This window comes from Molossus molossus, unplaced genomic scaffold, assembly GCF_014108415.1.
Source record: "Molossus molossus isolate mMolMol1 unplaced genomic scaffold, mMolMol1.p scaffold_m16_p_2, whole genome shotgun sequence".
NCBI classification, from domain to species: Eukaryota; Metazoa; Chordata; class Mammalia; order Chiroptera; family Molossidae; genus Molossus; species Molossus molossus.
This window is the reverse complement of record NW_023425355.1, coordinates 41878199-42022377: the sequence shown is the minus strand read 5'-3', so window position 1 is coordinate 42022377 and position 144179 is coordinate 41878199. Positions and strand designations below refer to the sequence as shown.

The window sequence follows — 144179 nt, the reverse complement described above, 5'->3', positions numbered from 1 at the left end:
ATTGTTTCTCTTGCCTTAGGCGATGTATGGATGAAAATTCTGCTATATGTGATGTCTGAGATTTTTATGCCTTCATTTTGTTCTAGAATTTTTATGCTTTCATGAGTTACATTTGAGTCTGTGTGTCTGTTGATCTGAAGTCAGACTCTTATAAGAAGCATATAAATGAATAATTTTTATGCACTTGCCTACCCTATATCCTTTGATTGAAGTATTTATTCTACTTACATTTCAAAGATTTATTGATATATATACTTATTGACATTGTATTATTGTTGGAGGTTATTTTTATTTTCTACTTCTTTCTTCTTCTTTTGGTTTCTTCTCTTGTAGTTTGCTGGGTTTTTTTAGTGTTATGATTGAGTTCCTTTCTCATCATTTTACGTGTATCTTTTATAGGTTATTAGTTTGTGGTTAGAACAAGGTTCATATGCACTAACATTAGATATACATTAGATGATATAGATAGACATAGACATAGGCATAGGCATAGGCATAGGCATAGGCATAGACATAGACATAGACATAGACATAGACATAGACATAGACATAGACATAGACATAGACCTAAGTATACACCATCTAGGGTATGGTTGATATGTGTTTATGGCCCTTTCTTAAAAAAAATTAATATTGCTTGTAGAGCAGGCTTATTGGTGATGGTTTCTTTATTTTTTGCTTGTTGGGAGAATTTTTATCTCCCCTTCCAGTCTGAATGGTAACATTGCCATGTAGAGTATTCTGGATTGAAAGTTTTTGTTTTTTTCTTTTAGCATTTTATATAGGTCCGGTCAATCCCCTTTCTTTTCTACTGCTGCCTTAAACTTTTGCCATTCTAATTACAATGTACTTAGGTGTGGGTCTTATTGTGATAATTTTTTTGGGGGGAACTCTGTTTTTATATGGACCTGGATCTCTGTTTGCTTCCCCAGGATAGAAAAATATTTAGCAGTACTTCTTCAAATAAGCTTTCTGCCCCTCTCTCTCTCTGTCTTAATTTTTTGGAATCCCTATAATGTGATTGTTAGTGTACTTGATGTTGTCTCATAAGTACCTTACGCTATCTTAAAATAGTTATTTCTTTGTGCTTTCTTGATTGGGTAATTACCACTATTCTGTATTCCAGGTGGCTAAGCTGTTCTTCTATAATATCTAATCTGCTGTTGATTCTCTCTAGTGTATCTATTTGTATCTAGTTATTGTATTATTCAGCTCTAATTGGTTCTTTATTATATTTTATAATCCTTTGTTGAAGTCCTTACCAAGTTCCTCTATTCTACTATCAAGTTTGATTAGCATCCTTGTGACTAATACTTTGAAATTTTTATCAGGCAAAATACTTATCTCCATTTCATTAGTATTTTTTTTTTCTGAGACTTTTTCTTGTTTGTTCATTTGCAACATATTCTTTTTCTAATTTTGTTTGACTTCCTGTGTTTATTTGTGTGAATTAGAGCTTGAAAGAGGAACCTTGTGTAGAAGTGACTTCTGTGCAGACACCGTGTGCCAGGTGGTTTTGTGAGGATGGCTGGAGCCAAAGTGGGTCTATGGTAAGGACTTCATTACACACTGTCTGATGTGCACTAGAGTACAGGGCTCTGAGAGTGCCCTGGGGAACTGAGTGGCTAAGACTGCAGCAGGCACTGGCTGAGCTGGCCAGGGCCCACATTTTGGAGGCCATGCAGGCTGACAACAGGGCTTGGACCAAAATCCTACACACTTTATCTAGGTGGAGGGGGAACATAAACAATGGCATTCACCAGTATCTCAGATTTTGGATAGCTCCCACAGATCCAACAGAGTTCCCATAGTTCCCCACAGTTCCCCACCCATTTGGCAGGCACCTTAGTAAATGGATTTTTTTCATGTACAGTCTAAGTGCCCTTTAAATTGCTGTTTTATTGCTGTACCCCAGAGCAGGCAAGTGGTATCTCTTTTTACTTAGGTCACTTTATTTAAATTTTTAAAATATGTTTTCTTGATTTTTTAGAGAGAGAGGAAGGGAGGGAGAGATAAAAACATTAATGTCAGAAATAAATGCTGATTGGCTGCCTCCTGCACATCCTCTACTTAGAATCAAACCCACAACCTGGACATGTGCCTTGACCAGAAATTGAACCAGGACCTCTCAGTCCATGGGAAGATGCTCAACCCATTGAGCCATACCGGCTGGGCACTTAGGTCACTTTACCTGGGTAGGATCCCCATAGTTACCATGTCCCCATCTTGTGTACTCTTCTCGAGGAATCCCTCTCTTGTTTGTTGTGAAAAAGCTTTTCAATCAGCCCTCAGTTGTTTTTTTAGGATGAATTGCAAGTGTATATTCAGTTTGTCCATAAGAAGAGGCAAGTTTGGTTGTCCTGCCAGTGTGGCTCAGTGGTTGGTTGAGCATCGACCCATGCACCAAGAGGTCACCTGTTCAATTACCGGTCAGGACACATGTCCAGGTTGTGGGCCCAATCCCCAGTGGGGGCATGCAGGAGGCAGCCAATTGATGTTCTCTGTCATCGATGTTTCTATCTCTCTCTCCCTCTTTGTTCCTCTCTCTCTAAAATAAATAAAGGGGAAATATTAAGTTTTATCAAAAAAATAGAGGCAAGTTTGGGGTCTTCCTACACTGTCATGTAGGAACCCTCCCCTATAATTAATATTTTTAACTTCAAACATATGATTTATAACTATTATGTATTTTTAATCATTCTTTAACTGAAGTGTGTTCAGAGAAATTTTCCTGCATGATATCTTTTTTTTTTTTAAATGCATTCAGGTTTTCTTCAGGATATAGCATATAGTATAAAAATTTTAAATGCATGTAAGTTTGAAAACCAATTATCCATTCCATATTTCTTCTCTGAATGAATGTTTGTATACATACATATTACATCAAGTTTATTATTTGCATTTTAGAGTTTTCTAAATACTTACTAATTTTCTATCAGCTTGATCTGTGAGTTGTAGATAGCTATGTGGGAAAATCTCCCATTACAAGACATTTTTTCAACTACTACTTGTAAATATGTCAGTTAATACTCTATTTTTAAATTGTGTTTCAGTGTATAAAAGCACATAGCATTTATTATTCTTAGTAGCTTCATCCTGTTATTACAATTTAGTGTTCTTTCTTACCCCTGATAATGCTTTATGTTTTATATATTATTAAAAAAAAGCCCCATTCTCTCCTCTCACATATAGCTTACATTCTGAATTTTTGCTTTAACTTATTTAACCATATTTGAATTCCAAAATGATGAATTATTTAATTTTGCAATTTCAATGTTAGATAAATAGAATTACAGTCTTTTGTAACTTATTTCTAGCACTCAACATTACGACCAAAAGATTCATCCATGTTGTTGCTTTGCTTAGGGAATTTATTTTTATTGTTGTATAATAGTCCAGTATATAAATATAAAAACATTTATTTTCACAATGGACAAATATTTTTATTGCTTTCAGAATGTGAGCATAAAAAGAATGCAGTTAGAAAAAAATTATAAACATTTCTTGATATGCATACATTAGAGATTCTCTCAAGGATTAGCAAACTATTTATGCAAAGGTCCAGAAAATAAATACATTAGGTTTTGTGGACCACTTATGGCTTCAGTCATATATTCTATTTTTTATATACCTCTTTAAAAATATAAGAATACTTAGTTTGTAGGGCCTTACCAAGACAGAATGCAGGACATATTTGTCTATGGCCCATAATTTACCAGTCTCTGCAGAGCAAATACTCAGTAATAAAATAGTTGTCCAACTTTTATATTTTTGCCAACATTTGAAATGTGAAATTATATCTCTTTGTCATTTTAATTAATGAAACCAAACATCATTTCAAATGTCTATTGGCCACTTGGGTTTTCTCTTTTGTACAATGCCTATATATTTATTACTTTTGTTCATTTTCAAGTGGATTGTTTTTTTTTTTATATCCTGAATATTAGTCTTTCCTGAGTTATATGTGTTGCATATATCTTCTCAGTTTTTAGTTTATTTGCTAAACAGAAACTCTTAAACTGATTTTAAATTAATTTATCTACTTTTTCTTTATTGGGTGTAGTTATTGTCCCTTATATTGTGTTCTAAATGTTTTTATAACATTAGCCTGACATCTTCAATACACCTGGAATCTGTTTTTATACACAATGTGACAGGGGAGTGCAGTTTTATATCTTTCTATTGGAAAGTCTCTTTCATACCCTTGAACTCTAATACTGATTCTGTTGTACATTAGGTTCTCATGAAATTAATGTTGCAATAACAGCTCCCAAATCTCAGTGACTTACATAGTTTATTTCTTGCTTACATTACATATCGATGGCATGCCAGCATTAGGTCTCATCTACATTTAGTTTTCTTTACTTTTTTTAATTTCAAGATTCAAACTAAAGGAGCAGTCCTTATTTAAAACATGACATAGCCCTAGCCAGTTCAGCTCAGCGGTTAGTCGACCTGCGGTCCAGAGAGACCCGGGTTTGATTCCTGCTAAGGGTGTGTACCTTGGCTGCAGTTTGTCCCCGGCCCTGGTTGGTCATGCGGGTGGCAGCCACTTGTGCCCCTTTCACGTTGATGTTTCTCTCTCTCTCTCTCTCTCTCTCTCTCTCTCTCTCTCTCTCTTCCTCTCTCTCTCTCTCCTACTCTATCTGAACAATAAATGGAAAAATGTCTTCAGGTGAGGATAAAAATTAAAAAAATAAAACATGACATATATTTTGGCAGAAGAAAAATAACTGTCAAGCCATTCCATGAAGTTTCTGTTATTCTAGTTATATAGTTATAACATTGTTAGCTTCCATCAGATGTAGTATTATGTCTGCTCACATTTTATTGGCTTAAGCAAGTCATGTTGGCAATCCCAATATGAATATGGAAATGTGGGATACACTCCTCTCACAAAGAGGAAGTGCAAGTATATGGCAATGAGAGGGCACATATAATCTTTTTTTTTTTTTTTTTATCTTCACCTGAGGACTTTTTTCTTTTCTTTTGCCTTCATCTTCAGATAGAGCAGGAGGGAGAGAGGGAGGAAGAAAGAGAGAGAGAGAGAGAGAGAAACATCGACGTGAGAGAAACACTTTGAGTTGTTGCCACCCACACGACCTCAACCGGGGCCTGGGACAAACTGCAACTGAGGTACATGCCCTTAGCAGGAAACAAACCTGGTACTCTGTCATCCGCAGGCCTATGCTTTAACCACAGAGCCAAACTGGCCAGGGCATCTTCTTATAGAGAGTAGAGTAATTTGAGGAAATGATAATGCAGTTTACTATAACATGTGTGAATCTTTTCCTGGGCTCTGTATTCTCTTCCTCTGGTCAGATTACTGATCCTTGTGCAATAGCACACCCAAATACTGTTGGGGGAAGAGCTTCCTTAGACACTTTTCACCGTGTTCTCCTGTTAGGCCTATTGCCCCAATTAGCTGAATTAGCAAAGGTAATAATAACAGCCTTAAGGGACAGTGGGCCCATAGAAAAGGATCACCCTAGGAAGGGAAACATATGGAAGGGTCAGGACATCAGGCCTAGGTCCCAATTAGGGATAGAAAAGAAAAGGACAAAGTCAGATATAGAGAAACAAAATAAAAAGCCATCCTTAATTTAAGAAAATGACAGGGCTAGGGCTCCTTCAAACTGAGCCCTCCAGAACCCAGAATAATACTAAATAATAGGGGACAAACTAGTTAGATTCCTGGTAGACACTGGTGCAGCAGACTCAGTCTTGACCAAGCCAATGGGGCACTAACCTAGCCCAGGACTTCAAAAAGGACTATAGATCTTGGGAAAAATACTGTGACTCATTCGTTTCTGTTCCTGCTGGAGTGCCCATATCCTCTACTCGGACGTGATCTCCTCCAGAGATCATTCAACTGCTGGCCACTGCCACTCCAGGCCAGCCCCCACATCAAGTTCCCCAAGACGCTGGCCATCAATCCTGCCAGCCTGCCTCCAGATGATGACCAGAGAAACCTCTGCAGGACTGCCTGGAGGCAATCGACACTGCAGACGGCCGCCCAGACCTCAGGGATGACCCACTGCCATCATCAGATGAGGTATTGTTCACCAATGGGAACAACTATGTCCAGGAGGAAATCAGATATGCTGGGACAGCAACGATAACTCTGGACCGTATTATTAAGTAGGGGAACTTCAGCCCTAATAGGCTGAACTCATAGCCCTAATCCAGGCTCTCTGATGAGACAAGGGGAAACTATGCTGCAAATAAGGAAGCTCGACATATGGCCCTATAACCAGTGGGGACCACTCCAGATATTAGTCACCACGCCAAACCCAAGTTTGCTTCTGACTCCTACTTACACTGGGTCAGAAAATGACTTAACCAAGCAGAAACAAGTCATAAAGGATAATCAACCTCACTCGGACACTAAGTAATTTTGAATATTAGGAGCTTTATTACCTGTGCAGGGACTGCAGTTAACCTACACAGAGAAGAACTGCAGCCCCGAGCTCAGAGGGAGGGTTGCTTATATAGGACAGGGGTCATTCAAGAGTTTAGGAGAGTAAGCAAGCTACATGTACAGAAGTGGAGGCAGTTAGTGATAGGCAGGAGGAAACGGAGGTGGGAGGGAGCTGAGGCGAAAGGGAACTGGATGAACTGGGTCAGCATACATCTATCCTGCTATTTATTCTATTATCTAAGTTCTAAAAACTAATTTGCTTAGAGAACACATTCATTTAAAGGAGTATCAGGCCAGCTGGTACTTCCTCAGGTTGTCTCTGAAAGCTTCATAGTTGGCCTTTTGTTTATTTAATCGGGACAAAGTGATAGGAGCAGGTTATTCCATAGTTTCATAATAATTATGAAAATCTATTAAGGAAAGTCACCATGCCTTGATAATTTTTTTCTTTAGCAGTGTTTTGACTCTCCATGGCCTTTGTTCTTTCATATGTATTTAAAATCCACTAGAAATATTAAATAATTTTACACATTTAATGCTATTAAACAGTATCTTGGGATCCTGCTGCTTACAGGGAGTATAGGTCTGTTCACCTCCTCTATCCAGTAAGTTTAATACAGGGCCAGATTTCCCCATATGAGGTGACCTGAAGTTTTTCAGTACTACCTGTGGCTGGGAGGATAATACTGTCTAATTCTGCAGTGTGGTATAAGAAAGGCCTATTTTCCATGGATTAAACTATATTATACAATATCAACTTTACCAGCTATAGAGATGATCTTTTATATCTTTCTTTTCTATATCTATAAATGTTTTTAGTGAATTCCAAACTCAGGTGGGGGAAATTGGTGTATTTTTATAATCCCAACAGAGAGAAAGAATAGAACTGTTTTCTGCAAAAACTGTATAATTCACACAGCTCAGCTTTTTCAATAAATAAATTATATTTCAAAAATTTTGCTTTACACATCTTCCCAAATTCTCATGCCCAATCACTCCTCTTTCCCTCACATAAATTACTTCTATCATCTGTCACCCTTTTCATTGCATGTTGGTCTATTCATGCCCTCTTCTCTCACCTTCTAGATCTCTTATTTTTCCTTTGTATCCCTTTGCTTTTTCTATACACCAATGCATCCGCTTTTGGCTTCTTCAATCCTCCTCTTCGCCAATTACCTGGATCCTCAACATAAAGGCACAATGGCTATAAAATACAGAAGATTCTTTTCTTAAAATAGTTAAGGAATGAAAGAAAATATCTGTAATAAATATATTGATAAGGGATTAACTGAGAATATATAAAGAACTCCTATGACTCCACAACAGAAAACAATCAATTCAAAAATGGACAGACATTTCTTTAATGACAATGGAGATATAGAATAGATATTTCTAGAAGGATACAAAAGAGACCAAAGAGTATATGGCAAAATGCTCAGTATCAATTGTCATTATGGAAATGCAATGAAAAATTACTTCACCAAGAGCCTAGATATTATTAAAAGTAGTGAGGGTTGCTTACTATACTTGCTGTAAAAAATCATTTTGCAATATATACATACATCAAATTATGTTTCACACCTTAAACAGATAAAATAGTATATGTCAATCATATTTGGAAAATAATTTAAAATAAGTCATATTTTAAAAAGTAATTACCAAGTGTTGGCAAGGGTGTGAGTAAATTGGAACCCTTGTGTGTTGCTAGTGGGAATATAAAATGGTGCAGCTGCTGTGGTAAACAGCTTGGTGGTTCCTCAAAAATTAAATATACATTGACCATATGATTTATCCATTTTACTCATAAGTATATACTCAAAAGAACTGAATGAAAGGAACTAAACAGATACTCAAACACAAATGTTCATAGCAGCATTATTCACAATAGCAAAAGAGGTGAAACAAACCATGTGTATATCAACAGATTAATAGGTACAAAATGTGTGAATATATATATATATATATATATATATATATATATATAATGTGTGTGCTTAAAGTTGAATATTATACAGCCATAAAAAGGAAAATTTAATACATGCTACAACATAGGTAAACTTTGAAAATAAGCCAGACACAAAAGGAAAATATGGTATGATTACATGTATATGAAATATGTAAATAGGCAAATTTACTGAGACAGAAAGTATATTAGAAGTTACCAGGGATAAGGTGCAGTGTGGGAGGAAAGAATAGGATTTTTTTGCTTAGTGGGTACAGAGTTTCTGTTTGGGATGATCAAAAGTTGTGAAAATGGCCCTGTTGGTGTGGCTCAGTGGACTGAGCATCATTTCATGGACTCAGAGGTTGTGGTTTGATTCTTGGTCAGGGCACATGCCCAGGTTGTGGGCTCAATCCACAGTAGAGGGCACACAGGAGGCAGTCGATTGTGTTTCTCTCTCACATTGATGTTTCTATCTCTCCCTTCCTGTCTCTTTAGGAAATCAAGAAAAACATATATTTTTTTAAATTTTGAAAATGGCTCATGATAATGCTCACATGACAATGTGAATATACTTAATGTGAATATACTTAAACTGGATTGTTTAGTTAAAAATGGTTATGTTCATAAATGTTATATTATCTATATTTTACCATATTAAAAACTTTAAAAAATAGATAAGGCAGAAAGATAGTGAACAATAACTAATACTTTTATTCTTTTCAAACATGTCACCTTCATATATATGTATAAACTTGGGCAAACCATTTCACTTATCTAAATTTCACCTTCATCATCTGTTAAAAGGGAATCATATTATACTGCTAACCCAAAGGGTTGTTTTGAAGTTCAATCGAAATCTAATGTATCTGAAATGCCTAGTATATAGTATGTTATCAGAGTACTTATCACTTTACATTTTACAATACGCATGTCATGTGATGTAAATGTAGTTTTCCTATTACTGATGAAAGTGTCACGGCCTGAAATGGCTGTAAAAACAAATCATCTGGGAAAGGGATTTTTGTTATATTTTGGCAACTATAGCTTAACCTGACTAATTGCTTAAATTGTCTAGTGTACAAAATCAGAATTTCAAGTGATTTGGATGTCTCATAGGTATCTCAAAGTTAACATGGCCTAAACAAAGTCTTTAAAATTTCTCCAAACATACTCCTCACCAAAATCTTCCATATCACAGTAAATAATACCACCATATGCCCAGTTGCTCAAGCTAGAGACACCTCCTTTTTTCTCTTCTTGCCTATGCCACACTCATTCCACTACCAAATTTAGTCTTGTTCCAAAATAATATATCAGTTATGCCTTCTATTTATTCTCATTCATACCATCACCACCTGGACTGAAGATAAAGCCTCTGAATTGCTCTCCCTACTTCTCTATACTCTGTCTTTGATTCTATGTAGAGTAACTAGTGACCCTCATTCTATAGACTGAATGATCTAATCTTGTTTTAAATTCTTCAGTGGTTTTTAATTTATTTAAAAAAAACACCATACTTCTTAATGTTTCTCTGCAAGCCCCTTCATGATCTAACCTTTGCCTAAAATCCAGCTTTATGTCGGACTCATCTTCTTTCACTTACTTTTCACCAGTCACTCTAATCCTGATTCCTTAGACATGCCAAGCCCTTTACCATTTTAGGGCCTTTGCACATACTGTGGTTCCACTTGTAACACTGTTACCCATTCTTTATTGGATTTCAGTTAAAACTTCACTTCCTCAGGACAACCTATTTTTAGATTTAGCCCATATAATCTAAAGTAGGTTCTTTATATTACTCTCATAGCACCTGCACTGATTTATGTACTTTCTTGCCAACTTCTTATACCAATTTTAATCTCTATGAGAACTAAAATCATAACTGTTTTATTTACCGCATTAACTACAGCACTACCATTGTGTCTGGCATATCAGAGACTTTCAATAAATATCTATTAAATTATTCAATAAGTAAAGTAATTGATAATAACATGGTACATATTAATATCCTTGTGTTTTATGAATACGTATCATTATGGATATTGATTTGCCACATATAAAACAACTACATGAACATGACAATACATTCTCATTTTAATCCGTTAGAGTGTATTGCTGAAATATTTTAATTTACACATAGACTATGATTACATATTCATATAAGAATATAACAAATAATTTTATAGGGGCTTTGCGGCTATCAACATAAGTGTTCTTGGCCTTCTGACATGTGCAGTTTTTAATAATCTACTCAATACGAGGGGAGTCATTCCCAATAAGAACCTCACAAATGCTGAATGCTCTGATGGTTTGGTTATATTGCATTGTTTATTAAATTGCTTTCTGTTCCAATAGCCAGTACTTTCTCTGATTTAACCTTCCGCTTATATCCAAAAGTGAGTATGCTCATGTGCACACACACACACACATACATACATACATACACAAAAAACACAGTTTTTTATTTGTATCCATAGCCTTATTTTATTTTAAAATAATAATTTTTTATGCTTTACAATTGCATCTCTATAATCAAAGGCACAGAAAGTACATGAGGAACAGAGATCATGTTCAATTGTGGGATTCAAGGAGCTGGGAAGTAAGGGGCTACCATAGGTAAGTTTTATTTATTTATTTATTTTTTCCTCACACGAGGACATTTTTTAAAAATTTTTTGTTCAGATAGAGTGGAAGGAAGAGAGAGAGAGAGAAACATCGACGTGAAAGGGACACATCAAGTGGCTGCCACCCGCACGACCCAACCAGGGCCGGGGATAAACTGCAACCGAGGTACGTGCCCTTAGCGGAAACTGAACCCAGGTCTCTGAACCGCAGGCCGACACTCCAACCGCTGAGCCAAACCGGCCAGGGCACATAGGTAAGTTTTAGAGGGGATTTCTGCAACACTATTTTATGACAATTATTAATGTTTCACTAGCTAAAGTGTCTGTTGCTGCCCAAATCAAGACTTTCATTACCTGTTGTTCTGTAAGCCCTTTACCTTGGTGTAATTGACAACAGAAAGCTACTCGACCAAGTTAATTAGGTTTTTCATTAAATTTTTAGCCCTGGTAGCATTCACTTTCAATATGATGAAAAGTGTTTTCAAGTAACAAATTTAAGTAAAGATTATATAAACTTAATTTTGGAAGCTGCCAATGTCTTTTGGCCAATAGTCGTAAGATTGAGCTGTGATCAATCAAACGAGAAGGAACACTTGGAGCAGGGTATGTTCTTCAATTGAAAGTAGTTTAAAATGTGTTATTAGGGCAATCCAGGAGTTGATTTGTTTTATATAATTTAACTAAAAGGCAACAAACATTTAGTACTCATTCTTTCTTATTAATACTTTTGTGCTTGAAAGCTGTTCATGCTAAATCACATTACCTTAATATAACTGCAGCTCACTATGCAAGAAAAGCATGGTCTGAAGTAAGCTGAAGGTATAAAATGTTAATCGAAGAAGAGCCTTTGTTTATCACCTAATCCAAGGGTATTATCAAAGACATTCTTTCCTCAACCATTGTTTAAAATGGAAGCCATGCATGTAAAATAGATATTAATGGTTATAATAACTAACACCTAAATAATGTTAGGTATATGCCAGGCATTATTCTAAATTCTACACATTTTAGTGGATAAAAAAAACTGTGGTACATGTACACCATGAAATATTATGTAGCCATAAGAAAGAGAGATCTCTTACCCTTTGAGATAACATGGAGGGACATGGAGAGTATTATGTTAAGCAAAATAAACCAATCAGAGAAAGACAAATACCACATGATCTCACTTATTTGTAGAATATAATGAACAAAATAAGCTGATGAACAAAATAGTCTCAGAGACATAGAAGTAGGGTTCAGATTGAGAAACCTCACAGGAGCGGGATGGGGGGAGGGAAGAATAAGCCAAAGAACTTATATACACATATGCATAACCAATGGAAAATAGACACTGCCATAGGGGGGAGCGGGATCAGGAGGAGTGTGTCAATGGGGGAAAAAAGAAAAACATCTGTAACAAAAATTATTTAAACAATAAAGATAAATAAATTTTACACATCTTAACTCATTTAATCAATCACCAAATATTTACATCAACATTCTTATTTTAAAAATGAGAATGAAACACAAGAGGATTAATAAAATGCTAGGAAGCAGTAAAAACAGGATTGGAATGTCAGCAGCATGGCAGTTGGTTTGTGTCCACTACTCACCAATACCTCTCTAAGAAAAAGGAGAGCTCTTTAAGTTAGGGCAGGAAGAACAGAATCCATGTTTTAGTGAACCCTAGAGGTATGTCCCTAAACTGCCCTCTTCACACATAACATGCCCCATTCCAGAATTTACTAGATGGCTCAGTGGCCAACATCAACAGAAAAGATCAAAAAGTATTAATATTCATACTATCCAAGACTCCAAAAAAAAAAAAAAATAAGTGCTTTATCGGCCAGAGGTTGGTAAGTGACAGGGTAATCAGAAATGGCAGGCTTATGGGAAGAAAATATCTAGGACTTAATTAGAGAGGGGCTACATTTTTAAAGAGTTATTGATCAATTGGTTGGATTTGAACACTAACTAGCACTCATGAGGGCCACCAAAAAAGGAATCTGTATTACTAAATTTGTCACACTGTGCCATAAGGACCACACATCAACCTCACACACATGAAGTATCTGGGTGTAAGTTAAGGAGCTAGGGAACTGCGCAGAGTTGAAAGGGAAGAGCTTGGATGGTCTTATTGTGTGTGAAAGAGCATTAGCCCCAAGCAGACATCAGAGGCTGGTGGGTCTTTCTCATTACAGCTTCTCATACACATTCCTTTTCCTTCCCACCTCCCCCCAAAATACTAGATTTCTTTAAATATGATAAGGTGCTGGAGTCCAGAAAGGATAAGACGCTTGTTTAAAGTTCACATTCAAATTAAAATTCAGCCTCAAAATGTTACCACTAAATGTGAGTTGATTTTGTTGTTATTTTTACTATTGTTAATTTCAAAATACCTTTTGACAGAAACTCTTTGGGAGTAGGAAGATAGGTTCACACAATTGAGTTCACACTGGTATAAGTTTATTTCCATACCAGTGATTTGCATTTGTTTAAATCATAGATTTGTCCATATCTAATGATATGAATAACAATATTTAGATTACTTCTGGTACACCTAAAATTAAACTTCACTTACAAAAGGGAAACCATTATTGGAGAACTACAACAATTATCTTTTTTACCACTAATTAACTGATCTTATTTACACTGTCACTGCCTTTTTGGAAAATAAAGCAAAATTAATTTAGAAAATGTACCAAATTAGCAGACAAATGTCATTCCAGTATTACTGAAGAAGATATTTGCTTATTGAAAAGAAATCTTTAAAAGAGAGAGAGTCCTTGATTTCTTCACTGTCTGAAAAGCAAGAAGCATTTCCCTCTAGAATACTAGGTGAGACCAAAATCCCAGTGAAATTTTGCAGGTTAGAAGTATCATATTTATTGTACCTCTTTCAAAAATACCACTAAAATTTTTATATGCATGCTTAACAAAAGTACAACATGGGTCATAAGCATTTGTACAAGTAGAGCCAAATATATTTTCTAAATTGTGAGATATATGCATACATAAGAGTGCATAAAACATATATGTAAAGTTTAAAGATAATTATAGAGCTAGCATCTGAGTAACCCAAGTGAAGAAATAGAGCACTGTTAATGCCCCAGAAACCCCATTTGTTTTTTTCCCCAATCACAATCCTCTGCCTATTCCCTGGAGGTAACCAATATGCTTTACTTTATAAGGTAAACATTCATTCCTCCTTCTTTATACTTCTACTATCTATGTATACATTCTTAAACAGTACAGTTTATTTTTGCCTGGTTTTGAACTTTTATAAACAGGATATTTTCTATGTTTTTATTCTGAGCTTACTTATTTCATTTAGGGATAGGTATGTTAAATTTATTCAAATTATTGGTTGTATCATTAATTCAATTGCTTTTATTGCTGTATAATATTCCATGATCTGAATACACTAGAGTCTTATTAGTCACCTTTAACAAATAATCCTAACCATTAGAACCTTTCAAAAACAAAGGTTTATTTTTCAATTACATTATAAGACCTTGGCAGTTTAGTTGCCTCTCTGTTTTACATCCTCTTCATTATAGGAACCATATTGAAAAAGCCACCCCTATACAAACCATTACTGGTATCATTGACTGGTAAAAGGGAAAGATGGAAATATACAAAATTCTAAATGTTTCTACTTAGAAGTGGCAAGTAGCACTTCCACTCACATTTCTTTAGCAAATCACATAGCCAAGCCTGACAGAAATAGGACGGAGAGTAATATCTACCCATAAGGACAGGCACAGTTGGGAGCAGTACCTAATATCTTGACTATAATGCCATCCATAAAAACAACTTATGTAAATATTTTACTTTGGATGAATTTAAGTTGTTTCATATTTGGGGATACCCTGAACAATGCTGCTACAAACCTCCTTATATACAAAGTTTCTCTAGGGTGTACTCCTAAGGCTGTATTTGCTAAATCATAGCATCTGCATGACTACAACTTTTGTAAATAATGCCAAACCACTTTTCTAAAGTGAATATACCAACTTATTCTCCCACATTATTATATGCATTTCTATTTCTCCTCATCCTTACTAACACTTTGTATTACCTTTATGCATAATAGCATATAATTTTTGTTTAATTTGTATTTTCATGATTATTACCGAGCTTGGGCATCTTGGAATCTTATGTTTTAAAGACCTTGTAGCATGTGTGTATCCCTACTTTGAGAAACTACATAATTTTTTTACTTTTTTCAAAATAATTTTTTTAATTTTATTTTTAATTTTATTTTTGTTACAGATGTTTCTCCTTTTTTACCCCATTGACACCCTCTTCCCCATCCCCCCCTCCCTACCCATCCCCGGCTTCGTTGTCCATGTCCATTGGTTATTTATACATGCATATAAGTTCTGCAGTTTGTCTCATCTCTCCACCCACCACCCCCTCTTCTGAGGGTTGCCAGTCTGTACACTACTTCCATGTTTCTGGTTCTACCCTATTCCTCGGACTGTTATGTTCATTATATTCCACATATAAGTGAGATCATGTGGTATTTGTCTTTTTTTGTTTGGCTTGTTGCACTTAGGATAATACTTTCTAGGTCCCTCCATGTCGTCTCAAAGGATAAGAGGTCTTTCTTTCTTAAAGCTGCGCAGTACTCCATGGTGTATATGAACCAAAGATTTTTTATCCAATTGCCTTCTGATGGACACTTGGACTGTTTCCAGATCTTAACTATTGTAAATAGTGCTGCTATGAACATGGGGGTACATATATTCTTTCTGATTGGTGTTTCAGGCTTCTTAGGGTATATTCCTAGGAGTAGGATCACTGGATCAAATGGAAGTTCAATTTTTAAATTTTTAAAGTAACACCATAGTGCTTTCCATAGTGGCTGCACCAATCTGCATTCCCACCAGCTGTGTACTAGAGTCCCCTTTTCTCCACACCCTTCACAACACTTGTTGTTTGATGTTTTATTGATGGCACCCATTCTGACAGGTGTGAGGTGATATCTCACTGTTGATTTCATTTGCATTTCTCTGATGATTAGTGATGTTGAGCATTTTTTCATATGTCTCTTGGCCATTTGTATATCCTGTTTAGAGAGCTGTCCATTCAGCTCCTCTGCCCATTTTTTAATTGGGTTCTTTGTCTTCCTTTTGTTGAGTCATATGAGTACAATATTTATTTTGGAAATTAACCCCTTATGTGATATATCATTGGCAATGATGTTCTCTCATACAGTGTGTTGCCTTTCCATTTTGATGATTGTTACTCTTGCTGTGCAGAAGCTTTTTAGTTTGATGTAGTCCCATGTGTTCATTTTCTCCTTTGTTTCTGTTGCCTTAGGTGATGTATCAGTGAAAATTCTGCTGTGTATGATATGCAAAAATTTGTTGCATATATTTTCTTCTAGAATTTTTATGGATTCAGGAGTCATATTTAAGTCTTTATCCATTTTGAGTTTATTCTTGTGTATGGTGAAGGTTGATGGTCTAGTTTTATTTTTTATTTTATTTTTTGCATGTAGCTGACCAATTTTCCCAACACCTTTTATTAAAGAGGCTGTCTTTACTCCATTGTATACTCTTGCCTCCTTTGTCAAATATTAATTGAGCATATTGTCTTGGGTCCATTTCTGGTTTCTCTGTTCTGTTTCACTGGTCTATATGCCTGTTCTTGTGCCAGTACCAGGCTGTTTTGATTACATTGGCTTTGTAGTATAACTTTTATCTGGTATTGTGATTCCCCCCCTACTTTGTCCTTCTTTTTCAAGATTGCTGTGGCTATTCTGGGTCTTTTTAAGTTCCATATGAACTTTTGAAGCATTTGTTCTAGATCTGTGAGGTATATCATTGGAATTTTGATGGGGATTGCATTGAATCTATAGATTGCTTTGGGTATTATGGACATTTTAATGATGCTATTTTTTTCAATCCATGAACAAGGTATGTACTTCCACTTTTTTATATCTTCCTCTATTTCTTTTTTCAATAAATATCTTGTAGTTTTCTGCGAATAGGTTGTTTTCCTCTTTGGTTAAGTTTATTCCTAGGTATCTTACTTTTTTGCCGTGACAGTAAATGGGATTGTTTTTCCAGTTTCTCTTTCTGTGAGTTCATTATTGGTGTATAAGAATGCCATCGATTTCTTGACGTTAATTTTGTATCCTGCTACTTTGCAAAATACATTTATTAAGTCTATTAGATTATTGATGGAATTTTTATGGTTTTTTATGTATAATATTATGTCATCTGCAAATAATGACAGTTTTAGTTTCTCCTTTCCAATTTAAATCTCTTTTATTTTTTCTTCATGTCTGATTGCTGTGGCTAACACTTCCAGTACTATGTTAAATAAGAGTGGCAAGGCCTGGCCGGTTTGGCTCAGCGGTTAGAGCGTCCGCCTGCGGTCCGGAGAGACCCGGGTTCGGTTCCCGCTAAGGGCACGTACCTCGGTTGCAGTTTGTCCCCGGCCCTGGTCGGTCGTGCCCCTTTCACATCGATGTTTCCCTCTCTCTCTCTCTCTTCCTCTCTCTCCCTCCCACTCTGTCTGTACAAAAAATGGAAAAATGTCCTCGGATGAGGATAAAAAAAAAAAAAAAAATGTGGCAAAAGTGGGCATCCCTGTCTTGCTCCTATTCTTAAGGGAAATGATTTTAGTTTCTGCCATATGCATATGATGTTGGCTGTAGGTCTTTTATATATAGACTTTATTAGGTCGAGATATGATCCCTTTATTCCCACATTGCTGAGTGTTTTTATCAGAAATGGATGCTGGATTTTGTCGAATGCTTTTTCAGCATCTATTGATATGATTGTGTGGTTTCTATACTTCATTTTGTTTATGTGGTGTATCACATTTATTGATTTGTGAATATTGTACCAGCCTTGCATCCCTGTGATGAATCTCACTTGGTCATGGTGAATAATTTTTTTGATGTATTGCTGGATCCAATATGCTAGCATTTTGTTCAGCATTCTGGCGTCTATGTTCATCAGGCATATTGGCCTGTAGTTTTTTTACTTTGTAGTGTCTTTTGCTGGTTTTGGAATTAGAATTATGCTGGCCTCTTAAAACAAATCTGGAAGTTTTCCTTCTTCTTGAATATTTTAAAATAGTTTGAGGAGAATCGGTGTTAGTTCTTTTTCGCAGGTTTGGTAAAACTCTTCCATGAAGCTGTCTGGGCCTGGGCTTTTGTTTGCTGGGAGAGTCTTGATTACCTCTGAATTTCCTTAGTTGTTATTGGTCTGTTTAAATTTTCTATCTCTTCCAAGTCCAGTTTTCGGAGACTGTGTGTTTCTAGAAATTTGTCCATTTCCCTTAGATTGTCAAATTTGTTGCCATATAATTGTTCATAGTAGTTGTTAACGATCTTTTGTATTTCTGTGGTGTCAGTTGTTACTTCTCTTTCATTTCTAATTTTGTGTATTTGGGTTCTCTTTGTTTTTTGGTGCGTCTAGATAAGGGTCTATCAATATTGTTTATCTTTTCAAAAAACCAACTCTTTGTTTCATTGATCCTTTTTTTTGGTCTCTATGTCATTTATTTCCTTCTTCTTGAATTTTTTAAAATAGTTTGAAGAGAATCGGTGTTAGTTCTTTTCCCCCTGTAAAGGATGGAGACTAAACCCTAACCAGCCCAGAGCAACAGAGACAAGAAGAGGCACCCACATAACATCTGGCTGTGAAAAACAGTGATATGTTTGTCCATCACAGAGAGACAAGAATTCACTAGAGACACGGGCAACCTCTTAAAGGGCCAACACAATTATTTTGTTCACCATCTCTTACCCTGAGCTCTTGAGGAGGGTGGATGGAGTGCTCTAGAGTCATGTGAGGAGAGACTGGGGTTTGTGGCTCAGGGAAGAGCTCAAGGGACAGCTGCCAGGCTCTCTGTACTGAGTCAATCTCCCATAACATAGGCGTCATTTTTGGGGGGTAAAGCACTCCCTTCTGTGTTACATAAACCTAGAATAAAGCAATAGCCCCACCCCCTGGTCTTTCTCTCACCCCTCCCTGTGGAGCTTATGCCTTGCTGAGATGTACAACCATAAAGTTTTTTTATTTTATTTTATTTTTATTTTTAAAAAGCTAATTCTATCTTTTTTTTTAAATCCTCACCTGAGGAAACTCTTTGCATTTATAGAGTGAGAAGGAGAGAGGTAGAAAGAGAGAGAGAGAGAGAAACAACTATGTGAGAGAGACACATCAAGTGGTCGCCACCCACACAACCCCAACAGGGGCAGGGGACAAATTGCAACCGAAGTACATGCCCTTAGCGGAACCAAACCCAGGTCTCTCCAGATTGCAAGCAAACCACTGAACAAAACTGTCCAGGACCAGCCATAAATTTTTTTCCTGACTGAGCCTAATAGGCAGCTGGGATGCAGAGTCAGGCAAAGTCAAATCTCAAGTTTCCTTGGGGCTTTTGCTAAATTGCCTTTGGGCCCAGTGCTATTAAAAAGAGGCTTTGGTACACTTCTCAGTTCTTGTCACATGCACCCGAGCCCAGCAGAGGCTGCCACAAACTGTTGATCATTTGTAGTTCCAAACAGTTTGCCCAGGGCCAGTCACAGGCAGTGTCTTACAGTGGCCTGCTACAGAGTCCTGCCCAAGACACCAAGAATCAACATACCCAGTGGGCAGCTATAGACAACATCAGAGCAGGATTTGATTAGTTTTACAAGCAGCATATCTAAAGGGAGATCTCAGCATGCACCAATCTCTGTGGAGGCAAATTTTCCTTTGCGTTGTCAGCACCTACACAGCAGTTTACACACCAAGGTCAGGTTGAGTCACACAACTGGCCTAAGGTTGGATCTCACACATTAAAAGGCCAATAACAATCAAAACTCAATCACAACATGAGGAGACATGTAACCCACTAAAACAAACAAACAAACAAACAATAACAACAAAAACAAACACATTCCTGGATCACCCAGCTCAGGTGATCAAGAAAATTGTATTGCTAGACTCCAGAGGACAACTACTATATGAGGCCAACCAATAAAAACTGGAAGTCATAGAAGATCTATCTAATACATAGAAACAAACACAAAGAGGCAGCAAAATGGAGAGACAAAAAAATGTGTCCCAAAGGAAAGAACAGGAGGAATCTCCAGGAGAAAAGGGGGGGGGGGAGCTAAATAAAACGGTGGCAAGCAATTAACCATATGTATCAATCAAAGTAATGGTTATAAGGTGCTAAGCAGCATAGAAATATTGGAAATCATAAAAAACAAGTCAGAAATGAAGAATACAATAACTAAAATAAAGAATACACTGGAATAAATAAACAGTAGATTGGATGAAGCAGAGGATTGAATCAGCAATTTGGAAGTCAACAATAAAAAACTCAATTAGAACAGAAAATATTTAAAAAATAAGGATAGTTTAAGGGACACATGAGACAATATGAAGCATAACAACACCCACATTATAGGGGATCAGAAAAAAAGAAGAGAGAGAAAATTCTACAATGGCAGCAGAATGAATGGAAGCAACACAGACCATCTCCCAGGACCAAACTGGAAACAACTAAAAGAAAGACAAATCACCAAAAAACAAAAACAAACAACAAGAACAACAACAACAACAACAACAACAAAAAGCAGCGGGAGTAAACCCGTATAACCAGGGATAAAGAGGATGCCAAATCAAGCTTGTGGAGGCACAAGAGAGGGTGTGCTGGGAGCACATGGACAGTAGCTGAAGGCTCTTTAGGTTGTGGCCAGTTCCCTTGGGATTAAAATCTCAAGCATGCTTTACAGTGCACAGTGCCAGGACAGAGAACTAAATTAGCTACAGCCATTAACCTTGGGGTCTGGTAGATGGAGGGCAGACAAGACTGGAACTGTGTGGAAACACAGGGGAATTTGGAAAGCTGTGAGGTCACTGGAAGTTCTGTGCTAGATCACTTTCTCTTAGGACAGTAGCCATCTTACTCAAAGAGACTCTTACCAGAGCCCCAGGAAGAAGGAAAAGCCCCTCCCTCAAGAATTTAACAGCACTCAGTCTGGCTACAGAAATGCAAATTGAGGCTCACTAACAACTAACGGTAGCCAGCAAAAATATGACCCTCCCAGTAGAAATCCTCTCACTATGAACATCTGAGGAATTTGGTCATCCCACTGAGGACTACAACCTAAGATTCATCAACGAACTGGGACTATTAGCTACCAGGCAAAAGCTAGAGGAAAACTGAACCTTTGATTGGCCTGCAAATCCACTCTGGAAAATGTCTTGACAATGGTGTTTAACGTGGGTCCTCCCACACTCATCCAAACCCAGTAGAGGGAACCAAAATCAGAAGAACACCAACACCCACAGGGAAAATTTGGCAGGCTCCAATACCCAGGGAGAAAGCCAAAATGGTGAAACAAAAAATAAATACCAAATGAAAGAAAAAGATACTACAGAAGAAGAGATAAATTAAATACAGTTAAGCAAGTTATCAAAGGTAAGGTTCAGAGAAATGATAATGAGAAAACACAACAGCATGAGGAAAGAGCTCAAGAGCATGAGTAAATATATAGAAACATTGAAAATCAACCAATTGGAAACAAAAAATAACCAAGTAGAAATGAAGGATGTCATAGCAGAAATAAAGAAGACATTAGAAGAAATAACCAGCAGAGTAAAAGAAGCCAAGGACCAGAATCAGTGAATTAGAAGAGACGGTAGAAAAAAAATCACTCAATCAGAAAACCAGAAAGATCCCAGACAGTGTGGCTCAGTGGTTGATTGTCGACCCATGCACCAAGAAGCCATCGGTTCAATTCTCAGTCAGGGCACATGCCTATATTGTGGGCCTCATCCCCAGTGAGGTGCATGCAGAAGGCTGACAATCAACATTCTCTCTCATTGATGTTCCCCTCCTCTCTCAATCTCTTTCTCTCTCTTTCTCTCTCTCTCTCTCTCTCTCTCTCTCTCTCTCTCTCTCTCGCTTCTATCTCTAAAATCAATAAAAAAATTATAAAAAAAAACTAAAACAAAAAATAAATAAATAAAACAAATAAAAAAATAAAACAAATAAAAAACAGGAAGATAGCCTGAGAGAACTGTGGTACAACATGAAACAGAACAACATCTGCATCATAGGTGGGCCAGAAGATGAAGAAAATAAGCAAGGGTTAGAGAATATATTTGATGAAATAGTGACAGAAAACTTCCCTAACTTGGTGAAGGAAAAAGGCATACAAGTTTAAGAAGCAAAGAGAGCCCCAAGTAAGGAGAACCCAAACAGGCCCAGATCAACACGCATAATAATTAAAATGTCAAAAATTAAAGACAAAGAGAAAATCCTAAAGGCAGCAAAGGATAAGCAACAAATTACCTACAAAGGAAAACCCATAAGGCTATCAGTTTGCTTCTCAACAGAAACACTACAGGCCAGAAGGGAGTGGCATAAAGTAATCAGGTAATGAAAAACAAGGATCAGAATCTAAGACCATCCCGCAAGGCTAGCATTCAAAATAGAAGGTGAAACAAAGAGCTTCCCAGACAACAACAACAACAACAAAAAATGGTTAAGGGAATATATTGCCACCAAAACAGCACTGCAAGAAATATTAAAAAAAAAAAAAAAAAAACTACTGTAATTAGCAGAAAAAATAGGAAGAAAAATATAACCTCAATAAACAAAAATGACAATAAATGAATAATAAATTTAAAGGTAAGTAGATTAAATGCTTTGCTAAAAAGGCACAGAGTAGATGTAAAACGCAAAATGGGGGTGGAGTAAATGGAAGCGACACAGACCATCTCCCAGGACCAAACTGGAATTACAATGAAAATAAAGATAAATTGACAGGAAAAAGCAACAGAAAAGCAGCTTGGAGAACCATATAACCAGAGAAACAGACTTGATCCTGGAATTATTGCAAAGCTGAAAGAGGGTATCTGGGAGGCCACAGACAGTAGTGGCCTTAGCTGTGAGCAACAGCATTAACTGGGAGCAGTACCCTCAGGTTAAAGCCCCAGGCAGCTCCACAGCACAGAGCTGGAATAGAGGCTAAAATAGCCACAGCCACTTACCTTGGGCTCTGGCAGAGGGACGGCAGACTGGACTGGAACCATGTGGGGACACTCAGGATTTGGAGGGCACTCAGAGCTTTTGCTAAGTTGAGGCTGCACAGGACTGTGGTCATCTTACTCCTTCCCAGGATGCTGGGGAGAGGCAACAGCCCCTCGCTCAAAGATGCAACCCAACTCAGTGGCCACTGAAATGCAATTTGAGGCCCATTAACAACCAGCATCTGCCTCACCCTCTGGAAATCCACTTACCTTAAGCACTTGAGCAAGTTTTTCATTCAACTGACAACCCAAAATCTTCAAGTAACTACTACTGATAGCCTCCAGGCAAAGAGCTACAGTACACCTGTACCATTCCTGGGCAAACAACTCTAACCAGAAAAGTAAGACTTGACAGTGGTGTTTAAAGTGGGTCCTTGCTTGCTCATCCAAACCCAAGAGAGGGAGCCACGAACAGCAGAACACCAACACTCAAAGAAAAATTTGGCAGGTTCAAAATCCCACTGTGATAACCAAAATAGTGAAACACAGAAACCAAAGCCACAGGAAAAACCAAGAGAACTCTACCAAAGATGAAATATATAAGGTGAAGTTAAGCAAGTTAACAGAACTAGAATTCAGAGCCATGATCTTGAGGAAGCTCAACAGCATGTGTAGGGACATGAGCACTATGAGTAAAGACATAGAAATGTTGAAAATTCAGCAGTTGAAAATTAAAAATCACCAAGAAGAAATAAAGAATGACATATCACAAATAAAGAACACATTGGAAGGTTTAAACAATTCAAAGGATCAATGAAACAAAGAGCTGGTTTTTCGAAAAGATAAACAAGATTGATGGACCCTTAGCTAGACTCACCAAGAAACAAACAGAGAGAACCCAAATACACAAAATCAGAAATGAAAGAGGAGAGATAACAACTGACACCACAGAAATACAAAAGATCATTAACTACTACTATGGACAATTATATGGCAATAAATTTGACAATCTAAGCGAAATGGACACATTTCTAGAAACACACAGTCTCCCAAAATTGGATCAGGAAGAGATAGAAAACTTGAACAGACCAATAACTACAGTTGAAATTGAAGATGTAATCAAGACTCTCCCAGCAAACAAAAGCCCAGATGGCTTCATGGGGGAGTTTTACCGAACATTCAAAGAAGAACTAATACCCATTCTCCTCAGACTATTTCCAGAAGAAGGAAGACTTCCAAACTCGTTTTATGAAGCCAGCATAATTCTAATTCCAAAGCCAGAAAAAGACACAACAAAGAAAGAAAACTGCAGGTCAATATCCCTGATGAACATAGATGCCAAATCCTGAACAAAATACTAGCAAATCGGATCCAGCAATACACCAAAAAAATTATCAACCAAGACCAAGTGGGATTCATCCCAGGGATGCAAGGGTGGTACAATATTCACAAATCCATAAATGTGATACACGACATAAATAAAATGAAGAATAAAAACCACATGATAATATCAATAGATGCTGAAAAAGCCTTTGACAAAGTCCAGCATCCATTTCTGATAAAAACGCTCAGCAGTGTCGGAACAGAGGGATCATATCTAGACATTATAAAGGCCATCTATGAAAGACGTACAGCCAACATTATACTCAATTGGCAAAATCTAAAAGTATTTCCCTTAAGAACAGGAACAAGGCAAGGAAGCCCACTTTCGCCGCTTCTATTTGACGTAGTACTTGATGTCTTAGTCACAGCAATCAGACAGGAAGAAAAAATGAAAGGGATCCAAATTGGAAAGGAGGAAGTGAAATTGTCATTATTTGCAGATGACATGATACTGTACATAGAAAACCCCAAAGACTCCATCAAAAGTTAATAGTCTTAATAAATGAATTTGGCAAAGTAGGAGGATACAAAATTAACGTCAAGAAATCTATGGTATTTTTATATACCAATGATGAACTCACAGAAAGAGAAACTAAGAAAACAATCCCATTTACCATTACGGCAAAAAAATTAAGATACCTAGGAATAAACTTAACCAAAGAAATAAAGGATCTATTCACAGAAAACTACAGGTCATTGAAAAGAGAAATAGAGGAAGATATAAAAAAGTAGAAGCACATACCCTGTTCATGGATTCGGAGAATTAACATCATTAAAATGTCCATATTCCCCAAAGCAATCTATAGATTCAATGCAATCCCTATCAAAATACCAACGGCATACTTCACAGAATTAGAGCAATTACTTTAAAAGTTCTTATGTAACCAAAAAAGGCCTCGGATAGCCACAGCAATCTTGAAAAGGAAGAACAAAGTTGGAGGGATCACAGTACCAGATTTCAGGTTATACTACAAAGCCACTGTATTTAAAGCAGCCTGGTACTGGCACAAGAACAGGCATACAAACCAGTGGAACAGAACAGAGATCCCAGAAATGGACCCAAGGCAATATGCTCAATTAACATTTGACAAAGGTGGCAAGAGCATACAGTGGAGTAAGGACAGCCTCTGTAATAAATGGTGCTGGGAAAATTGGACAGCTACTTGCAGAAAAATGAAACTAGACCATCAACTTACACCCTATATGAGAATAAACTCAAAATGGATAAAAGACTTAAATGTAACTCATGAATCCATAAAACTCCTAGAATAGACTGTACGCAACAAATTTCAGACATCATACGCAGCAGAACTTTTACTGACACATCACCGAAGGCAATAGAAACAAAGGAGAAAATGAACACGGGACTACATCAAACTCAAAAGCTTCTGCACAGCAAAAGATACAATCATCATAACGAAAAGGCTACCCACTGTATGGGAGAGCATAATTGCCAATGATATATCAGATAAGGGGTTAATTCCCAAAATATATAGAGTGCTCCTACAACTCAACAAAAGGAAGACAAACAATCCAATTTAAAAAATGGGCAGAGGATCTGAATAGACATTCTCTAAACAGGACATACAAATGACCAAGAGGCATATGAAAAAATTCTTAACATCACTAATCATTAAAGAGATGCAAATTAAAACAACGATGAAGTATCACTTCACACCTGTCAGAATGGCCTCCATCAACAAATCTTCAAACAACAAGTACTGGTGAGGGTGTGGAGAAAAGGGGACTCTAGTACTCTGCTGGTAGGAATGCAGACTGGTGCAGCCACTATGGAAAACAACATGGTGTTTCTTCAAAAAATTAAAAATGTAACTGCCATTTGACCCAATTATACCATTTTTAGGAATATATCCCAAGAAGCCCGAAACACCAATCAAAAAGAATATATGTACTCCTATGTTCATAGCAGCACTATTTACAATAGCTAAAATCGGGAAACAACACAAGCGCCCATCAGTAGATAAGTGAATAAAAAAAGCTGTGGTACATTTACACAATGGAATATGATGCAGCTATTAGAAAGAAAGATATCTTACCCTTTGAGAAGACATGGAGGGACCTGGAGAGTATTATGCTGAGCAAAATTAGTCAGTCAGATTAAGGCAAGTACCACATGATCTCACTTATTTATGGAATATCATGAACAAAATAAGCTGATGATCAAAATAGATCCAGAGACATGGAAGTAGGAAACAGACTGACAAACCTCAGAAGGAAGGGGGAAGAGGGTTGGGAAGAGATAAACCAAAGAACTTACATACATATATACACAACCCAGAGACACAGAAAATAGTTTGATGAAACTCAGGGTGCGAGTGGATCAGGCTGGAGGGGGTCACTGGGGGAAAAGGGAGGGCATCTGTAATACTTTCAACAATAAAGATTTAAAAAACTCTCTTTTCTCTTGTCTTCCCATGATTCTCAACTCTTCTAGTTTTACCCCTACCAGTCTGATCACAACTACACCCACATTCTTACCATGCAGTTTCTCTCTCTCTCCATACACATCTTCTATGTCAATTTCTCTAGACCTGTCCTTTATTGTTTCATGATTTAAGTTCAAGATCATGTTATCTTATATCTAAAATATTGCATTAGGCTTTCATTTTCAACTTCATTTCAGTTGATTTCTGGCTCCACCTAAGGTCACCAGTGTTCCAACATCACCTATGGTCTTCATCTCTACTTCTACGACTCCAACATTAACACCAAACCTTAAGACAGATCCACCTAAGTTCATCACGGTCCCAACCACATTAAGGGTCTCTACATCTGCTCCTATAATGCCAGCAGGTACACAGAGATTTAATACAGTAGCTACTTTATCTTCTTCAGTGCAGACAACAGAAACTCAACCTATCCCACCATGGGAAACAACTACAACTAGCTCATCACTGAACTTTTGCCCAACAGATGGGAATAGCACTGTGACACCTACTTCAGATGGTCAATGCAATGAAACTCACATGCACTTGAAACAGTATCCATGCAGGAGCTCCAATAAGGTGCTCTACATTGGACTCTCCATTACTGCCTTGACATTGCTCACTATTTCAGCTGCCATAATTACCAAAAATATTTACATGTGAGAAGAAAGGTGTTGCAAATAAGAGATGAAGAAAACAGCCATCATTCAGAACCACCTGAAATCCAGCAGAATGGAAGTCCTATAATTATGACATTAAAGAAGAGGCCATGTGGAGACTGGTAGGAGGGTAGAGGTGCAGATGGGCTGGTCCCACACTGACATGTGGGGAATAAAAATCAGGAAGGCTATGTTGGCTGTAAAGGTCCTCCCTGAGGAGTGAGGGGTCCCTGTCCAACACCAGGCTCCCAGCTCAGGGTTCCAATGCCAGGAAGAGACATCCACATAACTTCTGGCTGTAAAAACCAGTGGGAACTTAGGCTGAGGGAGGCTGAAGCTACTGAAGCCCCAGGCAACTCTTCTTAAAGGGACCATACATGGACTTACTCGAACTCATTCCTTCTGGGCTTTAGCTTTGAAGAGGCATCTTGAAGGGCACCAGAGACATACAGGGAAGAACTGAGTTGTTTGGCATTGGGGCAAGATCTGGAGGGGTAGCTTTCTCTTGGACACACTTGCTGTTGAAAGCTATTGTTTCTTTGGTGAACCTTTCCTAGGGAAGCAGATGGATGCCATATCTGGGACTCCAGCAACCTGGCTTATGCCGCTTGTTGCACCCTGATGATTCCCTGTGGCTCTGCCCCACTCAACTTTCGAGCCCACTCAAGCTGGTTCCAATTGCTATACCATAGGTTTGGCCTGCCTTTGATCCTCCTTCAGATTTTTCTAAAATCTCTCAAACAAGCATCATCCGGCCACATAGAACCCCATACCTCTCATTAAATGTCCCCAAGCCTGGCACTAGAAACAGCCAGCTTTGGTTCACATCTTGGCTTTTCCTGGGCAACTCCAAGCCCACAGCACAAGAAGCATCCATCTTCAGATCACTTTGTAGCTTATGCTGGGTGGCCCTGGGTAGAACACAGGCAGTGGCTGACTTTGCCCCAGAGCCAGCACACCCAGTGGAGAGTCTCAGACCACATCAAAACACCACCACCCAACTACCTCCACAAGTGACACACTCAATAAGGGGACTCAGTGGGCACCAGAGCCCTGCTAAAGTAAGTCTTGCTCTGTGTGATTGGCCCCTACACAGCTGATTCTCCAAGGAAGTCAGAGGCCAGTGATCAGTGGGCATAGACAGTTCTTGCAGCTGAACAACCTGAGTAAATTCTTCACATTTATGTGCCAAAAGCAATCAAAACTCAATTACAATAGAAACAGTCCACACTAGGGGTGCACCTTGAGGGCCCAGCTGGGGTGATAAGGTAGGCTGTGTCACTGTACCCTACAGGACCCCTACAATAATAGGCCACACTATGAAGCCTAGGAGACATAGCAACTCTACCTAATACATAGAAACAAACACAGGGAAGCAGCTAAAATGAGGAGGCAAAAAAAAAAAAAAAAAACATGTCCCAAATGAGAGAACAGAACAAAATTCCAGGAAAAGAACTAAACAAAATGAAGATAAACAATCAGATGCAAACTTCAAAACACTGGTTATAAGGATGCTCAAGGAACTTAGTGAGAACTTCAAGAAACTTAGTGAAAACTTCAACAACATAAAGAAAGAACTAGTCAGAAATCAAGGATTCACTAACTGAAATAAAGAATAATTTACAGGGAATCAATAGTAGAGTATTTGAAGCCAAGAAGCAAACCATTTGGAATACAAGGAAGCAAAAACCACCCAATCAGAACAGCTAAAAGAAAAAAGAATCCATAAAAAAAAATGAGAATAGTGTAAGGAGCCTCTGGGACAACTTCAAGCGTATCAACATTCACATTCTGGGAGTGACAGAAGGAAAAAAGAGATAGGAAGAAATTGAAAACCTATTTGAAAAAATAATGACAGAAAACACCCTTAACTCGGTGAAGAAAACAGACATACAAGTTCAGGAAGCACAGTGTCCCAAACAAGATGAATCCAAAGAGGTCCACACCAATACATATCATCATTAAAATGCCAAAGGTTAAAGACAAAGAGAGAATCTTTAAAGCAGAAAGATAAAAGGAGTTACCTACAAAGGAGCTCCCATAAGCTGATTTCTCAAAATAAACTTTGTAGGCCAGAAAGGAATGGCAAGAGATATCCAAAGTGATGAAAAGCAAGGACCTACAACCAGGATTACTCTATTCTGCAAAGCTATCATTTAGAATGAGTTTTCCAGACAAGGAAAAGCTAAAGGAGTTCATCACCACCAAACCATTATTATATGAAATGTTGAAGGGTCCTCTTGAAGGAGAAGAACAAAATTATGAACAATAAAATAGCAATGACTAAATATGCATCAACAATTGAGTCTACAAACAAAATGAGCAAGCAGAACAGAAACAGACTCATAGATACAGAGAATTTTTTGTTGCTTGCCACATGGGAGGAGGCTGGGGGGCTGGGTGAAAAAGATGAAGGAATTAAAAAGTACAAATTGGTTGTTAGACTGATGAACCTCAAAGGAAAGGGGAGAAGGAGGGCAGTAAGAGATAAACCAAGGAATTTCTATGTACATATGAATAACCAATGGACACAGACAATAGTGTATATTGTAAAGAGTGCCACTACGAACATGGGGGTACATATATTCTTTGTGATTGCTGTTTCAGGCTTCTTAGGGTATATTCCTAGTATTAGAATCACCGGGTCACATGGAAATTCAATTTTTATTTTTTTGAGATAACACCATATTGCTTTCCATAGTGGCTGCACCAGTCTGCATTTCCACCAGCAGTGTACTAGAGTACATTTCTCCACACCCTCACCAACGATTGTTGTTTGATGATTTGATGATGGCGACCATTCTGACAGGTGTGAGGTGATAACTCATTGTTGTTTTTATTTGCATGTCTCTAATGATTAGGGATGTTGAGCATTTCTTCATATGTCTCCGAGACATTTGTATATCCTCTTTGGAGAGGTGTCTATTTAGCTCCCCTGCCCATTTTTTAATTGGGTTCTTTGTCTTTCCTTTGTGGAGTTATATGTGCACTATATATATTGGAAATTAACAACTTATCTGATATATCATTTGCAATTATGCTCTCCCATACAGTGGGTAGCCTTTCCGTTTTGATGATTGTATCTTTTGCTGTGCAGAAGCTTTTGAGTTTGATGTAGTCCCATGTGTTCATTTTTTCTTTTGTTTCTTTTGCCTTAGGGGATGTATCAGTGAAAATTCGGCTCCGTATGATGTCTGAGATTTTGTTGGCTACAAATTCCTCTAGGATTTTTATGGATTCATGAGTCATATTAAAGTCTTTTATTCATTTTGAGTTTATTCTTGTGTAGGGTGTAAGTTGATGGTCTAGTTTCATTTTTTTTTTTTTTGTATGTACCTGTCCAATTTTCCCAGCACCATTTATTAAACAGGCTGTCCTTTCTTCACTGTAAGCTCTTGCCACCTTTGTTAAATATTAATTGAGCATATTGCCTTGGGTCCATTTCTGGGTTCTCTGTTCTGTTCCACTTGTCTATATGCCTGTTCTTTTGCCAGTACCAGGATGTTTTGATTACAGTGGCTAAAATCTGGTAATGTGATCCCTCCTACTTTGTTCTTCTTTTTCACGATTGCTGTGGCTATTCAGGGTCTTCTTTGGTTCCATATGAACATTTGAATTATTTGTTCTAGTTCTGTGAAGTATCTCATTGGTATTTTCATGAGGATTGCATTGAATCTATAGATTGCTTTGGTTAGTATGGACATTTTAATGGTGTTAATTCTCCCAATTCATGAACAAGGTATGTGCTTCACTTTCTTTTTTATCTTCCTCTATTTCTTTTTTCAATGGCCTGTAGTTTTCTGTGAATAGGTCCTTTATATTTTTGGTTAAGTTTATTCTTTTGTATATTAATTTTTTGTGGCAATGGTAAATGGGATTGTTATCCTAGTTTCTCTTTCTGTGAGTTCATCTTTGGTGTATAAGAATGCCCTCCGTTTCTTGACATTAATTTTGCATCCTGCTACTTTGCCAAATTTATTTATTAAATCTAGTGAATTTTTGATGGAGTCTTTTGTGTTTTTGAGGTATAGTATCATGGCATCTGTGAATAATGACAGTTTCACTTCGTCCATTTCAATTTGGATCCCTTTTATTTTTTCTTCCTGTCTGATTGCTGTGGCTAAGACTTCTGGTACTATGTTATATAAGAGTGGCGAAAGTGGGCATCCCTGTCATGTTACTGTTCTTAAGGAAAATGCTTTTTGTTTTTGCCCATTGAGTATGATGTTGGCTGTAGGACCTTTATATATGACCTTTATTATGTCGAGATAATGTCCCTCAATTCCCAATTGCAGAGCGTTTTTATCAGAAATGGGTGCTGACTTTTGTCAAATGCTTTTTCAGCATCTATTTATATAATTATGTGGTTTTCACTCTCCATTTTGTTTATGTGGTGTATCACATTTATTGATTTGCGAATATTGTAACAGCCTTGCATCCCTGGAATGAATCCCATTTGGTCATGGTCAATAAATTTTTTTATGTTTTCCTGTATCTGATTTGCTAGTGTTTTGTTCATGATTTTGGAGTCTATTTTCATCCAAGATATTGGCCTGCAGTTTTCTTTCTTTTTAAGGTGTTTTCTGGTTTTGGAATTAGAATTATGCTGGCTTCATAAAACTAGTTTGAAAGTCTTTCTTCTTGAATTTTTTTGACATAATTTGAGAGGAATGGGTGTTAGGTCTTTTTTGAATGTTCGGTAAAACTCCCTGGTGAAGCCATCTGGGCCTGGGCTTTTGTTTGCTGGGAGAGTCTTGATTACATCTTCAATTTTCTTAGTTGTTATTGGTCAATTCCAGTTTTCTATCTCTACCTGTTTCAGATTTGGGAGACTATGTGTTTCTCGAAATTTGTCTCTTTTGCTTAGATTGTCGAATTTGTACCCATATAATTATGTATAATATTGGTTAACAATCTTTTGTATTTCTGTGGTGTCGGTTGTCACTTCTCCTCTTTCATTTCTGATTTTGTGTATTTGGGTTCTCTCTCTTTATTTCTTGGTGACTCTAGCTAAGGGTCCATCAATCTTGTCTATCCTTTCAAAAAACCAGCTCTTTGTTTCATTGAATTTTTGAATTTTTTTTTTTTTTTTTGGTCTCTATGTCATTTATTTCTGCCCTGATCTTTACTGCTTCCTTTCTTCTACTTGCTCTGGGGTTTTCTTTTGTTTTCTTTCTAGTTCTTTGGGTTGTGAGGTTTAGATCGTCTATTAGAGATTTTTCCTGTTTCTTGAGGTAGGCCTGTAGTGTTATGAACTTTCCACTCAGAACTGCTTTTGCTGTATCTCATAGATTTTGTGTTGTTGTGTGTTCATTTTCATTGATTTCCAGGAAGTTTTTAATTTCTTCTTTTATCTTCTCAATAACCCATTCGTTGTTTAATAACATGCTGTTTAGCCTCCATGTGTTCAAATGTCTTTGCAAGTTCCTATCGCAATTGATTTCTAGTTTCATTCCATTGTGTCCTGAGAAGATTCTTGATATGATTTCGATCTTCTTGAACTTGTAGAGACTTAGTTTGTGTCCTAACATGTGGTCTATCTTTGAGAATGTCCCATGTGCACTTGAGAAGAATGTGAATTCTGTAGTTTTCGGGTGTAATTCACTATAGATATCTATGAAATCCATTTGGTTTCGTGCTTCATTTAGAGTCTCTGTTTCCTTGCTGATATTTTGTGTAGAGGATGTATCCAGTGATGTCAGTGGGGTGTTGAAGTCCCCTGCTATGATTGTATTGCTATCAATTTATCCTTTGAAGTCCTCCAGAAGATTTTTAATATAATTTGGTGCTCCTATAGTGAGTGCATATATGTTTATCAAGGTTATATCTTCCTATTGGAAAGATCTTTTCAATATTATGTAGCGAGCTACTTTGTCTCTGGTTATAACCTTCATTTTGAAATCTATTTTATCAGATATGGGTATTGCTACCTCAGTTTTTTTTTTTTTCTTTCCATTTGCTTTGAAGATTTTTTTTTATTCTTTCACTTTCATCCTATGTAAGTCTTTTGTTTTGAGGTGGGCCTCTTGTAAACAACATATATATGAGTCATGCTTTTTTAGTCAATCAGCTACTTTTTGTCCTTTATCGGAGCATTCAATCCATTTACATTTAAGGTGATTATTGATATGTACTTATTTATTGCTATTTTTGTTTAGTGTGGTTCTATTTTTCCTTCTTTTTCTCCTGCTAATTACACAAGTCCTTTTAACATTTCTTGCAGTGCTGGTTTGCTGGTAATGTATTTCCTTAGCCTTTTTTTTTTTTTTTTTTGTCTGGGAAGGTCTTTATTTGACCTTCTATTTTGAATGATAGCCTTGCTGGGTAGAGTAGTCTTAGATTCAGATCCTTGTTTTTCATGACCATGATTATCTCATGCCATTCCCTTCTGGCTTGTAGTGTTTCTATTGACAAGTCACCTGAGAGCCTTATGGGGGTTCCTTCATAGGTAACTTGTTGCTTATTTCTTGCTGCTTTTAGGATTCTCTCTTTGTGTTTAAATTTTGGCATTTTGATTGCTCTGTGTCTTGGTGTGAGCCTGTTTGGGTTCTTCTTACCTGGGGCTCTCTGTGCTTCTTGTACTTGATTGCCTTCTTCCTTCACCAAATTAGAGAAATTTTCTGTCACTATTTATTCAAATATATTCTCTAAACCTTGCTCATTTTCTTCTTCTTCAGGGACTCCTATCATGCGAATATTATTACGATTCCAGTTGTCCCACAGTTCTCTTAAGCTGTCTTTTTGTTTTTTTTTTTTTTTCCTTTTGGTTTTCTGATTGGTTGACTTTTTCTACCCTCTTATCTAGTTCTCTGATCTGGTCCTCTGCTTCCTCTACTCTGCTGTTTAGACCTTCCAATGTGTTCTTTATTTCTGATATGTCATTCTTCTTTTCTTCTTGGTGGTTTTTTATTTCTGACTGGTTCATTTTCAACATTTCTATTTCTTTACTCATGGTGCTCATGTCCTTGCATATGCTTATTCAAGATCATATCTCTAAATTCTATTTATGTTAACTTGCTCATTTGTCTCATCTTTGGTAGTGGTCTCTTGTTCTTACATTTGCTTTTTTTTTCTGTGTTTCACCATTTTGGCTATCACAGTGGGCTTTGGAGCCTGTCAAATTTTCCTTGTGTGTTTTGGTGTTCTGCTGTTTGTGGCTCCGTCTACTGGGTTTGGATGAGCCAGGGAGAACCCATTTTAAACACCAATGTCAGGTCTTACTTTCCTGGGTAGAGTTGCTAGCCCAGAAATGGTTCAGTTATCCTCTACTTTTTTGCCTGGAAGCTATCAGTAGTGGTTACTTGAAGAGCCTTGGCCCTCAGTTTAATAAAAAAAACTCCCTCAGGTGTTTGGCATAAGGAGATTTCCTGAGGGTGGGGGAGATGCTAATTGTTAATGTGCCTCAATTTGCATTTCAATGTCCACCGGGTGTGGTTGAATCTCCATCTCTGAGGGAGGGGCCACTGCCTCTCCTCAGAGCCCTGGGAAGGAGTAAGATGACCACAGTCCTGTGTGGCCACAACTCAGCAACATCTCTGAACATCCTCCAAACCTCAAGTGTCCCCACACAGTTCCAGTCCAGTCCACCCTCCTTCTGCTGGAGCTCAAGGTGAGTGGCTGTGGTTCTTTTAGCGTCTGTCCTGGCTCTTTGCTGTGGAGCCTCTTGGGAGTTTAATGCGTGGGAACTGATCACATCTAAGGCAGCTGCTCTCTGTGGGCTCCCAGCTCCCCTCTCGTGCCTCCTCAATCCTACCAGAATAGATTGGTATCCCTGGTTATATGGCCCTCCAAGCTGCTTTTCTGTTGCTTTTTCCTGACCATTTGTCTTTATTTTTGTTGTAATTCCAGTTTGGTTCTGGTAGATGGTCTGTGTAGTTTACATTCACTTCACCGCCATTGTTTCTTGAGACTATTTTAAATGAAACTTTTATTTTCTGATTTTTTTTTTTAGTGCTAGTGTATAAAATTACAATTTATTTGTATGTAATGATCCTGTTTCCTGTAACTTTGCTGAATGTATTCATTAGTTATAGATTTTGGGTATCATTTAAGATTTGCTATTTACAAAGATTGTCATTTGCAAATACACTTTTATTTCTCTTTTCAAATCTGAATGCCTTTTATTTCTGTTTATTACCTAATTTCCCTAGAAAAACCAAAACCAAAAGATGTGATATTGTATTCCACTATTCCTAATGTCTTGTCCTAGGAGTCCACAAGGCTGCACTATCTCTGTGATTTTCATGTGTCTCAGTACCCAACACTGCCTTCTGCAGTTTCTAACTTGAGATCTAAACTATGTCATCATCTCAGCCCTGAGTCAGGTGATTCAGAAACCATTTCCTTAGGAAGCCCACAGACAGGTCAAAATGATTCAAGCAAGTTTTGCTGTTTTCCTTCTTTCTTGACCATACTACTTTGGGAAGGAGTGGGACAAGGGCAAGCAAAAATGCCACAAAAATTCCTACTCTTTTGCATGTGGCTTTTTCTTAAATGAGTGTTTTCTTGGTTATTGCAGATGCTTGACTGTTTTTCAGAGTGACCACAAGCTATCTTAGTCAGTCTGTAGTAGCTTACTTCATGTTTCTGTAAGGAAATAAGGGCTTGGGTCTTCATCATCTGTCATCTTGCTAACATTGTTGTCTATGTCTGAGCATTAAGTTTCTCATGTATAAAATGGGGATAATAATACCTTAGTACACATATTTACATGAGGTAATGATAATTCATATTTACTGAGTATTTACAATATGTTACAATGCTGTTATATATGCATAATCCTGTTTTGTTTACACTACAACTATATGAGATAGGTCTTTATTATCTCTTTTAACAGATTGAGGAAAACTGGGCTTTAAAGAGTAAGAATAATTGCCCAAGGCCACACAGAGTTTGGAGCTAAGATTTCAATCTGGGTTTACCAGACTTGACAAAACCCATATTCTTAACCACTATGCACACTACATTATATAATAATTGAATGTCAGTTAGCTTCCTTCCTTCTTCCATTCATTTTTTACCCTAGTATATGGCCCCAATGTTATTAAATTACTCCACACTTTTTAATGCAACTGGGAGGGTACACACACACACACACACACAAGTACACACAATGGGAGCTGTCAGACACCAAAATTTTTCTGCCAAAATACTTTAATTATTTACTCCTTAGCCTAATATTATCTGTTCTAACAAAATCAGAAGCAAAATCAGGTTTAAAATAACATGGAAGACAGCTTTCAAATTGAGAACCTGTGCCAATAAAGGTGGTTACCAGGGAGCCAATTAGATAGTATGCCTGGGAGCTTGTGGTACGAGAAAATGTAGTAAGGTGAAACTGATATTTTTACATGTCTGGTCTGTTTGAGAGGGGATATGTTAAATGGATCAATTCTAAAGTCACAGAAATCACAAGGACAATTTAGGCCAAAATCATCCTTTTACCAATTTTACTAAATCTTTCACTTTTCTACCACTATCCTTTTATTTCCAAATATTTAAATGCTCTTGCCTATAAATAGGCACTTTAAAGGCAGTTATTAGCCCTGGCTAGTGTGGCCTGGTTGAGTGGAGCATCATCTGGTATACCAAAAGGTGGTGAGTTTGATTCCTGATAAGGGCATACAATCAAGTTGCAGGTTTGCAATGACATATTTCATAGAACTAGAACAAATACTTCAAAACTTTATATGGAACCAAAAAAAGACCCCGAATAGCCACAGCAATCTTGAAAAAAAAGAACAAAGTAGGTGGGATCACAATACCAGATATCAGATTATACTACAAAGCGACTATAACCAAAACAGCCTGGTACTGGCACAAGAACAGGCCTATAGACCAGTGGAACAGAACTGAAAACCCAGAAATGGACCCAAGGCAATACGCTCAATTAATATTTGACAAAGGTGGCAAGAGCATACAGTGGAGTAAAGACAGCCTCTTTAATAAATGGTGATGGGAAAATTGGACAACTACATGCAAAAAAATGAAACTAGACCATCAACTTACACCATACACAAAAATAAACTCAAAATGGATAAAAGACTTAAATGTGACCCGTGAATCCATAAAAATTCTAGAAGAAAATGTAGGCAACAAAATTTCGGACATCATACGGAGCAGAATTTTCACTGATACATCACCTAAGGCAACAGAAATAAAGGAGAAAATGAACACATGGGACTACATCAAACTCAAAAGCTTCTGCACAGCAAAATAAACAATCATCAAAATGGAAAGGCAACCCACTGTATAGGAGAACATCATTGCCAATGATGTATCAGATAAGGGGTTAATTTCCAATATATATAGAGTGCTCATACAACTCCACAAAAGGAAGACAAAGAACCCAATTAAAAATGGGCAGAGGAGCTGAATAGACACCTCTCCAAACAGGACATACAAATGGCCAAGAGACATATGAAGAAATGCTCAACATCACTAATCATCAGAGAGATGCAAATTAAAACAACATTGAGGTATCACCTCACACCTGTCAGAATGGCCGCCATCAACAAATCATCAAACAACAAGTGTTGGCCAGGGTGTGGAGAAAAGGGGACTCTAATACACTGCTGGTGGGAATGCAGACTGGTGCAGCCACTATGGAAAACAATATGGTGCTACCTCAAAAAATTAAAAATTGAACTTCCATTTGACCCAGTGATCCCACTGCTGGGAATATACCCTAAGAAGCCTGAAACACCAATCAGGAAGAATATATGTACCCCCATGTTCATAGCAGCACTATTTACAATAGCTAAGATCTGGAAACAGCCCAAGTGTCCACCAGTGGACAAATGGATCAAAAAGCTGTGGTACATATACACAATGGAGTACTACGCAGCGGTAAGAAAGAAAGATCTCTTATCCTTTGAGACGACATGGAGGGACCTGGAAAGTATTATCCTAAGTGAAAGAAGCTAAGCAGAAAAAGACAAATACCACATGATCTCACTTATATACGAAATATAATGAACATAACAGTCTGAGGAATACAGTAGACCCAGACACATGGAAGTAGCGCACAGACTGACATCCCTCAGAAGAGGGGGTGGGGGAGTGGGGGGTGGGAAGAGATAAACCACAGAACTTATATGCATGTATGCATGACCAATGGACATGGAAAACTAAGCCGGGGACGGGGCGGAGGTGGAGTGGGGTGGGGGTTGCCAATGGGGTAAAAAGGTAAAATATCTGTAACAAAAAAATAAATTAAAAAATTCATAAAAAAAAAAAAAAAGTTGCAGGTTTGATCCCCTTTTGGGGAGTGCATGGGAGGCAACCGATCTCTCTCTCTTTCTCTCTAGAATGAATGAAAAAAATAATTGAAAGCAGTTATTACACTCAAAATATATATAATGCATTAGGAGTTACCTTTTGTTTTTATTTGCCAAGGAGACCACAGTTATATGTATACAAAGACAAACCATGTCATCACTCATATTGTTGAAATTCTTTTATGTAAAGCCCTCAGGATAGCTCTAAAAGATATATGACAATTTCTTATCTTTATTTATTTTTTAATTAATTATTTATTTTTGTTATAGATGTTTCTCCTTTTTACCCCACTGACACCCTCCTCCCCGCTGCCACCCACTCCACCTTCACAGTATTGATGTCCATTGGTTATGCATATATGCACATAAATTCTTCCGTTTGTTTCTTCCTGCCCTCCCCCTCCCTCTGAGATTTGCCAGTCTGTTCCCTACTTCTATGTCCCTGGGTCTATTTTGTTAATTAGCTTTTTTTTTTTTTTTCATTAAATTCTACCAATAATTGAGATCATATAGTTGTCTTTCTCGGATTGGCTTATTTTGCTTAGCATAAAACTCTCCAGGTCCCTCCATGTCATCTCAAAGGGTAACAGAACATTTTTCCTTACAGCCACGTAGTATTCCACTATGTATATGTACCACAATGTTTTTATTGTTCTTCTTGTTGTTGTTTTTAATTCACTCATCTACTGATGGACACTTAGGTTGTTTCCAGATTTTAGCAATTGTAAATAGTGCTGCTATGAACATAGGAGTACATATATTCTTTCTGGTTGGTGTTTTAGGCTTCTTAGGTTATATTCCTAGAAGTGGGATCACTGGGTCAAATGGCAGTTCAATTTTTAATGTTTTGAGGAAACTATATTGTTTTCTATAGTGGCTACATCAGTCTGCATTTCTACCAACAGTGTACTAGAGTACCCTCTTCTCCACATTCTCGCCAGGACAGTGCCTCATTTTTAAATATCCCTTTTAGCTTTTCAAGTCTATATCAGTAGTTTTGTTTACTGATAATGCATTATAGTAGTTACACTGGCTATTTCAAATTTAAAGATGAGAAAATAAAAGGAGACTCTATGGCCTTTGTGAAAAATCAAAAAGACTTAAAATACCTCTTCTTTTTTATTGGCTACATAATAATTCAATTCTTGTTAATTCACAAGGATGAATTAAATCAGATATGCCCATTTTATAGCTTTATAAAAGTGTAATTTATCAACTGTAAATATGAGAATCAACTCAGGTTTTTGGAAAATAGGCCAAATCCTAGACCTATGGAATCAGATAATCCAGGAGTGAGGCCACAGAGCCTATATTTTTACATAACTCCTCTAGGTGAATCTCCTGCACTAACTTTTCAGAATTACCACAGGAGACTCTTTGAAGAATCCACCACGTGATTTAGAAAACCCATAGTTATCTTCCCAGCCCCACTCTCAAGAGGAATATGTTTAACAATAAATAGAGTTACAACTTACTGAGTGCTTCCAATATGTCAGGCACTTTTTATGGTCTGTATACGAATTACCTTAATTAATTCTCAACACAACTCTACTACATAAGGACTTCAGTTGCCCACATTATACAGTCAGAAAACTGAGGCTCAAGGGAGTTAAATAAGTTTCCCAAGGCCATAGCACTAGTCAGAAGTAGAAATTGTATTTGAACATAACTGGCTGATTGAACCCATTCTCTTCACCACAATTTATTTTGCATTCAAATATCCAAAGGAGAAGTAGAAATAGGAATCTCCAATAAATGAAGATGTTCAAAATTTAAGATATGTAGAGAAAGTACTCAGTAAAGAGTTACAACTCCTAGATGGTTTGTTTATATGACCTGAAACACAATCTAGTTCAGTAACTAGGGGCACAGAAGATGAGGAGCTTACATCTAGTTTTTCTATATTATCAAAAATATACCTATTGTGGAAAAAACTTACACAAGATTTTGTTGAGATGATTGATAAGGCAGGGACTGACAGGTACAAATTAAAGCACAGTACACCCTTTATATACATGGATTTAACATTTGTTTATTTGTCTCTTCACAGGCAGGTCAATGACATGTAATGATTAGTAATGCAGGTCATAAAAACTTCTCATAGGGCTGTGAATGTTAAATAATAATGTGAAAATATATATGAAGTGTCATTCACAAGGTGTCAGGTATGTGGGAGCAAATCACATAGCCACTGAGTTAATTTTACCAACAACCTTGGATCTATATTATTTCAGTAGTGTTTAAGAATTTGTGGAGAGCCCAGCTGGTGTGGCTCAATGGTTGAGCATCGATCCATGCGCCAAGAGGTTGCTGGTTCTGTCCCCAGTCAGGGCACATGCCCAGGTTGTAGGCCCAACCCCCAGTGAAGAGCATGCAGAAGGCAGCCAATGAATGTTCTCTCTCATCGATATTTCTATCTCTCCTTCTCCCTTTCTCTCCCTCTAAAAATCAATAATAAAAAAAAAGAATTTATGGATAAAAAATTAAGAACCATATGATTCACTCATGTAGGATATAAAAAAAAAGAAACAAGTGAATAAGAAAAAAAAAATTAGACACAGATAACAGTATGGTGATTATCAGAGGAAAAGGGGATGGGAGCAGTAGAGGGTAAAGGAAGTCAAATATATGATGATGGAAGATTTGACTTTGGGTGGTGTGCACACAATGCAATATACAGATGATGTATCATAGAATAATATTGAAATGTATATAATATTAACCAATGTCACCCCAATAAATTTAATAAAAAAATAAACATAGAAATAAAATATGAATTTAGAGAATTCTAGAGGTCTTTTTTTTCCCGCATTGACACCCTCCTCCCCACTCCCACCTCTTGACTCCAATACACTGTTGTATATGTCTATTGGTTATGCATATATGCATATACGTTTTTTAGTTTATCACTTTACACTCCCAACCCCTTCACTCTGAGGTTTTTCAGTCTGTTTCCAACTGCTATGTCTCTGGATCAATTTTGTTCATCACCTTATTTTGTTCATTATATTCCAAAATTAAGTGAGATCATGTGATATTTCTCTTTCTCTGAATGGCTTATTTCACTTAGCATAATATTCTCCAGCCTCTCCATGTCTTCTCAAAGGGTAGAAGGTCTTTCTTTCTTACAGCTGCATAGTATTCCATTGTGTATAAGTACCACAACTTTTTTTTATCCTTCACCTACTGACGGACACTAGGGTGGTTCCCAGATTTTAGCAATTGTAAATTGTGCTGCTATAAACATGGGGGTACATATATTCTTTCTGAGTGGTGTTTCAGGCTCTTAGGATATATTTCTAAAAGTGGGAACACTGGGTCAAAAGAGTTCAATTTTTAATCCTTTGAGGAAACAACATATTATTTTCCATAGTGGATGCACCAGTCTGCATTCCCACCAGCAGTGTATCCTTTTTTCCACATCCTCACCAAGACATTTTGTTTGATGATTTGTTGATGGTAGCCATTCTGGCAAGTGTGAGGTGGTTACTCATAGTCATTTCAATTTGCATCTCTCTGATTAGTGACGTTGAGCATTTTTTTTTTATATGTTTCTTGGCCATTTTTATATCCTGTTTGGAGAAGTGTCTATTTAGATCCTCTGCCCATTTTTAATTGTTGGGTTGCATGAGTGCTTTATATATTTTGAAAATTAACTCCTTATCCAATATATCATTGACAAATATGTTTTTCCAGAAAGTGGGTTCCCTTTCCATTTTGATGCTGGTTTCTTTTACTGTGCAGACACTTTACGTTTGTGTAGTCCCATTTACTTTTTTTTCCCTTTGTTTCTCTTGCATTAGGCCATGTATCAATAAATACTCTGCTACCTGTGATGTCAGAGATTTTGCTGTCTACATTTTCTTTGAGGATTTTTATGGTTACACAATTACATCTAAGTCTTTTATCCATTTTGAGTTTGTAATTGTGAAAGGTGTAAGATGGTGGTGTCATTTCATTGTTTTTCATGTACGTGTCCAATTTTCCCAGCATCATTTATTGAAAAGACTATCTTTACTCCATTTTATGCTCTTGCCTCAATGGTCAAATATTAATTAAGTATAATATCTTGGGTCAATTTCTCTGTTCTCTGTTCTGTTCCACTGATCTGTATGTGTGTTCTTGTGCCAGTTCCAGGCTGTTTTGATTACAATGGCTTTGTAGTATAACCTGTATCTGAAACTGTAATCCCTCTGACTTTGTTCTTTCTTTTCCAGATTGTTGTGGCTATTTGAGGTCTTTTTTGGTTCCATATAAACTTTTGGAATATTTTTTTTCTAGATCTGTGAAATATACCATTGGTATTTTAATAGGGATTGCATTGAATCTATGGATTATTTTGGATAGTATAGACATTTTAATTATGTTGATTCTTCTAATCCATGAATATGGTATATGCTTCCACATTTTATATCTTCTATTTCTTTTTTCAACATTCTGTAGTTTTCTTAGAACAGGGCTTTTTATTCTTCTTGGATAATTTATTTCTAGGTATCTTATTATTATTATTATTTTTGTAATGGTAAATGGAATTGATTTTTTTGTTTTTCTTTCTGAGTGTTCATTATTGGGATATAAAAGTGCCATTGATTTCTGGATGTTAATTTTGTAGCTTGCTACTTTACCAAATTAATTTGTTGAATCTAGGAATTTTTGGTGGAGTCTTTAGTGTTTTCTGTGTACAATATTATGTCACGTGTCAATAGTGACAGTTTCACATCCTCTTTTCAATTTTGAATGTCTTTTATGTTTACTGCTTGTTTGATAACTGGATTCATCTTCCAGAACTATGTTGAATAAGAGTAGTAAAATAGATATCCCTGTCTTATTCCTGTTCTTGAGGGAAATGTTTTAGTTTTGACCGTTGTGTATGATGTTGGCTGTAGGTTTGTCATTTATGGCATTTATTATGTTCACGTTTTATTATTCTATTCCCATTTTACTGAAAGTTTTTTTCTTTTTTAATAAAAAATGGGTGCTGGATTTTGTCAAATGATTTTTCAGCATCTATTGATATAATCATATGATTTTTATCTTCCATTTTTTTTCTGTGGTGTATTACATTTATTGATTTGTGAATACTGTACCGGCCTTGCTTTCCTGGGATAGATACCACTTGGTCGTGTGTAATAATTTTTCAAAATAGATTGCTGGACCCAATTTGATAATATTTTGTTGAAGATTTTGGCATTTATGTTCATAAGGGATATTGGCCTGTAATTTTGTTTCTTTGTAGTGTCTTTAGTTGATTTTAAGATTAGGATTACATAGGCCTCATAAAAAGAGCTTGGAAGTCTTGCTCTTGAATTTTTTTTTTTTTAGATAGTTTGTGGAGAATAGGTGTTAGTACCTCTTTGAATGTTTGGTAAAACTCCTCTGTGAAACCGTCAAGACCAGGGTTTTTGTTTGCTGTATGTTTATTGATTTCTGCTTCAATTTCCTTAGTTGTTATTGCTCTGTTCAGGTTTTCTGACTCTTTCTGGCTGAAATTTGGACTATGATGCTAGGAATTTGTCCATTTCACCTAGGTTGTCCAATTTGTTGGCATATAATTATTCATGGTATTTTCTTACAGTCCTTTGTATTTCTGTGGTGTCAGTTGTTACTTTACCTCTTTTATTTATGATTTTATTAATCTGGGTCCTCTCTCTGTTTATTAGTGAGTCTGGCTAAAGGTCATCAGTTTTGTTTATCTTTTCTGTGAACAAGCTCTTGGTTTCATTGAGCTTTGTATCCTAACATGTGATCTATCTTTGAGAATTTCCTGTGTGCACTTAAGAAGAATGTATATTCAGCAGTTTTGGGATCAAATGTTCTATAAATATTTAAATTTATCTGATAGTGCATTGTTTAAGATCTCTGTTTTCTTGTTAATTTTTTGTCTGGAAGATCTATCCAGTGATGTCAGTGGAGTGTTCATGTCCCCTACTATGATTATATTCCTGTCAATCTCTCCCTTGAGGTCCTCTAGAAGTATTTTAATATATATTGGCATTCTTATATTGGGTGCGTATATGTTTACCAGGGCTATATCCTCTTGTTTTATCAATCCACTTAATATTATGTAGTGACTTTCTTGGTCTCTTATTATGGCCTTCATTTTGATGTCTATTTTAGCAGATATGAGTATTGCTTATTATTATTATTATTATTATTTCCATTTGCTTGGATTAATGTTTCACATCCCTTCACTTTCATCCTGTGTGCATCTTTTGTTTTGAGGTGGGTCTCTTATAGACAGCATATATATGGGTCATGTTTTCTTATCATTCAGCTACTCTGTGTCTTTTGATTGGAGCATTTAAGCCATTTACATTTAAGGTTATTATTGATAGGTACTTATTTGTTGTTATTTTTATTCTTTATGTCTGTGTTCCCCCACTCTCTCTCTATTTCTTCTTCTTAGAACAGTCTCTTTAGCATTTCTTGCAGAGCTGGTTTGGTGGTAGTAAACTCCTTTAGCTTTTGTGTGTGTGTGTCTGCAAAGATTTTTATTTCTCCTCAATTTTGAATGATAGCATTGCTGGATTGAGTAGTCTTGGATTCAGTTTCCTGCTTTACATTATTTGGTATACTTCATGTCACTCTCTTCTGGCCTGTAGTGTTTCTATTGAGAAATCAGCTGGCAGTTTAATGGCAGCTCATTTTTAGTTAAACTTTTGTCTCTCTCTTGCTGCTTTTAAGATTCTTTCTTTGTCTTTAATGTTTGTCCTTTTAATTACGCCGTGTCTTTATGTGGGACTTTTTGAGTTCATCTTGATTGGGACTCGTAGTGTTTCATGGATTTGTGTGAACTTTTCCTTCATTAAGAAATTTTTCTGTAATTATTTTTTAATTGGGTTCCTTAGTCCTTTCTCCAATTATTCTCCTTGTTATATCCCTGTGATGTGATTGTTGTAACATTTCATGTTGTCCCAAAGCTCCCTTAAAGTCTCCTCCTATTTTTAATTTTTTTCCCCTTTGCCGCTCTAATTTTTTTTTTTTTTTTCTATCTTGTCTTCTAACTCACCGATTTTGTCTTCAGCTTCTTCTAATGTACTATTTAATCCTCCCAGGGTATTTTTGTTGTTAATCCTCACACAAGGATATTTTTCCATTAATTTTTAGATAGAGTGGAAGGGAGAGAGAGAGAGAGATAACAAGCAAGAGAGAGAAACAATAATGTGAGAGAGACACATTGATTGATTGCCTCTGACATGAACCCAACCAGGGCCAGGAATCGAACCTGCACCCCAGGAACATGTCCTTGACTGGGAATCAAACATGTGTCCCTCTGGTCACTGGGTCGACATTCTGATGACTGAGATAAACTGGCCAGGGCCCAGGGTATTTTTTATTTCATCTATGTCATTCTTCTTTTTCACTTGATTTTTATTCATAGCTTCTACCTCTTTTTTTGTCATGCTGATGTAGTTCCCACTGAGTTCTTTATAATTATCATTAAGTTGCTTGCAATTCTCACTCAGTTATTTTAGCACCCTTAAAACCATTACTTTGAATGCTTTATCTGACAAACTGCTTTCCTCCATTTCATTTAGTTCCTTTTCTGGTGATTCCTCCTTTTCTTTCTTTTGTGGGTTCTTTGCTTGACCATTTTAGTGTCTGGTAGTTCAGGGCTAGGTGTTGCATATTGGGATGCATAGGCAGGTTGCTATGTATCAGATAAGACTGCGCTATCTCTCAGTCTTGGTGGGATAGGCTTCTTGTGGAACCCAATGGAGTAGTCTTCTTGATCTTTTGATCTGGGTACTCTAGGAATGACATTTTTGTGGGTTATGTGGGCTCTCCTGTTGAATTTGGGTATTGTTTTTTGTTTGCCCATTTGTCTGTAGGTTCATCCCTCAGGGTTGTTGACTCTGAGTCTCCACCCCAACTCTGTCATGTCAACTGTTAATCATGTGGTGACAAAACAAAACAAAGTAAAACCAGATCAAACCAAAAAGAAGCTAAAAAAAATATCACCAAAAACAATAATAAAAGCAACAGACTCAACCAATGATTAAAAGACAACCAAATAAACACACACACACACACACACACACACACACACACACACACAAAATACTTGAAGGAGAAAGACCAAAAGAATTAGAAGAGAGGAAAAAAGTATATGAAAGCAGAGAAGGCAAGGCAAAAACTAAACTAAAAAGAAGCTGAAAAAAATATCACCAACAACAATAATAAAAGCAACAGCTTCAATAAAAAGATTTAAAGACAAACTAACAAACAGAAAACACACACACACACCCCACACACACACACATACACACACACCCAGAACATTTAAAGGTGTGACACCAAAATAATTAGAGGAGGGAAACAAAGAATATGAAAGTAAAGATAGCAGAGACCAGAAAAAGGGTAAGTATAAAAAATAAAATGTATAAAGTAATGAATGAAACAATAACACTTTTAGAAAGTAATAATGCTCAATAAAATAAAATATGTAAAAGGTGAGAAAAGAAGAAAAAAAAACCTGAATTAAAAATAAAAATTCAAAACACACACACACACACACACAAACAACCACAACAAAAAAAGTCTCACATCTTCTATTTGTGTAGCTGAGTGGATTTTGTTCCAATATTGTTATATCTGGCCATTTGGTATGTGAATTCCTGCTCTTTGGGCAGTTCTCTGGTGCAGGCCAATGTGAATCGCTGGCTCTGCCTGGGCTTGGGCCACCTGGCTGAAGACCTGCAGAGTGGGACTCCAAGTGGTCTGATTGATGGGGCTTTCCTAGCCCAGAAGCTGGGTCTGCTTCAGGGCTCACTACTTGGATGTACTTGTTCTGGGTTGCTTTCCCTTCACCCATAGCACTTGATCTGCTGGGTACCAGGCCCAGTCAGGATTGTTTAAGCAGATTTTCATCGAGGGTGATACTTGTAACTTGTAGGATGGGCAGGAAGTTGCTTCCTCGCCTCTGTTCTGCCTGGGTCACTGTCACCCCCTGGTTGCTACCCTAAGGTAGGTCAGCAGGTTGGATTTCATTTATGTCTTAAACACTGTATAAGAGTTGAATATGTATTAAGCAAAATAGAGGGCATTTCAAAAGATAACACCACCACTGGAAAATTTTCCAGTAGCCTTAGATCTAGCATGAGGAAATAAAATTAGGCCAGCATATGAGAACAAAGAGAAGATTTTTTAAAATAAAAAATATCAGAACCTTCAGGAAAGATAAGTTGAGCATATACTATGCATCAGTCCCTACAATGAGGCACTAGAATTCTTATTTAATCCTCACACAGGCATTTTTATGTATCCTTTTTATTTCCAGTTTATATATGAGGAAACTGAAAGCAAGAAAATGAACTCATTAGTCTAAAGTCAGACAGATAGATGATGACAAAACTGGGATTTAAAATTATTTGTCTCATTCTTAATTCCCTGATCTTTCGTAATGCTATCTTCCCTCTGTGTAAGTACAATGGTGATTTGTATCAAATATTGTCAACTCCTGGTATCACTACGTGTTTTATAACTATGCACTATAATTGTAGATCATAAGTTCTGTGAAGAAAATTAAATAGAATTCTGTGATAAAGAGTGATTGCAGCCCTGCCCAGTTTGGCTCAACGGTTAAAGCATCGGCCTGTGGACCAGAGAGTCCCAGTTTTGGTTCCCGCTAGGGGCATGTACCTTGGTTGCAGTTTGTCCCAAGCCCTGGTTTGGGTCATGTGGGTGGCAGCCACTTGATGTGTTTCTCTCATGTCGATGTTTCTCTCTCTCTTCCTCCCTCCCGCTCTATGTGAAGATAAATGCAAAAATGTCCTCGGGTGAGGAAAAAAATTAAAAAAGAATTTCTTGGATACACAATTAAATGTGGAAGAGACAAATCTTTTATGCAGCAAAATTCTGAATACTCCATCAAAGAGGTACAGCACAATTTTCCACTGTATAAGTGGTATCTGCACATAGTGATTTCATTACAAAGAGTATACATTGGAGATAAAAAGAGTAATCTTACAGAGGATAAGCCTGACAAACATGACCTCAGATAATTGATCAAGGTCAATATCAACAGTGCTTAATTGTGTTAATAATATGATGTAATGAAAATGGTACTTTACTTCTGTGTTTGTTCTTTTTCCCATTTCGATAATGATAGACTAATCACTACAGAATCATCAGATATAGCCTAAAGGTTATCAAAACATGAAAAGTCTAAGAAAATTTTACAGCGAGGAGAAGCCTAAGGAGACATGATGAATATAACAAACATATGTTTGTTATATGTACTTACAATATCTGAAGGTCTGTTAAATTGAGGAGCTACCTGTTGATAATAGTTATACTAGGATTTTTTAAGGGCCAGCTTTGGATTAGTGTAAAAAAGTATAGAAGAGTATTAATGTTGAAAGCCATATTTGTTCTTTATTGGCATGCTCTAGGCAGAGACACGACTACATTTCATGGTGATATGTGAGGCATCTCATTACCCCTCTGGTACATGGAGTAGCATAATGGATAATAACATAATATTTTATTACCTTTTATCTGGCAAACTGACTTGAGGATACTGGGGAAGGATATGTACACTTACCTTTAAGGGTATTGAAAAAGGCTGAACTCCAGACTATTATATGCAACTGCTTGCTTGACATCTTTGTTAGGATATTGAATAAGCACATTAAACTTGAGCCATTTAAAAATGTTTTTATCTTCCCACTGTCTTCCCTAACACCTCCAAAATTTCTATTTCTTTGTTAATCTTTCCCATATAGCTTAAATGGGAATAGCATATACTCAAATTCTCTGACCACAAATTTAAGAATATTGATGTATCTTTTTATCTTCTTCCCAATCTAATTCATCAATTCTTATCAACTCTACTTTGAAAATACTTTCCAAATCCAACTACATCTTAACTAATTCTACAATTACTCACCCTACTCCAGGGTACCGTCACCTCTCTGTATGATTGTCTTCTCACTGTTTTCACAGTTGCCCTCTTACAGTCTGTTCTCTACACAAAATCCAGAATAATTTTAACTTTTTAATGTGAATTAAATCATAATACTTCCTTGCTTAAAGTACTCCAATGGCTTCCCATCACAATTTCTGCGTTCATCTTCAGATAGAGCAGGAGGGAAAAAGGTAGGAAGCGACAGAGAGAAATATCGACATGAGAGAGACATGGCGAGTGGCCGCTACCCACACAACCCCAACCAGGGCTGGGGAGAAACTGCAACCGAGGCATGTGCCCTCAGCGGGAACCATACTCGGGCCTCTCTGGTCCATGGGACGAAGCTCAAACTGCTGAGCCAAACCGGCCAGGGCTCCAATAAATTCTTTATATCAATACAAACTCATGGATATTTATTTTTTACTTTGAGTTATAATCAATGACAGTGTTATTTATTTTGCTATTCAAGTTATTCCAGTTTTGGTGATTGGGGCCTCTTCCAGTTGGCTCCTGTGTCTTTTTGAAATATTCCCATCATTGCAGGGCTTGATCTATTTTTTAGCAATTCCTTATATTCTGATACTACAAGATACTCTAGGTTCAACTGGTCTATTTCCTGCCTCATTCCTGTATATCTTCCTAACTTATTTGAAATTCTGAAAAAATTAAAACTATGGTGATGATAAAAATATCAATAGTTGCCAGGGTTTCGGGGGGCGGGGGAGGTGAGTATGGAATGGGTGAAGCAGTTTTTGGTCATAGCAAAACACTTCTGTATAAAAATATAATGGTAATTGTATGACACTATGCATCTGTGAAAAAACACAGATCTTTCTAGCACAAAGAATAAAACTTAATGTATACAAAATTTAAAACATGAGTTTATAGAGGATTCCAGAATGAAATTTAGGTTGTGACAAATTAACTGAATCACAAGGGTGTGAAAAATATCACTAAAGGGGATTGAGGGGAACGTTTCTGCCTAAGTAACTTTGTAAATGAGTGGGAACTGTAAGACTAAAGGAAAAAAAAAAAACTCACGACTATTCATAAACATTGAACTCTAATAGATACATTTATTTTTCCCCACTAGGGGTCATAGGTTAGCAATTCTGATACTGCTATACATATGTACTGAAATTTAAATAAAGGAATAGCAGCAGTTGGTTGGAACCACTTTTCCCACTGTTGTGGTAAGAGGTTATAGATAAGCAAGGGGGAAGGCTAGAATGATTAATTATATAATAGTTTGGAAGGTATTAGTATGACTTCATGCTTAGATTAATATACATAGATGGTTACATATAGACATTTGTAAATATGTGTATATACATGGATTATTTTCTATAGCATTTTCTGTAAGCTGAGATGGCCTACAAGCAATAACACTCCAGTAGCAATGACTACATCTATAGCCCAGATATTTGTTTCTAATACTATTCTCCAATCAAACAAACCGAGATCCTGAAGAAATAGCAGATTGTAAGCATTTTTTCAAAATTAAATTTTTTTTGTTACAGATGTCCCTTTTTTTTTTTTTATCCTTACCCGAGGACATTCCTCCATTTTTTACTCAGATAGAGTGGGAAGGAGAGAGAGGAAGAGAGAGAAACATCGACGTGAAAGGGACACATCGAGTGGCCGCCACCCACACGAACCAACCAGGGCCAGGGACAAACTGCAACAGAAGTACGTGCCCTTAGCGAGAACCGAACCCGGGTCTCTCCGGACCACAGGCCTGAGCCAAACTGGCCAGGGCCATGCCTTAAACTCTTTAGAAAGAAGTCTTAAGGATCATTTTTTGGTAGCCTAGGGAGCATGTGACCGGGGCAGGGGAAGCAGTCACCTCCCTGGTGGAGGCAATAAAGGGGTCATTATCTGTAGAGAACTTAAAAATTAATAATAAAACTGACCAAAATTGTTCTGCTTTTTATTATCACCAGGTGCCAAGAATCTGATGATTCTCAATAACGTCAGTAAATAAGACATTCTTCCCTGTCAAGGCAAACTGCTCCCACTGACTCTCAGCCCCATGTAAGCCACTGCACTTTATATATACCTGCACATGCAGAAAGCACAGCACCCAGATAGGCTACACACAGACCACATGTTCATCTCTTCAGTTCATATTACCACACTGTCTCTATCCTTGATTAGCTTATGTAGCCGAAATCATATATGCACAAAACAAAACAACCCACATCAATGTATATCTCCAAAGAAGATTGTCATCTCTCAAGTTTGAATCTGTTTTGAGCTAAGGCCATTAGTGTCTGATGTCCAATGCTGTCACTCCTGCATTCACAGGCTTACCACGCACAGTCGTGGCTCATCCCCATGCTGGGCTGTCTGGCACAGTGCTTGGGGAAATAAACACCGAGGGGTCTTTAATACCTAGTTGTATGTCGAAAATCATGTGGACAATATTACATTGTAATTTTTGGTGAAGGTTTGCTGGACCAGATAACAATCTTTGATTGTATAAGTGCCAAGCAAGATTTCATATGATCTAGCTGACTTTGTGTGTGACCACTCCTGGATGGTGATTCCTATAAAGTACTGGTCCTCAGAGGTGGAGTTCTGAGGAATGTCAAGAGTGTCCCAGGGGTCTGTCAGGGTAGTATTGGAACATTGCTTGGTGGCTTGTTCAAACTGAAACATCACTCCATCTTTAGAGAGCAAAATATATTCAAATAATATCTTACAGGGGATCAGTGCCTTCCTCTCCCCAGCACCTGCATGCGCTGGTTGAGCCACTCACAGGAGAGCAGGGCATGGCTGTTGCGCCCATTGCTCTGCCTGTTGATCACCTAGCGCCCCTCCCAGCCGCCCTTCCCACCACTGCGGTGCCTGACAAGGGCACTCAGTTCCTGGAGACCCCCAGGTCCCTGCTCCCAGGGCTCCAGCCCTAGACTGCAGAGGCCGACCATCACCCAGGCCCACAGGCCACCCAGGAGCCCTCCATCCCCAAGCAGGGGCTCGCCCTAGCATTGCGGTCCGCCAAGACCGCCACCGGCAAAGGCCAGCCCCAGACCAAGGGGGCACTTAGCCGGGGCGGCAGTGCGTAGCTTTCCTGCAATATGTCCAAGTGCTGTCTTGGTGAAATTGCGGTCTGTCCTGGTGACTGCCTCTACAGCTGTTGGAATCAAGACGCACGAGCAAAAGTGAAGTTTTTTTTTTTTATTATTTTTTTTTATATGACTCAAGTTAGTTTATCAGCTTAAAATAGATTACAAGTCTAAGTAGCTTTATGAAAGCCCATGGAAGCCATAAAAATACCTATAGAAGATACACAAAAGAAAATGAGAAAAGAAGCAAAGCACAATAAAACAAAAATCAAAACACAAAGGAAAGTAGCAAGAGGAAACGAGATGAAATAGTTACAAGACAGATGGAAAATAATTAATAAAATGCAATAGCTACTCTTCTTTTTGAAGAATCAGTTTAATGATAAACAGATTAAACTCCCCAATCTAAAGACATAGAGTAGCTGAATAAATATTGAAAAAAATAAAAAGATGAAACTATATGCTCTGTAAAGAGACTCACTTCAATTGTAAAGATACACGGAGGCTAAAAGTAAAATTTTGCAAAACGATATTCTGTGTAAATAGTAACCAAATGAGAGCAGTGGTGACCATACTTATACAAGACAAAATAGACATTAAGTCTAAAATTGTCACAGAGACAAAAAAGGACATATTATATAATGATAAAGGGTCAATACACCAGAAAGATATAACAATTATAAGTATATTTGCACCTAACAGCAGAACACCCAAATACAGGGTGGGAAAAAGTATGTTTATAGTTGAAATAATACAATAATTAATAAATACTAATACAAGAATAAACTCTGTGTTTTGTATAATCACAATTGTAAACCTGCTTTTGCCCCACCCTGTATATGAAGTAAGCATTGAGAGATTGAAGGGAGAAATAAATTGAAACAAAATAATAGGATACTTTAATATCTAATTTTGAATAATGGATAGAACAACCAGAAAGATGATCATTAAGGAAAAAGAACTTGAAAAACACTATATATCAATTGAACCTAATAAATATAATAAACCATTTCATCTAACAGCTAAATAATACACATTTTCTGTTGTGCACATCAAACATTCTCAAGATAGATCACATGTGGGAACAAAACAATAAATAAAAAAATAAAAAGAAAACTGGGTGGTTGTTTTGAAAAGATACACAAATTGACAAATTCTTAGCTAAGAAAAAAGAGAGAAAATAAAATAAGAAATGGAAGAGGGTATACTGTAACATATATCATAGAAATAAAAAAAATGAGAAACTAATATGAATAATGATATACCAACAAATAGGATAACTTAGAAGAAATGGATAAATTCCTATAAATATAAAGTTATCAAGACTGAATTACATAAAATAAAAATAAATAAATAAATAAATAAAATAAAATAAAATAAAATAAAATAAAAGCCCTGGCCGGTTTGGCTCAGTGGTTAGAGCGTCGGCCTGCGGTCTGGAGAGACCTGGGTTCGGTTCCCGCTAAGGGCATGTACGTCGGTTGCAGTTTGTCCCCTGCCCTGGTTGGTCATGTGGGTGGCAGCCACTCAATGTGTCCCTTTCACATTGATGTTTCTCTCTCTCTCTCTTCCTCTCTCTCCCTCCCACTCTATCTGTACAAAAAATGGAAAAATATCAAGTGAGGATAAAAATAAAAAAGACTGAATCACAAAAAAAATATATATGAGCAGACCTATAACTAGTAAAGATAATTAATCAGTAATACAAAATTCCCTGGTATATATATATATCTCACATATTTTTTATCCAATCATCTATTGAATGACACTTTGGTTGTTTCCTGTCTTGGTTACCATGAATAAAACTGCAGCTAACATAGGGGAGCATATATCATTGCAAATAAATGTTTTCAAATTTTCTAGGTACATACCCAGAAGAGGGATTGCAGGGTCATATGGTAACTATTTTCTTAATTTTTTGAGGAACCTCTATACTATTTTTCATAATGACTATATCAATTTACATTTGCACCAGTAGTGAATGAGGGTTTCTGTTCCTCCACAATCTCTCCAACATTTGTTATTGCTTATCATGTTGCTAATAGCCATTCTAAAAGGTGTGAGGAGGTATCTCATTGTACTTTTGATTCACATTTCCCTAATAATAAAATTGAACATCTTTTTGTATATCTGTTGGCCACTTGGATGTCTTCCTGGAAGACGTGTCTGTTCAGGACTTCTGCTCATTTTTTAATTGGATTGTTTGTTTGGTGTTGAGTTGCATATATTTTGGAGATTAATCCCTAGTTGGAGCTTTTGTTTACAAATATCTTCTTCCATTCAGTGGGTTGCCTTTTTGTTTTGTTGTTGGTTTCTTTTGCTGTGCAGAAACTTTTTAGCTTGATGCAGTCTCATTCGTTATTTGTGCCTTACTTCCTTTGCCTTTTGGTTCAAATTCATGAACTCTCTAAGACTAAGGTCCATAAGTTTAGTGCCTATGTTTTCTTCTATGTAATTTGCAGTTTCAGGTCTTATATTTAGGTCTTGTTTGCATTTTGAGTTGATTTTTGTATATGGAATCAAACAGCTGTCTAGTTTCATTCTTTTGTATGTAGCTTTCCAATTTTCCCAGCACTATTTATTGAAGCTTGTTTTCTCCATTGTATATTTTTGGCTCCTTTGTTCAACATTATTTGCCCATACACATGTAGGTTTATTTCTGGGCTATCAACTCTGTTCCATTGGTCTGTATGTCTATTTCAGCCTTAAAAAAAGTAAAATATCGCTATTTGTGACAACATTGATGGATCTTGGGAGTAGCATATTAAGTGAAATAAGTCATAGAAAAAGTTAAGGACCATAAGATTTCACTCATATTTGGAATATAAAGCTAAAAGCAACAAATTTAAAACAAGAAAAACTAACAAAAACTCATAACAGACAACAGTTTGGTGGTTACCAAAAGGAAGGGGGGGTGGTTGGAGAGGTAGTAAAGTGTAAAGGGGGTCAAGTGTATGGTGATGGAAGATTTTACTATAGGTGGTGGGCACACAATGCAATATACAGATGATGAGTAATAGAATTGTACACTTAAAATCTATATAATCTTATTAACCAATGTCACCCTAATAAATTTAATTTTTTAAAACTCCCAACAATGAGAAGTATAGGACCAGTGGTTCACTGGAGAATTCTACCAAACATTTAAGGAAAATTAATACTTAGCCTTCTCAAACTTTTCTGAAAAAGGAAGAGGAGGGAGCACTTGCAAATTAATTTTATGAAGCCAGGATTACTCTTAGGCCAAAGCCAGACAAAGATACTACAAGAAAACTATTAGCCCATATTTCTAGTAAATATTGATGCAAAAAATCTAGAGAGAATATTAACACATCAAATTTAAGAGCATATTAAAAGGATTATACAAAATAACCACACAGAATTTTAACCTTGGGATGCAAGAAAGCTTCAAGATACCAAAGGGAAAAAAAATTAATGTAATATGCCACATCAATGGAAGGAAGGATAAAAACCTCATAATCATTTTAATTGATAAAATAGCACATTTGACAAAATTAAAACTCTTTCATGACAAAAATACCAAAATAGAAATAGAAGAAAATTATTTCAACATAATAACTGTCCATAACAACCCACATCTTATGTCATACTCAGTGGTTACAAAATTAAATCTTTTCCTCTAGGGTTAAGAACAAGGCAAGGGTGCCCACTCTTGCCATTTATATTCAACATAGTACTAGAAGTCCTAAACAGCAATTAGGCAAGGAAATAAAGAGCATCCAAATCACAAAATAAGAAGTAAATTATATGTTTGTGCAGATAACGTAATCTTATATGCAAAATCTTTAAGATTCCATAAAAAATGTTAGAACTATGGGGTCTGGGTGGTGGTGTCAAAGGGGGAGATTAATGGGGAACATCTGTAACAATGTCCACAATAAAAATAAAAGTGAAATAAAAAATATGCTCTTTTAAAAAAAATTAGAACTAATAAATTATTATAGCAAAATTGCAAGACACAAAATTAACAGAGAATTCAGTTACACTCCCATAAATTTACATCTAAAAATCAAATTAAGAAAATAATCCCATTTACAATAGCATCAAAAGGAATAACATACTTCAGAATAAACTTAACCAATGAAGCAAATGATGTACACTGAAAAATTAAATCATGGCTGAAGTGAATTAAAATAAATGAAAATGTATCTCATTATCAAAGACTGAAAAAGTTAATATTATTAAAATGTTTGCACTATCCAAAACTATTTACAGATTCAATGGAGTCCTTATTAAAATCCCAATGTCATAGTTCATAGGAATGGAAAAAAAATTCTAAAAATCTCATTGAATCTCAAGGGACCCCAAGTATCCCACAATATTGCGAAAAAACAACTAAATTGGAGATCTTACATGTCATGATTTCAAAACATATTACAAAACAACAGTAATAAAAACATTAGGGTATAAATGGAGTATGATTCAGCCATAAAGAGGAAATCCTGTCATTTGCAACAACATGGATTGACTTTAAATGCATTATGCTAAGTGAAATCAGACTGAAAAAGACAAATATCGTATGATGTTACATACATGTGGAATCTAAAAAACAAACAAACAGAAATAACCAAATTCATGAAAAAAGGAGATCACATTTGTTATTACTAGAGATGAGTGGTGGTGGGAGGAGAATTATATATAGTTAAAAGATTTAACTATATTTCTAGTTATAAGATGAATAAATACTAGGGATGTAATGTGCAACATCATGACTATAGCTAACACTGCTGCATGATACAGGGTGTGCAAAATTAGGTTTACAGTTGTGAGTATGCAAAACAGTTTATTTTTGTGTTATTATGTAACTAATGATTGTGTTATTTTCCATATGAACAACTGTAAATATAATTTAGCCACAGCATGTATATATGAAAGTTATTCATAAAGTAAATTGTAAGAGTTCTTATCATAGAAAAAAAGGTGTTTTTTTTCCGTTTATTTTATATCTATATGAGATAATTAATGTCAAATTAACTTATTATGGTAATCATTTCATGATATATGTCAGTCAAATCATTATGCTATATTCCTTAAACTTATACAGTTCTGTATGATAATTGTATCTCAATAAAATGAAGGGGGGGAACAGTATGGTGTTAATGCAGCAGAATTGAGACCCAGAAATAAACCTTCATGTATATGGTCAAATGAACTTCTGCAAGGGTGCCAGGACTATATGCAATAAGAAAAGAGTTGTCACTTCAACAAATGGTGTTTGTAAAACTGAGTATCTCTATGCAAAAGAATGAAGATGGACCCTTATTTTACACCATACAAAATTAACACAAAATGAATTAAAGTCTAAAACATAAGACATGAAACTATAAATCTCCTAGAAAAAAACAGGGGGGGGATCTTCATGACATTGGACTCAGCAATAATTTCTTGGGCATGACATCATAAACACAGACTACAAAAGCAAGAAGAAACAAATAAGACTATATCAAACTTCAAAACTTCAGCACAGCAAATAAACAATTACCAGTGAAAAAGCAACCTACATAATGGGAGAAAATGTTTGCAAAACATAGAGCAGATATGGGTTAATATTAAAAAATATATAAGAACTCCTACAATTCAATAACAAAAAATTAAATAAAATAATATGATTAAAAATGAGCATGGACTTGAATAAACATTTATCCAAAGATACACAAGTGGCCAACAAGCATATGAGAAAATTTCAACATCACTACTCATCAAGGAAATGCAAACCAAAGTGATTATCAACTTATAGCAATTAGGATGATATTTAGAAAAAAAAATTCTTTCTTGATTTTAGAAAGAAAGGAAGAGAGAAAGACAGATAGAAACATCAATGAGAGAGAACATTGATACCAACCGCATGCCCCCCACTGGGGATTGGGTCCACAACTTGGGCATGTGCCCTGACCAGGACTCGAACCTGTGACTTCTTAGTGCATAGGTCGATGCTCAACCACTGAGCCACACCTGCTAGGCAAGGATGATATTAAATTAAAAAGAAAAGAGAGAACAAATGTGGGGGATAATGTGAAATAATTATAATATTTGCATACTGTTAGTGAGATTGTAAAATATTGTAGCTTCTGAGGCCGACAGCATGAAGTTTCATCCAAAAATTCAAAATGGAACTGCCATATGACGAAACAAGACAACCTCTTGGTATATATCAAATAAATTGAAATCAGGACTGTTTTTTTTTTTTTTAATTAATGTATTTATTTTTTTGAGGTAGCAACAAAAACATTTTTTGTTGTTATCTTTGCATAATTTTATTTATTTATTTTTAAATTAATTAATTTATTTTTGTTACAGATGTTTCTCCTTTTTCCCCTACTGATACACCCCTCCCCCCCCCGACGCCCTGTCCCCAGCTTTATTGTCCATGTCCATTGTTCATGCATACGTGGATATAAGTTCTGTGGTTTATTTCTCTCCCATACCCATTCTTCTGAGTGTTATCAGTCTGGACCCTACTTCCACGTCTCTGGGACTAACCGGATCCTCGGACTGTTAAGTTCATTATTTTCCACAAATAGGTGAGATCATGTGATATTTGTCTTTCTCTGGTTGGCTTGTTTTGCTTAGGATAATACTCTCCAGGTCCCTCCATGTCGTCTCAAAGGACAAGAGCTCTTTCTTTCTCTCAGCTGCAAAGTACTCCATTGTGTATATGCACCACAGCTTTGTTATCCATTTGTCTACTGATGCATATTTGGGCTGTTTTCAGATCTTAGCTATTGTAAATAGAGCTGCTATAAAAATGTGGGTACATATATTCTTTCTGATTGATGTTTAGGCTTCTTAGGATATATTCATAGAAGTGGGATCACTGGGTCAAATGGAAGTTCAATTTTTAATTTTGGGGGGTAACACCATATTGTTTTTCATAGTGGCCGCACCAGTCTGCATTCCCACCAGCAGTATACTAGATCCCCTTCTCTCCACACCCTTGCCAACACTTGTTTGATGATTTGTTGATGGCGGCCATTCTGACAGGTGTGAGGTGATACCTCATTGTTGTGTTAATTTACATCTCTCTGATGATTAGTGATATTGAGCATTTCTTCATGTCTCTTAGCCATTTGTATGTCCTGTTTGGAGAGGTGTCTATTTAGTTCCCCTGCCCATTTATTACTTGAGTTTCTTGTCTTCCTTTTGTTGAGTTGTATGAGCACTCTATATATATTGGAAATTAAACCCTTATCTGATATATCATTGGCACTGATGCTCTCCCATTCAGTGGGTTACCTTTCCATTTTGATGATTGTATCCTTTGCTGTGCAGAAGCTTTTGAGTCTGATGTAGTCCCCTGTGTTCATTTTCTCTTTTATTTCTGTTGCCTTAGGTGATGTATCAGTGAAAATTCTGCTGTGTATGATATCTGAAATGTTGTTGCCTACAGTTTCTTCTAAAATATTTATAAATTCATGAGTCACATTTAAGTCTTTTATCCATTTTGAGTTTATTCTTGTGTATAGTGTAAGTTGATAGTCTAGTGTCATTTTTTTTTCATGTAGCTGTCCAATTTTCCCATCACCATTTATTAAAGAGGCTGTCTTTACTCCACTGTATGCTCTTGCCCCCTTTGTCAAATATGAACTGAGCATATTGCCCTGGGTCCATTTCTGGGTCCTCTGTTCTGTTCCACTGGTCTATATGCCTGTTCTTGTGCCAGTAACAGGCTGTTTAGATTACAGTGGTTTGTAATAGAACCTGAAATCTGGTAATGTGATCCCTCCAACTTTGTTCTTCCTTTTCAAGATTGTTGTGGCTATTCAAGGTCTTATTTGATCGCATATGAACTTTCAAAGTATTTGTTCTAGTTCTGTGAAGTATGTCGTTGGTATTTTGATGGGGATTGCATTGAATCTATAGATTGCTTTGGGTAATATGGACATTTTAATTATGTTAATTATTCCAATCCATAAACAAGGTATGTGCTTCCACTTTTTTATATCTTTCTCTGTTTCTTTTTCAATGACCGGTAGTTTTCTGAAAATAGGTCCTTTATTTCTATGGTTAAGTTTATTCCTAGGTATCTTATTTGTTTTGCCGCAATGGTTAATGGGATTGTTTATTTAGTTTCTTTTTCTGTGAGTTCATCATTGGTGTATAAGAATGTCATCAATTTCTTGACATTAATTTTGTATCCTGATACTTTGGCAAATTCATTTATTAAGTCTAGTAATTTTTGATGGAGTCTTTGGGGTTTTCTACATATAGGATCATGTCATCTGCAAATAATGACAGGTTCAATTTCTCCTTTCCAATTCAGATTCCTTTTATTTTTTATTCCTGTCTGATTGCTGTGGCTAAAATTTCCAGTACTGCGTTAAATAAGAGTGGTGAAAGTGAGCATCCTTTTCTTATTCCTGTTCTTAGAGGAAATGCTTTTAGTTGTTGCCCATTGAGAATGATGTTGGCTCTAGGTCTTTCATATATGGCTTTTATTATGTCGAGATATGATCTCTCTATTCCCAGATTGCTGAGCAGTTTTATCAGAAATGAGTGCTCGATTTTGTCAAATGCTTTTTGAGCATCTAGTGATATGATCATATGATTTTTATCTTTCATTTTGTTTTTGTGGTGTATGACATTTTTTTGATTTGCAAATATTATACCAGCCTTGAATTCCTGGGATGAATCCCACTTGGTCATGGTGAAAAAGTTTTTTAATATATTGCTGGATTCGATTTGCTAGTATTTTGTTCAGGATTTTAGTATCTATGTTCATCAGGGATATTGGTTTGCAGTTTTCTTTCTTTGTAGTGTCTTTTTCTGGTTTTGGAATTAGAAATATGTTGGCCTCATAAAATGGGTTTGAAAGTCTTTCTTCTTCTTGAGTTTTTTGAAATAGTTTGAGGAGAATGGATATTAGTTCTTTGAATGTCAGTAAAATTTCCCTGTGAAGCAGTCTGGGCCTGTGCTTTTGTTTGCTGGGAGAGTCTTGATTACATCTTCAATTTCTTTTATTATTATTGGTTTGTTCAAGTTTTCTATCTCTTCCCAGTACAGTTTTGGGAGAGTATGTGTTTCTATAAGTTTGTCCATTTTGCTTAGATTGTCGAATTTGTTGCTGTAAAACAGTTCATAATATGTGTTAGTGATTCTTTGTATTTATGTGGTGTCAGTTATTATTTCTCCTCTTTCATTTCTGATTTTGTGTACTTGGGTTCACTTTCTTTGTTTCTTGATAAGTCTAGCTAAGGGCCCATCAGTCTTGTTTATCTTTTCAAAGGACCAGCTCTTTGTTTCAGCTCTTTGAATTGTTTTGTTGTTGTTGTTGTTGTTGTTTGTTTGTTTGTTTCCATGTCATTTATTTCTGCTCCGATCTTTCTTATTTACTTGCTTCTACTTGCTATAGGGTTTTCTTTTTGTTTGCTTTCCAGTACTTTAAGTTGTGAGGTTAGATAATCTATTTCAAAATTTTCTTGTTTCTTGAGGTAGGACTGTAGTGCTATGAACTTCCCTCCCAGAACTGCTTTTGCTGCATCTCACTGACTTTGTGTTTTTGTGTGTTTATTTTCATTTGTTTACAGGAAGTTTTCAATTTCTTCCTTGATCTCCTTCGTAACCCATTCGTTGTTTAATAACAGTCTATTTAGACTCCATGAGTTCCAATGTCTTTGCATGTTCTTGTTGTAATTGATTTCTAGTTTCATGCCATTGTGATCTGAGAAGATTCTTGATATGATTTCAATTTTTTTGAACTTGTATAGACTTAGTCTGTGCCCTAACATGTGGTCTATCTTTGAGAATGTCCCATGTGCACTTGAGAAGAATGTAAATTTTACAGTTTTGGGGTGTAATTCTCTGTAGACATTGTTTAAATCCATTTGATCTAGCATTGCATTTAGAGTCTGTGTTTCCTTGTTAAATTTTTGTCTAGATGATTTATCCAGTGATATCAGCACGGTTTTGAAGTCCCCTGCTATGATTGTATTGCTGTTGATTTCTCCTTTGATGTTTTCTAGAAGATTTTTAATATATCTTGGTGCTCCTATACTGGGTGGATATATGTTTACCAAGGTTACATCTTCCTGTTGGACATATCCTGTAAATATTATGCACTGGCCTTCTTTGTCTCATTATAAACTTCATTTTGAAATCTACTTTATCAGATATGAGTATTGATACCCCAGCTTTCTTTTGCAATCCATTTGCTTGACAAAATTATTTCCATCCCTTCACTATCAACCTATGTGAGTCTTTTGTTGTGAAGTGGGTCTCTTGTAAACAACATATATGTGAGTCATGCTTTCTTATCCTGTCAGCTACTCTGTGTCTTTTTATTGGAGCATTCAAACCGTTCACATTTAAGGTGATAATTGATATGTACTTATTTATTGCCATTTTTGTTTAGAGAAGTTCTACTTTTGTTCCTGTTTCTTCTACTAATTACAGCAGTCTTTTTAGCATATCTTGCACTCCTGGTTTGGAGTTAATGTATTGCCTTAGCCTTTTTTTGTATGGAAAGTTTTTATTTGACCTTCTATTTTGAATGATATTATTGACTAATAGAGTAGACTTGGATTCAGATCCTTGTTTTTCACGACCTTGATTACTTCATGCCACTCCCTTCTGGCCTGTAGTGTTTCTGTTGAGAAGTCAAGTGAGAGCCTTATGAGGATTCCGTTGTAGGTAACACGTTGCTTATCCCTTGGTGCCTTTAGGATTCTTTCTTTGTCTTTAATTTTTGGCATTTGAACTATTATGTGTCTTGGTTTGGGCCTGCTTGGGTTCTTCTTACTTGGGGCTTTCTGTGCTTCCAGAACTGAATGCCTTCTTTCTTCAGCAAGGTAGGAAAGTTTTCTGTCACTATTTCTTCAAATATATTCTCTAACCCTTGCCCATTTTCTTCCTCTTTGGGGACCTCTATGATGTGAATGTTATTACATTTACAGTGGTCCCTGTCTTCTATTTCACCGATCCAGTGTGTTCTTTATTTTTGCCATGTCATTCTTCATTTCCACTTGGTTGGATTTCAATATGTCTATATCTTTACTCATGGTGCTCATGTCCTTACTCATGCTGGTCAGTTTCCTGAATATCATGGCTCCGAACTCTACCTCTGATAATTTGCTTAACTGTATTTCATTTATCTCATCTTCAATCGAGTTCTCTTCTTCTTTCATTTGGGATTTGTTTCTTTGTTTCACCATTTTGGCTACCTCAGGGGGTTTTGGAGCCTGCCAAATTTTCCCTGTGGGTGTTGTTGTTCTGCTGTTTGTGGCTCCCTCTGCTAGGTTTGGATGAGCCTGGCAAGCCCACGTTAAACACCATTGTTTAGTCTTACTTTCCTGTGTAGATTTGCAAACCCCGGAAAGGTTCAGTTATCCTCCAGCTTTTTTCTGGAGGCTAGTAGTCTGTTATTCAGTGCCTTGGAATGTAGCCCTGCTGTTCTGCAAAAGAGGATTTTCAGAGAGTGGGATAGATGCTGGTTGTTAGTGAGCCTCAATATGCATTTCTTTGCCTCACCTGGGAAAGGCTGAATCTCCAAGGGGGTGGAGGGGCTGCTGCTTTTCCCTACAGGTCTGGAAAGGAGCACACTGGCCACTGTTCTTTGTGGCCACAACTCCGCAAAAAGTCTGAGTGCCCTTCAAATCCTGGTTGTCCTCACAGAGTTCCAGCCCATTCTGCCCTCTCTCGCTGTAGCCCCCAGGTGAGTGGCTATAGCTATTTTAGCACTATGTTCCGGCTCTCTGTGCTGTGGTGGGGGCTTGGTTTTTATTTCCCAAGGGCACTGCTCACAGGTAAGACTGCTGATGTCCATGGGCTCTTAGCCTGCCACTTTCTCACGGCTCCGCAGATCCTACCAGTGTCCCTGTTTATATGGTACCGTCTTGCTGTTTTACTGTTGTTTTCTTCCTAGGATTTTAGTTATTATTCCTGTTTGGTCCTGGGAGATCATCTGTATAGCTTCTATCCACTCTGCCTCCATTTTCACATCTACTAAGCCTATCTTGTGTAAAGCTGGGTTGCATAGTCCTCTCTGCTGCCCCCACACACTGCAAGTCTCATGGATAACTGGATTGCACAGTTCCTTTGGTATTCTGGCTCTATGCCTATGTTATGGGATGCTGAGTCACACAGGCCTCTCTGGTGCTTCAACACATGCAGGTCTCGTGGGTAACTAGATCGCATACTCCCTGCTGGGTCGCACAGGCCTTGCTGGTGCTTCAGCACCCCCACAGGTCCAGTGCGTAACTGGATTCCACAGTCTCTGCTGGGTCGCACAGGCCTCCCTGGTGCCCCTGCACCCTTCAGGTCCTGTGGGCAGGCAGCTGGATTGCACCAGTCTCCCTAGGGCTCAGGCTTCCCACTGCTCTTGTGAGCTGTTGGACTGCACAGGCCTCTGTGGAGCCCCAGGTCACACCACTGGTAGCTGGGGAGTGCTCCTGCCCCATGGGGCTCAACTCCTGCTCAGCTTTTGCTGTAGTTTTTGGGGATGGGTCTCATCTGCTGGTCTGTGCTTCTGTTGCCTGAGGATGGATGTCTGTTACCCAACCTCTGTTGTTGGGATTATATCTGGACTCTGATTGGGCTGCTACTATGGGGGATAAATGTATATATATTTTTTTAATAAAGTAGTTGTTACTGGTACTGTTATATGAATGAACATAGTTAAAAATAAGTGCTATTTTTAAAAAACTCATGTCTCTATATTTACCTTTCCTACTAGTTTTCTTTAAAAACCTGTCTGTATTCCCATTATCCCATATTTTTGCCACTCAAACTGCTCTACCAAGCTCATAAAGTCCTTGTGAATGTTCTTACCCTCTGACACCACTGACCACTTTCCTTGAAATAGATGTTTACTTTTGCTTTTGTGAGGTACCATGCCCAGGTATGTTTGCTCAGTCTTCTTTGTAGGTTCCTCATTCCCTTAAATATTTGTGTTCTTGGGATTGTTAATTTTTGTGTTAGGTTATCTTATTCTGAATCTTCTCTTTAGCTAATCCCATCTCCTTTCAGGGCTTCAGTTACCACCTGCATGCAAATGACTTTCAAAATTATATCTCCTTTCTAGACCTTTCCTAATTCATTCATATCTAATAGCTAACTTAAGTACATTTTTCTATCTCTTAGGCACCACAGCATGTAATTGATTTTACCCCTAAATCTGCTTCTATAATGTTTCTTCTTTTGGTCGATGGCACTACCACTACCAACCATTTAGGTACCCTTGACTAAGCCAAAACCCGAGTTATTCATGATTTTTTCCTCTTCATACATTATACTGTTCACAAAAACTTTTCTTTTAAGTCCTTGTCTAAGTTTTGTTTGATTTTATAGTGCTACTATTCTAATTCAGGCCATCAAGCTAACTAAATGATACCAAGACCCTCCTTGTTAGTCTCCCTTTCTCTGGTTTTGAACTCTTTTTACACCACAGCCAGATTGTTCCAAAAGATGATCTGGTCATATCATTCCACTGCTTTCACCATTGCTATTAGGGTAAGATACAATTTGTATTTATCTTTTAAGTCTCACTTTCTATATCACTTCCTCTAGGAAGCCTTCATTGATGCTCGCTGCACTAGGTGCCCCTACTATGCACTCCCTAAATACTCTATTTTTTTCAACTATACACCAAACACACTTTATTGTTACTTGTTATTAATCACTGCTAAACTGTAAGCTTTATAAGGGAATAGACCTTATGAATTGCTTATTGTTATATCTGTAGTGCTTAGCCCAATGTCTGGCACCTCAATAAAAGTTTGGATGAATAGAAAAAATGTTGACACAAAAGAAAAAGTTGACGTAAAAACCATTTGAATCAGGAAAAAAAATTGTGAATGGACATGTTAAAATAGCAATTTTTATTACGTCCACCAATTTTGTACAATATTTTATGGCCTGAATTGACTTTTAAAAGATATGAATTTCCAGCCTCTGGTCAATTTGGCAATGTAGGTAAATGTAGGACTTGCCTCCTCCCACAACCACATCAATATTACAACTAAACTACAGAACAACCATCATTCAGAACCACCCAAAATCAAGCTGAATGGAAGTCCAACAACTGTAAAATTAAAGAAGCCACATCAAGACTGGTAGGAGGAAATGAAGGTGCAGATAAGCTGGTCCCACACCCATGTGTGGCAGATAAAAATCAGGAGGGATACCCCAGCTGTGAAGGTCCTCCTTGAACAGTGAGGGATCTCCCCCCCTCCGACAACACCAGGCCCTCCAGATCAGGATTCCAGTGTGAGGAAGAGAAGTCCCCATAAATTCTGGCTGTAAAAACCAGTGGGAATTGAGGCTAAGGGAGGCTGAGGTTTCTGGAGTCCCAGGCAGCTTCTTTTAAAGGGCTCACACAAGGACTTACTCAGACTTACACTTTCCAGTCTCCAACATGAGGAAGACAGCTTGAAAAGTATCAGAGACATATATGGAATAACTGAGTTGTTAGGCATCAGGGTGAGAGTTGGAGAGGCACCATTTTCCCAGACAGATGTGCTGGCTGACGGAGACTATTGTTCCTTTGGTCAGCTATTTTCCCATGGGAGCAGCAAACAGGCACCATATCTGGGACTCCAGCAACCTGGCTCACACTGTTTGCCCCACCCTGGTGATTCCCAGAGGCCTTGCCCTATTTAATGTTCAGTCCCACCCAAGCTGTTTCCAATGGCTTTAACAAACTAGGCCTGTCTTGGTTTCTGCTTCATATTTTTTAAAATTCTCTCAAACAATCAACATCTAGCCTCATTGAGTCCCATACCTCTTGCTAAATGTCCCCAGGCCTGGCACTAGAAGCAGCCAGGCTTGGTTCACAACTTGGCATTGCCTGGACACCTACACATCCAAGCACAAGTGACAGCCATCTGCAGATTGCTTTGTAGCTTATGCCTGGTGGCCCTGGGTAGAACATAGGCTGTGGCTTATCTTGTCCCAGAGCCAGCACACCCAGTGGGCAGCTTCAGACCATGATGAAGCACTACCACCCAACCACCTCCATAAGCAACATTCTCAAGGAGTAGACTCAGTGGGTACCAGAGCCCTGCTTAAGTAAGTCTTGCTCTGTGTGGTGGGCCCCTACATAGCTCATCCTCCAAGGCAGTCAGAAATCAATGGTCAGTGTGCACAGCCAGTCCTTACAACTGATCAGCCTGTGTAAATCCCTCTCATTGACATGTCAACAACAATCAAGACTCAATTACAATAGAAGGGTGTGCAGTCCACACAAGTGGTGCACCTCGAGGGCCAAGCTGGTGCGATTAGGGAGGCTGTGCCACTGGACCCTACGGGACACCTACTATGATAGGCCACGCTATGTAGCCTAGGAGACATATCAACTCTACCTAATACATAGAAACAAACACAGGGAGGCAGCGAAAATGAAGAGACAATAAAACATGTCCCAAATTAAAGAACAGGACAAAACTCCAGAAAAAAATAAACAAAATGGAGATAAACAATCTAACAGATACAGAGTTCAAAACTCTGGTTATAAGGATGCTCAAGAAAGTTAGTGAGCACCTCAAAAGAATAAAAAAGGAGCAGTCAAAAATAAAGGAGGCACTAACTGAAATAAATAATAATTTACAGGGAATCATTGGTAGAGTAGGTGAAGCTGAGAAGCAACCTATTGATTTGGAATATAAGAAAACAGAAAACACACAATCAGAACAGCAGGAAGAAAAAAAATTGAAAAAATGAAGATAGTGTAAGGAGCCTCTGGGACAACTTCAGGCGTGTCAATATTTGCATCATGGGGGTGCCAGAAGGAGAAGAGAGAGAAGAATAAATTGAAAACCTGTTTGAAAAAAATAATGACAGAAACTTCCCTAACTTGGTGAAGGAAATAGACATACAAATCCAGAAAGTACAGAAAGTCCCAAAGAAGGTGAACCCAAAGAGGTCCACACCAATACACGTCATCATTAAAATGCCAAAGGTTAAAGACAAAGAGAGAATCTTTAAAGCAGCAAAGGAGCTCCCATAAGACTGTCAGCTGATTTCTCAAAAGAAACTTTGCAGGCCAGAAGAGAGTGGCAAGAAATATTCAAAGTGACAGAAAGAAAGGACCTAAAACCAAGATTACTCTATCCTGCAAAGCTATCATTTAGAATTGATGGGCATATAAAGAGCTTCCCAGAAAATAAAAAGCCAAAAGATTTCACCAAACCAGAATTATATGAAATGTTGAAGGGTCTCCTTGAAGAAGAAAATCAAAAATATGAACAATAAAATGGCAATAAACACATATCTACCAACAATTGAATCTAGAAACAAAATGAAGAAGCAGAACAGAAATAGATTCCTAAATACAAACAAGTTTTTGTTGGTTGCCAGATGGGAGGGGGTTTGGGGGAATGAGCAAAATGATGAAGGGATTAAGAGTACACATGTGTTGTTAGACTGAAGAATCTCAGAGGAAAGGGGGTTATGCAGAAAGAGATAAACCAAAGAACTTATATGCATATATGCATAACCAATGGACAAAGACAGTAGTGTGGAGAAGTCAGGAGGGAAGCAGGAGTGGGGAGAAGTGGGATAATGGGGGAAATGGGGGGACATCTCTAATAGTTTCAACAATAAAGGTAAGTTTTTAAAAAATAAAATCAATAACATTTTTTAAAAATCTGACTTTCCTAGATTTACATGATGAAATTTCTTGCACCATGATAGTCATCTCTACTTAACCTTATTCTTACATTTGATAAACACACATCCTATCTGTAAATTCCTTGAAAATTTCCTTGTTACTTAGGCAGGAGGATGTACTGTCACATTTTTTTTTTAAAGAGGAGGGAATGTTCTTGTGCAAAAGCAGTAATAATCCATCCACAATATTTTACAGGACTGAATTACTGAGTGTTTACAAGGAGTCAAAAGATCAGCAAACCCTGCTGATGGTCACTCATTAATATTTTGAGTATGTGTGTGCCTTTTCTTGCAGTTTGTCTGTGATGGTCCAATAGTACGCCCACACTCAGCCTCCTCTGAGACAGTTACAGATATCTTCAATGCATCTATGGCTAGAAACTGAGTTGTTACCTATGGTACTAGCACAAGAAATAGGTACGTGGAACACTTTTATGGGCTTCTCCTTAACAGCCCCTTGTGCTTGTGCTTACATATTATAAATTCATGGTAATCATTGTATTAGTAAAGAAGAAGGAAAATAAAATGTCAATTCTTTATACTTTTGTATCACAATTTAGATTGCAAATGGTAGATATGAAAATTGTGTGAGATTAAGTAGTAACAATAAGTGTTGATTACTATTTCAAGAAAATTTTGCTGAAAGATAGGACAATAGGAGGGAAATATTCCAAGGGAGTATCAGAGTTCAGGGAAGATTTGGAGAATGAGGATGGAAAACACTTATGCATTCTTAGAGGCTAATGGAAAGAGATATCAGATAAATGAAAAATACAAGAGACAGAAAATGATAATGTCTAAGCCTTTACATTTATTTTAGTTTCCCAATCTGTTCCTCTCGTGCTACATCACTCTCATACCACTATCTTTTCCATCTCATAAAATTCCATCCCTCCAGTTTCTCAGGGTCAAGAATCTGGAAGACATAAAATGCATCAGCAAGATCTGTCAACTCCATTTCTAAAGTAAAATCCAAATCTAACCACTATATGTAGCCAGTGTATCCAGGCTCCACATATGTCACATTTGCAATATCCTCCTAATTTGGGCTACCTGTTTTTACTTTTGCATTCCCTCATAATTAATTCTCCACATAGTAACTAAAATTCTCTTTTTAAAATTACATAACTCTGATATCTACTTTTTAAAGCACTAGAATAGAACTCATACCCTCTGGTCTGGAGGGCCCTATCTGATATAATCATTACATACCTTTTCAACCTCATCTTATTCAAATCTCCCAAGTGTTCACTAAACTTGAAAACACTTACCTTATTCCTATTACTCTAGTCTCAAGCTAATTTCTATTCCTGACCTGTGCATTTGTGATTCACTCAGCCCTTCACATATTTAGTTCCTAGGGTATCAGCTTAAATGTCATTACCGCAGACAGGCCTTTCTGGACCAGCATATCTTAAATAGTCCATCAAAACCCAAATAATCTTCTTATATATCTTCTTATTTTATTTCCTTTATTATACTTACCACACTCTGAAATCAGAGTGTATGTTACTTTGTTTTCTTATTTGCTATCTTTCCCTCTCCATTAGATGGTAACTTCCTCGAAACATATATCTTAGTCTGTCTCATTTGCTAATGTATTCTCAGCTCCTATAACAGTGCCAGGCAAATATATCTATTGAGTGGATCAATGAATGAAAGAATAACTGAAAAAAAAAAAAATTAATTCAGGAAACCAAGACTATATCATCACTAAAATAAAAAGAATAATATACCTTCTGAGACATAAGAAATAGAAGTTAGAAAGAATACAGATAGGTTTAGAGGTAGGAGATTCATACAAGTTATTTGAAGATCAGCCAAGGTCATCTTCCAAAGGCAAATAGGATACTCTGTCAATTACTTTTTGTACAACAATACACAATATGTTCAACATTTCCCTAACATATATTTTCTGAAACAGCTAATGTTGCCTTCAAGTTTAACTCTAGATTCTCTTATTTTAGTTTTTCCTCACTTATTAGTTACTCCATCTATCTAATGTATGTTATATACTTTACAGTTTGAATAATATTTGCTTTAATAAAAAAGGTGAAAATAAGAGAAGTTGTAAGAGAGATCCTTTCTCTGTTATCTACTAACATCATACCATGTGCCCCTTTTCACCTTACATCTGTAAACATAGGTAAAAAAGCTGTTTTCAATTTTGTCTTTGGCACTTTATATAAACTTGAACTTATTCAGAGCTTAACTCTCATGAACAATCTAGGCACTCATTGACCACATCCTTGATTTTGTGTTACCACATCAACTTCCCCGCATCTGTTCCCTTCATGTTCTCTTACTCTAAACTCCAGCATTCTGATTCCCTCTAATTTTTTTTTTTGTCAATGTAAGAAATATCCAAACCTATAGAGAATATTTAAAAAGAGTTTATTTGAGCCAAAACTGATGCCAATTGCAGGGAAGCAATATCTCAAATGCTCCAGGGAATGAGTTTTGTGGTTCCTCTTATGCATTTGAACTTAGAGACAGAACATAAGAAAGATTATATGAAGGTAGGAGAAAGGAAGGTGGGGATTATTAACAAGATTATGGGCTCTTTTAAGGGAATATTAATCTAAATACACAGAAACAATGAACAGGGCTTGCTGAAGGCAAAGATAAACCTCTTACTAAAGTAGTTATATGACTGGGGTGTGGCTACCCACCATGAAGTGCCCGGTAAGGAATTTATGATCAGACACCCTATGAGGTTAATTTCTGTAGAATCCCATTTTCTATCCATATATCCTTCACAAAATTTACACTTTTCAGAATATGATATCTTGAGCCATCTTCTATTTTCACAGTTTCTGGCCATGAGATCATACTTATCTTTTCTCTAAACTTTCTGAAAATTGCTTTGATAATGAGTAAGGCAATATCTGAACATGACCTATATATCTTTTGCTTTTTATTATGGTCCTTCCAGTGCCAGTTTATATTTATCACTTACACAATACTAGACCCCAGGTTTCAAAACTTACAGCCCATTATTATTATTATCATTATTATTATAACATACTTGGAAAAGCAGATTAATATGTGAAACCCCCTCATTCTAGATTTTCAATCTATTGAATGTCTGTAAGCAAACTAGTTACCACATCACCATATTGTGAGTTTTCTTGGTGTAAAAGAGAAAAATATATATGTATATATATATAGATGATGATAGATAGATGATAGATGGATAGATCTCACATCTCAGAGTTTCTACTGCCACCCACTTAGTCCCATGTGATTCAATATAAAATTAACCTCATGATTAAGATTTATTACAACAAAACATACAGTGCAAGAATAGCAGGAAAAAGATATCCCTAGGTAAAGTGTAACAGGTCAAAAACGAACTTCTTGTTCTCTCTCTGTGGGGATTGCATGAATGTTTAAAACAAAAAATCTTCAACTGCAAAGTGGAGGGACGTGTGAGAGATGTCCTTGTTCAGGGAATTCCAATTGAGTCTAGGAGTTCACAGTTCAGTTCTTAAAGGGAGTTGTTCATGTAGGTGCACATCTACCATGTGGCCAGCCATGGTGTGGACCCCAAAGCAGTCTACAGTTGCACATCATGAATCTTCATATTTACTTTAAACATGCTGACAACCCATTCATTTTGACTCACTGCTTAAGGAGTATAGATAACATTACCCTGTAGCTTTCTGAATATTCCAATAGTTTAGTTCTCAGAGTCATTGGCATGGTTACAGAAATAAGTAAGAATTAAATAAAACAGATCTCTTGAGTTTCACACACACAAACACACACACACACACACACACACACACTGAGCTCTATGTGCTTCACATATTTCATATAATTTAATCTTCACACTAATTCTAGAAATGGTATAATCATTTCACCAGTTTACAGGTGGGGAAAATAGGATATAGACAGGTTAAAGGATAAGTAACCAAATCACACAGCTACTACATTTTAAAGCTGAAATCTGAGATTCTGCTCTTCTCAATGCATACAATCTAAAATATTTACTATCTGGACTTTTACAGGAAAAGGTTACTAATCCCTAATTAAAAAAAAAAAAAATACACACACACACGTGTGTGTGTGTGTGTGTGTGTGTGTGTGTATATATATATATAGAGAGAGAGAGAGCTCTATGGGACTGCTCTCAGCCTGTAAATCAGACTTTTCAGAGATTTCTTCTTGGCTACAAAACAAGACATATGCTTTGCATTTGGTTGGAAAACTATCTTAATTATCTCAATCTGCCTAGAGAGCCTTTACTAAAGGGTCCTTAGTGATTTTTTAAGTTACTGGAAAAGAATGTATTTTTATTTATTTTTTCTTTATAAATTCTATTTGAGATTTTATAATTAAACTTTGCTTTTTTCTTATTACTGTAAATGAAAATATTTCTACAGATTTTTTTAGCTGTTCTCTTCTCCCTCATTATTATTTTTATAAAATACAGCATTTTCGTTTCATTCACCTGGTAAATACATTTCATATGGATGCTACAGTTGCTGCCCTCTCTTAGTCATTTTCAACAGCACAAGCAATTGCTTATTTTTCAGCAGACCTTTTACAGTAATTTCAGATGGTTCCCTTCCCTGGCAACCATTTCTGAAGGCTGGAGTTCTTTACACTTAAAATCACTGCTTCTAGTCATTTCAAAAACTGGCAAGTTAAAGTTACAACTCCACAAATCAGTAAGGTCTGGGAAATTACTTAATTTTAAAACCATCCAGATCCTGTAGAACATATATATGTGCAAAGCCATAGTTTCTAATATTGATAACTTCTCAAATTCAGCCAAGTTACCACTCATCTAATTACAGACTGAAAAATGTAGGGTAAAATTCATGATGAGGAATAGTCCTGTACTGTGATGCCAACATATTTTTAATTCTAGAAAAATTACCAGATTTTTCTATACTTTTTTATAAGATGAAATGAAAGGAAACCCAATGGAGTACCAAAATAAAGAATCTGAGACACAGCTAATTTAATTGATCTACTTTATATCAAGAGAAGTTTCCAAAAGTCTCTCAGTATTCAATTTCTACATTGCTTCTCATATAGCAAAAAAAAAAAAAAAAAAAAAAAAAAAAAAAAGAAAGGAGAAATTAGCTAAGGTTGGTGATTTTCCTAATTAATTCTAATTATAGTTGGGATAAAGGTGGTAAGCCTTGTCAACTTATCTCTCTTTTAAAAACATAAAGCTAGCAAAGAAAAATGGCAGGAGGGTTAATGGAAACTACACAGATCATTCCCCCAGAACCAAACTGTAATTACAACTAAAATAAAGATAAGTCATCAGGAAAAAGCACTTGAAGTGCATTTGTAGAGAACTCTTAAAACCAGGGACATAAAGAAGACATTAAATTGAGACAGTTGGAGCTACAGAGCCAGGGGAGGGATGGCTGGGTGCCCATGGGCAGCTGTTGAGGGCTGCCTTAGCAGTGAGCTTGTCATAGAAGTTGGCTTCACACAGAGTAGCAGAACAGGGAAAGGTGCCTACATAACACGTGGCTGAGAAACCACTAGAGCAGAGAATTTGTCTGGCAGGGAGAGGCACTGGGAACATAGACACTTCACTGAAGGGCCAGTGGACTAAATTATAGCTATAGACACTCAATTGGGCTACAGCAGGGGGCGGTTGGACTGGACTGAAACTGTGAAGAGAGTTGGGAGTTTGAGGCACTGGGGAGAGAGCTGGGAAGGAGGCCATCAGGAGTTGTATGCTGAATTTCTCCCTCATAGGACAGTAGACATTTTACTCAAAGAGCCCCTTCTCAGAGTCCTGGGGAGATACATCTGCTTCTCCCTAATGAATTTAACACCACCTGGCCTGAGAAATGCAACCTGCGGCTCATTAACAGCTATAGAATACCAGTCTCTAAAGAGGCAGAAAATAACCTTTGAAATCTTTGAGCATTGGACCTGGCTCTCAGTGTTGGGGGTTGTGGCTGAGAGGAATGAATTGTGAAAGCTGAGCCCTGAGTTCTTATGATGAGCCCCACCCCCATGGCTTCAGTAGCAATTACTGTCAAGTAGCCCCATCAGAGCAGTTTTAGCCTGGGGGAAACGCAACTGCTTCTCTCTCTGGAATTTCATATTACCCTGTGGCTCTGTGGACTGAGCTGTGTAGGCAGAGGCCTGAACTACTGTGCTGAGTCAATAACCCACACTGCAGAAAACATTTTTTTTTTACCACAGAAAATCTAACCCAGGTGAAAACAATTGCACAACCCACTAGAAATATTCTTACCCTGTTCAACTAAGGTTTTTTTTTTATTCAACTGAGGACTACAACCTGACATGCAATAAGTAACTGTAATAATAGCCTGCAGGCAAAAGCTCTAGGATAACTGAATTTTAGCTGGGCCTGCAACTTGACCCAGGAAAGTAAGTCTAGACATTGGTGTTTAACAGGGGTCCTTTACACTCATCAAAACCCAGTAGAGGAAGCCACATTCAGCAAAACACTGACACCCATAGCAAAAATTTGGCAGGATCTAAAACCCACTGAGACAGCCAAACTGGTGAAACAAAGCAACAAATCCCAAATGGAAGAACAAGAAAATTCTACAGAAGAAGGGATAAATAAAATTGAATTAAGCAAGTTATCAGAGGTAGAGTTCAGAGTAATGATTATGAGGAAGCTCAACACCATGAGTAAAGATATAGAAACATGAAAAATCAACAAATTAGACATGAAAAACTACCAAGGGGAAATAAAGAATGACATAGAAGAAATAAAGGAAGGAATTGAAAGAAATAACTAACAGATTATAAAAAGCTGAAGATTGGATTGGTGAATTGGAAGACAGGGTAGAAAAATTCACACAATCAGAGAACCAAAAAGAAAGAAAGAAAGAAAGAAAAAACAATTAAAAAACAGAAGGGAAGTTTAAGAGAACTTTGGAGCAATATGAAACTTAACAACATTTGCAACATGAGAGTATCAGAAGAAACAGAAAATAAGCAAGTGTTAGAGAATATATCTAAAGACATAGTATCAAAAAACTTACTTAACACAATGAAGGGAAAGGGCATATAAGTTCAAGAATCACAGAGATCCCCAAGTAAGAAAACCCATAGAGGCACACACCAAGACACATCATAATTAAAATGTCAAAAATTAAAGACAGAGAACCTAAAGGCAGAAAGAAAAAAGCAACAGGTTACCTACAAAAAAGCCCCCATGCCCTGGCCGGTTTGGCTTAGTGGTTAGAGTGTCAGTCCACATACCAGAGAGTCCTGGGTTTGGTTTCCACTAAGGGCATATATCTCAGTTGCAGTTTGTCCCTGGCCCTGGTTTGGGTCGTGTAGGTGGCAACCACTCAATGTGTCTCTCTCCCATTAATGTTTTTTTCTCTCTCTCTTTTCCTCTCTTTGTCCCACTTTATATGAAGATAAATGTATAAATGTCTTTGGGTGAAGATTTAAAAAAAAAAAAAAGAAGAAGAAGAAGAAGCTCCCATAAGGCTATACACTGATTTCTCAACAGAAACACTACAGGCCAGAAGAAAAAGACATGAAGTATTCAAGGTAATGAAAAATAAGGATCTGAATCCATGACTACTCTACCCAGCCAGACTACCATTCAAAACTAGAAGGTGAAATAAAGAGCTTCCCAGACATGAAAAAATGGTTGCAGAGTGAATGAAAGCTTCACAGTCCGTCTCCTAGGAAAAAAACTGTAATTAAAACTAAAATAAGAACAAATCATTGGTAAAAGCCAACTGAAGAGCACCTGGACAAAACCACTACAATCAGGGACACAAAATAAAGTCTGGTGAGGATTGTGGAGGTGCATGAGCACGGACTGGGAGTCCACAAAGCAGCAGAGAGCTGTATTAGTGGTGTGCACTTCCCACTGAGAACGTGGGGGGTTTAAAGACAAATCATCAGGAAAAGCCAACCAAAGAGCAATAGGAACCTCTACAACCAGGGATACCAAACTGAGCATGGTAGAACACAATAAAAAGGGACAACTACAAATCACTATGCAAGAAAAAAAAAAAAAACTTAAAAAATGTGGGCCAAGGACCAAGAGTTATTCATTGTGGAAATCTGTGGTATTTACTACCAATCTAGTTTTAAAAATGGATTGAAATCCTTTGTAACAGTGTTTTATATTTGAATCTCCCATATTTAAGAAATTTTAAAGTCATTTAGGGAGAGGAAAAATGGCGGCAGAGTGAACGGAGCTACACAGACCGTCTCCCAGAACCAAACTGGAATTACAACTATAACACAGACAAATCGACGGGAAAAAACAACAGAAAAGAAGCTTGCAAGGACCATACAACGAGGGACACTGACTCCATCCCAGTAGGCTTGCGAAGGCCCGAGACGGGGCTGGGAGCCCATGGTCCGCAGCTCGGCAGCAGCCTTAGCTGGGAGCAGTGCCCTCGGGTTACACTCCCAGGCGGCTCCACTGTGCAGAGCCAGAACAGAGGCAGAAACAGCCACAGCCACTCACCTTGAGCTCCAGCAGAGGGAGGGCAGACTGGACTGGAACTGTGTCGGGACACTCGGGGTTTGGAGGGTGCTCAGAGCTTTGGCTGAGTGCAGCCACTCAGGACGGTGGCCACATTGCTCATTCCCAGGGCTCTGAAGAGAGGCAGCAGCCCCTCCCTCAGATATCCAACCCCACCCTGTGGGCCATTGAAGTGCTAATTGAGGCTCACTAACAACCAGCATCTGCCCCACCCTCCTAAAACCCCTTGGCTGAGCAACAGAGGGAGTTTTTCAATCAACTGACAACCCAAAACTCATCAAGTAACATAGACTGCCAAGCCTCCAGGCAAAAAGCTAGAGGATAACAGTACATTTCATGGGCTGGCAACTTTAACCAGGAAAGTAAGACTTGACAGTGGTGTTCAACGTGGGTCCTCCCTCACTCATCTAAACACAGGAGAGGGGGCCACAAACAGCAGAACACCAACACCCACAGCAAAAATTTGACAGGCTCCAAAGCCCACAGTGATAGCCAAAATGGTGAAACACAGAAACAGAAGCCAAATGAAAGAAAAAGAGACCTCCACCGAAGATGAGATCAATGTGGAGCAATTAGGCATGTTAACAGAGCTAGAATTCAGAGCCATGATCTAAAGGAAACTGAACAGCATGAGTAAGGACATAGAGACACAGAAAATAATCCAATTGGAAATTAAAACCCAACAAGAAGAGATTAAAAATGACATATCAAAAATGAAAAACACATTGGAAGGTTTAAAAAGCAGAGTAGAGGAAGCTGAGGACCGGATCAGTGAATTAGAAGACAGGGTAGAAAAAATCAACCAATCAGAAAAACAAAAGGAAAAAAAAAAACTGTTCAAAAACAGTAAGAGAGCTTAAGAGAACTATGGGACAACTGGAAACGTAATAATATTCACATCATAGGAGTCCCCGAAGAAGAAAAAAATGAGCAAGGGATAGAGAATATATTCAAAAAAATAGTGAGAGAAAACTTCCCTAATTTGGTGAAGGAAAAAGGCATTCAAGTTCAAGAAGCACAGAGAGTCCCAAATAAGAAGAACCCAAACAGGCCCACACCAAGACACATAGTAATTAAAATGCCACAAATTAAAGACAAAGAGAGAATCCAAAAAGCAGCAAGAGATAAACAACAGGTTACCTACAAAGGGAACCCCATAAGGCTCTCAGCTGACTTCTCACAAGAAACACTACAGGCCAGAAGAGAATGGCATGAAGTAATCAAAGTCATGAAAAACAAGAATCTGAATCCAAGAATACTCTACCCAGCAAGGATATCATTCAAAATAGAAGATCAAATAAAGAGCTTCCCAGACAAAAAAAAAAGGCTACAAAGGGAACCCCATAAGGCTCTCAGCTGATTTCTCACAAGAAACACTACAGGCCAGAAGAGAATGGCATGAAGTAATCAAAGTCATGAAAAACAAGAATCTGAATCCAAGAATACTCGACCCAGCAAGGATATCATTCAAAATAAAAGATCAAATAAAGAGCTTCCCAGACACAAAAAGGCTAAGGGAATACATTAGCACCAAACCAGCACTGCAAGAAATATTAAAAGGACTGCTGTATTAAGCAGTTGAAATGGGAAGAAAAATAGAACCACACTAAACAAAAATGGCAATAAATAAGTACATATAAATAATCACCTTAAACGTAAATGGATTGGATGCTCCCATGAAAAGACACAGAGTAGCTGATTGGATAAGAAAGCATGACTCATCTATATGTTGTTTACAAGAGAACCACCTCTCAACAAAAGACTCTCATAGGTTGAAAGTGAAGGGATGGAAAAAAATTTTCCAAGCAAATGGAAAGCAAAAAAAAGCTGGGGTAGCAATTCTCATATCTGATAAAATAGATTTCAAAATGAAGACCATAATTAGAGACAAGGAAGGCCACTATATAATATTTAAAGGATCTATCCAACAGGAAGATATAACCTTGATAAACATATATGCACCCAATATAGGACCACCAAAATATACTAAAAATCTTCTGGAGGACTTCCAAGGAGAAATCGACAACAATACAATCATAGCAGGGGACTTCAACACCCCATTGACAGCACTGGATAGATCCTCTAGGCAAAAAATTAGCAAGGAATCAGAGACTCTAAATGAAGCACTAGACCAAATGGACTTAATAGATATCTACAGAGAATTACACCCCAAAACCACAGAATACACATTCTTCTCAAGTGCACATGGGACATTCTCAAAGATAGACCAAATGATAGGACACAAACTAAATCTCTACAAGTTCAAGAAGATTGAAATCATATCAAGCATCTTCTCAGATCACAATGGGATGAAACTAGAAATCAATTGCAACAAGAACATGCCAAGACATTTCAACACATGGAGGCTAAATAGCATGTTATTAAACAATGAATGGGTCACCGAGGAGATCAAGGAAGAAATTAAAAACTTCCTGGAAACCAATGAAAATGAACACACAACAACACAAAATCTATGGGATGCAGCGAAAGCAGTTCTGAGAGGGAAGTTCATAGCACTACAGGCCTACCTCAAAAAACAAGAAAAATTTCTAATTGACTGTCTAACTTCACAACTTAAAGAATTAGAAAGCAAACAAAAAGAAAACCCCAGAGCAAGTAGAAGGAAGGAAATAGTAAAGATCAGAGCAGAAATAAATGACATAGAGATCAAAAAAACAATTCAAAGGATCAATGAAACAAAGAGCTGGTTTTTCGAAAAGATAAACAAGATTGATGGACCCTTAGCTAGACTCACCAAGAAACAAAGAGAGAGAACCCAAATACACAAAATCAGAAATGAAAGAGGAAAAGTAACAACCAACACCACGGAAATACAAAATATCGTTAACAACTACTACGAACAACTATATGGCAACAAATTCGACAATCTAAGCGAAATGGACAAATTTCTAGAAACACACAGTCTCCCAAAACTACTCCCGGAAGAGACAGAAAACTTGAACAGACCAATAACAACTAAGGAAATTGAAGAGGTAATCAAGACTCTCCCAGCAAACAAAAGCCCAGGCCCAGATGGCTTCACGGGGGAGTTTTACCGAACATTCAAAAAAGAACTAACACGTATTCTCCGCAAACTCTTTCAAAAAATTCAAGAGGAAGGAAGACTTCCAAACACGTGCTATGAAGCCAGCATAATTATAATTCCAAAACCAGAACAAGACACTACAAAGAAAGAAAACTACAGGCCAATATCTTTGATGAACATAGACGCCAAAATCCTGAACAAAATATTAGCAAATCGGATCCAGAAATACATGAAAAAAATTATTCACCATGACCAAGTGGGATTCATTCCAGAGATGCAAGGCTGGTACAATATTCGCAAATCAATAAACGTGATACACCACATAAACAAAATAAAGAATAAAAACCACATGATCACATCAATAGATGCTGAAAAAGCATTCGACAAAATCCAGCATCCATTTCTGATAAAAACGCTCAGCAATGTAGGAATAGAGGGATCATATCTCGACATAATAAAGGCCATATATGAAAGACCTCCAGCCAACATCATACTCAATGGACAGAAACTAAAAACATTTCCATTAAGAACAGGAACAAGACAGGGATGTCCACTTTCACCACTCTTATTTAACATAGTACTGGAAGTCTTAGCCACAGCAATCAGACATGAAGAAAAAATAAGGGATCCCAATTGGAAAGGAGGAAGTGAAACTGTCATTATTTGCATATGACATGATATTGTACATAGAAAACCCTAAAGACTCCATCAAAAATCTACTAGACTTAATAAATGAATTTGGCAAAGTAGCAGGATACAAAATTAACATCAAGAAATCAGTGACATTCTTGTACACCAATGATGAACTCACAGAAAGAGAAACTGAAAAAACAATCCCATTTACCATCGTGCCAAAAAATTACGATACCTAGGAATAAACTTAACCAAAGAAGTAAAGGACCTATTTACAGAAAACTACGGGTCATTGAAAAAAGAAATATTGGAAGATATAAAAAAGTGGAAGCACATACCCTGTTCATGGATTGGAAGAATTAACATCATTAAAATGTCCATATTACCCAAAGCAATCTATAGATTCAATGCAATCCCCATCAAAATAACAACGACATATTTCATAGAACTAGAACAAATACTTCAAAAGTTCATATGAAACCAAAAAAGACCCCGAATGAAGAAAGAGCCACAGCAATCTTGAAAAAGAAGAACAAAGTAGGTGGGATTACAATACCAGATATCAGGTTATACTACAAAGCGACTGTAACCAAAACAGCCTGGTACTGGCACAAGAACAGGCATATAGACCAGTGGAACAGAACTGAAAACCCAGATATGGATCCAAGGCAATACGCTCAATTAATATTTAACAAAGGTGGCAAGACCATACAGTGGAGTAAAGACAGCCTCTTTAATAAATGGTGTTGGGAAAATTGGACAGCTACAGGCAAGAAATGAAACTAGACCATCAACTTACACCATACACAAAAATAAACTCAAAATGGATAAAAGACTTAAATGTGACCCGTGAATCCATAAAAATTCTAGAAGAAAATGTAGGCAACAAAATTTCGGACATCATACGGAGCAGAATTTTCACTGATACATCACCTAAGGCAACAGAAATACAGGAGAAAATGAACACATGGGGCTACATCAAACTAAAAAGCTTCTGCACAGCAAAAGAAACAATCATCAAAATAGAAAGGCAACCCACTGTATGGGAGAACATCATTGCCAATGATGTATCAGATAAGGGGTTAATTTCCAATATATATAGAGTGCTCATACAACTCCACAAAAGAAAGACAAAGAACCCAATTAAAAAATGGGCAGAGGAGCTGAATAGACACCTCTCCAAACAGGACATACAAATGGCTGAAAGACATATGAAGAAATGCTCATCATCACTAATCATCAGAGAGATGCAAATTAAAACAACACTGAGGTATCACCTCACACCTGTCAGAATGGCTGCCATCAACAAATCATCAAACAACAAGTGTTGGCAAGGGTGTGGAGAAAAGGGGACTCTAATACACTGCTGGTGGGAATGCAGACTGGTGCAGCCCCTATGGAAAACAGTATGGTGCTACATCAAAAAATTAAAAGTTGAACTCCCATTTGACCCAGTGCTCCCACTGCTGGGAATATACCCTAAGAAGCCTGAAACACCAATCAGGAAGAATATATGTACCCCTATGTTCATAGCTGCACTATTTACAATAGCTAAGATCTGGAAACAGCTCAAGTGTCCATCAGTAGATGAATGGATAAAAAAGCTGTGGTACATATACACAATGGAGTACTGTGCAGCTGTAAGAAAGAAAGATCTCTTATCCTTTGAGACAACATGGAGGGACCTGGAAAGTATTATCCTAAGTGAAAGAAGCCAAGCAGAAAAAGACAAATACCACATGATCTCACTTATATACGGAATATAATGAACATAACAGTCTGAGGAATACAGTAGACCCAGACACATGGAAGTAGGGCACAGACTGACATCCCTCAGAAGAGGGGATGGGGGGGTGGGGGGTGTGAAGAGATAAACCACAGAACTTATATGCATGTATGCATGATCAATGGACATGGACAACTAAGTTGGGGACGGGGCGAAGGTGGGGTGGGGTGGGGGGTGCCAATGGGGTAAAAAATTAAAATATCTGTAAAAAAAAAATAAATAAAATTTCATAAAATAAATAAATAAATAAATAAAGTCAAATTGAGCATGGTAGGAATTGCGGAGACACTTGGGCATGGGTGCAGAGTTCGCATAGCAGCAGAGAGCTGTATTAGTGGTGTGAGCTTCCTGCTAAGAAAATGGATCTTTAAAAAAAAAAAAAAAAAGCACTAATCCAGCTACAGTCACTCACCTTGGGTTTAGAAAGAGGGAGGGAGGTCTGGACTGGAACTGAGTGAAAAGTTGGCTCCTGATTCCAGAGGGGTGGATACAGGGAGTTCTGTGCTGAATCGCTCCCTCATGGGACAGTACACATATAACTCAAAGAGCCCCTCCCTAAAGACCTGAGGAGAAGCAACAGCCTCTTCCACAGGAATCAAGCACCACCAGGGCAGACCATAGAAAACCAAATTAAGGCTCCTTAACATCTGAATTTAATGAGATAGTAAGAGCCTCACTGGCAACTCAGCAATAGCCACTCATCTTCAGCCCCAGCAGAGGGAGGGCTGACTGGACTGGAAGAGAGTGGAGAATGTCCAGAACTCCCAGTTAGGGAGGAGTGGATGCCAGGAGTTTGATTCTGGGTCACTCCCTCACAGGAAAGTGGTCATCTTACTCAAAGAATCCATTCTTAGAGCTCTGGGTAGAAGAAAGGGACCCTCTCACTAGAATTCAACACCACCTGGAGAAAGGAGAGAAATTCAAATTGAGGTTCATTAACATCTCAATTGAATAAGCTAGCAAGAGCCACCTGAGGCTCATCAAGAAACTGAGACTAATAGCCTCCAGGCAAATGGCTAGAGAATAACTGCTCTTTCCTTAGCTTGACAATCTACCTAGGAAAGTAAGACTTCACATTGGTGTTTAATGTGAGTCCTCTCACACTCTTCCAAGCCCAGTAGACAGGGATGCAACCAGCGAAACACCAACACCCACAGGGACAATTTGGTAGCCTCCAAAACTCACTGAGACAGCCAAAATGGTGAAACAAAGGAACAACCCAAATAAAAGAATAATCAAATGCTGCAGGAGAAGAAATAAAAGATATAGAATTAGACAAGATATCTGAGGGAAAGTTCAGAGCAATAATTATGAGGAAGCTCAACAGCATGGGTAAAAAGGTCAATAGCATGAGTAAAGATATAGAAACATTGAAAACCAACCAAGTCAAAATGAAGAATGACATAGCAGAAATAAAGAACACATTGGAAGGAGTAACCAGTAGAATAGACAAAGCTGAGATCAAATAAGTGGATTAGAAGACATGGTAGAAAAAAATCACTCAATAAGAGAACCAAAGAGAAAAAACAATTAAAAAACAATAGACCTTGAGAGTTTGTTTAGAGGTTCTAACAGGGGAGGGCAATTACTCGTATATACTAGACTGAAGACTGGTCCTCTCCTCTGAGGGGAAGGCCCTCCTCTTTGACCAAGTGCACAGCATCTGGAGGGACACACATGGATCAGTTGAGAGAGGAGGGTGACACCCACCTAGCCAGCCAGATCAGCTGAATCAACCCTGGTGATCAATGGGGTGACAGATGTTGCAGCCAGATCCATGTACACATTGGAGTACTATGAAGGAAAGAAAGAGTTCTTATTCTCATTCAGAATACAAGGTGAAATAAAGGGCTTCCGAGACACACACACACACAAAAAGCTAAGGGAATATAGTAGCAACAAACCAGCAATGCAAAGAAATTTTAAAATGACATCTCTAATTAGCAGAAGAATTAGCAAGAAAAATATAACCACAATAAACAAAATTGGCAATAAATAAGTACATATCAATAATAACCTTAAATGTAAATAGATTAAATATTCTGATTCAAACATGACTCATATTTATATTATTTACAAGAGACACACTTCACAACAAAAGACTCACATAGGTTGAAAGTGAAGAGATAGAAAAAAATTTTCCAACCAAATGGAAAAAAAGAAAAAAAAGCTGGGGTAGCAATACTCATACCTGATCAATTAGACTTAAAAATGAAGGCTATAACTTGAGACGAAGAAGGCCACTACATATTACAAAAAGGTTCTATTCAACAGGAAGATATAACCTTGGTAACATATATGCACCCAATATAAGAGCACCAAAACACATTTAAAAACTTCTGGAGGACTTTAAAGGAGAAATCGACAGCAATACAATCATAGCAGAGAACTTCAACACCTCTCTGACATAACTTGATAGATCTTTTAGACAAAAAATTGACAAGAAAACAGTCTCTAAATGATACACTAGATCAAATGGATTAAATAGATATCTACAGAGAATTAAACCCCAAAAGTACAGAATTCATGTTCTTCTCAAGTGCACATGGGACATTATGAAAGATACACCACATGTTAGGACACAAACTAAGTCTCTACAAATTCAAGAAAAATTAAATCTTATCAAGCATCTCCTCTGACCACAATGGCATGAAACTAGAAATCAATAACAGAGAAAGTATTCAAACTCATAGAGACTAAATAGCATGTTATTAAACAACAAATAGGTTACCAGGAAGATCAAGAAATAAATTTAAAATGTCCTGAAAACCAAAGAAAATGAACATTTAACAACATAAAATCTGTGAAAAGCAGTGAAAGCAGTCCTGAGAGGGAAGTTCATAGCACTACAGGCGTAACTCAAGAAACAAAACAAAAAAAAATTCTAATTGAATACATAACCTCACAACTTAAAGAACTAGAAAGTAAACAAAAAGAAAAACCTAGAGCAAGTAGAAGGAAAGAAATAGTTAAGGTCAGAGCAGAAATAAACAACACAGAAACTAAATAAACAATTCAAAAGACTAATGAAACAAAGAGCTGGTTCTTTGAAAAAATAAGCAAGATTGATAGACCCTTAGGTAGATTCACCAAGAAACAAAGAGAGAGGGTCCAAATAAACACAATCAGAAAGAAAAGAGGAAACATAACAACTGCCATCAGAGAAACACAAAGGATCATTAAAAAATATTATGAACAATTATACACCAATAAATTGTACAATCTGGGCAAAATGAAAAATTTTTAGAAACACACAGTCTCCCAAAACTAAACCAGGAAGAAATAGAAACTTGAACAGACCAGTAACAATTAAGGAAATTGAAGATGTAATCCAGAAACTCCAAGCAAACAAAAGCTCAGGCCCAGATGGCTTCATAGGGGAGTTTTACAGAACAAAGAAGATTTAACAACCATTCTCCTGAAACTATTTTTTAAAAATCTAAGAAGAAGGAACACTTCCAAACTCATTTAATGAGGCCAGCATAATTTTATTTCCAAAGCCAGATAAAGACACTACAAAGAAAGAAAACCATGAGACAATATCCCTGATGAACATAGATGCCAAAATGCTTACTAAAATATTATCAAATCAGATCCAGGAATACACCAAAAAAAAAATTATTCACTATGATCAAGTGAACTTTGTTCCAGGGATGCAAGGCTGGTACAATATTTGCAAATCAAAAAATGCGATACAGCACATAAACAAAATGGAAGATAAAAATCATATGATCATATAAATAGATGCAGAAAAATCATTCAACAAAATCTAGAACTCATTTCTGATAAAAATGTTCAGCAATGTGGGAATAGAGGGATCATATCTCGACATTAAAAGGCCATATTTGAGAAACCTATAGCCAACATTATAATCAATGGGCAAAAACTAAATGCATTTACTTTAAGAACAGGATCAAGAGAGGGATGCCTACTTTTGTCACTCTTATTTAACATAGTACTGGAAGTTTTAGCTACTGCAATCAGACAAGAAGAAAAAATAAAAGGGATCCAAATTGTAGAGGAAGTAAAACTGTCATTATTTGCAGATGACATGATATGGTACATAGGAAAACCTAAAGACTCCAAAAAATCTACTAGATTTAATGAATGAATTTGGCAAAGTAGCAGGATACAAAATTAACATCAAGGAATCGATGGCATTCTTATACACCATTAATGAACTCACAGAAAGAGAAACTAAAAAAACAATTCTATTTACCACATGACAAAACAAAAACAAAATCAAGAACAAAAACAAAACAACACAAAGATTCCTAGGAATAAACTTAACCAAAAAAGTAAAGAACACGTTTTCAGAATACTATAGGACATTGGATAAAGAAATAGAGGAATATATAAATAAGTGGTACCACATATCTTATTCATGGATTGGAAGAATCAACATGATTAAAATGTCTGTTCTACCCAAAGCAATCTATAAATTCAAAGCATTCCCTATTAAAATACCAACATCATATTTCACAAAGCTAGAACAAATACTACAAGAGTTTATATGGAACCAAAAAAGACCCCAAATAGCCATAGCAATCTTGAAAAAGAAGAACAAAGTAGGAGGGATCACAATATTAAATATCAGGATATACTACAAAGCCATTGTAATCAAAACTACCTGATACTGGCACACAAATAGGCATATAGATAAATGGAACAGGACAAAGAATCCAGAAACTGACCCAAGACATTATGCTCAATGAGTATTTGACAAAGGTGGCAAGAGCACACAGGGGAGTAAAGACACCTTCTTTAATAAATGGGGTTGGGAAAATTGGACAGCTACATGCAAAAGAATGAAGTTAGACCAGAAACTTACACCATATACAAAAATAAACTCGGAAGATGACAGCAGGCAGGACTTGAGGGAGGGTGAGTGTGTATGAGAGAGAGAACGAGTGTGTGAGAGAGTGTGAGTGGATGTGAAGGTGAACGACCAAACCCAAGCAGTGCAGAGACTCAGAGCAGAAGGTTCCTGTGTTGTGAACTGGGGCAGGCTGCTACCCAGGTAGGCAGCACTTCAGGGCGTTTCTCTCTGGCCTCCGGGAGGTCCCACCATTTTGGAAGATGCCAAATCTTCCCTGGAGAAGGTAGTGGGAGCGGCTAGGGCCCAACCACCTGAGCCAACCAGCACACGTGGCACCACCAGAGAAGTGGACAGACACTCTGTGTCAACACAGACATGTGCACAGTAGTGGAGCTTCCAAGGTGCTAGTCCTGGATGCCACAGACAGCCCAGAGCCCAGCACCATTAATCATAGTAGCAGCTCGATCAGACTCTAGATATACCCCTAGCAACAGAGGTTGGGGAGCACACATCCATCCCCAGGCAACAGAAACACAGACCAGCAGCTGAGACACATCCCCAATACCTACAGCAAAAACTGAGCAGGAGTTAAGCCCCACAGGGCAGCAGCACTCCCCAGCTGCCAGCAGTGGGACCTGCGGCTCCACAGAGGTCTGTGTGGTCCAGTAGCTTACAAGAGCAGTGGAAAGTCTGAACTCAAGAGAGACTGGTGCAATCCAGTTGCTGGCCCTCAGGAACTGCAGGGCACTGGGGCACCAGAGAGGCCTGTGCCACCCAGCAGAGACTGTGAGATCTAGTTACCCCCAGGACCTGAGTGGTGCTGAAGCACCAGAGAGGCCTGTGTGACCTAGCAGAGACTGAAAAATCTAGTTATCCTTGGGACCTGCTCGGTGCTGAAGCACCAGAGAGGCCTACTCAAATTAGCAGGGACTGTGCCATCCAGTTACCCATGGGACATGTGGGGTGCTGAAGCACCAGAGAGGCCTGTGCAACCCAGCAGGGACTGCATGATCTAGTTACCCACAGGTCCTGTGGGGTGCTGAAGCACCAGAGAGGCCTGCGCAACCCAGCAGGGACTGTGGCATCCAGTTACCCACAGGACCTGTGGGGTGCTGAAGCACCAGAGAGGCCTGCACAACCCAGCAGGGACTGTGCCATCCATTTAACTGCAGAACCAGCTGGCTTCTTTAGCATCAGAGAGGCCTGTGTGACCCAGCAGGGACTGCAAAATCTAGTTACCCACAGGGCTTGCGGGGCACTGAAGCACCAGAAAGGCCTATGCAACCCAGCAGGGACTGTGCCATTGAGTTACCCATGGGACCTTATGGGTGCTGATGCACCAGAGAGGCCTGTGAGACCCAGCAGCCCATAACATAGGAATAGAACAAGATCCCCAAAGGGACAGTGCGATGCAGTTACCCACAGAACCTGAAGGGTGCGGGGGCACCAGAAAGGCCTGTGCCACCCAGCTATGCACAAGATAGGTATAGAGGATGTGAAAATGGAGGTGGAGTGAATAGAAGCTATGCAGAGGATCTCCCAGGACCAAAAATGAATTACAACTAAAATAAAGACAAATCTTCAGAAAAAAGCAAAAGAAATGCAGCAGGACAGGACCATATAACCAGGGACACTGGTAGGATCTGAGGAGGCACGAGGGGGTGACGGGCTGGGAGTCCACAGACAGCAGCAGTCTTAGCTGTGAGCAGCACTCTTGAGGATTAAAGACCAAGCCTGCTCCACAGCCCAGAGTGCCAGGACAGACTGCTAAAATAGCCACAGACACTCACCTGGGGGCTACGGCAGAGGGAGGGACGACTGGGCTGGAACTCTGTAGGGACAACTGAGATTTGGAGGGCACTCAGACTTTTTGCTGAGTTGCGGCCACATAGGACGGTGGCCAGTGTGCTCCTTCCCAGAGCTGTGGACAAAAGCAGCAGCCCACCCATCAGAGATTCAGAGTTTCCCAGGTGAGAAAAAGAAATGCAAATTGAGGCTCAGTAACAACTGCCATTTATCCCACCCTCCCAAAATCCTCTTATGCAGAACACCAGGGCTACATTACAGGCACTGAGTAACTGAAACTACTACCCACCAGGAAAAAGGTAGAGGATAACTGAACCTCTCCTGGGCTTTCAAATCTACCCAGGAAAGTAAGATTTGCGAGTGGTGTTTAAGGTAGACTCACCCAGGCTCATCCAAACCCAGTAGAAGTATCAACAAAGAGCAGAACACCAACACCTACAAAAAAATTGGCAGGCTCCAAGAACCACTGAGAGAGCCAAAATGGTGAAACAAAGAAACAAATCCCAAATGAAAGAGAAGTCTATCAAACATGAGATCATTGAAATGCAGCTAAGCAAATTATCACAGGAAGAGTTCAGAGCCATAATCTTGAGGAAGCTCCACAGCATGAGTAAGGACATCAGCACCATGAGTAAAGATATAGAAATATTGAAAACCAACCAAATGGGAATAAAGAATGACATAGCAGAAATTATGAACACATTGGAAGGACTAAACAGCAGAGTAGGGGAAGCTGAGGACCAGATCAGTGAATTAGAAGACAGGGTAGAAAATAATCAACCAATCAGAAAACTGAAAGAAAAAAAAAAAAAACAATTGAAAAACAGAAAGACAGCTTAAACAAACTGTGCAACAACTGGAAACATAGTAACATTTGCATCATAGGAGTCCCTGAACAGGAAGAAAATGGCAAAGGGCTAGAGAATATATTTGAAGAAATAGTGACAGAAAACTTTCCTAAATTGGTGAAGGAAGAAGGCATTCAAGATAAAGAAGCACACAGAGCCCCAAGTAAGAAGAACCCAAACAGGCCCACACCAAGACACATAGTAATCAAAATGCCAAAACTTAAAGACAAAGAGTGAATCCTAAAGGCAACAAGAGATAAGCAACAGGTTACCTATAAAGGAATCCCCATAAGGCTCTCACTTGACTTCTCAACAGAAACACTACAGGCCAGAGGGAATGGAATGAAGTAATCAAGGTCATGAAAAACAAGGATCTGAATCCAAGAATACTCTATCCAGCAAGGCTATCATTCAAATGAGAATGTCAAATAATAAGCTTTCCAGACCAAAAAAAGTCTAAGGGAATATATTAACACCAAACCAGCAATGCAAGATATGCTAAAAGGACTGCTGTAATTAGTAGAAGAAATAGGAAGAAAAACAGAACCACACAAAACATAAAATGCAATAAATAAGTACATATTAATTACCACCTTAAATATGAATGGTTTGAATGCTCCGATAAAAAGACACAGAGTAGCTGACTGAATAAAAAAGTATGACTCACATATATGTTGTGAGGCCCACCTCACAACAAATGATACACATAGGTTCAAAGTAAAGGGATGAAAAAAAAATCTTTCAAGCAAATGGAAAGCAAAAAGAAAGCTGGGGTAGCAATACTCATATTTGATAAAATAGATTTCAAAATAAAGGCCATAAATAGAGACAAAGAAGGCCAGTACATAATATTTAAAGGATCTATTTAACAAGAGCATATAACCCTGGTAAACATATATGCACTCAATATAGGAGCACCAACATATATTAAAAAAATTTTGGAAGACTTCACAGGAGAAATCGATAGCAATACAAGTATAGCAGGGAACTTCAATACCTTGCTGACATCACTAGATATTTCTTCTAGACAAAAAATGAACAAGAAAACACAGACTCTAAATGAAGAGATCGATCAAATAGATTTAATAGATATCTACAGAGAATTACACCCCAAAACTACAGAATTCACTTTCTTCTCAAGTGCACATGGGACATTCTCAAAGATAGATCACATGTTAGGACACAAACTAAGTCTATACAAGTTCAAGAAGATTGAAGTGATATCAAGCATCTTCTCAGATCACAGTGGCTTGCAACTAGAAATCAATTGTAACAAGAACATGAAAAGAGACTTGAAAACTTTGCAGGCTACATAGTATGTTATTGAACAATGAATGGGTTACCATGGAAATCAAGGAAGAAGTTAAAAACTTCCTGGAAACTAATAAAAATGAACACACAACAACACAAAACCTATGGGTTCCAGCGAAAGCAGTTCTGAGAGGAAAGTTCATAGCACTACAGGCCTACCTAAAGAAGCAAGAAAAATTTCTAATAGACTATCTAAACTCACAACTTAAAGAACTAGAAAACATAAATAAAGGAAACCCTAGAGCAAGTAGAAGGAAGGAGATAGTAAAGATCAGAGCAGAAATAAATGACATGGAGACAAAAAAAAGAAAGAAAGAAAGAAAAAGAAACAAAGGCTCAATGAAACAAAGAGCTGATTTTTTTAAAAGATAAACAAGATTGATGGACACTTAGCTAGACTCACCAAGAAACAAAAAGAGAGAACCCAAATACACAAAATCAGAATTGAAAGTGGAGAAATAATAACTGACACCACAGAAATACAGAGGATTGTTAACAGATATTATAAACAATTATACGGCAACAAATTCAACAATCTAAGCAAATGGATACATTGCTAGAAACACATAGTCTTCCAAAACTGAACCAGGAAGAGATAGAAAACTTGAATAGACCAATAACAAATAAGAAAATTGAAGATGTAATCAAGACTCTCCCAGCAAACAAAAGCCCAGGCCAGGACAGCTTCACAGGGAAATTTTAGTGAACATTCAAAGAACTAATACCCATTATCCTCAAACTATTTCAAAAATTCAAGAAGAAGGAGGACTTCCAAATTTGTTTTATGAGGCCAGAGTAATTGTAATTCCAAAACCAGAAAAGGGCACTACAAAAAAAAGAAAACTACAGGCCAATGTCCCTGAGGAACATAGATGCCAAAATCCTGAACAAAATACTAGCAAATCAAATCCAGCAATACACCAAAAATATTTTCCACCATGACCAAGTGGGATTCATCTCAGGGATGCAAGGCTGGTACAATATTCACAAAGCAAAAATGTGATAAAACACATAAACAAAATAAAAGATAAAAATCATATGATCATATCACTAGATGCTGAAAAAACATTCGACAAAATCCAGTGCCCATTTCTGATAAAAACATTTAGCAATCAGGGAATAGAGAGATAATATTTTGACATAATAAAGGCCATATATGAAAGACCTACAGCCAACCTCATACTCAATGAGCAAAAACTAAAAGCATTTTTCTTAAGAACAGGAACAAGACAAGGATGCCCACTTTCACCACTCTTATTTAACATAGTACTGGAAGTCTTAGCCACAGCAATCAAACAGGAAGAAACAATAAAGACATTCAAATTGGAAAGGAGGAAGTAAAACTGTCATTATTGGCAGATGACACGATACTATACATATAAAACACCAAACAGTTTATGAAAAATTCACTAGACTTAATAAATGAATTTGGCAAAGTAGGAGGATACAAAATTTATGTCAAGAAATCGATGGCATTATTACAGACCAATGATGAACTCACAGAAAGAGAAACTAAAAAAACCATCCCATTTACCATTGCGGCAAAAAAGTAAGATACCTAGGAATAAACTTAACCAAGAAATAAAGGACCAAATCACAGAAAACTCCAGGTCATCTATAAAAGAAATAGAGGAAGATATAAAAAAGTGGAAGCACACACCATGTTAATGGATTGGAAGAATTAGCATCATTAAAATGTCCATACTACCCAAAGTAATCTATAAATTTAATGAAATCCCCATCAAAACACCAATGACATACTTCACAGAACTAGAACAAATACTTTAAAAATTCATATGGAACCAAAAAAGACCTCAAATAGCCACAGCAATGTTGAAAAAGAAGAACAAAGTAGGAGGGATCACATTACCAGATTTCAGCTTATAGTACAAAGCCACTGTAATCAAAACAGTCTGGTACTGGCACAAGAACAGGCATACAGACCAGTGGAACAGAACAGAGAACCCAGAAATGGACCCAAGGCAATATGCTCAATTAATATTTGACAAAGGTGGCAAGAGCATACAGTGGAGTAAAGACAGCCTCTTTAATAAATGGTATTCGGAAAATTGGACAGCTACATTTAAAAAAAAATGAAAGTAGACCATCAACTTACACCAGACACAAAAATAAAATCAAAATGGATAAAAGACTTAAATGTGACTCATGGATCCATAAAAATCCTAGAAGTAACTGTAGGCAACAAAATTTCAGACATCATATGGAGCAGAATTTTCACTGATACATCACCTAAGGCAACAGAAACAAAGGAGAAAATAAGCACATGGGACTACATCAAACTAAAAAGCTTCTGCACAGCAAAAGATACAATCATCAAAATGGAAAGGCAACCCACTGTATAGCAGAACATACTTTACAATGATATATCAGATAAGGCGTTAATTTCCAAAATATACAGAGTGCTCACACAACTCAACAAAAGGAAGACAAAGAACCCAAGTAAAAACTGAGTAGAGGAACTAAATAGACCCCTCTCCAAACAGGACATACAAATGGCTAAGAAACATATGAAGAAATGCTCATCATCACTAATCATCAGAGAGATGCCAATTAAAACAACAATGAGAATTCACCTCACACCTGTCAGAATGGCCGCCATCAACAAATCATCAAGCAACAACTGTTGTCGAGGGTGTGGTGAAAAGGGGACTCTAGTACACTGCTGGTGGGAATGCAGACTGGTGCAGCCACTATGAAAAACAATATATTTCATCAAAAAATTAAAAATTGAATTGCCATTTCACCCAGTGTATCCACTTGTAGAAATGTATCCTATGAAGCCTGAAACACAAATCAGAAAGAACAGTTTTACCTCTATGTTCATAGCAGCACTATTTACAATTTCTAAGATCTGGAAATCGCCCAATTTCCCCTCAGTAGATGAGTGGATAAAAAAGCTTTAGTACATATACTCAAGGGAACATGATGCAGCTGTAAGAAGAATAATCTCTTATCCTTTTAGACAACATGGAGGGACCTGGGGAGTATTATGCTAAGCAAAATAAGCCTATTAGAGAAATACAAATACCAATGATCTCACTTATTTGTGGAATATAATGAACAACAACAACAAAATGCTGATGAACAAAATAGACTCAGAGACCTAGAAAGGAGTAAGGTTCAGATTGACAAACTTTAGTGGTGGGGGCCAGGGGAAGGATGAGACAAGCCAAAGAACATATATGCATGTATATGTAACCAATGGACATAGACAGCAATGAATATGTGGGGTGGGATATGGAGGAGGGTGTCTGGGGGTAAAAAGGAGGAACATCTGTAACAAAAATAAATTAATTAAATATGTGACAAAAAGCACATGTCAATGTTCAAGTTAATAAAAACAAACCAATTTTAAAAATTTTTAGTGACTATCTAATAGTAATTTAAACAATAACAGTTGTAGCTTAGAGAAATTTATAAGAAAGAAAGATAAAATTTGTAATATAAGCCTTAAAGATGAGTCTAGTTTATGTGAATAATAGAATTAAATAATTTCTTATTATCAGAACTATAATAAATGCATTGCAAGTTCATAGACTCCCATAAATTCTTATAACCTAAATATGTAACTATGGTATGTAAAATAAGTAAGCAGTTCAGTTGTGTGTGTGTGTGTACAAAGATTAGTGGCTTGGCCCTGGCTGGTTTGGCTCAGTGGTTGGAGCATCAGCATGTGGACCAGAGAGTCCCATGTTCAGTTTTTGCTAGGGGCACATACCAAAAAAAAAAAAAAAAAAAAAAAAAAAAGCTCTCCAAAGATGGGTGGCTGTGTCAGATAAAAATTATAATAAAGTCTCCCTTTTCAAGGAAAAAACATTTGGAGTGTGAAAACATACCCACATGAGCCAGTGACACATGTTTAAGTGAATAATTTACTCATGGTAAAGAAATGCATACTCACTAAAGACAACTCAATTTTAAGGAATAGATAAGATCTGGAGAAGCAAAGAGGCAAAAATGAGCATTGTATGTTCAGCGGATAATAAGCTCTGAGCTAGTGATTTCATATGTTTTGCAAACAATCATGTGGAACTAAAATAAAAGACAGATGTGTACTCATTTACAAATGTTCACTTAAGAAGGGAAAAAGTAAGATTTCTTTCAAAACAAACTTTTGATAGCTATAAGGAATCTTAGAGGTAACAGTTGCAATCTTCTTTGTTTCTCTTATTTTTTTTGAATTAATGTATTTTTGTTACAGATGTTTCTCCTTTTTCCCCCATTGATACCCTCATTCCTACTCCCACCCCTTCCTTTCACAGTATTGTTGTCTATGTCCATTTGTTATGCATGTATGCATATAAGTTCTTTGATTTATATCTTCCCTCCCCACCCCTTTCTCTGAGGTTTGTCACTCTGATCCCTATTTCTATGCTTCTGGGTCTATTTTTTTCATCAGCTTATTTTGTTCATTATATTCCACAAATAAGTGAGCTCATGTGATACTTGTCTTTCTCTGATTGGCTTATTTCACTCAGCATAATACTCTCCAGGTCTCTCCATGTTGTCTCAAAGGATAAGAGATATTTCTTTCTTACAGCTGCATAGTATTCCATTGTTTAAAGGTACCACAGCATTTTTTATCCACTCATCTATTGAAGGACACTTGGGCTATTTCCAGATCTTAACAATTGTACATAATGCTGCTGTGAACATAGGAATTCATATATTTTTTTCTGATTGGTGTTTCAGGCTTCTTAGGGTATGTTCCTAGAAGTGGGATCACTGGGTCAAATGGAAGTTCCATTTTTAATTTTCTGAGGAAACACCATATTGTTTTCCATAGTGGCTGCACCAGTCTGCATTTCCACCAGCAGTGTACTAGAGTCCCATTTTCTCCACATCCTCACCAGCCTTTGTTGTTTGAGGATTTGTTCATGTCAGCCATTCTGGCAGGTGTGAGGTGATAACTCATAGTGATTTTAATTTGCATCTCTCTGACGATTAGTGATGTTGAGCCTTTTTTAATATGTCTGTTGGACATTTATATGTCCTGTTTAGAGAGGTGTCTATTTAGATCCTCTGCCCATTTTATTATTGGATTATTTGTCTTCCTTTTGTTGAGTTGTGTGAGAACTCTATTTATTTTGGTAATTAACCCCTTATCTGATGTATCGTTGACAATTATGCTCTCCCATATAGTGGGTTCCCTTTCCATTTTGATGCTTGTTTCTTTTGCTATGCAGAATCTTTTGAGTTTGATGTAGTCCCATGTATTAATTATTTTCTTTGCTTCTCTTGCCTTAGGAATTGTATCACGAAAATTTTGCTGTGTGTGAAGTCTGAAATTTTGCCTACAATTTCTTCTAGGGTTTTTATGGATCCACGAGTCATATAAGTCTTTCATTCATTTTGAGTTTATTCATGGGTATAGTGTAAGTTCTTGGTCTGGTTTCACTTTTTTTGCATGTACCTGTTTAATTTTTCCAACACTATTTATTAAATAGGCTGTCTTTACTCCATTGTATGCTTCTGCCACCTTTGTCAAATATTAATTGAGCACAATGTCTTCGGTCCATTTCTGGGTTCTCTGTTCTATTCCATTGTTCCATATGCCTGTTCTTGTGCCAGTACCAGGATTTTTTTTTATTACAATAGATTTTTAGTATAACCTGATATCTGGTATTGTGATCCCTCCTATTTTGTTCTTTTTGAAGATCGCTGTGACTATTTGGGATCTTTTTTGATTGCATATAAACTGTTGGAGGGTTTGTTCTTGTTCTGTAAAATACATCATTGGTATTTTAATGGGGATTGCATTGAATCTATAGTTTGCTTTGGGGAGTATAGTCATTTTAATTATGTTAATTCTTCCAACCCATGAACAAATATATGCATCCACTATTTTATATATATATATATATATATATATATATATATATATATATATATATATATATATGTTCTGTAGTTTTCTGTGAACAGGTCCTTTACTTCTTTGGTTAAGTTTCTTCCTAGGTATCTTAATTTTTTTTTTTTTGTTGCAATGGTAAACGAGATTGTGCTTTTAGTTTCTCTTTCTGTGTATTCATTATTTGTGTATAAACATTCCAAGAATTTCTGGATGTTGACTTTGTATCCTGCTACTTTGTGAAATTAATTTATTAAATCTAGTAGTTTTCTGGTGGAGTCTTTAGGGGTTTTTTTCTGTATAATATCTTGTCATCTGCAAATACTGAGAGTTTCACTTTTTTCTTTCAATTTGACTTCTGTATTTTTTATTCTCTTCTGATGTCTGTGGCTAAGACTTTCAGTACTGTGTTGAATAAGACTGGTGAAAGTGGGTATCTGTGTCTTGTTCCTGTTCCTAAGGGAAATATTTTTAATTTTTGTCCATTGAGTATGATGGTGGCTATAGGTTTGTCATAAATGGCACTTATTATGTTGATATATGATTCTCCCATTCCCATTTTTGCTGAGAGGTTTAATCAGAAATGAATGCTGGCTTTTGTCAAATAATTTTTCAGCATCTATTGATATAATCACATGCGTTTCACCTTTCATTTTGTTCATGTAGTGTATCACATATATTGATTTTAAAATAATGTACCATTCTTGCATCCCTGAGATAAATCCCACTTTGTTGTTGTGTATAATTTTTTAAATATATTGCTGGATTTGGTTTGCTAAGATTGTGTTGAGGATTTTGGCATCTATGTTCGTCAGGGATATTGGCCTGTGATTTAATTGCTTTGTCATGCTTTATCTGGTTTTGGGATCAGGATTATACTGCCTTCATAAAAAGAACTTGGAAGTCTTTTTTCCTCTTGAATTTTGTGGAATAATTTGAGGAGAATGAGTGATAGTTTTTCTTTGAATATTTGGTAAAATTCCCCTGTGTATCCATCGGATCAGGGCTTTTGTTTGCTGGGATTTTATGGATTACTTCTATTTTCTTAATTGTTATTGGTTTGTTTATGTTTTCTGACTCTTCTCACTTGAGTTTTGGAATATTATATGATTCTAAGGATCTGTCCATTTCACCTAAGTTGTCGAATTTGTTGGCATATAATTGTTCATAGTATTTTCTTACAATCTTTGGATTTATGTGGTGTCTGTCATTACTTCACTTTTTTCCTTCTGATTTTAATAATTTAGGTTCTCTTTGTTTCTTGGTGAGTTTGGCTAAGGGTCCATCAATCTTGTTTATCTTTTCAAAGAACCACTTCTTTGTTTCATTAATCTTTTGTATTATTTATTTATGTTTTTAGTCTCTATGTCATCTATTTCTGCTCTGTTTTTTTTTTTTTTTTTTTTTTTATTTCCTTCTACTAACTCTGGGTTTTTCTTTTTGTTCTCTTTCTAATTCTTTAAGCTGTTGGGTTAGAACATTTATTAGAAATGTTTCTTGTTTTTTGAGGTAGGCCTGTATTGCTATGAACTTTCCTTTCAGGACTGTTTTTGCTGTGTCCCACAGATTTTATATTGTTGTATGTTCATTTTCATGATTTTTTATTTTTATTTCTTTCTTGATTTCCTTGGTAACCCATTGTTGTTTAATAGCATGCTATTGAGTCTATATGTGTTTGAATGTTTTTGTGTGTTTTTATAATAATTGATTTCTAGTTTCATGCCATTGTGATCTGAGAAGATGCTTGATATGATTTCAATCTTCTTGAATTTGTAGAGACTTACTTTTGCCCTAACATATGATCTATCTTTGAGAATGCCCCATGTGCACTTGAGAAGAATATAAATTCAGCAGCTTTTGGGTGAAATATTCTGTAAATATCAATTAAGTCTAACTGGTCTAGTTCATAATTTAAGAACTCTTTCCTTGTCCATTTTTTGTCCAGACGATCTATCCAGTGGTGTCAGTGGGGTGTTAAAGTAACCTACTATGATCATATTGCTTTGGATCTTTCCCCTGAAGTCCCCTAGAAGTTTTAAAATATATTTTGGTGCTCCTATATTCAGTGCATATATGTTTACCAGGGTTATATCCTCTTGTTGGATTGATCCCCTTAATATTATGTAGTTACTTTCTTTTTGTCTTATTATGGCCTTTGTTTTAAAGTCTAGCTTATCAGATATGGGTATTGCTTTACCACCATTATTTACATTTTCATTTGCCTGGAAATATTTTTTTCCATCCCTTCACTTTTACTCTGTGTGAGTCTTATGTTGTGGGATGTGTTTCTTGTAGAGAGCATATGTATGGATCGTGTTTTCTCATCTTATCAACTACTTTATGTCTTTCGATTGGAGCATTTAAGCTATTTACGTTTACGGTTATTATTGATAGGCACTTATTAGTTGCCATTTTTATTTTATGCCTGTGTTTTTCTCTCTATATATGTTTCTTCTTTTTTTTACAACACTCCCTTTAGCATTTCTTCCAGTGCTGTTTTGGTGGTAGTAAATTTCTTTAGCAGTTTTATTTATTTATTTATTTATTTATTTATTTTTGTCTGTGAAGCTCTTTATTTCATCTTCAATTTTGAATGATAGCCTTTCTGGATAGAGCAGTCTTAGATTCAGTCCCTTTCCTTTCATTAATGTGTATACTTCATGCAACTCCCTTTTGGCCTGCAGCATTTTTATTGAGATATCAGCCAACAGTCTAATGGGAGCATCCTTGTAGGTAACTTTCTGTTTTTCTCTTGCTCTCTTTAAGTTTCTTTCTTTGGCTTTAATGTTTGCCAGTTTAATTATAATGTGTCTAGCTGTGTGTATTTTTTATTCATCTTGCTTAGGATTCTGTTTCCTGGATTTGTGTGGCTATTTCCTTCACCAGTTTAAGAAAGTTTACTGTCATTATCTCTTCAAACAGGTTCTCTATTCCTTTCCCCGATTCTTCTCCTTCTGGTACCCCTATGATGTGATAACTTTTACATTTGATATTGTCCCAAAGCTCCCTTAAATTCTCCTGCTTTTTATTTATTTTTTCCATTTGCTGTTCTATTTGGGTGTTTTTCTGCCATTTCTTCTAACTTGCTGATTCTGCCTTCAACTTCTTCTAATCTACTATTGAATCCTCCCAAGTTATTTTTTAATATCAGCTATATCATTCTTTGTTTCCACTTGATTTTTGTTTATCACTTCTACCTCTTTTTTTATGCTGATGTAGTTCTCACTGAGTTTTTTATAATTCTCATTACCTTGCTTGTAATTCTCACTAAGTTATTTAAGCAACCTTAAAACCATTGCTTTGAATTATTTATCTGGGAGATTGTTTGCTTCCATTTCATGTATTTCCTTTACTGGCAATTCTTCCTTTTTTCCATTTGTGGGTTGTTGATTTGTCTCACCATTTTGGCAGTCTGGGACTTCCAGGTCTGGTGTGGCATGTTGGGCTGTATAGGCAGGTAGGTGTGTATCAAATAAGACTGCTATGCCTCCCAGACTGTTTTGGTATGTGGTGCCTCTTGCCTGCTGTGGGTCCTGAATGATTGATAACTGGCTACTGGTATTGGTTCATCATGGTTGGCTCTGCTGGGGTGTATGGGTCCAGCTGGTATGCTGCTCAGGTGCGCAGGACCTCAGGTAACTCTGCTGCCTAGTGGGGCTCATCTCCTGATCAATTTTTGCTGATGCTGCTGGAGGCAAGTGTCAGCTCCTGGTGTGAGCTGCTACTGCTGCTGCTGCTGCCATGTGATGCTCTCAGTTCCCAATCCTCTGCTGCTATTCGGGGCTGAGGATGCTCAGCTCCTGGGACTTTGCTGCTGCTAGGTGAGGGGCTCTACTCCTAATCCATTGCTGCAGTTGTCAGGGGTGGGTCTCAGGAGCCTTGCTGTTGCTTGGGCTGGGGCACAACTTCTGATCATACTTTGCTGATGCTGCTGGGCATGGGTGTTTTCTTTCGAGCCTCAGCTGCTGTTGGGGATGGGGCTCCACTCCCACACTAGTCACTGCTGCTGTTGGTAAAGGTGCTGGGCTGCCTAGCTGACACTCCTGTTGCTGGGGGTGGTGCTCAGCTGTGATAAGGCTGCTGCTATTGAGGGTATTGTTCTGCTACCAAGATGGCACTGCTGCTGCTGCTGTGGGAGATGGTGCTTCGTTCCTCGCCAATTGATGCTTCCAAGAGCAGTTACCTTGACAGCACTGCTATTGTGCACTGGTCTGTGTTGACACAGCAGGGTCCACTGATCCAATGATACAAGGCACACTGTTGGATTCAGGTTGCTGGGCCCTGGCCATTCCTGCTGCCTCCTCTCAGAGAAGACCAGCAGATCTTCCAAAATGGCAGGGCCTTCTGGCAGAGCAGGGAGACACACCCTCACAAGTTGCTTATAGTGGTGGCTGGCTGCCTCCACATCCACAGCACTGGAACCCTCTGCCTTACATTTCTTCTCTGCTCAATGTTGCTCATCCACCCACACATCCACTCACTCTCTCTCTCTTGCACTTGCTCACATTCTCACACACTCACCCTTGCTGTGGTCCTGCCCACCACCATCTTCATATCAGTCCTGTTTCTCTCTTTTAAAAGGTGTCTAATTCAAGCTCTGAAATCCTGATTCTTCTAGTGAGAAAGTGCTTCCACTCATATCACAAAAGGCTACTTTTAAAGGACACAGCTGGCATTTGTGACTTCATTATTGAGAGTATTGATGAGCTAAATTTTGTTCAAAATTTATTGTAATGGAAAAACTCTGAAAACGATTCAGAAAGTTGTAAGTTAACACAAAATTTTCATTGCATTTAATCAGTGTTGGAGGTATGTGAATATTATAAATAATTAACTTAGAAAAATGCACTTTTTTATTCACAATTTTGGGAATATGTTACAATATACAGTGCTGGAATCAAGGGTAGGTGTACATAGAGCAATTTCTGAGTTCACACTGTATGTGATTTTTATAGACACCACAGATTTTGCCACTTAAAAGAGCAATAAATAATAAATTGAATACATTTATAAATTTAAAGTTAATAAACTTTTATTACAATATAACATATTGGATTTATACTTATAATAAAGAAAATTGCAAAAAGCCATTGTTCCTACTTCAATAATGTGAACAATCCAAGTAAGTGGTGAAATCCTAACTTTTAGAAATCTTTAGAGAGCTTAGAATATAAATAAAACACAAATAATCTCTAGGAAGTGAGAAGTACTTCCACAAGAAGAAACTTATGGCTAGTTTTATTATTCGCTGGCATGAGGAGGCAGACAGAATCAGACATAGTCTAGTAAGGATAAAACAGCAAGAGTTTAACAATTTTGATGATAAAATACAAGCAGACATGATAGATGAGCATGACTTGCAAAGACAAACAAACAGAGTAAATGTGCCATCATGCTCTACCCACACCCCAAGTCTACCCTGGACCTTCACTGAGAAAGTATGCTAAAGGAAGGCCAAGGACGAAGAACTGAGAGAAACCATTCTGACACACTCTGGCTTTCACTTAGTGTACGGTGACGCTCTGAAGTCTGGCAGCAGATCAGCAAGATTGAGATCCCCCATAGTGCTGAATGCAATGGGTAGGGGGATATAAAGTAAAGAGAACAACTTGTAGACCCAAAAGACTGTTGGCAAAGTTATAAAGTAATAAAAGAACGTCAGAGTCACACCACTACTCAGATTTCAAGCAACTCTGAGAGAAAAACATAATCCCATTCTGAAAAGTAATTAAATCCAGTGGTAAGCTGAATCTAAATAAAACTAAAACAAAGCCAAAATAGTTAAGAGAAACAAATCAAAAGATGGTCAAGTTGTTGACATTAACAGGAAGTATCTCTAAAAGAAATGTAATGTTAAAGTATCTAGTGGGAAAAGGTAGACAACATACATTAACAGAGGGGGGATTTCATTTGATAAATGAAAATGTAAAAATAAAATAAAACAAATGGAAACACTAACATTAAAAACTACATTATCAAAGAGGAAAAGTAAATCTGGTGGGCCTTACAGCAGATGAATAGATGAGAGTAAAATATCATTGTATTTGAATAAAGGTTAAAGAAAAGCAAATCAAGCAAATGAGATCTGTTGGATAATATTTTACCATATAATATGTGTAATTAGAGTCCCAGAGGGAAGTAAAGAGAGAATAAGGCAGAAGAAATATTTGACAAGAAAGCATCTAAAACTTTTTTAAAATAACAAATAGTATCAAACCATAGAACTAAAAATCTCAGCAAAACTCATTTAAAATAAACTCAAAGAAGCCCACACATAAAGCATTTTATAGCCAAATTATTTAAAACCAAAGATAAAATGTTCTTAGCCATCAGAGTAGGGAAATGGGCACATTGTATAAAGCAATACAATAACAAGAATGCTGGCTAACTTCTTGATACAAATGGCCCAGCACAGAATAAAATGGAGCAATGTATTTCTACAGTCCTGAGAGGGAAAAGCTACCAACCACAAATTCTATATTCAGCAAAATCATCCCTTACAAATGACAGAAATATAAATACATTTTAGTAGACAAAAGTTGAGATTTACAAGACATGCAATAAAAGAAAAGCTAAGAGAATCTATTTAGTCTAAATGAAAATAAAATTTGATGGAAATCCAGATCTGTAGGAAGAAAAGAATAATAGCAGAAAGAGTAACTTGGGTTATTACAAAACACGTTAATTTTTTCTGGATTATTTGGGTATATTTCAAATTTCTATAAAAAGTGATCAATTCATTAAAATGAAAAAAGTAACTATGTGTTGGGAACCTATAAATAGAACATAAATAAATAAAATAAATTAGTAAAATATGTGATTTGAGGACACAAAGCTCTAAATGGAACTATCTTTTTGTAAGATATATTTTTTTCATAAAATCATTTTATAATTGTAGTATTTTACAATTTTATTATATATCTTGTAATAATTTAAAGATAGATATCATAACCTCTCCAGCAACCTGTAAAAGAATAAAAAGTCATAAAATTAAGTAATAGAGGAGGTAAAATAAAATATTTAAACATTTGAAAAATGGCAAAGAAGAAGGCGTAGGAAGAATAAGAAACAAAGAACAAATTAAAAAATTAAAACAAATACAAAGTAGTAGACTAAAACACAAATGAAAGAATTATTACATTACATGTTAATGAATTAAGCATTGCAATTAAAAGGAAACTGTGAGAATGAGACAAGATGGCTAAAGCCTAAAGAAGTTCCATTCACTTGCTCCTAGCACAGGACTAGACTTAAGGCTAAACTGCAGAACATTCAACTTGAAAAATCACCTGAAAATAACTGATTGGAAATACTGTGAGTGGTGGACATGGAGAGAGGACAGGAGAAGATTAGAAGTGGGTAAGTGAATTTGTGCAGATGTGCAGCACAGCTAGGAAGACAGAGGGATGGTGGGGCAGCACAGCTCCTACCCGCTGGGAGCAGGGGGACCTGGGCCCACATAGAGATCCCCAAATGAGAGCATCAGAGAAGGGAAGCCAGATCCCACATAGCATTGGAGGGACAGTGGGAATCAAAAGTGATTTGGTCCACAAGGGAGACACAGGATTATCCCAGGCCAAAAGTGAGGGCTCTCGGTTACAACACCAGCCTTGGAAGCTCACCATCACTGTGGGTGCCTGGAGGGGCCACAAAGCAGAATGGCAGACCTGAGGTGGGGTCTGATTGGATCACACAGCAGGGAATCTGAGGGTTCGATTATTCACTAAAAGACTTTGGTGGGGGCTAGCCCCAGTGGCTGGGGAAAAAGGCATGTTCTTGACTACCTCAACCAAAGTGGAGGTGTCCTTTTCCCCACCCATGGAACAACTCTGGGCTAGAAATCAGCACCCTAGTGGCAGGACCAGGTGACAATGGGGATTCAGACATCTGGCCATGTGGGAGCCTAGGCAGAAATCCCACCCAGTGAGAGCTGGCCATGCTAAAAAACTAAACCAAGCAGAGTGATTTAAAAAAAAATTTTTCTCCTGTTTGGGGTGGCAACTGGGGGGTGCCAGCAAATCAGGCAGAACTGAAGCATTGGAAGGACAGGAAGAGACAGCCTGCCCCTCCTATAAGCTACAGGCACCACAACCAACACAAATCTGATTAAACTATTCTGACTGGACCTGATACCCTACAGAGCCCAGTGCCACAGGGGAAGGGAAAGTAGCCCAGAACAATACATTCAAGTCACAAGGCTGAAGAAGACCCAGCCTCTGGGCTAGAGAAGCTCTGCTCATTGGACTATAGGCGATTTCACCCTGCAGAGCTTCAGCCAGGATACCCAGAGCCAGGCAGGGACAGCAATTAATATTGACCTGCACCAGAGAATTGCCTGAGAGGACAGGGACCCACACACCAAGGGACCAGAACCAAAAACATTGGAGCAAAATCCAGTGTGCTCCATAAATAGCAGATCTAAAGTTTTGTTGTGGTGGTGGTAGTGGTGGTTTTGATATGTTTTACTACTTTTTTATGTTTTTAATTCAATTTTTTCTCTTTTTTTAATTTCAACTTATGTTATTTATTTTTATTGTTGAATGTATTAAAGATGGCCTCCTTTTCCCCCCATTGACCCCCTCCTTCTCACTCCCCTCAACTTCTGCTTTTTCCAGCCTAATGTCTGTGTCCATTAGTGCATATATGCATATAAGTTGTTTGGTTTATCTCTTCCCATTTTTTACTTTCTTATTCTACATTTTATTCAATTTGGCATTATTACTTTCTAAAATTATTATTATTTCAATCATTATTTTCTACCTTTTATTTTTTATACTTACCTTACTTGTGGGCTCTAGCTTCTTTGCTTTCATTTTTTTTTCTCACTTTTCTAATTAGTTTGGTCTCATGTATTTTAGTATTCTGTTTGTGTGTGTGTTCTGTTTGTCTTTTAATCTTTATGTTGAGTCTGGTGCTTTTATAACTGTTGATGCTGATATTTTTTCAGGTGTTTTTTGGTTTGGTCTGGTTTTGCCTTGCTTTCCTGATATTTTATTCCTCCCTCTTCTGATTCCTTTGGCCTCATACCTTCTAATAATCTGTGTGTTTGTGTTGTGTTATTGGTTTGTTTGTTTGTCTTTTAATTGTTTTGTTGAGGCTATTGTTTTTATTATTGTTGATGCTGATATTTTTTTATTGTTTTTGGATTGGCTTGGTTTTGCTTTTTTTTGTTCTGTCAACACCTATATAACAGTTGGCATGACAGGGTCAGTGTGGAGACAGAGCAACAACCCTGAGGACTGAGCTCACTCACAAATGGACAATAATCAAGTCCCAAATTCAACAGTAGAGCCCACATAACCCACACAAAATTCATTACTAGAGCACCCAGCTCAGAAGATCAAGGAGACAACTACACTGGGACCCACAAGAGGTTCACCACACCAAGACTGGGAGGCATAACAGTGTTACCTGATACAAGCCAACCTGCTTATGCATTCCAGTGTGCCTCATCAGGTTGTGAACTACAAGACTGGTAAAATGACGAGACAAAGAAATAACTGCTAAATAAAAGAGTAGGAGGAATCATCAGAAAAGGAACTACATGAAATAGAGGCAAGCAGTTTGTCAGATAAAGAATTCAAAGAAATGGTTTTAAGGGAGCTCAAACAACTTAGTGAGAATTTCAAGAAACTGAATGAGAATTATAAAACACTTAGTGGTAACTATACCAAAATAAAAAAAGAGAGAGAAGCTATGAATAGAAATCAAGTGAAAATAAAGAATGACAGCTGAAATAAAAAATATCTTGAAACAATTTAATAGTAGATTAGAAAAAGCTGAGCACTGAATTAGTGAATTAGAAGACAAGGTAATAAAACAACACCACCCAATTAGAGCAATAAGTGAAAAAATTAAAAATCAGGAGAAGAGTTTAAGATACATGGGACAAGTATCATATGATCTCACTTATTTGTGGAATATAATGAACATTACAGTCTGAGGAATAGGGTAGTCCTAAAGACGTGGAAATGGGGTACAGACTGACAATCTCCTGTAGAGGGTGTGGGGGGGAGAGATATACTATAGAACTTATATGCATGTATGCATGAACAATGGACATGGACAACAAAGCTGGGGACAGGGCAGGGAGGGAGGGGAAGAGGGAAATCAGTGGGGGAAAAAGGTGAAACATTTGTAATGAAAATAAATAAATTAATTATAAAAAATTGATAATAACTTTAAGATACATGGGGCAACACGGAATGTAAAAGCATTCATATCATAGGGGTACAAAAAGCAGAACAATTGAAGAAAGGAATAGAGAACCAGTGTGAAGAAATAATGACAGAAAACTTTTCTAACCTGGTGAAAAAAGTCACACAAATCCAAGAAATCCAGAGAGTCCCAAGCAAAATGAACCCAAAAAGACCCACATAAACAAATCATAATTAAACTGGCAAACATTAAAAATAAAGTAAGAATCTTAAATGCAGAAAGAGAGAGACAGAAAATTACCTACAAGGGAGCTGTCAGTTGATTTCTCCACAGAAACACTGCAGACCAGATGGGAGTGGCATGAAGAATACAAAGTAATGAAAAGAAAGGGACTGAATCCAAGACTACTCTATCCATCAAGGCTATCATTCAAAATGGAAGGTGACATAAAAAGTTTCACAGACACAATGAAAGCTAAAGGAATTTACTACCATCAAACCAGCACTGTGAGAAATGCTAACGGGAGTGTAGTAAGAAGAAGACAAAATAGAGAGAGAGAGGAAAACAGGCATAAAAAACTAAAATGGCAACAAATAAGTACCTAACAATAATAACCTTAAATATAAATGGCTTAAATGTTTCAATCAAAAGGCAAAGGGTCACTAAATGGATAAAAGCACATGACCCATATATATGCTTTCTACAAGAGACACATTTCAGAACAAAATCTGAACAAAGGACAAAAGTGAAAGGATGAGGGAAAAAAAGTTCCATGCAAATGGAAACAACAAAAAAATGCTGGTGTAACAATACTTATATCTGATAAAATAGACTTCAAAATGAAGGCCATAATAGGAGAAAAAGAAGGTTACTAAATAATATTAAAATGATTGATCCAACAAGAGGATATAAAATGAAAGATAAAAATCATATGATTATATCAACATATGATGAAAAAGCGTTTGACAAAATTCAGCACCCAGTTTTGATAAAAACTCTCAGAAAGTAAAAATGGAAGGATCATACCTGAACATAATAAAGGCCATATATGACAAACCTACAGTAAAGATTATACTCAATAGGCAAAAAGTAAAAGTATTTCCCTTAAGAATAAGATAGGGATGCCCACTTTTGTCACTCTTATTCAACATAGGACTGAAAGTCATAGCCACAGTGATCAGACAAGAAGAAAAAAATAAAAGACATTGAATTGAAAAGGAAGAATTAAAACTGTGATAATTTACAGATAACATGATACTGTAAATAGAAAACCCTAAAGCCTCCACCAAAAATATTACTAGATTTAATAAATGAATCTGGTAAAGTAGCAGGATATAAAATTAATATTCAGAAATCATTGGCATTTTTGTACAACAATAATGCACATAGAAAGACAAAATAAAAAATCAATACTATTTACCATTGCAACAAAAAAATTTAAATACCTAATAATAAACTTAACCAAGGAGATAAAAAAATTGTTCTCAGAAAACTATGGGACATTGAAAAAATAAATAGAGGAAGATATAAAAAAGTAGAAGCATGTACCATGTATATGGGTTGGAAGAATCAACATTATTAAAATTTTCATACTGCCCAAGGCAGTCTATAGATTCAATGCAATCCCTATTAAAACACCAATGTCATTTTACACAGATCTAGAATAGTCCAAAAGTATATATGGCACCAAAGAAACCGAATAACTACAGCAATCTTGAAAATGAAGACCAAAGATGGAGGGATCACAATTTCGGATATAGATTATACCAAAAACCCACTGTAATCTAAACAGTCTAGTACTGGCACAAGAACAGACATATAAATCAATGGGGGGAAAAAAGAGAACCCATAAATTGACCCAAGACATTATTCTCAATTAATATTTGACTAAGGAAGCAAGAGAATAAAATAGAGCAAATACAGTCTCATCAATAAATGGTGTTAAGCCCGGCAGGATGGCTTATTGGTTGAGCATTGACCCATGCACCAAGGGGTCACCAGTTGAATTCCCAGTCAGGACACATGCCCAGGTTATGGGCCCAATCCCCAGTGGAGGGCATGCAGGAGGCAGCCAATCGATGTTCTCTCTCATCGATGCTTCTATCTCTCCCCCTATCCCTTGCTGTCTCTCTAAAAGCAATAAAGGGTTCAGGAGGAGGGTGTCAATGAGGAAAAAGGAGAACCATCAGTAACAAAAATAAATTAATAAAATAAAATAAAAATAAATAAATGGTGTTAAGAAAATTAAACAGGTATATACAAACAAATGAAACTAGACAACAAAACTACCCCATCCAGAAAAAAGAAATTCAAAATGGTAAAAGACTTCAAAGTAAGCCCTGGACAGTTTGGCTCAGCAGTTAGAGTGTTGGCCTGCAGACCAGAGAGTCCTGGGTTCGGTTCCTGCTATGGGCACATACCAAAAAAAAAAGACTTAAATGTAAGTCATGAAACCATACAAATCCTAGAACACGTAGGCAGCAAAATCTTAGATATCAAACACAGCAGAATTTTTACTATACATTGCTTGGGGCAAGAAGAAGAAAGGAAAAATTAATAAATGGGACTACATAATAATAAAAAGATTTCTGACAGCAAAAGAAACTAGCATCAAAATGAAAAGGGAACCCACTCTATGGGAGAACATATCTGCAAACAATACATTGGATAAGGGGTTAATTTTCAAAATATATAGAGCACACATACAATGCAATAAAAGGAAGAATCAACCCAATAAAAAAAAAAAAAATGGGCAGAGGACCTGAGCAGATACTTCTTTGAATAGTACATGCAAATGGTCAAGAGACATATGAAAAAACACTCAATGTCCCTAATAATCAGAGAAATACAAATTAAAACAACTATGAGGTATCACCTCACACCTGCCAGAATGGCTGCCTTCAACAAATCATCAAACCACAAGTGCTAGAGAGTGTGGGGAGAAAAGGAGACTCTGAAACACTGCTGGTACAGTGAATGTAGACTGGTACAACCACTATGAAAAACAATATTGTGTTTCCTCAAAAAACTAAAAATGGAACTTCTATTTGACCCAGTGATCCCACTTCTAGGAATATAGCTTTAGAAGCCTGAAACACCAATCAGAAAAAAATATATGCACCCTGAAGTTTATAGCAGCACTATTTACAACAGCTAAGATGTAGAAATGGCCCAAGTGCCCATCAGCAGGTGAGTGGAAAAAAAAAGCAGTGGTACTAGATTCCAAAATGGCAGCAGAGTAAATGGAAGCTACACAAAACATCTCCGAGGACCTAACTGGAATTACAACTAAAATAAAGACAAATTGTCAGGGAAAAAGCAACAAAAAAGCAGCTGGACATGACCCATATAACCAGGGACAGGAAAAAAACAAAACAAAACACTGAATTGAGTCTGGTAGATCTACAGAGGTGCAAGAGGGCGGGCTGAGAGTCCATGAACACAGCTGTTTTAGCTGTGAGTAGCTCCCTCAGAGTTAAAATTCCAAGCTTCCTTCACAAAAAAGAGGGCTGGGAGAGAACACTAAATTAGCTATAGCCACTCACATTGGGCTCTGGCAGAGAGAGGTCAGACTGGACTGGAACTGTACAGGGACACTCAAGATTTTTGGAGGATGCTCAGAGTTCTTGGTGAGTCACAGCCACACAGGACAGTGGCCATCTTGCTTGGGGGGCTCCTAGTCAGAGCTCTAGGGAAGTAGTAGCCCCTATTTCAGAGATTTAATCCCACACAGCTAGGCTAAAGAAATAAAAATTGAGGTTCACTAACAACCATCATCTGCCCCAACCTCTGGAAATCCTATTACCATAAACACCTGAGGAGTTTTCCACTCAGTTGAGGGCTACAACACAAGGCTCATCAAGTAACTGATACTAAAAGCCTCCAGGAAAAAAGCTAGAGGAAAACGGAACCTTTCCTAGGCTTGCAAATCTACCCAAGAAAGTAAGACTTGAGAGTGGGGTTGCACGAGGGTCAACCCATGCTCATCCAAACCCAGTAGAGGGAGCCACAAACAGCAAAACACCAACACCCACAGGAAAAATTTGGCAGGCTCCAAAACCCACTGAGGTAGCCAAAATGGTGAAACAAATAAACAAATCCCAAATGAAAGAACAAGATACCTCTACCGAAGATGAGATAAATGAAATGTAGTAGAGCAAGTAATCAGAGGTAGATTTCAGAGCCATGATCTTGAGGAAGCTCAACAGCATAAGTAAGACATCAACACCATGAGTAAAGATATAGAAACATTGAACACCAATAAATTAGAAATGAAGAATGACATAGCAGAAATAAAGAACACAGTGGAAAAAATAACCAGCAGAGCAGAGGAAGCTGAGGACCAGATCAGTGAATTAGAAGACAGGGTAAAAAAAAATTAACCAATCAGAAAGCCAAAAAGAAAAAACAATTGAAAAACAGGAAGACAGCTTAAGAGAACTGTGCAACAACTGGAAAATAACAGCATTCACATCATAGGAGTGCAAGAAGAAAATGAGCAGGGGTTAGAGAATATATTTGAAGAAATAGTGACAGAAAACTTCCCGAACTTGGTGAAGGAAGAAGGCATTCAAGTTCAAGAAGAACAGAGAACCCTGAGTAAGAAGAACCCAAACAGGTCCACACGAAGACACATAATAATGAAGGTGCCAAAAATTAAAGACAAAGGGAAAGTCTTAAAGGCAGAAAGAGAAAAGCAACAGGTTACCTACAAAGAGCACTCATAAAGCTATTGGCTGATTTCTCAATAGACACACTACAGGCCAGAAGAAAATGGCATGAAGTAATCAAGGTAATAAAAAAAAAGGATCTGAATCCAAGATTACTGTATCCAGCAAAGTTATCATTCAAAATAGAAAGTGAAATAAAGAGCTTCCCAGAGGAAGAAAAAAAAAAAAAAAAACAAGCTAAGGGAATATATTAGCACCAAACCAGCACTTCAAGTAATTTTATAAGGTCTGCTGTAATTAGTAGAAGAAATAGGAAGCAAAATATAACCACAATAAACAAAATGACAATAAATAACTACATATCAATAATAACCTTAAATGCAAATGGATTGAACACCCTGACCAAAAGACACTGAGTACCTGATTGGATAAAAAAGTATGACTTAGATATATATGTTGTTTATAAGAGACCCACCTCACAACAAAAGAATCACATAGGTTAAAAATGAAGGGATGGAAAAAAATTTTCCAAGCAAATTAAAAGGGAAAAAATGCTGAGGTAGCAATACTCATATGTGAAAAAATTAAATTTCAAAATGAATGTCATAACTGGAGACAAAGAAAGCCACTACATAATATTAAAAGGATCTATCCAACAGAAAGATATAGCCTTGGTAAACATATATTCCCGCAATATAGGAGCACCAAAATATATTAAAAATCTTCTGAAGAAATTCAAAGAAGAAATCTACAGTAATACAGTCATAGCAGGGGATTTCCACACCACGCTAACATCACTGGATAGATCCTCTAAACAAAAAATTAACAAGGAAAAACAGACTCTAAATGATGCACTACATCAAATGGATTTAATAGATACGTACAGAGAATTACACCCCAAAACTACAGAATTCACATTCTTTTTAAGAGCACATGGGACTGTCTCAAAGATAAACCACATGTTATAACACAAACTAAGTCTCCACAAGTTCAAAAAGATTGAAATCATACCAAGTATCTTCTCAGATAACAAGGTCATGAAACTAGAAATCAATTGCACCAAGAACATCTAAAGACATTTCAACATATGAACGCTAAATAGCATGTTAATGAAAGAGTTACCTAGGAGATCAAGGAAGAAATTAAAAACGTCCTGGAAACCAATGAAATTGAGCACACACCAACACAAAATCGATGGGATACAGTGAAATCAGTTCTGAGAGGAAAGTTCATAGCACCACAGGCCTACCTCAAGAAACAAGAAAATTTTCTAATACACTATCTGATCTCACAACTTAAAGAACTAGAAATCAAACAAAAAGAAAACCCCAGAGCAAGGAGAAGGAAATAAATAGTAAAGATCAGAGCAAAAATAAACAACATAGAGACCAAAAAAAAAAAAAAAAAAAAATTCAAAAGATCAATTAGACAGAGCTGGTACTTGGAAACAATAAATAAGATTGATGGACCTTTACCTAGGCTCACCAAGTAACAAAGAGAGAGAACACAAATACACAAAATCAGTAATGAAAGAGGAAAAGTAATAACTGACACTACAGAAATACAAAAGATCATTAACATATACTATGAACAATTATACAGCAACAAATTCGACAATCTAAGAAAAATGGACAAATTTCTAGAAACACATTGTCTCCCAAAACTGAACCAGGAAGAGATAGAAAACTTGAACAAACTAATAACAACAAAGGAAATTGAAGATGCAATCAAGACTTTTCCAGCAAACAAAAGCCCAGACCTGGATAGCTTCATGAGAGAGTTTTACCAAACATTCGAAGAAGATTTAACACCCATTTTTCTCAAACCATTCCAAAAAATTCAAAAAGAAGGAAGACTTCCAAACTTGTTTTATGAGGCCAGCATAATTCTAATTCCAAAACCAGATAAAGACACAACAAAGAAAAAAAAAAAACTACAGGCGAATATCTCTGATGAACACAGGTGCCAAAATTCTGAACAAAATACTAGCAAATCCAATCCAGCAACATATTAAAAAAAATAAAATAAAAATTCACCCTGACCGGTTTGGCTCAGCTGTGAGAGCATTGGCCTGCAGACCAGAGAGACCCGGGTTTGGTTCCCACTAAGGGCATGTACCACGGTTGCAGTTTGTCTCCGGCCCTGGTTGGGTTGTGTGTGTGATAACCATTTGATGTGTCCCTTTGACGTTGATATTTCTCTCTCTCTCCCCCTTCCTCCCACCCTATCTGAACAACAACAACAACAAAAATTTCACCATGAACAAGTGGGATTCATCCCAGGGATACAAGACTGGTACAATGTTTGCAAATCAATAAGTGTGATACCCCATATAAACAAAATGAAAGATAAAAAATGTATGATCATATCAATAGACACTGTAAAACATTCAACAAAATTCAGCACTTATTTCTGATAAAAACGCTCAGTAATGTGGGAATAGGGGGATCATATCTCAACATAATGAAGGCCATATGTGAAAAACCTACAGCCAACATCATACTCAATGGGCAAAACTAAAAGCATTTTTCTTAAGAACAGTAATAAGACAGGGATGCCCACTTTTGCCACTCATATTTAATATAGTACTGGAATTCTTAGCCACAGCAATCAGAAATGAAGAAAAAATAAAAGGGATCCAAATTGGACAGGAGGAAGTTAAACTGTCATTATTCACAGATGGCATGATATTATACATAGAATACCATAAAAACTTCATAAAAATCTGCTAGATTTAATAAACAAATACAAAATTAACACACAAAAAAAATCAATAGCATTCTTATTCACCAATAAAGGTCTCACACAGAGAAACTGAAAAAAAAAAAAAAAATCCCACTTAACACTGTGGTAAAAAAAAAAAAAAAAAAAAAAGAAAAGAAAAATTGAGATACCTAAGAATAGACTTAACCAAAGAAGTAAAAGACCTATTTGCAGAAAACTACAGGACATTAAAATAAAAATAGAGGAAGAAATAAAAAAGTGGGAGCACATACCTTGTTCATGAGTTGGAAGAGTTAACATCATTAAAATGTTTATACTACCCAAAGCAATCTATAGATTCAATGCAATCCTCATCAAAATACCAAAGACATATTTCACAGAACTAGAACAAATAATTTAAAAATTCATATAGAACCAAAAAAGACCTCAAATAACCACAGCAATCATAAAAAAGGACAAAATAGGTAGAATCACAATACTGGATATCAGGTTATACTACAAAGCTACTGTAATCAAAACAGCCTGGTACTGGTACAAGAACAGGCATATAGATCAATGGAACAGAACAGAGAACCCAGAAATGGACCCAAGGCAATATGCTCAATTAATATTTGACAAAGGTGGCAAGAGCATACAGTGGAGTAAAGACAGCCTCTTAAATAAATTGTGTTGGGAAAATTGGACAGCTTTATGCAAAAAATGAAACTAGATCATCAACTTATACCATACACAAGAATAAAGTCAAAATGAATAAAAGACTTAAATGTGACCAATGAATTTATTAAAATCCTAGAATTAAATGTCAGCAACAAAATTTCAGACATCATATGCAGCAGAATTTTTACTGACATATCACCCAAGGCAACAGAAACAAAGGACAAAATGAACACGTGGGACTACATCAAACTGAAAAGCTTTTGCACAGCAAAAGAAACAACCATCAAAATGGAAAGACTACCCACTGTACGGGAGAGGAAAATTGCCAATGATACATCAGATAAGGGGTTAATTGCCAAAACATATAGTGTCATCATACAACTCAACAAAATCAAGACAAAGAACCCAATTAAAAAATGAGCCAAATACATAAATAGATACCTCTCCAAAAAGAACATGCAAATGGCCAAGAGACTTATGAAAAAATGCTCAACGTCACTAATCATCAGAGAGATGCAAATTAAAACAACTTGAGGTATCACTTCACCCCTGCCTTCAGGATGGTTATCATCAACAAATCATCAAGCAACAAGTGATGGTGAGGGTGTGGAGAAAAGGGGACTCTAGTACACTGCTGGTGGGAATGCAGACTGGTACAGCCACTATGGAAAACAGCATGGTGTTTCCTTAAAAAATTAAATATTGAATTGCCAGTTTGACTCAGTGATTTCACATCTAGGAATATATACTAAGAATTCTGAAACACCAATCAGAAAGAATATATGTACCCCTACGTTTTCATAGCAGCACTATTTACAATCACTAACATCTGGAAACAGCCCAAGTCTTCATCAGTAGATGAGTGGATAAAAAAGTGGTGGTACATATTTACAATGGAATACTATGCAGCTGTAAGAAAGAAAAATACCTTATCCTCTGAAACAACATGGAGGGACTTCAAGAGTTTAAAGCTAAGTGAAATAAGGCAATCAGAGAAAAATAAATATCACATGATGTCACTCGTTTGTGAAATATAATGAACAAAATCAGCTGATGAGCAAAACATGAAATAGGAATAAGACTGACAAATCTCAGAGGAAGGGGAGCGGGGACTGATGAGATGTACCAAAGAACTTATATGCATGTATGCATAACCAATGTACATAGCAACAATGCTAGAATCCAAAAACATGAGGATAGTGTAGGTGCCTCTGGGATAAGTTTAAGTGTGCCAACATTTGTATCATAGAGATGCCAGAATTAGAAGAGAGAGAACAAGAAATTGAAAACCTATTTGAAAAAATAATGACAGAAAATGTCCCTAACTTGGTGAAGGAAACAGACATACAAGTCCAGGAAGCACAGAGAGTCCCAAACAAGAGGAACCCAAAGAGGTCCACACCAAGAAACAGCATCATGAATTTGCCAAAGGTTAAAGACAAAGAGAGAATCTTAAATGCAGCAAGAGAAATGTAGTTCATTACATACAACACAGCTCCCATAAGACTGTCAGCTGATTTCTCAAAAAAAAACTTTGCAGGCCAGAAAGAAAAGGCAAGAGATATTCAAGGTGATGAAAACAAGGACCTACAAGTAAGATTACTCTATCCTGCAAAGCTATCCTTTAGAATTGATGGCTATATCAAGAGTTTCTCAGAGAAGCAAAAGCTAAAGGAATTCATCACCACCAAATCAGTATTATATGAAATGTTGAAGGGTCTTCTTGAAGGAGAAGAAGAACAAAAATATGAACAATAAAATGGCAATTAATACATATCTATCAGCAATTGAATCTACAAACAAAATGAGCAAGCAGAACAGAAATAAACTCATAGATACAGAGAACTTTTTGTTGCTTGCCAGGTAGGACGGTGCTGAGGAAATGGGTGAAAATGATCAAGGAATTAAGAAGTACAAATTGGCCCAGCCAGTGTGGCTCAGTGGTTGAGCATCGACCCATGCATCAAGAGGTTGCCGGTTCAATTCCAGGTCAGTACACAGGCCCAGTATGTGGGCCTGATCCCCAGTTGGGAGCATGCAGGAGGTGGCCAGTCAATGTTCTCTCTGAGAGATGTTTCTATCTCTCTCTCCCTCTCCCTCCCTCTCTCTCTAAAATCAATAATGGAAATAAAATTTAAAAAAAAGTAAAAATTGGTTGTTAGACTGATGAACCTCAAAGGAAGAGAGGAGGGAGGGCGGCATAAGATAAACCAATGAACTTTTATGCATATATCCATAACTAATGGACACAGTCAATAGTGTGAGGAAGGCAGGAGGGGGGCCTGTTTGGGGAGGAGGGGTCAATGAAGAAAAAAAGGGGAGACGTGTAATACATTCAACCATAAAGATGAGTTAAAAAATAAAAAATTAAATAAAAACAAAAGGAAAAAAAGTGTGATCAAAGAAGATGCAGTCAGAGATATTAAAATATAGGGAAAAAGTATCAGATTCATTGAGGTATGTTAGGTTGTCAGCTATTATTAATGAAAAATATAATGTTATTCTTCTGGATTTTGTGAGGTTTGTGTTACTTGTCATATTTTAAATATTTGCAATTTATGATTTCTAATTTAAATAAATATTCACTTTTATTTCTGTTCTTTAAAAAAAAAAAAAAAAAAAAGCTGTGGTACATTTACACAGTAGACTACTACTTGGCCATAAAAAAAATAAGAAATTCTTGCCCTTTGTAACAGCGTGGAGGGACCTGGAAAGTATTATGCTATATGAAATAAGCCATTCTGATAAAGATATGTACCATATAATTTCACTTATATGTCGAATCTAATGAAAAAAAAATGAAGTAATGGGCAAAATAGAAACAGACTCATAGAGTACAAACTGACATCTGTCAGAGGGGAGTTAGGTTGTGGGTCTGAGTGAATGAGTTGAAGGGATTACACAAACAAAAAACTCATAGACACAGACAACAGTATGGTTTTTATAGAGGTAATGGGGGTTGGGGAAAGGTAGAAGATGGTATGGGGGAATAAATGGTGATGAAAAAAGATTTTACTTGGGGTGGCAAACACACTATACAATATACAGATGATGTATTATCATATTGTACACATTAAACCTATATACTTTTATTAACCAATGTCACCCCAATAAATTCAATTAAAAATTGGCAGAGAACCAGAATAGACACTTCTCCAAAGAGGGCCTACAGATGGTTAACAGACATATGAAAAGATGCTTAACATCACAAATCATTGGAGAAATACTAATTAAAACCATAATGAGATATCACCTCACACCTGTCAGAATAGCTATCATCAATAAATCAACAAACAAGTGTTGACAAGGATGTGGAAAAAAAGGGAATCCTCATGCACTGTTGGTGAGAATGCAGATTGATACAGCCACTATTGAAATGAGTGTGGAGTTTACTCAAAAGATTAAAAATGGATCTGCCTTATGACCTAGTAATTCTACTTCTTGGAATTTATCTGAAGAACCAAAAACACTAATTCGAAGGAATATATGCACTCTTACTTTACAATGGAGAATTATTTACAATAGTCAAAGTATGGAAGCAACACAAGTGCCCATCAATAGATGAGAGGATAAAAAGATGTGTCACATATATACAATGGAATATTACTAGAACATAGAAAAAAATGAAACCTTACCATTTGCAACAGCATGGATGGACCAAGTGTGTATTATGCTCATTGAAATAAGTCAGTCAGAGAAAGCCAAATACCATATGATTTTACTTATATGTGGAGTCTAAAGAACAAAATAAATGAACAAGCAAAATTGAAAGAGACTGAAACATACAGAAAGAGATCTGGTGGTTGACAATTTGGCAGTGTTCAGGCACTGGGTGAAAGAGGCAAAAGAACTAAAAAGCACAAATTGCTGGTTACAGAGTAGTTACAGGGATGTGAAGCACAGGCAATATACTCAATCATATTGTGATAACTATGTATGGTGCCAGGTGGGATACCAGAAATATTGAGGGGAACACTATGTATATGATTGTCTAACCACGAAGCTATATACCCAAAGCCAATACATAATAACATTTTTAAAAATAGAATAAAAGAGAAAAACAGGATATGTAATTATTAATTGAATGAAAAATAACATTGTCTTATTAGGGAAGTAACCGTCATTCACTGCTCTAGGAATGTAAACTGGTACAGCCACTATGAAAAACAGTATGGTAGCTTCTCAAAATATTAAAAATAGAGTTACCATATGATCCAGCAAAGCTCTTCTGGATATCTACTTGAAAATTTTGAAAATATGATTGGCAAAGATAGATGCACCCCTATGTTTATTACAGTATCATTCATGGTGACCAAGACATAGAAACAACCAAAGTATCCTTTGATAGATGATTAGATAAGGAAGCTGTGATACATATACATAATAAAATATTACTCAGCCATAAAAAAGATTAAATACTGCCATTTGCAACAACATTAATAAATCTTGAGAATAACATGCTAAGAGAAATAAGTCACATTGAGAAAATCAAGAACCGTATGATTTCACTCGTATGAACAATATAAAACAGAAAGCAACAAATTAACACATAAGAAAAACATATAAAAACTCATAGACACAAACAACAGTATGGTGGCTACCAGAGAGAAGTGGTGGGTAGTTAAGAATAAAGGGGGTTAAATATATGATGATAGAAGATTTGATTTTAGGTGGTGGGCACATAATGCAATATACAGATCATGTATCATAGAATTGTACACTTGAAACCTATATAATTTTATTAACCATTGTCATTCCAATAAATTAAAAAAAAAATAAGATAAAACTAAAGTAGAGGAAAGTAGTAACTTGTAATCTGGAGATCTAGTAACCAGAGTCAAATAATTCTAAATCTTTAGGTTGTTCAAGAAAAGCCTAGATTTTGTTCTTCAGTTTGTTTAGTTCATTATATTCCACAAATAAGTGAGATCATGTGATATTTGTCTTTCTCTGCTTGGCTTGTTTTGCTTAGCATAATACTCTCCAGGTCCTTCCATGTTATCTCAAAGGATAAGAAATCTTTCTTTCTTATAGCTACATAGTATTCCATTGTGTATATGTACCCCAGCTCTTTTATCCACTCATCTATTGATGGACCCAAAGAAAAAGAAGTAGGGAACAGACTGACAAACCTCAGAAGACGGGGTAGTGGGGAGGAAGAGATAAATCACAGAACTTATATGCATGTATGCATAACCAATGGACATAGACAGCAAACCTGGGGATGGGTCCGGAGGATGGAGAGGAGGGTGTCAATGGGGGAAAAAGAAGAAACATCTGTAACAAAAATAAATTGGTAAAAATAAATTTTAAAAAGAGAGAATCCTAGAAATAGTGATTAACTTTAGATTACATTAAGTATGCATCTTAAATTTTAATGATAACCACTCAAAGAATGGAATTAGTGTGAGTTTCCTTTTATATTGTTAGAAGAAGCATGAAAAAATGTATAAAGAAAATGATAAATTTCTGGCTGTCTGGTTATGAGGCTGGGAGTTAAAGGACTGGAAAAATCATAGACAAAGAGGTCTGGAATAGAAGCATATGAACATATAGGATTATGCACTAAATGTAAGGATTTCTTGTATTGCATTAATGTTCAGAAGAATGTATCCACTATAGAAGAGGCATTGGACAAACAAACAGAGAAAATAACTCAGCCAGGTATAATTAGCCTTCCTTTGTTGTTCACCACCATCAAAATTGTACAATGGGCATATGAACAGAGTGGCCAGAGTGGCAAGGACAGAATCTGCATGGACTTTTTAGGTTCCACTTTTTAAGGCCAGTTAAGCTAGTGCTGAATATGAATTGCTAACCTGTCAGCAACAGAGACCAATACTGAACTCCTGCCATGATCCTACATCTCAAGGAGACCAGCCAGCTACTTTGTAGAAAGTCATTTACAGTGGGTCCTATCTATCCAAGAAAGTCCATGGTTTGTCCTCACAAAAATGATGTATATCTAACCCAGGTATATATTTTCCTTTCCTGTCTGAAATCCTAAGCTAAAACTACCGTCCAGAGGCTCAAGAAAGGCCCAGTCCACAGACATGGGATCCTATACAGTATAGCATCTGAGATGTGACCAAGGTATATACTTCAAAACAAAGGAGGTGCAGGAATGATCCCATGACCATGGTATCCACAGTTGGTATCACATACTGCACTGTCCAGAAGCAACTGGCTTCATAGAACATTGAAATAGCCTTTTAAAGTCACAGCTAAAGCAAAAGCTTGGATGTGATGCTCTGCAAAGGAGTATCATCCTCCAAGAATCAGTAAAATGTACAGAGACCTCTATATGGCATCATGTCCAGAAGAGAAAGATTATATGAGTCCAGGAACCAAGGGGTTGAAGCTATCTCTTCCCATCACTTCCAGTGAGGAGGACTTTGAGCTTTTCAGCTTCACATTTCCAGGTTCTTCGTGATTAAAAATCCTGGTCCCCAAAGGGAGTTCTTGTCACTGAACACTTTTTTTTTTTTTTTCACTTTTTTGAAACAGCTATGTTGAAATATAATTGACATACATTAAACTTCATATGTTTAAAGTGTGCAATTTGAGAAGTTTTGATATACCCATACAAGCATAAAACCTTCACTCCAATCGAGTTAATGAACATATCTACCTCCCTCGATTGTTTCCTTGTGTCCCTTGGCAATCTCTCTCTTTTGTCCCTCCTAACATTCCCCAACAAGTAACCATTAATCTGTATTCTACCACTATAAATTTGTTTTCATTTTCTGTGATTTCATATAAATAAAATCATACAGTATGACTCTTTATTTTTGCTTTATTCATTCAGCAAATTAGAGATTCATTCATGTCACAAACTGTGGTGAATGTACCAGGGTTTGCTCATCCATTCCTCTGTAGATAAACATTTGAGTTGTTTTCAGTTTTTGAAAATTATAAGTAAAGCTGCTATGAACATGCATGTGCAAGTAATTGTAGGGGAATATGCTTTAAATTCTCTTATGTAAATACCTATGAGTAAAATGGCTGGTATTTAGGTGTAAATTTAACTTTTAAGAGAGTGGCAAACTGTTTTCTTATGTGGCTATACAATTTTATGTTCTCATCAGCAGTGTACAAAGTACCAGTTCTTCCATGTCCTTGCCCAAACTTGGTATGGTGAATCTTTTTAAATTTAGCCATTCTAATTTGTATGTGGTGGTATCTCACTATGGTTTTAACATACATTTCATTAATGATTAATGATACTGAGTATTTTTTCATGTGCTTATTTCGTATCGATTTATCTTCTTTGGTAAAATTCCTACTCAAGTCTTCTGCCCATTTTATTATTAGGTTATTTGTACTTTTTTTAGTTGAGTTTTAGTTCTTTATATATTCTGGATAAAAGTTCCTTGTCAGATATGATTTTCAAATATTTTCTCTCCATCTATGGATTGTTTCTTAATTCTCTTAGCAGTGTCTTATGAATACTTATGGAGAAATTTCTAATTTTAGTGAGTACAGTTTATTACTTTTTTTCCTTTTTATGGGTTGTGCTTTTGTTGCATCTAATATAGAGGTGAGGAAACCTTATCTCTAATGGACCAGATAGTAAATAGTTTAGGCTTGTAGACAATATAGTACTCTCTGTCTCAACTATCCCATGCTGTCTTTATAGCATAAGACCAGCCATAGACAATGCATAATAAATAGGCAAGGATAGATTTAGATAAATCTTTATTTATAAAAACAGATGGTGGGCTGCTCTGGCTGGTTTGGCTCCATGGTTGGAGTGTTGACCCATGGACCAAAGAGTTTCAGGTTTGATTCCCAATCAAGGACACATACCTCAGTTTCATGGTTCAATCCCTGACCCCGGTCGGGGTTGTACAGGAGGCAGCCAATTTTTGTGTCTCTCTCACCTTTCTCTCTCTCTCAAATCAATTTAAAAAAACATATTTTGGGGCAAGGATTAAAAGACTCTCCTTTTCCCAGTGACTGAATTAATATAGCATCATTGTTGAAAATTACTTTTTTACACATATGTATGAGACTATTTCTGGACTATTTATTTTGTTCCACTGAACTATTTGGGTATCTTCCCAACAATACCACAATCTTGACTATTAAAGTTTTTTATGAAACTTGAAAAATAGATAATGTTAGTCTTCCATCTTGTGTTTTTTTTGTTGTTGTTGTTTTTCTTATAAAAGTTGTTTTGGTTACTTTACGTCCTATGCATTACTATACTAATTTTAGAATCAATTAGTTAATTTATACAGAAAAAGCCTGCTGAGATTTTGATAAGCTTTGAGTTGAATCTATAGATCAATTTTTGGAGAAATGAGATATTAATAATTTTGAGTTCTTGTACCGATAAATTCTGGCCACCAAGAAATGTGCTGCCTAAATCTTTAGCTTCATGAAGCTTAGTGGAGAACAGCTTCAGCTGTGGCTTTTCTGAATCCACCACAAAATATTGTAAAGGCCATAATCTTCCCATGCTCCACCTAACAACAATTTAGGCATGGTAAGAAAACATATGCAGGCCTATTCCTGTAAGACAGGGTCTTCTCTAATGGGAACATTTGTGTCAAAGAACACCCATCAATGTGGCCAAAACTTTCTTAGAACAGCACCACAGTCTGAAATTCTTCCTACTTATACCTTTCCTTCCTCCCTCCCTTCCTTCCTTCCTTCCTTCCTTCCTTCCTTCCTTCCTTCCTTCCTTCCTTCCTTCCTTCCTTCCTTTCGTTCATTCTTCTTCCTTCCCTTTCTTTGCATGCTCCTTTGCACTGTATAAAGATGCCGCCTGCCTACAGATTGCTTCTCTTTGTCTTAAATAGGCATTTTACCTAATGAATCCCTTATATGTCTAAAACTGTCTTAGCACCTGCTTCTTGAAGAATCTGAAATAATGTGTGATGAAGATTTGTGGTTTGTACTGCTGTAGTCAGAGCTGCATGATGCTTTGGACTCTAGAGAGGGGAGAAATTGAGCATCAGAATCACTTTAGTAGTAGAAAAAGACTAAGTTGTCAAATCCTTCTACTCATGTGGTATGAATGCAACAGATTGTTGCATAACAAAGTTTCATTTCAGAATAGTGCTCAGAATCCATTTTCTTTCTTTTCTATCTGAAACAATTTATTGTTCCCAAGAAATTCACAAATTCATGGAACATGTTTGCTGAGGAATATTTTGCATTATTAAACAGTTCATATTATTCCTAAAGGTATATATACATCTGTCCAGGCATGAATTGGGTAAAACATAATACCAATTATTTTCTTTGGTTAAATAATGCTTGTCAAACCAAAAATATGTGAATAATCTTATTTTATATAAATATTTAATAAAGTTTATATTTTTAGAAAATTAAATAAAATATATAAACTTTATAGCATTTTGATTTAAAAGTTTGATTTTAATTCTGCTCATTTTTATTAATTTATCGTATGAGAAAAACAACTTTAAAACAAGAAAAATAGCCCTAGTGGGTTGCTCAGTTAGTGGGTGTATCATCCTGTATACCAAAGGTTGTGGTTTGATTCTTAGTCAGGGCACATTCTTAGGTTACAGGTTTGACCTCCAGATGGGGCAAATATGGGAGGCAACCTATTGATGTTTCTCTCTCACACTGATGTTTCTCTCTCCCCCTTCCTCTCTCTCTAAAATCAAATTTAAAAATTGTAATGAAAGATAATTTTATTTTTAATTTATTTTAACTTACAATTTATATAAATTATACTCAAATTTTGAAGACTTTGAAAACATTTTACTTATAATCCTTCAAATCAGAATACAAATAGAATACAGATTATGCAAAAATCTTGATTATAAACAACCTATTAGTGATCATTCTTCAATGAAATAAGAAAAATAATTAATGGAACAAATATATACTAATTTATGAATTATGTATGTATTTATTTTATATTCCCAGGTACACCACCAGACCATAAACAAAAAGTCAAGTATGTAAAATAATAACTTAATTCAGTAGTTCTTGGCATTTTACTAACTTTCAGCATATTAAAACCACAGTTGTACATATATGATTTGATTTTATTAGTAAGAAGTTATATTAGTTAAGCTGAGAGAAAATATTTCACTTAAACTTTTGTTAGCTCTAAATACAACTTTTCAATATATAGAAATATGATACACATGCTTCTGTTGGCATGCTTGCTCTAGTGCCTACAATTTGGGGGGATAGACCTGACTTTCAGTTTGAGTGTAAGTGTGGAAGGATCAAGTAGAGGTCTTGTTAGGAGCTCCTAGAGCTAGGACCTCCTCTTCAGTCCCTGATGAAGATGAGACAGAGAGATAAAATAACAGGAGCACAGAGAGCTCAAGGGCTCCCTTTCCATTCATACCTGTAATACTTTGGAGACCAGGAGAAAGGTGGACCAGATAGATATTCAGCTTTAAAAAAGCTAAGTTATGTCCTGGATGGTTTTGCTCAGTGGTTAGAGCGTGGGCCTGTGGTCCAGAGAGACCCGGGTTCAGTTCCTGCTAAGGGCACGTACTTTGGTTGCAGTTTGTCCCTGGCCCTGGTTGGGTCGTGCGGGTGGCAACCACTCAATGTGTCCCTTTCACGTCGATGTTTCTCTCTCTCTCTCTCCCCCTCCCACTCTGTCTGAACAAAATATGGAAAAATGTCCTCGGGTGAAATTTTTTTTTAAAAAAAAAGCTAAGTTATCCTAGGTTTTATCATCTTCTTTCCAGGACCAGAAGAGCTCTACCCTATTTCCTAATTTCACACTGAATTTACTCTCTGCTCTTCAACATATGCAATGTATTTGGGTCTTTTATTCCACATAAATCAAATTTTCAGTGACTTCTGACTTCCTAAACCTGGAATGCTGTTATGCCTGTGGTTTCACCACTAAGTATGTCTCTAGTCTAATTCTTATCCACAGAGTAGTTTATCTTTTTGAACATAATTTTATATTTTTATTATCATCATTTGTGTCTCAAATAGGGGACAGAGAAGATAAGACATAAACTCATCATGCATTTGTTTCCTACAACATTTTTACTAGTATTTAAAGACAGATCATTGTCTTTACCAGTAAAATACATTTATTTGTGTTCACATTTTTTCCTTTGTGGTTTTTTGGTTCATAGTTCTTATACACTTTTATTGGGGTGTTATGATGTGTGTATTTTTTAATTTTCATGGATCTACAAAAGTTCTTTACTTATTACATGCATTGCCCCATTGTCTATAATGTATTTGTAAAAAGTTTACCTTAGATTGTCATTTGCCATTAAATTTTCTGTTTTTTCTTTTTTGGTACGTGCCCCTAGTGGAAACTGAACCTGGGACTCTCTGGTCCGCAGGCCGACACTCCAACTGCTGAGCCAAACTAGCCAGGGCCATTAAATTTTCTTTATTGTTCATTTATATGAGCAAATTTATCAACTGTATGCATTTAAAATAGTAAGTATTCAAATTACAATATTTTTTTATAATTATTATCTAAATGTATACTTTATAAATTCAATATATTCTATTGTCCTACAATGGCCATGTATTTTCTCTTAACAGTCTCTTGTGAATGTTGATTTCTGTTTTTTTATTTTTATTTTTTTTGATGATTTATCACCTCACACCTGTCAGAATGGCCACCATCAACAAATCATCAAACAAGAAGTGCTGGCGAGGGTGTGGAGAAAAGGGGACTCTAGTACACTGCTGGTGGGAATGCAGACTGGTGCAGCCACTATGGAAAACAATATGGTGTTACCTCAAAAAATTAAAAATTGAACTTCCATTTGACCCAGGGATCCCACTTCTAGGAATATACCCTAAGAAGCCTAAAACACCAATCAGAAAGAATATATGTACCCCCCATGTTCATAGCAGCACTATTTACAGTAGCTAAGATCTGGAAATAGCCCAAGTGTTCATTAGTAGACAAATAGATAAAAAAGCTGTGGTACATGTACACAATGGAGTGCTATGCAGCTATAAGAAAGAAAGATCTCTTATCTTTTGAGACGACATGGAGAGACCTGGAAAGTGTCATCCTAAGCGAAATAAGCCAAACAGAAAGAGACAAGTATCATATGATCTCACTTATTTGTGGAATATAATGAGCATAACAGTCTGAGGAATGGGGTAGTCCCAGAGATGTACAGACTGACAATCCCCAGAAGAGGGGGTGGTGGGGGAGAGATAAACCACAGAACTTATATGCATGTGTGCATGAACAATGGTCAGGGACAACAAAGCTGGGGAGAGGGCGCAAAGGGAAAGGGAGTGGGGAATCAGTTGTGGATAAAGGAGAAACATCTGTAACAAAAATAAATTAATTAATCAAAGAAAAAATAAATAAGTAAATAAGGTTTTTGATGCCTGCATTCCCTTTAAATAGTGTCAATAACCTAAAATTTAAAAAAAATATATCAATTTCTATCAATAGTGTATGCTCAAAGGCTGAATAATGTAGCTACATTATTCTGATTCTCTACTTTATGACTGATGGAATTTTACATGAAAAAAGACATTTTACAAAACAGCTAGAAATATTAAACTCCCACAGCTCATTAATAATTATTTTTTTTGTTTCTTCATGACAAACCTAAAGTTGTCAGAATCCAATGGCAATATACATTAAAAGTATAAATCACATTACTGTGAATTCAATTTGCACATATCTTTACTAGAGAAAGACACTAATCATAACTTATTGAATAAAATACTGTAGCCTGAATCATTAGTATTTAATCCTTTTAATGCCAAGAATGTAGTAATGCTCTGAATTGTCAAGAAAATGCTCTCCCCATGTAAGAGTTAGTACATACCTGTTAGCTTCATCCCATGTGGATTCATCACTAAAAATAAACCATGTTAATTAGATCATTCAGTGTCCCTTATCAGATTGTTTAATTCTCAACTGTATTATCATATGTACTGTCAACATTAGAAACATTCAAACCTGTGAGGAATTTTTGTGAATTTATTTGAGCCAAAACTGTTGATAATTTCTGGGAAGCAAAACTTCAATCAATTGAAATAATGCTCCAGAGAATGGTAGTTTTGCACCTTATTTTATATATTACAATAACAAAAGACATGTAATGAAATCAATTGGTGGTAGATTAGGAAGGCGGGAGAAAGCAAAGTGGGGAAATCTCTGGGACTGAATAAAAAGTAAAATGATAGACACATACACCTTTTAAATAGGTGGGTACAGGATAGTTAACAGTCAACAATTAACTCAATAAAAATGAGGAGATTCGTGGTCTCCGCAGAGTGGTGCTTGTGCTTTGAAGGTTTCAGAAAGAGAAAAATTACTTTGACATTCCAAAGATATGTTATTGTAGATGCAAAAAGACAATAGACAGGCTTAGTTAAGGTAAAGATTGACCTTTGTCAGGGAAGATGCCAGCCTAAGACATTACTTCCTATCATAACCTTTTAGTTAAAAAGTTTTCATTTCAGACTTTCCTTTGTGGTTACCTTAGGTCTTTAAGTTTGCAAGGTTGCCATGCAGGCCTTACCTGAGCTCGTCAGGTTATCATGTTGCCACTTTTTGTCTACACTACCATTCAAAATTTTCTTCATTCGGTTCCCAGGTTTTCCTTCTGTCTCATGGCATATAATTAAAGAAGCACTAGATTTAGAATTAAAAAATCAAGCATTGGAATACAAACTATAAATTTCCAGCTGTGGAACTTTAGTTTTTTGAGCACTAGTGTTACCATTATCATCATAATTAGATAGTTTATTAATACAGTAATGGAAAGAGAACAAAGGTGAGGCCAGATATTATAAGCCTGGTCATCTGGGCAGCTTTACCAGGAAGCTACAGCTTTATGCTTCCCAGGAAACCACTAGTCCATTCCCTGCAGATAATTGAGAGAAGGGATAGAACAAAGGGGAAGATGGGAGCATATTCTATGAGGTTGGGGCAACATAGGAAATGTGCTTGCCTGTCAGTCTAGCCTGGGAAACAAAGGATTGGTTAGGGAATCGACCCCATCAGAAATATGCAAAATCATGGAAAGTTCCTGGTTAAAATCCCGAGACAAAGAGTTCCCTCTCCCCTTTTCTTTCTTGCTCCATGACCCACAATCACCCTTGAGTTTTCCTATTCTCTCTCCATAGATATGTGACTTTAAGCAGAAGCATGGGCCATGGCCATGCAGATACGACATGCAATGGACAGAATTAAATTTTAAGCTGCCCAGATGCTGGGCTGGACTGTACTTTAATATGGAGCAGAATTATGGGCAGTGACCTTAATTCTGGCCCTGCTAAACAAAAGATTGGACTTCTTCCATGGCAAGACAGACAAAGATGAGGACTTTGAAAGGAACCTCATTAGTTTTACATCACTAATAAAGATTTCCACTAAACCTCATTCTCCCATAGGGGCTTCAGAAAATTATTTTCTTCATAGCACCCCAAGAACTATACTTCCACTGATAAAACTAATATCATCACAAAGCTGTTATTATAACTACATGAGAATGCATATGCAAAAACACCCTACCACACAGTGACTAATTACTAAATGGTGTTGAATCCAAATCTGAATTAACACATTGACTTTGGAAAGGTATCATGATTCAGTCCTAAGCTCTTTATTTTTTTCCTCCTTATATTCATTCTTTCCATTTAATACTTCTTCTTCAAAGTCTAACTGGCACCTATCAGAATCTTTCCTTTATGGCCCCCAGCAGAGTGGTCCACCTTTACTACAGGGCCAATTTACACCAAAATAAACCTGCATTTGTTCATAAGTTGCTTTCATTTTTTTTTTTCTTACCAAATTTTCATTGTATTTTTTTTTAATTGTTGAAAGTATTACAGATGTCCCCCTTTTATTCCCCAATTGACCCTTTCTTCCCTGCTTCCACCCCCTTCCTTCTTTCCACAAACTAATGTCATTGTCCATTGGTTGTGCATATATGCATATAAGTTATTTGGTTTATCTCTTTTCATCCCCCACCCCCATCACTCTTAGGTTTGCCAGTCTGTTCCCTACTTTCAAGTCTCTGAATATATATTGATCAACAGCTTATTTTGTTCATGTTATTACATTAATAAGTGAGATCATTTGATACTTGTTTTTATCTGACTGGCTTATTTTGCTCAGCATAATACTCTCTAGGTCCCTTCATGTTGTCTCAAAGGGTTAGGATCTTTCTTTCTTATAGTTGCATAGTATTCCATTATGTATATATATCACTGCATTTTTATCCACTCATCTACTGATGTGCACTTGGATTGTTTTTAGATCTTAGCTGCATCAATGAAACAAAACAAGGAACCCAGAAATCAATCCAAGAAAATATGAAAAATTAATATTTGACAATGGAGGCAAGAGCATACAATGGAGAAAAGAGAGTGTCTTCAATAAATACTGTTTGGAAAATTGGACAAGTACATGCAAAAAATGAAACTAGACCACTAAATTACACCTTACACAAGAATAAACTCAAATTAGACAAAAGACTTAAATGTAATTCATGAAATTATAAAAATCCTGGAAGAAAATACAGGCCGCAAAATCTCAGACATCACACATAGAATTCTCATTGATACATAACCTAGGACAGGAGAAACAAAGGAAAAAAATGAATAAGTGGGACTACATCAAACTAAAAATCTTCTGCACAGCAAAAGAAACCTGCATCAAAAGGAAAAGGGAGGAGGAGAAATGGCAGCAGAGTGAATGGAAGCTACGCAGACTATCTCCAAGGACCAAACTAGAATTACAACTGAAGTAAAGACAAAATGTCAGAAAAAAAAGCAACATAAAAGCAGCTGAAGGAGACTATATAACCAAGGACAAAAGAAACGGGACACTGAATCGAGCCTGGTAGGTCTGTGGAGATGCAAGAGGGTGGGCTGGGAGCCCATAGACAGCATCTGTTTAGCTGTGAGCAGTTCCCTCGGGATTAAAATCCCAAACTGCTCCACAGCACAGAGGGCCAGGACAGAGCACTAAATTAGCATCAGCCACTCACTTTGGGATCTGGCAGAGGTAGGGCTGGCTGGACTGGAACTATGTGGGGACACTCAGGATTTGGAGGGTGCTCAGAGTTTTTGCTGAGTTGTGGCCATGCAGGACAGTGGCCATCTTTCTCCTTCCCAGAACTCTGGAGAGAAGCAGCAGCCCCTCCCTTGGAGAAATAACATCAACCAGCTGGACCAGAGAAATGAAAATTGAGGCTCATTAACAACCAGCATCAGCCCCACACTCTCGAAATCTTCCTATGCTGAACACCTGAGGCAGTTTTTCATTCAGCTGAGGGCTACAACTCAAGGCTCATTCATCAAATAACTGAAACTAACAGCCTCCAGGAAAAAAGTTAGAGAGTACTTGACCTTTTCTGGGCATGCAATTCTACCCGGGAAAGTAAGACTTGACAGTGGTGTTGAACATGGGTCCTCCTACATTCATCCAAATTCAATAGAGGGAGCCACAAAAGCAAAACACCAACATCCACAGAAAACATTTGGCAGCCTCCAAAACCCACTGAGATTGCCAAAATGGTGAAACAAAGAAACAAATCCCAAATGAAAGAACAAGACAACTCTAGTGAAGATGAATCAAATGAAATGCACCAAAGCATTTTATCAGACATAGAGTTCAGAGCCATGATATTGAGGAAGCTCAACAGCATGAGTAAAAACATCAACACCATGAGTAAAGATATGAAAAAATTGAAAACAAAACAAGTGGAAATGACAAATGACATAGCAAAAATAAAAATTAAAAATTAAAAAAAAAAAAAAACACATTGGAAGAAATAACCATAAGACTAGAAGAAGTTGAAAACCAGATCAGTGAATTATATAATAGGGTAGAAAAAATCACCCAATCACAAAACCAAAAAGAAAAACAATTAAAAAACATAAAGACAGCTTAAGAGAACTGTGGGACAAGGGGAAACATAACAAAATTTGCATCATAAGAGTTCCAGAAGAAGAAGACATTGAGCAAGGGTTAGAGAATATATTTGAAGAAACAGTGAGAGAAAACTTTCCTAACTTGGGGATGGAAGAAGGCATTCTAGTTCAAGAAGCCCAGAGAGCCCCAAGTAAGAAGAACTCAAACAGACCCACAACAAGACACAGAGTAATTAAAACACCAAAAATTAAAGGCAAAGAGAGAATCCTAAAGGCAGCAAGAGAGAAGCAACAGATTACCTACAAAGGAACCCCCATAAAGCCATAAGCTGACTTCTCAACAAAAACAATACAGGCCAGAATGAAAAGGTATAAAGTAATCAAGATCATGAAAAACAAACACCTGAATCCAAGACTATTCTATCGAGCAAGGCTATCATTCAAAATACAAGGTGAAATAAATAGCTTCTCAGACAAAATGAAAAAAGTTTAAGGGAATATATTAGCAACAAACCAGCACTGCAAAAAATGTTAAAAGGACTGCTGCAATTAGTAGAAATAGAAAGAAAAATATAACCACAATAAACCAAAATGGCAACACATAAGTACCAATCAGTAATGGCCTTAAATGTAAATTGACTGAATGTCCTGATCAAAAGACAAAGAGTAGCTGATTGGATAAGGAAGCATGACTCATATATATATGTTGTTTACAAGAGACCCACCTCACAACAAAAGACTCACATAGATTGAAAGTGAAAGGATAAAATAAAACCTTTCTAGAAAAAAAAAGAAAAAAAAAAAAAGTTGGGGTAGCAATACTCATATCTGATAAAAATATATTTAAAAATGAAGGTCATAACTAGAGACAAAGAATGCCACTACATAATATTGAAAGGCTCTATCCAACAGGAAGACATAACCTTGGTAATCATATATGCACCCAATATAGGAACAACAAAATACATTACAAATCTTCTGGAGGAATTTAAAAAAAAAAAGGACAACAATACAATCATAGCAGGGGACTTGTACAACCTGCTGACATCCCTGGATAGGTCCTCTAGACAAAAAAAAAAAAAAAAAAAAATTAACAAGGAAACAGAGACTCTAAATGAAGGACCAGAGCAAATAGATTTAATAAATATCTACAAAGAATTATACCCCAAAACTGAAGAATTCACATTCTTCTCAAGTGCACATAGGACATTCTCAAAGATAGACCACATGTTAGGACACCAACTAAGTCTCCACAAGTTCATAAAGAATAAAATCATATCAAGCATCTTCTCAGAACACAATGGCATGAAACTAAAAATCAATTACAACAAGAACATGTGAAGACATTTGACCTCATGGAGGCTAAATAGCATGTTATTAAACAATAAAGGGGTTACGAAAGAGATCAAGGAAGAAATTAAAAACTTCCTGAAAACCAATAAAAATGAACACACAACAACACAAAATCTATGGGATGCAGTGGAAGCAGTGTTGAGAGGAAATTTCATAGCACTACAGGCCGACCTCAAGAAACAAAATATTTCTAATAGACTAACTTAAAGAACAAGAAAGCAAACAGAAAGAAAACCCCAGAGCAAGCAGAAGAAAGAAAATAATGAAGATCAGAGCAGAAATAAACAACATAGAGAACCCCCAAAAAATTTTTAAAAAGCTCATTTTTCAAAAAGATAAACAAGATTGGTGGACCCTTTGCTAGACTCACCAAGAAACAAAGAGAGAGAACCCAAATACACAAAATCAGAAATAAAAGAAAAGTAACAACTGACACCACAGAAATACAAAGGATCAGTAACAAATACTATGAACAGTTATACGGCACCAAATTCGACAATCTAAGCAAAATGGACCAATTTCTAGAAACACGTAGTCTCCCAAAACTAGACTGGGAAGAGATAGAAAACTTGAACAGACTAATAACAATGAAAAAAAAAAAAAAATGAAGATGTAATCAAGACTCTTCCAGCAAACAAAAGTCTTGGCCTGGATGGTTTCACGGGAGAGTTTTACAGAACATTCAAAAAAGAAACAACACCCATTCTCCTTAAATTATTCCAAAAAATTCAAGAAGAAGGAAGACTCCCAAACTCATTTTATAAGGCAAACATAATTCTAATTCCAAAACCAGAAAAAGACACTACAAAGAAAGAAAACTACAGGCCATTATTCCTGGTGAACAAAGATGCAAAATCATGAACAAAATATTTGCAAATCGGATCCAGCAACACATTGAAAAAATTATTCACCGTGACCGAGTGGGATTCACCCCAGTGATGCAAGGCTGGTACAATATTTGCAAATCAATAAATGTGATACTCCACATAAACAAAATAAAAGATAAAAACCATATGATCATAACAATAGATGCTGAAAAAGCATTTGACAAAATCTAGCACCCATCTGATAAAAGTGCTCAGCAATAAGGAAATAGAGTTATCATATCTCAACATAATAAAGGGCATTATGAAAAACGTACAGCCAACATCATACTCAATGGGCAAAAGCTAAAAGCATTTTCCTTAAAAAAAATAAAAAAAAAGAACAAGACAGGGATGTCCACTTTCACCACTCTTATTTAACATAGTATTAAAAGTCTTAGCCACAGCAATCAGAAATGACAAAAAAATAAAGGGGATCCAAATTGGAAAGGAGAAAGGGAAACTTATTATTTGCAGATGACATGATAATATACATAGAAAACCCTAAAGACTCCATAAAAAATCTGCTGGATTAATAAACAAATTCAGCGGGGTAGTAGGATACAACATCAACAGCATTCTTATATACCAATAATGAACTTACAGAAAGAGAAACTAATAAAGCAATCCTATTTACAATTACAGCAAAAAAAAAAAAAAGTAAGACACCTAGGAACAAACTTAACCAAAGAAGTAAAGGACCTATTTGCAGAAAACTGCAGGACAGTGAGAAAAGAAATAGAGGAAGATATTAAAATGTGGAAGAACATACCTTGTTCATTGATTGGAAGAGTTAACATCATCAAAATGTCTATACTACCCAAAGCAATCTATAGATTCAATTCAATCCCCATCAACATACCAAAGACATATTTCACAGAAGTAGAACAAATAATTCAAAATTTCATATGAAACCAAAAAAGACCCCGAATAGCCACAGCAATCTTGAAAAAGGACAAAATGGGTAGGGGATCACAATACCAGATATCAGGTTATACTACAAAGCTGGTGTAATCAAAACAACCTGGTACTGGCACAAGAACAAGCATATAGATCAATGAATAGAACAGAGAACCCAGAAATTTACCCAAAACATTGTGTTCAATTTATATTTGACAAAGGTGGTAAGAGCATTCAGTGGAGTCAAGACAGCCTCTTTAATAAATAGTTTGGGGGAAATGGGACAGCTACATGCAAAGAAATGAAACTAAAACATCAACTTAAAGAATACACAAGAATAAACTCAAAAATGATAAAAGACTTAAATATGACTCCTGAATCCATAAAAATCCTAGAAGAACATATAGGAAACAAAATTTAAGACATCATATGCAGGAGAATTTTCACTGATACTCACCTAAGGCAACAAAAACAAACAAACAAAATAAATAAACACATGGGAGTACATCAATTTAAAAACTTCTGCACAGCAAAAGAAACCACCATCAAATTGGAAAGGGAACCCACTATTTGGGAGATCATAATCGCCAATGATGCATCAGATAAAAGGTTAATTTCCAAAATATATAGAATGCTTATACAACTCAACAAAAGAAAGACAAAAACCAATTAAACAATAGGTAGAGGACCCAAATAGATACCTCTCCATAAAGGACATAAAGGAAGATGGAGGGAGGCAGTACTGGAGGAAGGGTGAGTATGTGAGGGTGAGCGAGTATGTGATAAAGTGTGAGTGGACATGAAGGTGGACGACCAAACCCGAGCAGTGCAGAGAAAGGGAGCAGAAGGTTCCCGTGCTGTGGATGGGAGCAGCCAGCTACCAGGGTAAGTGGCTCTTCAGGGCACTTCTTCCTGCGCTATGGGGAAGTCTCATCATTTTGGAAGATTCCAGGTCATTCCTGGGAGGAGGCAGTGGGAGATGCTAGTGCCCAGCAACCTGAGCCTACCAGCACACCTGGCACCATAGGACCAGTGGAAACTGTGTCAACACAGACCAGTGCAGAGTAGTGGAGCTCCCAAGGTGCTGGTCGCAGAAGCCACAGACAGCTGGGAGCCCAGCACCATCCCCATAGTCGCAGCCCAATCAGAGTGGAGGTATACCCCCAGCAACAGAGCCTGGGGAGCAGACATCCATACCCAGGCAACAGAAGCACAGACCAGCAGTTTAGACCCATCACCAAAATCTGTAGCAAAAACTGAGCAGGAGTTGAGCCCCATGGGGCAGCAGCACTCTCCAGCCACCAGCAGTTGGACCTGGGGTTCCACAGAGGACTGTGAGGGCCAGTAGCTCACAAGATTACTGGGAAGCTGGAGCCCCAGAGAGACTGGTGCAATCCAGCTGCCATCCCACGAGAACTGCAGGGTGTAGCACCAGAGAGGCCTGCGTGACCCAGCAGCACACAGATAGGATAAGAGGATGTGAAAAAGGCACGTAGTGAATAGACGCCACACAGAAGATCTCCCAGAACCAAACAGGAATTACAACTAAAATAAAGACAATTCCTCAGAAAAAAAAAAAAAAAAAAGCAAGAGAAAAGCAGCAGGACAGGACCATATAACCAGGGAAACTAGTAGAATCTGCAAAGGCACAAGAGGGTGGCGAACTGGAAGCCCACAGACAGTAGAAGTTTTAGCTGTGAGCATTGCCCTTTGGGAAAAAAGACACAACCTGCTCCACAGCCCAGAGAGCCTGGACAGAGCACTAAAATAGCCACAGCCACTCACCTGGGGACTTTGGAAGAGGGAGGAAAGACTCGGCTGAAAGTCTGTGGGGACACCCAGGATATGGAGGGCACTCAGAGCTTTTACTGAGTTGTGGCCACAAAGGATGGTGGCCAGTGTGTTCCTTCCCCGAGCTGTGGGGAAAAGCAGCAGCCCACACCCCTCGGAGACTCAGTTTTTCCCAGGTAAGGAAAAAAATAAAAATTGAGGATCATTAACAACCAGCATCTATCCAATCCTCTGGAAATCCTCTTAGGCAGAACACTATGAAAACATTCCAATGCACTGATTAACTGAGACTACTAGCCACCAGGAAAAAGCTAGAGGATAACTGAACCTTTTCTGGGCTTGCAAATCTACCCAGGAAAGTAAGATTGGACAGTGGTGTTTAATGGGGATCAACCCAGGCTCATCTAAACCCAGTAGAGGGAGCCACAAACAGCAGAACACCAACACCCACAGGGAAAATCTGGCAGGATCCAAAACCCACTGAGAGAGCAAAAATGGTGAAACAAAGAAACAAATTCCAAATGAAAGAATAAGATAACTCTATCGAGGATGAGATCAATGAAATGCAGCTAAGCAAATTATCAGAAGTAGAGTTCAGAGCCACGATCTTGAGGAAGCTCAACAGCATGAGTAAGAACATCAGCAACATGAGTAAAGATATAGAAACATTGAAAACCAACCAAGTGCAAATGAAGAATAAAATAGCAGAAATTAACAAATTTGAAGGACTAAACAGCAGAGTAGAGGAAGCTGAGGACCACATCAGTGAATTAGAAGACAAGGTAGAAAAAAAATCAACCAATCAGAAAACCAAAATAAAAAATATATATATTAAAAAACAGGAAGACAGCTTAAGAGAACTGTGAGAAAACTGAAAAAGTAATAACATTTGCATCATCAGAGTCCCAAAAGAGGAAGAAAATGGTCAGGTTAGAGAATATATTTGAAGAAATAATGAGAGAATACTTTCCTAACTTGGTGAAGAAAGAGGCATTCAAGTTCAAAAAACACACAGAGCCCCAATTAAGAAGAACCCAAACAGGTCCACACCAAGACACATAGTAATCAAAATGCCAAAAATTAAAGACAAAGAGAGAATGCTAAAGGCAGCAAGAGATAACCAACACATTACCTAGAAAGGAAACCCCATAAGGCTCTCAGCTGACTTCTCAACAGAAACACTACATGCCAGAAGGGAGTGGTGTGAAGTAATCAACATCATGAAAAACAAGGGTCTGAATCCAAGACTACTTTATCCAGCAAGACTATCATTCAAAATAGAAGGTCAAATAAAAAGCTTTCCAGACACACACACAAAAAAAGGCTAAGGGAATATATTAACACCAAATGAGTTCTGCAAGATATGCTACAAGGACTGCTGTAATTAGTAGAAAAGATAGGAAGAAAAATAGAACCACAGTAAACAAAAATGGCAATAAATAACTACATATCAATTATCAAATTAAATGTGAATGGTTTGAATGCTCCGTTAAAAAGACACAGAGTAGCTGACTGAATAAGAAAGCATGACTCACATATATGTTGTTTACAATAGACCCACCTCACAGAAAAAAAAAACTCACATAGGTGGAAAGTGAAGCAATAGAAAAAAGTATTTCAAGCAAACGGAAAGCAAAATAAAGCTGAGGTATCAATATTACAATCTGATAACATAGTTTCAAAATTAAGACTATAGCAAGAGACAAAACAGGCCACTACATAATATTGAAAGAATCTATCCAACAGGATATTATAACCTTGGTAAACATATATGCACCCCATATAGGAGCAGCAACATATATTAAAATTGTTTTAGAGGACTTCAAAGGAGAAATCAACAGCAGTAAAATCATAATAGGGGACTTCAACACCTCACTGACATCACTGGATAGATCTTCTAAACAAAAAAATTAACAAGAAAACACAGACTCTAAATGAAGAGCTAAATCAAATAGATTTAATAGATATCTACAGAGAATTAAACCCCAAACTGCAGAATTCACATTCTTCTCAAGTGCACATGGGACATTCTCAATGATAGATCACATAATAGAACACAAACAAATTCTCTACATGTTCAAGAAGATTGAAATCAAATCAAGAATCTTCTCACATCACAATAGCATTCCACTAGAAATCAACTGCAACACGAACATGCAAAGACATTTGAAAACATGGAGGCTAAATAGCAAGATATTCAACAATGAATGGGTTACCATGGAGATCAAGGAAGAAATTAAAAACTTCCTGGAAACCAAAGAAAATGAACACACAACACAAAATCTATGGGATGCAGCCAAAGCAGTTCTGAGAGGGAAATTCATAGCACAACAGGCCTACCTCAAGAAACAGAAAAAATTTCTAATAGACTATTTAACCTCATAAATTAAAAAACTAGAGAGCAAACAAACAAACAAAAAAAACATCAGGTAGAAGGAATGAAATAGTAAAGATCAGAGCAGAAATAAAAGACATGGAGACCAAAATAACAATCCAAAGATCAATGAAACAAAAGCTGGTTCTTGGAAAATTTTTACAACATTGATGGACCCTTAGCTAGACTCACCAAGAAACAAGAGAGAGAATCCAAATACACAAAATCACAATTGAAAGAAAATAAATAATGACTGACACCACAATAATACAAAGGATTGTTAACAAATGTTATGAAAAATTATATAGCAAGAAATTAGAAAATCTAAGAAAAATGGACAAATTTCCAGAATCACATACTCTCCCAAAACTGAACCAGGAAGAGATAGAAAACTTAAACAGTCAATAACAACAGAAGAAATTGAAGATGTAATCAGGACTCTCCCAGTAAACAAAAGCCCAGGCCCAGATGTCTTCATCGGGGAGTTTTACTGAACATTCAAAGAAGAACTAACACCCATTCTCCTAAAAACTATCTCAAAAAATTCAAGAAGGACGACTTCCAAACTCATTTTATGAAGCCAGCATAATTCTAATTCCAAATCCAAAAAAAAAAACAACAACAACAAAAAAACAACACTACAAAGAAAGAAAACTACAGGCCAATTTCCCTGATGAACATAGCTGTCAAAATCCTGAACAAAATACTAGCAAATCAGATCCAGCAATACACCAAAAAAATTATCCACCATGACCAAGTGGGATTCATCCCAGGGATGCAAGGCTGGTACAATATTCGGAAATCAATAAACGTGATACACCACATAAATAAAATGAAGAATAAAAACCATATAATCATATCAATAGATGCCAAAAAATTCTTGGACAAAATCCAGCATCCATTTCTCATAAAAGTACTCAGCAATGTGGGAATAGAGGGATCATATCTCAACATAATAAGGGCCCTATATGAAAGACCTACAGCCAACATCATACTCAATGGGCAAAAAGTAAAAGCATTTCCTTTAAGAACAGGAAAAGACAAGGATGCCCACTTTTGCCACTCTTATTTAGCATAACACTGGGAGTCTTTGCTACAGCAATCATACAGGAAGAAAAAATAAAAGGGATCTAAAGTGGAAAGGAGGAAGTGAAACTGTAATTATTTGCAAAAGACATGATACAATATGTAGAAAACCCCAAGGACTCCATCAAAAATTTACCACACTTAATAAATGAATTTGGCAAAGTAGCAGGATACAAATTAATGTCCAGAAATCGATGGCATTCTTATACACCAATGATGAACTCATAGAAAGAGAAACTAAGAAAACAATCTCATTTACCATTGGGGCAAAAAAAATTAAGATACCGAGGAATAACTTAACCAAAGAAATAAAGGACCTATTCGCAGAAAACTACAGGTCATTGAAAAAGGAAATAGAGGAAGATATAAAAAAGTGGAAGCACATACCCTGTTCTTGGATTGAGAGAATTAACATCATTAAAATGTCCATATTACCCAAAGCAATCTATAGATTCTATGCAATCCCCATCAAAATACCAATGGCATACTTCACAGAATTAGAACAATTACTTCAAAAGTTTATATGGAACCAAAAAAGACCTCAAATAGCCACAGCAATCTTGAAAGGAAGAACAATGTTGGAGGGATCACATTACCAGATTTCAGGAAATAATATAAAGCCACCATAATCAAAACAACCTGGTACTGGCACAAGAACAGGCATATAGATCAGTGGAACAGAATAGAGAACCTTGAAATGAACCCAAGGCAATATGCTCAATTAATATTTGACAAAGGTGACAAGAGAATACAGTGGAGTAAGGACAGCCTCTTTAATAAATGGTGCTGGGAAATTGGACAGCTACTTGCAGAAAAATGAAACTAGATCATCAACTTACACCCTACACACGAATAAACTCAAAATGGATAAAAGACTTAAATGTGACTCATGAATCCATAAAAATCCTAGAATAAATTGTAGGAAACAAAATTTCAGAAATCATATGCAGCAGAATTTTCACTGACACATTACCTAAGGCAATAGAAACAAAGGAGAAAATGAACACATGGGACTACATCAAACTCAAATGCTTCTGCACAGCGAAAGATACAATCATCATAACGGAAAGGATACCCAGTGTGTGGGAGAGCATAATTGCCAATGATATATCAGATAAGGGTTATTTTTCAATATAAATAGAGTGCTCATACAACTCTACAAAAGGAAGACAAAGAACCCAATTAAAAAATGGGCAGAGAAACTAATTGACACCTCTCCAAACAGGACATACAAATGACTAAAGAGACATATGAAGAAATTGCACAACATCACTAATCATCAGAGAGATGCAAATTAAAAACAACAATGAGGTATCACCTCACACCTGTCAGAATGGCCGCCATCAACAAATCAACAAAGGACAAGTATTGGCGAGGGTGTGGAGAAAATGGGACTCTAGTACATTGCTGGTGGAAATGCAGACTGGTGCAGCCACTATGGAAAACAATATGGTGTTACCTCAAAAAATTAAAAATTGAGCTGCCATTTGACCCAGTGATCCCACTTCTAGGAATATACCCTAAGAAGCCTGAAATACCAATCAGAAAAATATATGTACCCTCATGTTTGTAGCAGCGCTGTTTACACTAGCTAAGATCTGGAAACAGCCCAAGTGTCCATCTGTAGTCGAATGGATAAGAAGCTGTGGTACATACACACAGTGGAGTACTATACAGCTGTAAGAAAGAAAGATTTCTCATCCTTTGAGACTACATGGATGGACTTGGAAAGTATCATCCTAAGTGAAACAAACCAAACAGAGAAAAACAAGTATCATATCATCTCACTTATTTGTGAAATATAATGAACATAACAGTCTGAGGAATGGGGTAGTCCCAGAGACGTGGATGTGGGGTACAGACTGACAATCCCCTGAAGAGAGGGTAACCACGGACTTATATGCATGTATGCATGAACAGTGGACATGGACAACAACCCTGGGACAGGGCAGGGAGTGAGGGGGACGGGGAATCAGTGGGGGAAAAAGGAGAAACATCTTTAACAAAAATTAATTAATAAAATAAATAAATAAATTTAAAAAAAGCTGTAGTACATATACACAGTGAAGTACTATGCAGCTATAATATAGAAAGAATCTTATCCTTTGAGACAAGATGAAAGATCCTGAAAAGTATACCCTTAGCAAAATAATGAACATAACAGTCTGAGGAATGGGGTAGTCCCAAAGATGTGGAAGTGGGGTACAGACTCACAATCCACAGAAGAAGGAGTTGTGGTGAGAGATAAACCACAGAACTTATATGCATGTATGCATGAGTAATGGACATTGACACAAAGCTGAGGACAGGGTGAAGAGAGAGAGGGAGAGGGGGGATTAGTGCGGGGGAAAGGAAGAGAAACGTCTGTAACAAAAATAAATACATTAAATAAAATAAATAAATAAATAAATAAATAAATAAACAAACAAACAAATAAAATGGTGAGACAAAGAAACAATACCCAAATAAAAGAAAAAAAAGGAGAAATTGCCAGGGAAAGCACTACATGATATTGAAGAAAAAAATTTTTCAGATAAAAAATCCAAAGCAATAACTTTATGTGTGCTCAAAAACATTATTGAAAACTAGAAGCAACTTAATAAGAATCATTAAGAGCTCAGTGGAACAACATCAGTTTAGAAAAAGAGGTAGACCCTGGCTTGTTTGCTCAGCAGTTTAGAGCATAGGCCTGCAGTCTAGAGAGACCTAGGTTCAGTTCCCGCTAAGAGCACATACTCGTTTGCAGTTTATCCCCCTCCCTGGTTGGTTTTGCAGATGGCAGCTACTCAATGTTTACCTTTAACATCGATATTCCTCTCTCTCCCTCCCACTCT

At 36.9% G+C, this 144179-nt stretch overlaps 1 pseudogene; it reads right to left on the bottom strand.

Annotated features, from left to right (window-relative positions):
* Positions 1-51977: 51977 nt before the first annotated feature.
* LOC118635275 lies at positions 51978-124606 on the bottom strand (annotated as a pseudogene).
* Between the last annotated feature and the right edge of the window lie 19573 nt (positions 124607-144179).